Consider the following 141030-nt stretch of genomic DNA (forward strand, 5'->3'; position numbering starts at 1 on the left):
CTCCAAATCCCACAAAACTCCAGAAAATTCCAAAACATTCCATAAAATTTCACAACACTCCAGCAAAATCACAAAAATAGCAGTAAAATTAAAAAAATACCTAAATCTTCTGAAAACCCAACCAAATTCCAGAGATATCTCACAAAATCTCCACAAATTTCCACAAAATCTAAGAAAAATCCCTCAAAATTCAAGTCTCCTCCATATCCCACAAAATTCTGGAAAAGCCTCACAAAATTCCAGAAAAATCCCACAAAATTCCCTAAATAATTTCAAAACTCAACCAAATTCCAGCAACATCCCACAAAATATCCACAAATGTCCACAAAATTCAAGAAAAATCCCAGAAAATTCTTGAAAAGCCCCACAAAATTCAAGAAAAATCCCACAAAATTCTTCAAGTGTTTCCAAAATCACACAAAATTCAAGAGAAATTCCACAAAATTCCCTAAATCTTCTTAAAACCCAATCAAATTCCAGAAACCTCCGACAAAATCTCCAATTCCCACAAAATCTAAGAAAAAATCCTCAAAATTCTTCAAGTCTCCTCAAAATCCCACAAAAATCCCACAAAAATCCCACAAAATTCCAGAAACATTCCACAAAATTCCAGAGAAATTCCACAAAATTCCAGAGAATTCCCACAAATTTCCACAAAATCTCCTCAATATCCTACAAAATTCCAGCAACATCCCACAAAATGTCCACAAATGTCCACAGAATTCAAGAAAAATCCCACAAAATTCCCTGAATTTTCTCAAAATCCCACAAAATTTCAGAAACATCCTACATCTCCTCAATATCCCACAAAATTCTAGAGAAATCCCACAAAATTCTGGGAAAATCCCACAAAATTTCCTAAATATTCTCAAAACTTAAATTCTAGAAACAACCGACAAAATCTTCAACAATTCCCATGAAATCTAAGAAAAATTCCTCAAAATTCTTCAAGTCTCCTCAAAATCCCACAAAATTCCAGTAAAATTTGATGAAATTGTTAGTGTTCAGGAACACACATAATCATGGAATTATATGAAGGTGCTTTATATTTATTTTTATTTATATTTATTATATGAATTATATGGATTATATGAAGGTGCTTTATTGAAGAGCTCTGGGTGTCATGGATACAAAGACCCAAATCTGACCCATCTTGCTTTTGAGCTGAACATGTTCTATACTCTATCATTATACAACTTAGATATTAATTATTAAACTTACACTGTTCTATTGTTTGCATTGTTTTTACCCAAGCATGGATTTCTCGTGATCCCCCTCAACCCCCTAACATTGTTCCTTATGTTCTTTAAACAATAATTATATCTCATCACATCTAACAATTGTATCATTTATCATATATTGATTACACAGGTGCAGTTTCACAAGATCTTTAGCAAGCACAAGGCCTAACATTTCCCAGGGCCTACTTTTCCCAGAGCTTGCCAAACCCAACTTTCTTTCTAAGTCCCCAAATTTTCTAGGATTTTAATACCTTTTACTATCATTTCCCCCTTTGAAAGCATTTTCACTTCACTGTAAGTGCAAATGTTTTTACTTGATACAGTCCTTTGTTTCTGAGTTTACACTTGATGTTCTTCGAATCCTTGATTGATGTAAAAGTTGTCCTGGATGCTGTCAGGAACTGGAGAACCAGAAGATGGTGGGGCTGGATCTCGTCTCAGTGCCTTTATTATTTTCTGGTTCCAGGACATTTTCTTCTGTATTTCTCCTTTTAAGATGCTGTAAACTAACCAAATTGCTAAGAATACAATTAGTAAGATTATCACACTCTCAATGATAGATTTAATCCATGAATTCACATTCCACCCTAATCCTTTGAAGATTTTGCCTAACCAACTTGTAGTCAAATCCTTTTGCTCTTCCTGCGCTTTGTGCTCTATTTGTTGCAACTGATTGATGTCATATTCTACATCTGCAGTCACATTTGGGATGTGGACACAGCAATGATCAATCCATCCATTTAAAAACCCACACACTCCAAGCTATTTCAGGAGTAATAAATTGTAATTGTACATTTAGTTCTTTAAATCTTCCCCAGGTCACTCTTGCTAATTTATCTGCCTGACCTGTAAGTTTGTACAACATTTCTTTATTCTGATAGTTTGCTATAGGACTGAGCAAAGACTCTAGGGCCCCCCCAAATTTCACATCACCAGAGGGTTCTTACCAAGTGTCATCTTGATTTTGTTCCTATCCTAATCTTTCTTAGCTATGCCTGTGTCTTGCCACTGAGTTGTTTTTAAGCAGATTTCACATTTTGACATTACTGAGTTTGCCATTGTTAGCATCTGTACTGAGATTAATTTTTGTTTTAGCAATTTTACCAATGCCTCTGCACCCCAATGACATTTGTTATGTTTAATTTATAGAACTTCTCTCATTATCAAGGGGGTTAACACTATTTGTCTTTGTGCAGTTACGTACCACTCTTCTGAATTCTTTTGTGCATTTAGCAAATGTCCCAATTTCTCATCTTCTATGCAATACTTCAGTTTTGGAGGCAAATTAAATTGAGATACATTAACTTTTAAAGATATCAATGCCATTGTTCTTCCAACTTTTTGAGCAATCTGTTGAGCTGTCCAGTCTGCTTTTCGATTTTCTTCACAAATTTTGGAGTTTCTTGATTGGTGTCCTTTGCAGTGCATAATTGCTACTTGTTCAGGTTTTGTATTGCTTTTATCAATTGCAGGACTGCATCTTGATGTTTAATGTGTGTACCTTGAGAAGACAGTAGTCTTCTTTCTTTCCACAGCACTCTGTGGACATGCACCACTCCAAAGCATACTCTGAGCCAGTCCAGATGGCCTGTTGCTGGTGATGTCTTAAAGGTAAAGCTACCCCATGACATTACCCTTTTCCCTTTACTCAATTCTAGTGCTCTGCTTAAGGCAACCAGTTCTGCCCTCTGGGCAGATGGATTTGCTGATAATGCTTTTGCCTCCACTATTGTACTGACTGTTGTTACCACATATCCAGCGTATCTGGTCCCGTTCTCCACCAAGCTGCTTCCATCTGTGAATAGCTCCCACTCTGCTTGCTCCAGTGGGATGTCTTTCAGGTCTTCTCTTGCCAAATAGGTGTCCTCTATTACTTCTACACAGTCATGCTCTAATGGGCCTTCTTCAGTTGTGGTACCCAGGAACAGAGCTGGATTCAAGAGGTCAGTTGTCTTTAGTGTGACATCATCCTGCTCAGTCAGGATTACCTGGAATTTCATCATCCTGCTTGGAGATAGCCAGTGGCCCCTCTTTTGTTCTAAAACAGTGCTCACCATGTGTGGCACATAGACATCTATGTGTCTACCCATGGTGAGTTTCCTGGCTTCTTGTGTCAGCATCACGCTGGCTGCAACTGCCTGCAGGCATGAAGGCCATCCAGCACTAACCTTGTCAAGCTGTTTGGAAAAGCAGCCGACCAGCCTTTCCCAGCTTCCCAAACCTTGGCTCAGCACTCCCAGTGCTAGGTGTAGTCTTTCATGCACAAACAGCTGGAAATCTTTGGACAAATCTGGCAATCCTAACGCCGGAGCAGTTGGCAATGCCTCCTTCAGATTGAGGAAAGCCTCCTTCTGTGCTCTGCCCCAGGTAAACGGCTGCATCTTCTGGGCCTCATCCAGGGGTTTTGCAATTAGTCCATAGTCCATGATCCATAGGCAGCACCACCCTGTCATCACAAGGAAGACTCGCAGCTCATGCACGTTCTGGGGTTCTGGAATAGCACAAATAGCTTGAATACAATTAGTACCCACCTTACATTGCCCTGGTGAGATTTCACATCCCAGGGAAATCACAGTCTGCCAGGCAATTTGTGCCTTTTGTTTAGACTCCTTATATCCTCCCATTCCCAGCTGATTTAAAATTTCAATTGTTACCTTTATGCAGGTTGTTTTCTCTTCTGTAGCTATCAGTATATCATCAACATACTGTAACAGCAGGTATTGTTTTCTCAGTACTTGCCTGTTCTCGGTCCAAATCTCCAGCTCCTTCCCCAGCTGGCTTCCAAATAGGGTTGGACTGTTCTTGTAGCCTTTTGGGAGTCATGTTCAGGTGAGCTGAGTTTTCCTTCCTATTTCTGGATTTTCCCACTCAAAGACAAACAGTTTCCTACTTTTTTTTTTTGTCAAGGGGTATGCAGAAAAAGGCATCTTTTAAATCAAGTACAGTAAACCATTTCTATTTCATTTTTACAGATGCTAAAAATGTGCAAGGATTAGCTACCACTGGGTAAATATCTTTAGTTATTCCATTTATTGCTCTCAAATCCTGCACTAGTCTTTATTGGTCAACACAGAAATTTGGGCTCCAGTGTTAACTACAAAAGTAAAAAGTGGATGTATAGGACCCACTATTACTGAGAAACCGCTCAGACTATTCAGCCTAGTCTTCACAGAAGTATGGAGAACATCATTTATTTCTATCTTTAGCACACTTTTATAGGGTTTTAAAGGGTCCCCGGGCTAAGCAAGTTACTCTTGGTTAATCCACACAGGTTTACATTTTTTCTCTTATACACAAGGATATTGTTTTGCTTCATTCTCTCTGCTTCAGGAAAGTTTCAAGGACATGAGCCTTTAATATCACAACTTATACCAAAGGCTGGTTTGTGCAGACAGGCCTTTACTAAAATATCATGCCCACCTTGTGTTCAAATATTCTCTACACACTATTGCTGTAATCAGTATGTCTCCAGTTTTGTTATTTCTAGTGAGCACTTGAAATAAAAGCAACCTCTGCCTCTCTGCTCACCCATGAGAGGCACAGTTCCCAGTTTCCCTGATTCTGAGGCTCTTTGGGCTCCACTCCCAGAAGCTGAGAAGGAGACGGCTTTGGCTCACAGCCCAGAGCCTGTGGAGCTGTGCTGGGTTATCCAATGGGGCATTCCATACAATGAACTTGGGACAGTGCCAATTAGAAACAACTTCACTCAACTTTGAAGTGAGAAGCCATCTATTACCTTTCTGGGGACCCCCTTCTTTATCTCTAGTGACCACCAATACTGGCAGTGAGAGATTTGTGTTCTCTTGTCTGGGTTTTCCTTAAGAGAACCAATGCATCTAACACCTTTGCTTTCTCTGATTTTTCTTCTGCCATTTTTACAGGTCCATCATTTCTACTGGAATGAATTAGCTCTTTTGGAGGGCAAATTTGATTCAGGAGAGGGGTTTCCCCCTCTTCTGTTTCTTTTAGCGAGTCAGCATTTTTGAATTTTCATCCTGGAGAGCTGCTCGCAACAGATTGATCTTACTCTTTTCTGCATTGAATTGTTTTTGCAAAATTTCAACTAGGTTTTGGAGGGAGTCTATTCCAGTTCTATCCTCACTTCTTTGCTTAAAGCCAGTTTCTAGAGCTGCTGTAAAACAAGCTCCCAAAACTGAGCAGAGTATAGTTTGATTTTTGCCCAGTTTAAATTTTCTTTCATCTTGTAAAGAACATACTCTATCAATCACATTTTCCAAATTAAACCAGTAACTAAGGGCCCACTTTTCCCCTCTTGGAGAAGGTCGGGCATTGTGTTTTGCTAACAGAGCATAAAATGCAGCTTTAACTTCTGCACTGCCCTTTTCAGTCATTTTTACAAAGGGAAAACCTCTACAGGGAGGTATAAACTTCAATTACACACACACACACACACACACACACACACACACACTCTGCTTTTTGCTTCCCTGTGTGGGTAAAAAGACCAAATCTGCTTGGGAGGCACTCTTTCAGTTTAAAATTCTGATTGTCTCTTCGCTACACCAAGCACTCAAAATTCATACACACACCAACAACAAAAACATTCCCGCCCTTTTGCACTAAGAGATCTCTTGTGAAATTCTGCAGACAGAGCCCTCAAGTGAGTGTGGGGTGATCTTCACCTCGGTGTGTGCAGTTTGCGCGAAATTCGAGTCACCCCCTTGCATTCTAGACACTGCTCACTCTCTTGGGAGTGTCGGGCTGGGTGCGGCTGGAGCAAAATATCTTTCCCCTAAAACAGACTGCACAACAAACCTGCAGCCCCTTCTGTCTGTCAGAAATCCTGTCTGTGACTCCAGTTTAAATGTCACGATTCGCTAACGCCAGTGGGAGTCGCAAGAAATTTGTTTGATCTCAGAATGCAAAAAGGACACAAAGGGATTTCAGTTTAAATCACAACAGCAATAATATACATTTATTTTAGTGACAACAAGGGTTATGTGATAGAGGAGAGGGAGAGAGAGAGAGATAAAGAAAACAAAGTAAAGAAAGAGAGAAGAGGAGGTTATAGCTAACAACAGATGAGACGGGGTCTCTGGGGTCTTTTTCCATGGGGAGATCTCGCCAAAATTAATTTAGCCTTATGTAATTCTTCCCCAAAGTGACCTTGTTTCCAATGTGCTAATAAGCACCCCAAAGGAGAAGTACCTGCTATGAGAGCATTGCTGCCCAAAACCCCTTTAAGTTTCTCCATGTCACAACTACAATACACCACAAATGCCGAACCTGCAACGCTTTTGCAGTCGTCTGATGGACGGCACCTGGGCAATACCAACAGGAATTCCTTTAGCCCAACCAAGCGCAGCTTTTGCTGCGTCTTATTGGCAGGCACCCAAACCAAAGTGAAAGCACCTTACCTCTTCTCCTGGGGACGCTATGAGCAGCGCAGACGGTCGCAGCCGATGGGCTCCCCGAGAATCCCTCGGTGCCGGCTGGAGCAGGATCGGGTCGCGAGCTCGCTCAGCAGCACTCACAAGGTCCCATCTGTGTCACCAAAATGTTAGAGTTCAGGAACACACATCATCACAAGTGATTATATGCAGGTGCTTTATTGAAGAGCTCTGGGTGTCAGGGGTACACAGACCCAAATCTGACCCATCTCGGTTTTGAGCTGAACATGTTTTATACTCTATCATTATACAACTTAGATATTAATTATTAAACTTACATTGTTCTATTGTTTGCATTGTTTTTACCCAAGCACGGATTTCTCATGTTCCCCCCTCAACCCCCTAACATTGTTCCTCACGTTCTTTAAACAATAATTATATCTAATCACATCTAACAATTGTGTCATTTATCATATATTGATTACACAGGTGCAGTTTCACATGATCTTTAGCAAACACAAGGCCTAACATTTCCCAGGGCCTACTTTTCCTGGGCTTGCCAAGCCTAAATTCTTTCTGAGTTCCTGAATTTCCTAAGATTTAAGAATGTTTTACATTCACCTCCAGATAAAAGAGTCCTGCCTGAACAGTCACAGAGCTACATCTATTTTTAATTTTAACTTTTTTTAAATTTTTCCAGAGCCTGCTGGCTGTGTTCAAAGTTTTCTCCCTATTTTCTCCCTAATGCAAATTCTCCAGAAACTGTGCTTTTACATCCTTTTGCATTGATTAAATGCAAAAGTCAATCCAAACACTGGGAAAACTTGAACTTCAATCTCTACCCAGGCAAAATATCTACCTCCCACATGTGAAGCCATGAGCTGCCAAGTACTGTCCCCACTGTCATACCCTGTCCCCTGGAGGTCTGCTGATGCCATTTCAAAGGGGTTGCCAATGAAAACCAGTTTGAAGATTTTTGTAGTTTCCACATTGGCATTAAAATCCTTGACTAGAAAAAACACAAGTCAAAATTTCTAGGATTCTTCCATACTGTCATTCTCCCCCTGGATTTTAGAGTGTCTGAACAGTCAGACAAGGTTTTAGTTTAAGACACTACAGACAAAGTCCCTGCTGTTCGGTGATCCCATTCCATCAGCATATAGTCCTGATGTTTCCTTTAGGCAGGAGCAGCAAAGGCAAGAATGAGCCAAACAAGCTGTTCCTGTGTTCTCATGTCCTGCACAGCAGTAACTGGGAGTTCAAGAATGGATTCAGGAGACAATGGGTGCACAGGGAGCCACAAAGCCTTTGGGATGCTGAAATGGACCAGCCTGGTGCCTGTGCCCGGGCTGCACCGGGCTGAGCTCCAACTGGACAATCTAACAATGGTTGAATGGACACACCATGGGCCACTGGAGACTCCTACTCCTAGTTCTGTGAGCTACACAATTCACCTGTCATTCATCAGATGATTTTTTCATCTTTGCTTGAAATCCAGGAGAGGAAAAGGTCAACATGGAAAAGTGTTCTCCCAGTTCTAGTGACACCTGTGCCTGCACACTACCTGTGCCCATGGCAGGGTGGTTGGAGACTGGATGATGTTGATGATACTTTGCAACACCAAGTGCTCTGGGATTCTGGGATTGCCCAAGTGGAGAGCAAAACAGAGCCGTGTAAGTCTCTGCTTTTTTTCAGCGTATGCTGCTTCTTCCTTTGTTCCAAGGAAGTCCAGGATTTTGTTTCATGTGTCTTCAAGGTGCCTGGACAGAAGAGAGGGAGGGCAGCTGAAGCACAGGGCTCCTGCCCCATCAGACTCTCTCTCTCTCTCTCTCTTTCTCAGGATGGTGCCAATGCCGCTGCCTTGGGACACCTGAGTGTGGAAGGCGAGCTCGCCCTCAAGCACGGCCACCCAACTCAGTCACGGGCACAGGCTGCAGGTGAAGCTGGCAAGCGTTGCTGGGAAGCTGCAGGTGAAGAGAAAGCCATTGTGGCCAACTCTGCTGAAGCCTTCTGCCAAAGCAAAGGCAATTGTGCCCACAGCCTCCCCCTGTTTGGCACCCGGCTGCTGCGGACGCCTCAGTGTGCAGGTGCCAACGTTGGGGCTGCTGCTGTTCCTGGGCACACTCTGCTGCTATCTCTCTGGGCTCCAGAGCCGCTTGGGCAGCAGCCACTGGGCAGCCCTGCTGGAGGAGACATCGCCACCCTCCCCATGGTGGCAGCAGCTCTGTGGGCCCCGAGCTCTGTGTCAGGAGGGCCTCGGTCACAGCAGCGTGGCCTGGGCAGCCGCGAGGGCCCGGGCTGGCCGCCAGCCCTGCCTCTGCCCACTGCCCCTTCCTGGAGGCACCCAGTGGCCGTGGCCTGGCAGCACCCTCCTGCCCTCCATGTCCCCAGCCAGCCCAGCCTGGGCACCTCGGGCTGTCCCCACCCTCCCGCTGGGGTGGTGTCCCAGCCTCCAGGCCTTCTGCTGCAGGCCTGGGGGACATTTTGGGGAAGCACCGGAGCAGCCGGGTGTCAGGAAAAAGGCGGCTGCCCGGGGGCTGCTTATGGCCTCTGACACCCAATTCCTCAGGGCTTCCCACCACCCCGGCTCCTCCAGGGCCTTCTGTCCCCTTGGAACCTCCCGCCACCCACTCCCTCACACATCCCCCTCGTGCCTTCCCACTGCCTTGTCCCGTCTGGGCCTCCGCAGCCCCTCATCCCTTCACGGCCTCCCAGCACCCCGTGCCCTCAGGGGCTCCCCCAGCCTGGCCCAGCAGCAGCGCCGCAGCCCCACAGGAGCTCCAGCAGCTCCTCAGCCATCACGGCAGCAACACACGGGCAGCAGGCCACAGATGGCACTTCCTGCCTGCCACAGGGCTTGTGGCTTCAGCACAACCACCAAAGGCCAAGGGGCTTCTGGCCATTTCCCCTGCACCACTGCACGCCCTGGCAGGTTGCTGAACACAAGAACCCTTTTCCCTCTCTTCCCCTATGCCCCACACACCCTGGGCAGCAAAAGAAAGGTCTTGGGACTCTTGTGGTTTATAACATATCCTATATTATTTACATACTAAAAAGAAATAAATAGAACAAAACAATCCTTATCAGATAAAAAAATCCCAGATGTCCCCGGTGGCCTCAGCAGACAGAGCTTCTCAGATCATCTCTGAGCACAGGTCCAGTAGCGCAGCCAGCCCAGGCCCGACAGACGAGGCCGTGTCCTCCATGCCCTGAGGATTTGGTCTTGCATCCTCTGCAGGATGGAATATTGGCCACTCTGGATGGCCCGGAGGACATACAGCGTTTCAAGTGCCAGGTCTGACACGGCACAGCTTCTGTCCTCCGTCAGGCATTCGAGGGCTGCAAGAGAGACGAACAGAGCCACGGTCAGATCCCAGACATGCGGGGGCCCAGCGAGAGCCCCCTGCCAGGGCCATGCCAGCCGGCTCTTGCCTTGGCCAGGAGGGAGCAGGGACCAAGGGGGTCAGCCCGAAGCTGCTGGCCACAAATGCCCCACGTGGCCCTGAAATCTCACTGTGCTCTGCCCACGCCGCCCCTCATCGGCACAGGGAGCAGAGCCCTCCACAGCCAGGCCAGGGCTTGCAGCTGCCCCCGACAGCCACCGCTGTCAGCCCGCTGCCCTGGCTCACCTCTGCACAACACCTGGAGCTCTGCCTGCTGCCCCCTCAGCTGCTCCCCGGCCATCCCTGAGAACACAGAGCCTGTCAGGGTCCCAGCAGCACAGCTCCCTGCCAGCGGCGCTGCCAGCCCTGTGGCCACACGGCCTCCTGCCCCGGCATGCCTCAGCCCGGGCCCTTGCCGCATCCTGACTCAGCCCAAGGGCACGGCTGCCAGAGGCCGGCAGCAGCAGCCCCGAGGGCAGGCGGGGATCCAGGGCGCCGGGTCCGGGTGCCGCTGCCGGGGCAGCAGCCGGGGCTGGGGCCGAGCTGCGGCGGGGCGGGGAGGGAGCCCGGGCTCAGGACTCACCGATGACCCCGATGGCCGCCGCTCGCAGGGTCTCCTGTGGGTCCTGCAGGTACTGCAGGGCCCGGCGCAGGTGCTCGGCCAAGGGGATCCTGTTGTCTGCCAGCTGGAGAGAGCGGCAGGAGGGAAGGGTTGGCGCGGGCTCTGCCCCTCGGCCCGGCGCTGCTGCCTGCGGCCAGCCCCGGCCGCCCGTGCCCGGCCAGCCCTAAGGCCCGGCCAGCAGCCGCTGGCGCCGGGCTCCGGAGGGGGCAGAGGGCCGGCTGCTGCCCGGGGAGCCGCGGTGCCGGCGCCCGCAGCCCCGCTGGGCCGGGGCTCCATCGGCACCCGGCTCGGGGCCACAGGGGGCTGGAGAAGAAGCCGTGCGGCCCCCGGGTGCAGCAGTGGGCAGGGGCACAGCTGCCAGCCCCACACACTGAGCACCGGGGCCAGGGGGCTTCTCTAGCCTTTGGCTGACACTTCCAGGCCGTCCTTACCACGAGCTTGGCAAACTTCCACAGTTTCTCCTTCCTCACAGCTTTTTCCAGGTCTGGCCTCTTCAGGAAGTCAGCCGCGCGAAGGAGCGTTGTCCGAGAGGCCTGGGGAGCAGCAGAGAGCCGCAAATGGCCCCACAAGCCAGGGCACGGGAGTGTCCCAGTGCCAAGGCCTGGAGGAGGCTGCAGCCTGCAAGCCTGCATCAGGGCAGGAGGCAGCTGAGCCCCCTGCCAAGGCGCAGCAGCAGCCCAGGAGTCCTCACCTCTGCCACATGCCGATTCTCATCTTGGCAGTGGAAAAAGAGTGGGAGCAGGCTCTGGTACACTTTTTTCTTTAGGGGCTTTCTTCCTTCTTCTTCTGCCGAAGACATTATTCTTTGAAGGAGAGACATGGAGAGCAGCTGCACCTGGCTATCGGGCTGTATGAAAGGAAGGAAGGAAAAATGACCTCATCATTGGCTTCTTGTGGCCCACATTGGCGCAGGCCTGCAAATGCACAGGGCACAAAGTGTCCGGGCAGCAGCCAGTGGCCATGGCTGGGGCACAGAGCCTTACATTGTCCAGGAGTTTCAGGAGCGGCTCAGCCAGCTGCAGGGCCCTGCGCCAGGATATTGGGGTGTCTTTATCCATGAAAATATGGCTCAGGAGAGCAATGCTCATCCTGGCCACGTCACTATCAATGTCCCACAGGAGGTGCACTAGTCTTCCTGTCAGGCTCTGCATTCTTTCGGCCTGTGCAGAACACAAGTGTGTGAAAGCCCGGGCAGCTGCCGCAGGGCCCAGAGGCCAAAGGCCTGTCCCAAAGCACTCGGGCAGCTGAAGCAGGAGGCAGGAGAGCTGGGAGGAGCTGCCTTAGCGCCCAAGGCAAAGGCCAGCCCAGGCCAAGTGACAGCATTGCCCAGCCTCATGCTGCCCACACGGCTTCAGCTGCTGTCCCCTTCTAAACATGGGGGGGTGGTCCCTTAGCAGGAGGAGAGCCCTGAGAACCTGGTGATGCATCTCTCTGGAATTGTACCACAGGTACTTGTACAAGATATCCATTAGGCTGTCAGCACACTCAAGTCCAGGCAATCTAGGAGCTGAAAGGAACAGGGCAGTGAGCGGGGAGCTGGCCGGCAGGAGCCTGGAAGTGCGCAGGGCTGGGCCCAGGCAGCAGCACAGGGCGCGGGTGCTGTCCCAGGCAGCTGTGGCTATGCCAGGGGACAGGGCTGGCAGGGAGCTGAGCGAGGTAGTGCTGGCCATCAGGCTCACCTCCACAAGGAATGCCATGGCAGGGACATCCCAGTGTGGCATCGGTTTGCTGAGCAGCTCAAGCAGGTAGCTTAAGATGCCTTTACACAGGTGGACGGATGCACGGCACATTTCCCTGGTGTCGCTCCGATTGGGAACGGCTTTAAAGAACGACAATGGACTCTCAAGGGAGTCACAACACCAGAATTCCTAGTTTATTGCTTCAGCTCTGTCTTATAGACAGATACGTGGAAAAGTACAGAAAGGAAACTCTTATTGGTTAACAAAGTACTACACCACCATCATTGGTCAGGGGCACTTGCCCCCCCTGACTGTCTCCTGCAAGGAGAAACAACAGGCTGCAAAACAACACCTGCAAGGCTGTTTAGTATCTCTGAGAATTGTCTTAATTCCTTCTCATGAATTCCCCAGGCTAGCTTCAGTCAGGCCTGAGAGCTATGTGGCCTGTAATAACTACAGGCACTCTGGTTCAGATTTAGCATCCACAATTCACCTTTTTCGCTTAGGAAAAAAAAAATTAAAATGTACTGTGTTTGTAATTTCCTGTTGGGCCCTTCAGGAAAAGGAACAAACACAGCACAAGAGGTTTCTTTTACTAGAAATTGGAATGGATGCTGATTTAGAATTAATTTAGAATTTTGGTTTATGTTTTGGTATTTAGGATTTGTTCTCCTTGCAAGGATTTGATGGCTGAGTCTAATATTTCTAATTCAGTGAGTTAATACGCACACTATACAAAACTATATACAACATTGTTAGTCTGTTCGAATTGACAGTCTAACATGTCAATAGAGTAGTTTGAAAGAACACCAAAGTGATAAAAACAATGCACAATGCAATTTATATGCAATTTGATCCCCTCTTCTTATCCCGCTTTTTTTTTTTTTTTCAAATACAATTGAGGGATTTTTGAGGGATTTATAAAGTTTTTATGGTTGCTGTTGTTGTTCATCGGGTTTGAACAGTAGTTCATGAATTTCAGGAAGGTTTAGGGAATTTGAAGTTACTATCTCTTCGCGGCTGTTTGTCAGTTCTGTAAACACAAAATTTAAAAGATACAAAGTGAGTTAGTTTTGGGTCCCGCAGGGACTGCAGGACACTGGCACGGCTCAGGCCGCTGGAGTTGACAGACTTTGTCGAGGTATTTCTTTGGGCTGGTGCAGAAGGTCCCGGTGGAGAGGCCTGCCGCTGTCTTTCTCTCCCTCCGCCACCTTTATGGGTGCGGGGGGGCCGCTGCTAGAGTTCAGATCGGGAGCGCAGCACGGCAAGCGCTCTCTTTCCCTCCCGCGCCTCCCCGCTGGAGCGCGGGGGGACTGTGAGGGCGAGCCGTCCCGTGCACGCGCGGGGAGAGCGAGGTCGCCGGCCCCCCCCGCCTGCGGTTTCTCGCCGGTGTTTCAGACGCGCGGGGGGGGGGATGCTTGCCACGGGCCTGGCCCCGGCCCCAGATCTGGGCTTGAGTTCGGGTTTTTCGGGGTTTTCGCGGCCGGCGGCGGCGGGCAGGCGCAGGGGGAAGGCGAGGCTGCTGCTTTTCTTCTCCCCACCGCTCCTCCGCCCGCGGTCGGCCGGCGGCCGGCCGGACCCTGGCTGGTGGCGGCGGGCAGGTGCAGGGGGAACGCGGCCGCTGCCTCCCCTCCCCCCGCCTCGGCGGCGGCGGCCCGCCGTGTTCTGGATTTGCGCTCGGACTCCTCGGCGGCGGTGGCCCGCGCGCCGGGCGCGGGGGAGTTGAGCGCTGGCTCTCTCCCCCTCCCCCGCCGCGCTGACAGGCCGCAGCGGGGATGTCTGCGCTTTTGTTCGCGGCACAGAAGGAAGAAGCTCGGAGAGCGCGGAGGCGCTGGAGAAAGCAGGTTCTGCGGCGGCCGGCGGTGGCGCTTTTGGCGCCGGCGGAGGCTTTGCGGGTGGCACAGGCGGAGGCGGGAAGTCTCCCGTTGGCAAAGCCCGCGCGCCCAGCTACGCGGATGGCGGCCGCTCAAACCTCTCTGGAGAGGGAGATCTCTCGGCTGTGGGTTGCTCTTGCTCGCCGCCAAAGTCCTCCGAGGGTCTGGGCAGAGCTAAGAGAGCACTATGCAGCTCATCCACGGTTTCATCTCCCGGTCCCTTATCTTGTACAAAGGAGGCACTCCCGGCATCTAAGTTTTTCATCCCGGTTTCACTGTCCTCAGACTGGCTCTGTTTCAGCGCTTTAAAAAGCACTCCCCAGGTGGCTGCTAGGCTACACACGCTGATATCTCCGTTCATGAATTTTGACCGTAAATGGTTCTCTATTGACAGCCAAAGTTCGAGATCAAAGGCATTGTCCATAGTTATAACAAAACCTTGCTCTTTCACCCACTGAAATAAATCACGCATGGCATCTTCAGAAACACTGAGTCCCGTGCGGGGCAGGGCATCCTGCCATGCAAGGTAGGCCAGCTGTTCATCAGCTGAAGTACAGTCCTTCATTATGAGGACTTTATCTTGGCGGCTCCGCGAATGCAGTAATGCAGACGCTAACGGCTCGGACCCGGGGATTTTGAGCTCTGCTTCGCCAAGACGACCGTTCCAAACCCACTCACTGGCAGGCTCCACTATCCTGTTGGTTTCCAGAACCAGCTTCCTCTTGGAAAGCCCGGGAGAATTCCACTTACCCCTCTAGGGGGAAGGGCTGGCTTTTTCCCGCTCACTGCTTACCCTCAGGGGATTAGCAGATCACATCGGTTGCTTTCTGACCTCGGGGGTCGGCTGCAGTTCATGTCGGGTTACCGGACCTCAGGGGTCGGTGTAGCATCACGTCGGGCGGTCACCAGATGCCGTTCCGATTGGGAACGGCCATAAAGAACGACAATGGACTCTCAAGGGAGTCACAACACCAGAATTCCTAGTTTATTGCTTCAGCTCTGTCTTATAGACAGATACGTGGAAAAGTACAGAAAGGAAACTCTTATTGGTTAACAAAGTACTACACCACCATCATTGGTCAGGGGCACTTGCCCCCCCTGACTGTCTCCTGCAAGGAGAAACAACAGGTTGCAAAACAACACCTGCAAGGCTGTTTAGTATCTCTGAGAATTGTCTTAATTCCTTCTCATGAATTTCCCAGGCTAGCTTCAGTCAGGCCTGAGAGCTATGTGGCCTGTAATAACTACAGGCACTCTGGTTCAGATTTAGCATCCACACCCTGGAAGGCAGAAAACGGCACAAAGAGCCTCATCAAGGGGGAGAACAACCTCTCCCAGGACTGACTGACACAGTTGTCATATTGCCCCAGCACCCTGTGAGGAGATGTCGGCCCTTGAGATGAGGCTGCTCCGGCACACCCTCCTCTCACAGCCTTTTGCAGTCTCCTTGGCCATCCCTCGCTGACGAGGCCCTCGCTCACGAGGCCCTCAGGCCCATGGCCACGGGGACTGTGGGGGGCATCCCGGCCATGGGGCACAAATGTCAGAGGCAGTGGGGAGAAGGGGGGCTCACCTGGCCAGCAGACCCACGGCATAGTGGTGGGTGTCAGCACAGAGCAGCGTGTCCCAGCCACGCTTGCGTTCCATTGCCACCACCACATGCTCCAAGTGGAGACTGCAGGGCAGGGCCTTCAGGGTCTGCACTGCAAACCTGTGTGCACAGCAAAGCCCAGGTGACACTGGGAGCGCTGGCTCCAAGGCTGGGGAAGTGTCAGGGACAGGAGGACTGGCATGGAGCACCTGTTGGGGCTGGTGGAGAGGCCGTGTTGCTCCTGGCATTCCTTCCAGAGGGTACGGACGTCACAGGGGAAGCAGCGGGCCTGGTGGCCCTGAAGCTGCCCCTAGGCCAGGTTTGTGCCCAGTGCCTGAAGCAGGGAGATGCAGTGGGGGAAGGAGGCAACAGAGCTGCTGGAGAGGCGGCCGGCCTTGTGGTGAGCAAAGGCCAGCTCCAGAAACTTACAGTCAGGGAAAAGACAGCCGTCTTGTCCCCATCAGAGGTGCACAGGTTTTTCTGTGGCCAGCTCCCCACCACATTGATGAGGAGCGGTGTCACTTCCTCTGAAATCCAGGGTGAGAGCAAGATGTTCGTCCACATGGCCATAGCAGCTCTGCGGGGTCAGACACAGCACCATGGGCTGGGCAGCAGCGGCGAGCTGAGCTGGCCGCCAGCTCTGCCTGTGCCCCCTGCCCCTGAGTGGCGGCAGCAGCCAGGCAGCCCAGCCCTGTGGGGACAGGCCCCTGAGGGGCAGGCTGGCAGCACGGCAGCGGGCTCGGGGGCTGACTTTGTAGCAGGGCTGGCAAAGGGAGCAGCCAGAGGGCCCTGGAAGTCTGTGTTGCTCACAGCCCTGGGCCAGGCTGTACAGGGGGATGGGCTGGGGAGCCCTGAGCCCTCGGGGCAGCTGGGCCCCATACCTGTCACACGTTGGGGCCACCCACAGGAGAGTGATGGCCACATCATTGGGCTCTGCCTCGGCCACTTGCATCAGGGCCCAGTCCATCCTGTGCTCAGCAGCCTCATTGGCCATGAGCCACTGGTGGATGTATCTCACCATGCCAGGCACCTGGAGAAGGCACAGGGAGACTTGGAATGCTAGCAGAGGGAGTCAGCAATGTGCCCAGCTTCTTCCCCAGACAAGTGCTTCTCTTCCAGCACGCTGCCATGGCCTCAAAAGCTTCAAGTGGGCAGCAGGCGTGGCTTGGGAAAGCCAAGCAATTGCTGGAGGATCAAAGGCTGGCCACAGGCTGCTTACTTGCTCTGGACTGAAAAGAGCTGTCTCTACAAGCATATCCAGCTGGGCAGCGCTGCTCTGTTCTGCCAAGACCTCTGAGGATGCCTTGACCTCAGTGTCCATGGGTCTGGTGTCTTCCTTGCCAGTTCTCGTGATGAATTGGTAAAGAAACTGTAGGAGAAGGGCAGGAAGGCAGGGAAGTTGCATGGAGTGCTCCAAGTGCGGTGCTGGGCTGAGCAGTGCCAGCAGGCCCAGCCCAGGTGGGGATGGCTGCAGGTACCTGCGCTGCTCTGTGGAAGCGGCCACGGGCGGTGTCCTGCTCTTGTGTGCCGTCCATGGCTGCATCTGGCAAAGAGCAGCCAGAGCTGAGGGGCTCGGGGAGAGGCCGGAGAGCACAGCCCAGCCCTGCGTTCCCCAGGAGGGACAGTCCCGAGATGCCCCAGGGGATGCAGCACAGTCACTGCGGGGAGAGGCAGCCCAGGCCTCTCTTCCATCCTTTCTGTGGCCTTTTCCAGGGGACGGGACAGGACGGGACGGGATGGGATGGAGCCAAGCCGGCCACAGGCAGAACCCTGTTGGCCAGCTCTGCCACTCACCCTCCTGCAGTGGCTGGAACGGCTGCACCTCTTCAGTCTCCTGTGCTGGGGCCGTTTGAGGGCCTTCTTCCTCCTCCTCGTCCTCTTCAACTCAGGCCAACTTGGGCACTCTCGGGGGTCACCGCTCCATGGCAGTGCCTGGATTTCTGGCTACCTGCAGGAGAGATGCCTGGGAGAAGAACCGAGGCAGCAAGTCCTGCAGTCGTTCCTGGAAGGCACCTGCAAGACTCAAGTCCTGGCAAGACTACAGGACAGCAAGTCCTGCAGTCGGCTCTTGAGGGCTCCTTCCACAAGCACAGGAGTCTCCTGATTGTGGTGTGGCCTCAGGGGCAGTGACTGCAGGGATTGGAGATGCCTGGGACAAGCTCCAAGTCCCCAAGTCCTGTGGTGTGGTCCTGAGGTCAGCTGCAGGAATAAGGGCTCAGAAAAGCTCCAGGTCCAACACAAAGGAGTGCGCTGTGCGGGGGCTCCTCACAGCACCGCTCTGGCGCGTCCTGACCCGTTGCATGCACCGAGCACTGTGGCGTGGCCCTGTCACCGCCAGCTCCTATGTCAGCACGTGTCACAAAGGGCCCTTTGACATCTGCTCCCGTTGCCACCATCCCACGGTGACCGTGCTGCAGCATGTCACAAAGGGCTCTTGCACACCCTGCCCTCCGCCCTGGGGCCGCCCCCATCCCCCCCCAAGTGGCCCAGCTTGGAAGGAATCCCTTGCCCAAAGTGTCTAAGACAGCCTGACAGGATCTTTAGGAACAGCTTGTTAGAAATGAAATGGAGTCAAATTTATCAATAAGAATTTTATTGAAAACTTTGTAAAATTTACTCATGGAAATGTCTTGGTTTTGGGAGACAAGTGTCTGCTAGGGAGGGCAGGAGCCTCCCCTGGAATGAAAAATGTAGACCCCCTCCTTCTGAATCATTATAACTTTGAACTCAAGGGGCTCTCAGGCAGAGATCTGGGGATAGGAATAACATTTCTTTACTAATATTTATAACCAGGCAAACAAACAACAATAACTACAGCGTTAACAACAAAACAGAACCAGGGACCCTGTGACAGTTTTCTGGGCTGAGACGGGAAAGGATGGAGGAGAGGCTTTGCTTCACAAACTCCCTCGGGTTGGCAGTCAGTCCTGGTGCTCCTGCAGGGCTCTGAGGAACACTCAGCTGGAACAGCAGGGATGAGCTGAGATCCTGGGCCGGTGGCTGAGGTGGATCAGCAGCTCCACGGTGGTGGCTGGCACTGCCACACGTCCCGGCAGGACAGGGGGTGCGAGGCCACCTACAAAGAGGGAAGAAGGAGAAGAAGCAGCAGCTCCATCTGGGTGATGGTGAAATTCCCTTCTCCCCACCACAACAGGTCTGCACCCAAAGTGTTCTTCTCCGAAGCTGAAGAAGCCACCAAACTGTCCCCACCCTCCCCTTTTCCTGCCCCCTTCCCACCCTGGGCCCAGCCAAACTCTTTATCTTTCCTCAAGCACCCACCAAGTACCCGCAGTTAAGTTTTCCCTGCAAGTCATGAGTAAAAATTCCACAGGCAAGCCAGAACTAAATAGAAAATAAAGGACACCTAACCCCAAAACCTGTAAGCTGTATCTTGAGAGTCAGCCAGGATCTTTGTTTGCCAGAAACACCTCTGAAGTTTAATCAAGGCATTAGTCATCAAAATTATTTTGTAAATTTAAAGATCAAAGTAGCCAAAATACTCAATGTAACTAATTGCTGGGTATGTTCTCAGCTCAGGTTGGGAGAAATGGAGTTCCCTCGGAGGGCTCACCCTGTGGGGTGGCCAAAACTCTGTCAATGGGCTCTGACTCGTAACGGATCCAGTGCAGGGACACTGACAGAAAACTGTGCTGTGGAGCACAGGAGTGCAATTATCAGTTTTACAGGATTGACTGAGATTTCCCTTCAGGAGAATCCAAGCCCTGTTCTAGTTGGAGGCCACCATGTGAAAGGATTTCTGTGCTTTACCATCACAATGTAATAAATTAATCTATGAGTAAAAATTCGTAAAGGTATAATTAAAATATATATGTGATTGCGATGTCATAAAAAATATAACATATAATGGGAATAAGTCCTTCTCCGGATCTGGTCGGGATTCTCCCCCGAGAGGCAACAGATTGCAGCCAAGTACCCAGATAACAATCACAAGCAGGCACATCAGCCCCGAAAGAATGGGCAGGACACGGGCCATCGAACAAACAAAGGAACGGGCCCGGACGAGATATCGCCGAGCCTGAGCACCTCCGCCCTGCCCGCCTGTGTTGGAGAAATGGAAAAACTAGACAAAGGAAGAGGAGACAGCCGAGATAGCCATCGGCTCCAGGATGGGTTCCACCACTACACCCTAATGGCCCGGACCAAAATGATATCAAAAAAACATCCTGGACCTCTTTACATATGAGGAGCCTCTGCCCAACGTCTATGGACCTTATTCTCCAGTGCCAGGAAATCTATTCTTCAAACAATCAAGAACCTCTTAACAAAGGATGCCTGCTTGGAATTTGGCCTCAGGACACAAACTGTCTATAAAAACCCAGGCCAAAGGACTCTCAAGTGTGGATTTGGGAGCATCTATACCTTGCGTATAGACCCTGTCCACCCAGCGCTGCGCTGCTTATTTTATTGTGGTTTTTTCTCGTTGTTCGAATTTATTATTGTTTGATAATAAATTTTCTCTTTATATAACCTGAAATTGCCTTTGCATTTATAACAGATTGGTGCCGTGACTCGGATAGGAGAAATTGCAGGAGAATCTCGCTACCCAGGACGGGTACCCCCGCTGATTTTAGCGGCCTGGTGAGCCGAGAACCTCCGCAGCACATTCCTATATCCGAACCAAATTTAGGCTAAGGTAAAACCACAATAAATAGGGAGAAAGGATCCAGAGAGCTCGGGAAGGCGCGGAGCCTTCGAGAAAGCCGCGGCTTGGTAGCTCGTAAAAAGTCATCTGTGCACGAAGACACCCTCGCAGGAAAATAGCTGTAAGTATTGTGAGGTTGAGCTGGTGATTGGGCGATTGTGTGAGACGTGATCTGATCACGAAGCGAGTGCGGACTTCAAGGTCGCGGTTCCATCCTCCCGTGATGGAATTGGCCGGCCGAGAAGGAAGTGATTCGGTGTGAGAAAGGTCTCTCTTTACACGGTTGTAAAAACCTGGGACGAAGGAGGTCCTGAGGGACTGATCACAGGAGGCTGAAAGGGGAAGAGGACGTCCTGTTGAGCTCGGGAATAAGTAAACCCTTTCAGTCAACGGGCCTAGGTAGAGGTCCAGCAGGAAAATCGAGTGCGGAATACAAGAGTCCCCAGTACAGCTAACTGAGTGGTGAGCATTGGCAAGAAACTTTGATTTTTCTGGCAAAAGAAAAAAACACAACGCAGGAAAGGTAAGGAATTTTTTTATAATGGGACAAAGGAAAAGTAAAATACAGAGGAAAGAGAGTGAAAAGGGTCCTTCTGAACAAGTGAAAGGATCGTTGGACATCCCACCAGAAAGTCCCTTGGGGTGGATGTTAAAACACTGGGAAAATTGCCCTGAAAGGAAAAAGAGATCAAAAGCAAAAATGATCAAGTATTGTTCTGAGATCTGGGGAGGACAAGAACTAAGAAACCACCTCATTTGGCCCGTGTTGGGCACATTTGAAAGGTGGACCTGTAATGAGTTGCTTTCTCATATAGAGAGCAAAGTTCCCTCGGATCCCGAGGAGAAGGAATATGCCAGGCTCTGGTTAACCGCCAGAGTAGGGCTATTCCCGGTTAAACAAAAGCAGGGATCAAGGGCCGAAAACTGGGAACCCCTTGATCATTTGCCCCCTCCGTACCACGGACCGGCAGGGCCCCCTGCAGCGGACCAAGTGGTGCCATCGGCACCCGCAAGGCTCCGCAGAGCAACCAGCTGAGGTACTCACATCTCGAGCACGGGAGTCTGCACCGGCAGTGGTACTGGCAGCGCTCCCTTTGCCCCCGCCTGGGAAAAATCAAGCTGCTGCAACCTCCTCGGAGTCACTGCAGGCACAAGGTTGGGGGACACGCTACCCACAGTTACCAGACTGGCTGTCCCAGTTGGGGCACTCATCTCTAAATGAGAGAGTCCTTTCGGGTAATCACGTAGCAGCAGAATACCCGCAGACAAGAGACCGAGCCCACACAAACCACAGTTCCCCTCCTGCGAGTAGAACCAGGTTAAAAGTAAAAACGGGAGGTGAAGAGAGGGGAGAGATTGGGAATGGACACCATATGTTCCCTCTCAGAGAGGTACCAACAGCCCCAGGAGTTATCGGATTTGTAAATGTTCCCCTCAATTCAGGGGATGTGCGGGTGTTTAAAAAGGAAATGGGGCGATTGTTAGATGATCCGTTTGGGGTGGCTGAGAGGTTGGATGAGTTCTTGGGGAGTAGCATATATACTTACGAAGATCTCATGGCCATCCTGAGATCACTGTTTAGTCAAGAAGAAAGAGAAATGATTAAACAAGCAGGTATCAGAGACTGGGAACGGCGTAACCCACAGGGGACACCAGGTGACCAGAAGTGGCCCAGTGTGAGCCCGAGTTGGAATGCCCAGACGGAGGAAGGTAGGAGAAGCATGATTGATCTAAGAAATCTAATCGTGCAAGGAATAAGAGAGGCAGTCCCCCGCGGGCAGAATATTAGCAAGGTATTTAGGGAATGCCAGGGAAAGGAGGAGACACCTACCGAATGGTTAGAGAGATTGTGGTTAAATTTGCAGATCTACTCTGGAACTGACCCTAGCTCTCCGGTGGGGGAAGTCCTGCTTAAAACCCAATTTGTGGCAAAGTCATGGGAAGATATCAGGCGGAAATTGGAAAAGATAGATGGGTGGCAGGAGAAAAGTCTCCAAGAGCTTTTAAGAAAAGCTCAAAAGATTTACATGAGGAGAGAGGATGAAAAGCAGAAACACCAGGCTAAGATATTAGTGGCTGCGGTAAAGGAAGTGCAAAAGAAAGATCAGATAAGTGGTAAGTCTAAAATTGAACCGAAAAGGCAAAAGAGGTTTTATCAAGGCGGTCCCGCTCCCCGGAAGGATCTTCCGGAATGCTACTACTGCAAAAAGGTAGGGCATATCCAGAGGGTCTGCAGGCAAAAATTGAAAGATGAAAAGGTATTTCAAGAAGATTAGGGATGTCTTGGGCTTTTTCACATGGGGACAGAAACAGCAAAGGAGCCCTTGATAAAGTTGAAAGTGGGTCCCCACCGCCAGGAAATAAACTTCCTGGTTGATACGGGTGCTGAAAGAAGCACCTTGCAAAAGTTACCAAAGGGATGTGTAGCAAGCAAAGAAAAAGTTGTCGTAATTGGTGCTAAGGGAGATCCCTTCAAAGTCTCGGTAATAAAAGATGTAGAAATTGAATCACACAATAAGGTATGTTTGGGAAACTTGCTACTAGTAGAAGAATCTGATTATAATTTATTAGGGAGAGATATGATTATTGCACTAGGTATAAATATTGCTGTAAGAAATTCCGAATTGGTAATAAAGATATTCAAGTTAACCCCAAAAGATGAAAGGGAAATCGACCCCAAAGTGTGGCACTCTAAAGGGGAGGTGGGAAAGCTGAATATTACCCCCATTAAAATTGAAATAGAGAATCCCGAAGAACCAATAAGGGTCAAACAATACCCAATCCCGATAGAAGGGAGAAGGGGCCTGAAAGCAGTAATTGATGACCTTCTCAAAGGAGGTACTCTCGAACCCTGTATGTCCCAACATAACACCCCCATCCTGCCAGTAAAGAAAATGGATGGGAGCTTCCGATTGGTCCAGGATCTTAGAGCAGTAAATGCTAGGACCCGAACCAGATTCCCGGTAGTGGCAAATCCTTATACTTTGCTAAACAGACTCTCACCTGAGGATGTATGGTACAGTGTAATTGATTTAAAAGACGCCTTCTGGACTTGTCCTCTGGAGGAAAAGAGTAGAAATTTCTTCGCCTTTCAGTGGGAGGACCCGGACACAAACCGAAAGCAACAGCTGAGGTGGACGGTCCTCCCGCAGGGGTTTGTAGAATCCCCAAATCTGTTCGGACAGGCCCTGGAACAACTACTCACCCAATTCATTCCAGAGGAGGGGACAAAATTGTTACAATATGTAGATGACTTGTTAATTGCCGGAACGACAGAGGAAAAGGTAAAGAAAAGCACGATTTCTTTACTAAATTTCTTGGGACAGAAGGGGTTGAAAGTATCTAAATCCAAATCGCAATTCACAGAGCCCGAAGTAAAATACCTTGGTCATTGGATATCTCAAGGGAAAAAGAAATTAGACCCTGAGAGAGTAGCAGGGATTCTTGCACTCCCTGCCCCAAAAACAAAAAGACAGATAAGACAATTTTTGGGGCTCCTGGGATATTGCAGACAATGGATTGAAGGATTCAGTGAGAAGGTAAAATTTCTGTATGAAAGGTTAAACACTGATAGATTGAAATGGACGATGCAGGATGAAGTTAAATTTCAAGAATTAAAGAATGCTCTCATAACTACCCCAGTATTAACGTTGCCAGATACTAATAAAGAGTTCCAGTTGTTTGTGGACGTGAGTGGACAAACAGCACAAGGAGTTTTGACCCAGGAATGGGCAGAAAAGAAAAAGCCCATAGGATTTTTGTCAAAAATCCTAGATCCAGTTAGTCGGGGATGGCCTACTTGCCTTCAAGCAATTGTGGCAGTAGCTCTGTTGGTTGGGGAAGCTAAAAAGATAACTTTTGGAGCCCCCTTGGTAGTTTACACCCCACACGATGTAAGAAATATCTTACAACAGAAAGCAGAAAAATGGTTAACCGATTCAAGGCTTCTGAAATATGAAGCAATGTTAATCAGTTCACCGGGTCTGGAACTAAAAACAACTACTGCACAGAATCCTGCGCAGTTTTTATTTGGGGAACCAACAGGAAAGCTAATCCATAATTGTGTTGAGACAGTAGAACTGCAAACCAAGGTAAGACCGGACTTGCAGGATCAGGAACTGGAAGGAGGGGAGAAATGGTTCATTGACGGCTCCTCAAGGGTAGTTGAAGGAAAGCAAAAATCAGGATATGCCATCATAAACGGCACAACAGGGCAAACTATAGAATCAGGTCCCCTGCAAGCAAGCTGGTCTGCACAGGCTTGTGAGCCGTATGCTCTCCTAAGAGCTCTTCAGGGTCTAAAAGGAAAAAGGGGGACCATTTACACGGATTCAAGGTATGCATTTGGAGTGGTTCATACTTTTGGAAAAATATGGGAAGAAAGGGGTTTGATTAACACCAAAGGGAAGGGGTTAATACACGGAGAAATAATCAGGCAAATTTTGGAAGCAGTCAGAGAGCCACAAGAGATATCGGTTGTTCACGTGAAAGGACACCAAACGGGGTGGCAATTCCACACAAGGGGGAACAATTGGGCAGACAAAGAAGCAAAACGAGCGGCTTTGTTAACAGTAAGTATTCCTGAGATAGTTCCAAAGGAATCACCAGTGGTTTCCATGCTCCCCTCGGAAAAGGAGCTGGAAGAATTCAAAAGGGTAGGAGGCTACCTCGAGAAAGGTAAATGGTGGTTACCGGACAGGAGAGAATTAGTCCCAAAGGGAATAGCTAAGGGAATACTCAGAAGGTTACACGAACAAACACATTGGGGAACCAGGGCATTGGCAGAACAATTCTTAAAGTTTTTCGGATGCAAAGGAATCTTTGAACTTGCCAAACAAGAGGTACAGGGGTGTGTGATATGCCAGAAGGTGAATCGGGCAAATTTTAAACAATCAACTTGGGGAAGCAGGCCGCTCTCATACCGGCCGTTTGAAAGAATCCAAGTAGATTTCACGGAACTACCAAAAATTGGTAGGAATAAATATGTGCTGGTAATTGTAGATAAGTTAACACATTGGGTAGAGGCTTTTCCCAGAGCAAAGGCCACCGCCCAAACAGTGTCAAAAATTTTACTAGAAGAAATCATTCCCAGATATGGGATAGTGGACCATATTGATTCGGATCAAGGCACGCATTTTACTTCAAAAATCATTAAACAATTATCAGAAGCATTAGGAATAAGATGGCAATATCACACCCCCTGGCATCCTCAGAGTTCAGGGCAAGTGGAAAGAATGAATCAGACATTGAAATCACAGTTATCTAAACTGATGATTGAAACAAAGATGTCCTGGATCAAATGTCTTCCCCTGGCGTTGTTGAATATCAGAACCATGCCACATTCTGGAACAGGATTATCCCCCTTTGAGATGCTGTATGGAATGCCATATAAGCATGGAATGCCGGTAGCACATCCTCAAGTAGAGGATGTGCGAATCCAACCGTATCTTATTTCTATCAATAAAAACTTACAGGAGTTAAGAAGAAGAGGATTGATTCCCCAAAGCACAACATTGGGATTTCCAATCCATCAGATTCGACCGGGAGATAAAGTACTGATCAAGGTGTGGAAAGAGCTCCCCCTCAGTCCTCATTGGGAAGGTCCATTTCTCGTCCTTCTGACTACAGATAGCGCAATTCGAACTGCCGAGAAGGGGTGGACACACTCTTCTCGGGCAAAAAAGGTCACAGATTACAATTCTTCTGAGTGGAAGGTCACTACCCCTCCGGGAGAATTGAAAATCAAGTTTCAGCGTCACCACAAATGACAAGCGAAGGACAGATAAGTTGTATACATCCCGATTGTTACTGTTTTCCATTTGTACACTTTGAGTGTGCTTATTGTAAGTAAATTTGGGTGGCTCATTGCCTGGGAGGGAACCAACCTAGGGGTTTGTGTAACCAGTGCCTAGAAAAGGAATTAGACCAGACCAATCGTTTCCTGATACTTGCTACCCGGGCGGGCTTGTTGGAACTAGACTCTCCTGAGTGGTTTCAATTTTTCCAAAAAGGGCTGAGAGGGAAACTCGACTGCAAAGCAGAACCTCTAGTGATTGAGTGCCGCCGAACAGTAAAAGTACCGTGTAGGATTGACCCGATCAAAGCATCTCGGTGGGCTACCTTTAAGAGAAGGTACGCCATCAGGACTTCAAGGGCCCCTGAAGACAGTCCCTGCTGCCGAGAAGATGGTTATCCCCGCCGTATGTTCCTATACGGGCGAAGGGCATGGCAGAGGGATGCAATGGTGGGGAATCCTGATGATCCTGAACCTAGCCATGTGCTTGGCCGAGGGAACGAGTCCCGAGGCGCCTCCGGGGGAGAATCCCCCGGGGAAGTGTGAGCAGTGCCGGACTGCCACAGAAACCGAGCGATTGATCGACTGTCCTCCGGAACTGCACGCAGGGGTATGCTGGTCGAATGATTCCCAATTGAATCTGTGTAAATTAAAGGGGAAGGTTTGGTGCTCCAACCCAGGAGCAAGTATTATGGAAAAGAAATTTCGGATCCCAAAAGAACAAAAGATTCAGATGACCCACCTCCGAAACAAAAGAGAGATAGAGGGAGTCCCTCCAATTTCGGTCTGCGGACAGTGTAACAAAACTGTCTGGATTGGGGGGAAGAGGCAATCAACTTTTATAGCTTATTTCCAAGTCAACCCTCTTTGCTACAATAAAGCAAACTTAAAACCGTGTACTATTGGGGGAAAAATGTATTGGGAAGGGAAAAATTTAAAACACGAAATGAAAACTTCTTTTAATAACGAACCTATAATATTAGATTTGTTAAAAAGCAATGATGATCAAGTATGTTTACAGTTCGACCAGGTATTCTGTTTTTCTAAGGATGAGGAAGGGTTAGACCCTGAAAGTAAAATAAAACAGCTAACACTGGAGCTAAAAAGGCAAGAAATGGAAAATAAGAAAAAAAGATTAGAACAAGAGAGGCTAAGCTCTCTCAGTGAGCAGTATGAACAATTAGAAAAACAATATGATAATTGGGGTTTGCCCAGCCCCAACCAGAACCTATTTATAGATCTGATGCAAGAAATTGCCACCGAATTAGGTCTATCTAACTGTTGGATATGTGGTGGTTTAAAATCGGCCGAAAGATGGCCATGGAAGGGAGAGGAAATAACCCCAGAACAATTGCTAAAATGGACGGGACTAAAATTATCCAGAACTACTCGGAGACCCAAGGGATGGGTAATTGATAAAAGAATAATTGGAACTTTCTGCATTAGTCGGGAAGGGAGAGAATTTACCGATTTGGTAGGGTACACCCCGTGTGTGAATACTCTCACGGTAAATTCAGATAGCAAAACAAAGGTCTGGCAACCAGAACCGCCCGAGGGTTATTGGAGCCACTCTCGGGAGAATAACTGCGAATGGGTAGACATAATTGGACTCTGTTGGAATAAAAATCCTGGGGCCAATCCCTTCCATGCATTCAAAAGTCTGAGGGAATATTGGGAGGATTCGGCGAAAACAAACCAAGGTTGGGAGGCACCGGACGGAATTTACTGGATATGTGGGAAAAAGGCATACAGTGAGTTACCAAGAAAATGGAAAGGATCCTGCACACTTGGGATAATTTGGCCCTTTTTCTTCATGTTACCTAAAGACGAAAGTAAGTCTTTAGGTGCTCCCCTCTTTGAAACGTTAGCACGACAAAAGAGGGAATTAAAGCAAGAACTACCGATAGCCGGAGGCAATCATAAGTGGAAAGGGGAGGAATGGCCTGCCGAGAGGATCATTCAATATTATGGGCCCGCCACATGGGCAAATGACGGCAGTTGGGGTTACCGAACTCCCATTTATCTCCTCAATCGGCTTATTAGGTTGCAGGCTGTAGTAGAAGTAGTCTCAAACCACACTTCAGAAGCCCTAGGACTCCTAGCAAAACAACATTCGCAGATGAGAGCCTTTGTATATCAAAATAGATTGGCTCTCGACTATTTGCTAGCAGAGGAGGGAGGAGTGTGTGGAAGATACAATGAATCCGAGTGTTGCATGGAGATAGATGATTACGGAGAAACTATAAAGGGACTAGCAGCTGAAATAAAAAAGGTGGCACATGTGCCGGTCCAAAAATGGAATTCCATTTTACAAGCCTCCTGGTGGGAGCAAATCTTTGGACAGGGGGCTTGGTGGAAGAAACTAGTGTTCTTTATAGGGTGTTCGGTTGCCGGAATTGTTTTTCTACCTTGTTTAATTCCTTGTCTGATCAGATTGATACATTCGGTAGTACAAGGAATGCAAATTGCCACCCTCCCAATAGACCCGGAAAAAGCACAAGGGAAAACAGCCCCTCTTTCTAAACTAATGAAGTTAGAAGAGGAGAGGGAAAATAAAAATGCAGTTAAGGCCTTGGAAAAGTTTGAAAATGAACATATGTTGTCTCAAGAAAGTAATAGGGATTCGCCAACAGATTGGGAAGAAAACGAAATAGATTAGGGGAAATGTAAAATATTCCTCCTACAGTAACAGTTTAATAAAATACGAATTTTTAATGTGATAAATTATTAGGCGGGGGACTGTAATAAATTAATCTATGAGTAAAAATTCGTAAAGGTATAATTAAAATATATATGTGATTGCGATGTCATAAAAAATATAACATATAATGGGAATAAGTCCTTCTCCGGATCTGGTCGGGATTCTCCCCCGAGAGGCAACAGATTGCAGCCAAGTACCCAGATAACAATCACAAGCAGGCACATCAGCCCCGAAAGAATGGGCAGGACACGGGCCATCGAACAAACAAAGGAACGGGCCCGGACGAGATATCGCCGAGCCTGAGCACCTCCGCCCTGCCCGCCTGTGTTGGAGAAATGGAAAAACTAGACAAAGGAAGAGGAGACAGCCGAGATAGCCATCGGCTCCAGGATGGGTCCCACTACTCCACCCTAATGGCCCGGACCAAAATGATATCAAAAAGACATCCTGGACCTCTTTACATATGAGGAGCCTCTGCCCAACGTCTATGGACCTTATTCTCCAGTGCCAGGAAATCTATTCTTCAAACAATCAAGAACCTCTTAACAAAGGATGCCTGCTTGGAATTTGGCCTCAGGACACAAACTGTCTATAAAAACCCAGGCCAAAGGACTCTCAAGTGTGGATTTGGGAGCATCTATACCTTGCGTATAGACCCTGTCCACCCAGCGCTGCGCTGCTTATTTTATTGTGGTTTTTTTTTTCGTTGTTCGAATTTATTATTGTTTGATAATAAATTTTCTCTTTATATAACCCGAAATTGCCTTTGCATTTATAACAACAAGCTTACTCATTCTTTTTCCTCACTCTCATTCACGTTAGAACAATAATTCTGTTGTCCATGGAGCTGGCACCTTTTGAATTCCAGAATAATGTCCCCAAGGTCCTTTGCTGTTCAGCTTTACCGCGCTGTCTGTGGCTAACAAGGCTTGCTGGGGTCCTTTCCCCTTCGGCTGGAGAGGTGCCAGGTCCCAGTCCCTGAGGGACAGCCAGGCTCCTGGCTGGAATTGGTGTGGAAGTCCCTCAGGGTCACATCAGCCTTCACATGGAGCCCCGTGGATCTGAGCATTTTCCAAAGGGGCCGTTGGGGCAAACACGGAGATTTGGTCTGGCAGCATCTGTAAAACAATATCCCATCCCATTGACTTGTTCTGGCAGAGAACACTTGGCTGCAGGGACATATTCCCATTGTTCCTGCCCAGGTGTCAGGATTCCAACAGTGTTGTCTTTGCCCAGAGCTGCTCCTTCAGCTGGCTCGGGTGGGCCATTTGGCCTCTGGACCCACACTCTGGCTCCTTTATTAGGACTGCTGGATCCAAACCTTTTATCTCCACGAATGGAGGTGATTTGAGGTGGATATCCTTTTTTCACAATTTTTTTAAAAGTGCAATATTGATAACTGTATTACCCTGCATTGTGGTGGAAAATCAAATCTTGTTCACTATTGTTTAACAGACTTACTTCAATTTCTCCTTGATAATCTGCATCAATTCCTCCTCCCATGACATGAACAACTTTGCAAGGCCAAGCTCCAGTGAGCAGTTACCAAACCAAAGTGTCCTGGAGGAATCTGGATTCTTATTCCTGTATTGTAAACTCTCATTTGCTTCTGATTTCTCCTAATGAATTCCAGAGCATGAAGGTCCAGCCATGCAGCCTCTGGGGTGGCCCTGTCAGGGGCCATCACACCCAGAACAATTTCCCAGGCAGTCCAAGTCTCACTGTCTATGGCTGTGTTTGCAAATTGGGTGCAGCCGTGCACACCCAGGGGTTTCCATTTCCCAGTGGGCCCATTGTTAAGGGCATGGAGCCCATCTGGGAGATGGGTTCTCCACCGGGACAGGTTCCCATCTCCTCATTTTATCAACTGCTCTTTTAACAATTGTTCAACCAATCCTGCAGCATGTAGATAGTGTGGTACATGAAAAACCCAGCAGTCTTAATCACTGTGTTTTTCCCAGGAACAGACAAAGCATTCCACATCACAGCATCGCCAAACCCTATAAAAATAGCCAGTTTTATCCCTTCCTCCTTTATTCCTTGTATACAATTCACAAAGTTTACCATTGACATTTGGGTCTTTGCTAGTCCTTTTTTGTAGGGTATTTAGTGTTACAGTGAGCAACCAAAGCTCACAAATTAGTATTGTCAACATTATTTCACATTATCAATTTTTAATTTTGGATATAAATATATATTATTGATTATTATTATTACTATTATTACTATTATCATCATCATAATTATTGTTATTATCATTATTATTATTATCACTATTATTATCATTATCATCATCATCATCATCATCATCGTCATTGTTGTTGTTTCACTTGCACAAACAAACCTGAGCTCAAGACTAAAACCTTCTGTCACTCCACATGGGAGTGTTCCAAAAACAATTGTTCCTTCTCTTGGTGCTGTTTCCAATGCGCTGTTAACAAAATCCATCCTCGTCTTCCCAAACCCACAAGTTATTTTCCTTTTTCCATATGCAATTTTTGGATGCATTGTAAGACTGATTTACTAAAATATGGATATGATCTACTATCACTATCCAATTGAGACAGACAAAGACTCTTGAAATGGTTTAGGGTTAAAAAGTGTATGATTATTAGCAGCGCTGGGCCGATGTGTCAGATCACCCCTTAATACACACGGCCCCAAATACAGGTGAATACAGGCTTTTTATTTCCAGAAATATGGAACACAAATGCATATTCATAACCCCATTGCCACCCACACTCTGCTTCCTATGCTAATTAGGAAAAAAGGAATTAAGCATGCGTAGTTTGTTCCTTGAAATGGGTTGGTGGTCCTTTTATGAGGAGGGGTGAGAGAAGGGAGGGAAGGGATATGGCTCTTCCTCCTTCTGACCTTTCTACCTTTTCAATGCAAAGTGACAAATGGACCCTTGGCTGGGCTCCTAGTTTCATGTCTTCCAGGAGTTTCTGATTTGCAATTCTCTTCTGTTCTTGAAGTTCCTTACCAGATTCATTGCTTCTCATTATAAGCCCAGCTGAACAAGCATAGAGTTGACAGACAATTAGTTATTAGGCAATGATTAACCTCTAATTTTAGCAAAGCTTCTCTAGCTCCCTTTAATTTTAGCAAGGCCCATCTATTTATTTTATTTAGATTTAGCCAGGCTTCTTTCCAATTAAGGCCTCAGCTTCTCTAAAATCTTGAATTCTTCAAAGTTTATGTCTCAGAGTTATGACTGCTTTAAAGATCCAATGGAACTTCCATAGCCCCTGGCACCCCCAGAGTTCTGGCTGAGATGAAAAGATGAATGGGGAAATAAAGAAACACCTTCTGAAGTTGGTGATAGAAACTAAGATGCCGGCTCTTGCCCCTGGCTTGGGCAAGAAGAAGGGCCAGACCCAGTGGGGATATTCAATTATCTCCCTTTGAACTGATGTTTAGAATTCCTTATCCTGGTAATCCTCAGCCTTGAGAATTACCTGGGGGTAGGGATAAAGGATATCTATTGGAAACAATATGTAGCCTGGATAGTGTCTCTTGTAAAAGCTCTTTGACAAGAAGCTCAGCTAGCACAGACCCTGCCTTTGGACTTTGCTGTTCACAACATCCAGCCAGGAGATTGAGTCCTAGTGAAGGAGTAGAGAGAAGCAGCAGCAGCAGCAGCAAAGTAGTGTAGACCTGTGCAAGTGTTGCTGAGCACAGAAACAGCCATCAGGAGAGCTGAACATGGGTAGAGCCATCCCTCTTGAGTCAAGGTCTCTAAGGCCCCAGAAATTCAGACATCTCAGCTAGAGGAGAAGCTCTGCAGGCTGCCACTGATGCTCTACAAGAGGAGACTGGAGCAGTAGACAGGACATCAACATTAGGGGAAGCCCCGTGTGCCTCCCACAGACTGGCTGCTGAAATAGTTTGTGTGGGCATCCCTTCTCTCAAATCTCCAGTCATTAGAGGCCAATCCTCACTGTCATTGTTTTCGTTATGTTAAAGCTCTTTCTGTGCCTTCACTCGCCTTTACAGGTCGTGTAAAGACAACATGAAAGTAAAAGTTAAGTTAGGAAATTAAATTACACCATTAAAATGTTTGCCTTAATAATCTTACCTTGATATTGTCAGCCAGTTGAAGTTGAAGCCAAAAGTAGAAAAGTAATTTTTAACCATAGGAGAAGAAGTAGCAAATCCTTTCACCTGAAAAATTGTGAAGTCTGTGGAAGGCTAGGAAGATCTGAAGACTGGCCGTGGGTGGCCAGCCCAATTAAACCTAAACAACGAGGTAAGTCAATAATAAACAAGAGTTTGGGATGAAGAAGGAAGTCCATGGTGGCTTCATTCTTCTGAAAAAAAGCATTTATTGTCTACATAGAACAAGAAGTACATACATGGGAAAAAGTATTTCTGACTAGACTTTAGGTGTAGATTGTTAGATCCCCAACTTCCCTCCTTATAATTGTTTCAGATATCAAGGCAAATAGAATCAAATGTTTGTTAAGGTCACTACCTGCAGCTAAGCAAGGTGTTCCTTCCATAATTACCAAAAAGATTTTGAAGGCTATAAAGCAGAGGGGAAAGAGAAGGTTTTTTGGAGCCCTTATTTTTAAGCTGCCCCCAAAACAATTGCACAAGCAGGACACGTGTTGTCCGTGATGATCAGTAGAAGTAGCAACACTGAAACAAAACTTAAATCCTTTGTAATAGGTTCTGGTCCAGATCCAACAAAACAGATTTAAATGTAGCTGCAGGTAGAAGCCTCGTGCGAGAGCTTAGAAATGCAAACACTGTCAGCAGAAGAAGGGAGAGTGGGGAAAATTAAATGATAGCTAAAAGGTGGTGAAACAAATTACAAAAGCAATGGGAAAGTTAACTCATGTATCAGTCCAAACATAGAAAGAATGAGAATAAGAGGTGTTTTCGTGGTTATCTAGTAAACTGTGGGTTTAACAAATGCCTTTCTTGTGCTGTAGGAACTCTAATCTTTTTAGTATGCATGATCCCTTGCTTAATAGAATTTCTTAAATGTGTGCTAAAGAGGATGCAGGTAGTAGCCATAGCTACTAATCCAGGAATAGCTACAAAAGGACAGAAATTGATGTCACTGCAAATAATTGCAAAACAACAAAAAAAAAAATCCAGGAATAGGAAATTAAGTCAATGATAAGTAAAGTTTGTAAAGACAATTAGTAAGAAATATTTTAAAAAAGAGAGGTTGAGAGCAATGAGAGATTTGTCTTTAGAAACAAGCTGTGGGTCTGCTGGTAAATCAAACTAGCACTGAGAGATAAAAGAAACAATGGGAAGGATTCCTCTGATTGATGAATGGAAAAAAGATATTTGCCTTTACAAACAAACTGTAAGTTCGCTGGTAAATGAAATTTGATATTGAAAGATGAAAGAAACAATGGGGAAAAACCATAAATTCAATAAGAATTAAAAATGAAGAAGGAGGGTTATACATTAGTGGGGAATCTTAGGTATCAGGCAGTCCAGGGAGTCTGGACCTCTCAAGTACCTCAGCCAATGGGGAAAGAGACAGGGACATGGCTGGGAAATTCAGATAAAAAGGAGGCTGTGTCCTCCAAAAATTTGAGAGACCCCAGGAGAATGGCCCATGGCCTCTCCCTTTATTCAAATCAAGTAAAAGGACTCCTCTGTCTCCTTTTTAGACATAAACCTCTGGTGTTTGTAGATGAATTTTCCTGACAAGGCCAACAACAGACTGGAATGGAAAAATCAGCATCAGAAACGTGTGAGATGGAAAACTTTTGGCTGTTTGAGATAAAAAATGTCGACTAAAAATCTCTATGGCAAAAAACAACCTTTCTCACAAGAATTACTGTAGAAAAAGTGATGCAGGTGTTGGAATAACAGCCAGTGCCCTCAGCAAAGACAATTCCCTGTCCTGTGGGCTCCATAAACCACACGTGAACGTGGCACTCATCCTGATTAATCCCAAAGCACTTCTCTGCAAGAAGCACTAGAGAAGTGCATGGGGCAAGAGTTCTGCAAGTGCCAGGTTCTCGTGCAGCAGAAAAGTTGTAAAATCTGAAAGATTCTAGCAACCACAATAAATCCATCATTTATGGCTTGTAAATATTCCAGTGAATCTCAGTTACTTCTGGGTAAAATCAAACACAAAGTACAGTTTCATAACAAAATTCCAGTTTGTCTGTTCCTGTTTGTGGCAGAGGATGAGGTTACGAGCTGGCCAGCTGAAAAAGCCAAGGAGGATCTCCACTTCCCTGTCATATTTTCCTACTGACACAGGAATGAAGACCAAGAATTTGGCTCAATGGAGGGGTAAAATCAGAGGATGGATGAGGGTTTACATCCTAAGACTTCCTTTGCTAGAGTACAAAGAGTTTAGCTGTGTGTGGATCTCCTTGCTAAACCTCTTTGTTTTCAAACTCCATTCCTCCATGGCAGAACTGAACAAGCTCCTTATGTCAGAGCTTCAAGTTCCAAGCTGTGTGCTGAGTTAATTGTAATGGATCCATTAGCAGTGCGTGGGGTTGCTGCCATGAGGAGCTCAGGTGGCTTCTTGAGATGAAAATCAATGTGCCCTTTGTCCCAGCTCCATGTGTCCTGGGACAGCCCTGGATCCACGGGAGCACACGGAGTGTTCTCATGCCATTTCTAAATGAAAATTGAACCTCCTCAAGAAGCCAGGCCAAAGTCACCAGACAGCAGTCACAAAAAGGAATTTAGGCAGTTTGCTGGGTGTTGATCTAACAGCTATCACCTTCCCAAAGTCCAGGCTCCACTAAACAAGGCTCTTTCCTCTGTCAGCAGCCTTGCACTTGGTTGTGTTTGATACACGTACAGAAGAAGAAAAAGCCACTTGCACTGTGGAAACATGAGCTGCAGCTGTGCAGTAAGTTGTGCTCAGTAGCTGACCTGCTGATTTAATTCTGAATGGGTATTAGACAGAAGATACTACAATAAAATTTCACAGGACAGCTATCAAGTATCTAAAAGATGCAGTATTCTGTTATTTTCTACCTCCAATATTGCCAGCACACAGCTTAAGGAAGAAAGGTATTTACCAACCAGCACAAAAGAAAAAAATAAAAATGAAAAAAGGATTTTTAAGGATATCACAGCAATGGCCACCAGGCATTTTCCAGCTTTGCAGGATTTCAGTTCAAAGTCAATCTAAACAAGCCAGCATAGTCTAGCAAGAAAGAAATTGCAGTTCATGTGTGTTCTTAAACCCAAGCTTTGCTATATCAAACATGGATGGTATCATTTTCCAGCTCTCAATAGAAGTGTCATAATTAATAAATAAACAAAACCTCATGCATAGAAATAGATTAGTAAGGTAGGTAGGTAGATAGGTAGGTAGATAGGTAGGTAGATAGATGGATAGATAGATAGATAGATGGATAGATAGATAGATAGATAGATAGATAGATAGATAGATAGATAGATAGAAAGAAAAATAGGTTGACAAGGTAGATAGAGATATTTGAATGCACTTGCCTGTATAACTTTGTATAGTTATAAAGGATGGGGAAGTGAGAGGTTATTCTTTTCCACACATGGAAAACCCTCTTTTTTCCAGTAGAATCAGCTTCCTCCCTCAATGACCACCAGGCTACCTGAAGACCCCACCAAGAAGGCCCTGTGATCCCCATGGCCTGTCTTAGCAGCACTTCAAGAAAGTAATGCCTGCCTCTCAATACTACAGGGATAAATCAAGAGATTTATTCCCAACCTTTGGTGACAAGATGAACGAACTGAAGCCAGTTACTGTAGAAGGCCTGAACCAGCAGCACCACAAATCACAGCCAAAAGCAGCAGGTCCCACACAGTGTCCCAGAATCATGGCCCAAGCGGCCGCAGATCCTCCTTCAACCCCAGCTGCATTGCAGTCCCACTGAGCACCAAGAAGAAAAGGGCTTTTGTGAGAGCAAGCAAACTTAACCCTCTGCCAGGACACAAATTCAGAGGGCAAAAAATTGAAAAACCCCACAGCATCAGCCACACTTCCCAATGAGAAGGGTTGCAACTCTCTGCCCCTCCACACTTCCCCAGCAGGTTTACAAAGGGAACTGGGATCTAAGCTGTGCCCTCCAAACCAACAGAGCCAGCCTCCCTTCAGGGTGAGAAGCCATGGCCTCAGTTCTATCCCCGGGTGCCTCCTGTGCCCCCGAGAATGGCTGTGGCTGTAAATGTGTGTTTGGCTGCAGCACAGGACAGGGTGAATCTCGGCAGCCTCATCAGAGCCCACGGCCACGGCCCTTCCCTGCCGGGGCCCTCACCCGGCCCGGCCCGGCCCAGCCCGAGCAGCCCGGACTGGCCTCAAGGGATGGGCTCTGCCTGCCCGCTGTGCCCACAGGCCAGGCCCAAGGGCTCGCCAAGAGGCTTCCTTCCAGCTCTACAAAACCTCAGCCAAGAGTGTCCCCTTTGCTGTGCTCAGAAGAGGAAAAAACCCTCTCAGTTTAACCCCGCTGCACACCTCATGGGGAATCCCTGCACACCTTAGGAGAGAGCCCAAATTAGCCCTGGGTGCCTCATGAGGTGCAGGCCCAGGTGATGCCACTGAAGGAAATGTGCCCTCACAGCCCAGGGACGCTCGGCATGGGCTTCCCCAGCCCCTTGTGGCCCCACCACTGGTCATGGCAGCCCCTGCCTGGCTCCTGCCTGCCCACACCGTGGGCACACCCGGCTGCTCCTGGACATGGAGCTCAGCCAGGGCTGGTGCCATGAGGGCTTTGCTGGTGGTACCAGCCAGACACTGAGGTGAAATCTCCATCTCTTTATTTGAACAGAAACCATGGGCCAAGCCCTGCTCTGGTGGACAGGGGCTGCCCAATTTCAGTCCTGGCCAGGGACCAGGGCCAGGGGGCTCAGGGGCAGACACTCTCACTTTGCAGGTGTGGGTCTTGGGATGCCCTCAAGACAGGGATGCAGCTGCAGCAGAGCAGAGGGAGACAGAGGTGAAGAGTGGGGATGAGAGGTCAACTTCTCGGTGATTAAAGTCTTTGGCTGCTCTTGTGAAGGTGCAGAGGTGCTCCTGTGGAGAGAGGAGGTGGCTGAGGCCCCCAGCTGCCGCTGGCACGCAGGGACCCTCCTGCACAGCAGGGCCCAGAGCGGCCAAGGCTCCCCAGCATGGCTGGAGCTGCTGGCACAACTTGGCCCAGCTGGACAGCTGCCCCTCAAGGCCCCGGCGAGCAGGGGATGGCTCTGGGCAGGGTCCCTGGCCAGGAGCGGGCCCCAGAGCGCCTCTGCCTTTCAAAGGCAATCTCGTCCCCGCTCTTTCTCCTGCCCACCTTGCTTTGCCTCTGCCCTCTGCTCCTGGGGCTGCTCTTGGCCAGGCAGCCTCTGTGGGAGCCAGCACTGGCTGCAGCCCCAGCGGGCTCCCCAGGACAAGGCCCAGCAATTAAGAGACCAATTAAAGGCCTGGGCAGCAGCAGAACTCTCAGCACAGTTATTTGGGCAACTAAGGACTAGCCACAAGTGCAGAGCAGCCTCACTGGGAATGTTTCCCAACTATGAGCAGCCTTTCAAGAAGCTGTTTGAGGCCGAGATCAGCAAAACACTCACCGTTTTTTCTTCCAGCAATACCAGATTCCAGCATAGCACATCATCAGGAAAAGTGCTCCACCAGCCACAATGGCCATTAACTTCATCAAAACATGTGTTCCCTGGTAGAAAACTCTTCTCATACTCTCCCAGATATTCTGAGCATGTCTTGTGGTGCCAGCTGCATCTGTGGGAGCAATGGGCAGCGTGAGCCTGTGCTGTGCTCCACTGCTGAGCTGGCAGCACGCTGGATACGGCCAGGATGTTCTCTGTTTCCCCCAGAGCTGGGGCCTGCTGGCACCTTGCCAGCCCTTGGCACAGGCTGTGCCACCCAACAAAGCCCAGAAGGCCAGGAGCAGAGCCCGGGGGCAGCACAGCTGATTTGGGCAGTGGCTCCTTCCAGCAGGGACACGGGCCAAACCCATCCCTGAGCAGCCACTGCCACTCCTGACCCTCCCTTCCCTGTGACAGCTCCCCCAGCCCAAGGAGAAAAAAAAACTGTCCAAAAGTTCCTTTGTTTATTCCCATTACCTGGAGGGTCCTGTATATAGTAATGGTCTTGAGGATCTGATTCTTTTCAATATTTTTTTTTTTTTTTTGAAATTGAGATAGATGAGTCAGCCTTACTGATTTTAGATTTGGTAGGGTTTTATTCTTTTCTTAGTATGATTGTTTTCTTATAAATCCACATGTTAATTTATTTTTATTTCGATATTTTTGTTTCCTAAGCTATTATTTTGACAATCTCTTGTTCACTTCTTACTTAATGTTCTATCTCTAAACAATTTTGACCCTGTTTTCATAGGAATAAAAAAGATCTCAGAAAGCTGTATTTTTAATTTTGTTGACATTCTCTCTCTCCGCTCCCAACATTTACTATGATACTTTTGGAAACATCCCTGAGGATAGCTAGAGTTATTTGGGAAATGCTTGGCTTAACCTGGGAAATGGATTATTATTTTTGCCGCTCTAAACCTACATTGCTCCAAGCTTCACAGCCACTGTCCTGATGGATGCCTGTGTGAATTAAAACAATGTTTGTGAGGCAGCTGAAGAGCTCAGACTTCAGGGATTAAAATACCTTGGAGAAGGAGGAGGAGGAAAGGATAAAACAGCCTGTTTCCATGGCTGTTTTTTCATTTCTAGTATGCCAGAAGTATGGTAGGCTACACCTGTCTTCAAATGTCATTGAATTAGAAAAAAACTCTCTCCAAGGCAAATGATGGAACACTTTGCCTCACAATCCATCAGCCTTAATTACAATTAATTATATGGTCTTAATTATACTCTGATAAATTACGGCCTTAATTATAATCTGATTCGAGCAGATCAACATTGTGTGAATGGCAAGAAGAATTTGCTTGTCAACAGATGAATATGTCCTACTGAAGAATGAACAAAATCTGCCTTTACTTGGAAGAAAGGAGACATGGAGCAATGCAGTATTTGGGTTTTATCCAGTGATAAATGGGGCAAGAAGCTGTAACAACTCACCTGTTTTACAGAACACAAGCACTGATACAGCCAATAGTGCACCCACATTGAAGGGATCTTCAGGACGTTCCTTTATTTCTTAACAAGGAATGGGCAGCAAAATGCTGGCGTTTATCTGAACTGGAAGCCGTGTTCCTCTCCTGTTTCTCCTTGAGCACACTGTTCTTTGCAGACTTCACTTTGCAGCCCATCAATCCTCTCTTGGCCAACAGCTAAATGGCACAACTACCAAAACACAGGTGCCAGCATCATCACCCCAGCATTATTCCAGCACTGCTCTGCTGGTGCACAGCAGCACAGAATGGCCTGGCTTGGGAGGGACATTTAAAGGCCATCTAGTCCAGTGCCCTGCAGAGAGCAGGGACACCTTTGGATCAGGTTGCTCAGAGCATGAGCTTGAATGTCAGCAGGGATGGATGCCCACCCCTCTGGGCAACCTGTGCCAGGGTTTCAAAACACACAGCGTAAAAAACATCTTCATTAGGTCTAGTCTGAATCTACCGTCTTTTAGATTGAAAAAATTACCCCTCAGTCTTGTCACAACAGGCCCTACTAAAAATTCTGTCCTGTCTTTTTTACAAGCCCCCTCAAAGTACTGAAAGGTAGCAATCAGGTCTGCGTGGAGCCTTCCCTCATCCAGGCTGAACACCCCCAGCTATCCCAGCCTGTCTCCAAACCAGAGGGGCTCCAGCCCTCAGAGCATTTTGTCCCTCCTCTGGACTAGCTCCAACAGGACCATGTCCTTTCTGTGCTGGGCACCCAGAGGTGGATGCAGTACTCCAGGTGGGCTCACACCAGAGCAGAGGGGTGGTAGAATCACCTCCTTCAAGCTGCTGGGCAGCCTCCTTTGGAGGCACATGGCTGGCTCATGTCCAGCCTCTCACCTTGCAGCAGCCACAAGTCCTTCTCAGCAGGGCTGCTCTCCATCCCTTCATCCCCCAGCCTGTGAGATCAGCTGGGCTGGGACCCTGTCATAGCCCTTGGACTGAGCTCCAAGCCCTTGGACAGGGCAGGATGAGCTCCCTAGTGAAGAAGGCAGATCCCACTGCCCACACAATTCCACCCTGGCCATGAGGTCACAGCAGCCTGTGGGGTGACAGCAGGCTGAGGTGACAGCAGGCTCTGAGGTCACAGAGGTCCCAGAGCCCCATGGTTGCACAGCACCACGAGGACCGAGCAGTCAGTCCTTGACCACGACTGTTGTGGCAGCAGCGGTGCTGACATTGGGACAGCGGTGTCAGGACAGCGGTGGCAGCAAGAGCTGCAGGACTGGCAGAGGGCAAGGCACCATGGCCTTTGCTCTGCGCCTCCTCCTCCTGCTCCTCCTGGCAGTGGCCCTGCCTGACAGGGCTGCCCAGGCTGCTCCACAGCGAGCACAGGGAGCAGGTGAGCCCGCGGCCTGGCTTCCCTTTCCTGGGACAGCACTTCCTTCTCCTGGGAAGAGTTGGGGATGGTTTTCCCCAGGGCTTCAGGGAGGGTTTCTTCTGTGCGAGGGAGAGAGTCCCCAGGGGCCATGGGCTGGTCCTGCTGCCTCTCCAGGGATGTTGCACAGGGCCTGCAAAGACGGTGGAAAGTGACCAGAGCCAGCCCAGAGCTCCCCAGGCCCCTCTGCAGCTTTGGCCATGCCCACTGACATCTGGCTCCCACAGCCTTACCCAAACCCCTTGCAGTGCCCAGTTCCCTAAGGCAGAAGGGGATCCCAGCGCACCATGGCCATGGTTCTGATCTCTGCTTCCTTCTAGATTGGGATCATGACTTGCATTATTTGGGATCGCTGGTGAATGAGACTTTGAAAATGTTGGAGAATGCTGGAGGTAAGTTCTGAATTGCCACTTGTACTGACAGAATAATCTGTCAAGGTGGGAAGTGCTCACTTATGTGCCGTTTGTGTTAAGGTCGCGTGAGGGTTGAAGGATTCTGGAAATTTTTCCCTGCTCCCTTCTGGAGCCCTAAATGATCCCAAGGATTTGCTGTCAGTGAGAGGAAGGAGCATTTAGCTGTCAATCTTCTACCTGTGTGCAATGCCAGTGTCTCCTTCCATGTGCTCTGTGCAGCCATGGAGAGGAGCAGAGAGGGAAAGGGCTGGACCCAGGCCTTGCAGGGCTCCTTTGCTAGCCCCAGGGAGCCTGAGGATCTCCTACAGAGCCTCGGGAGCTCTTCTGTCCTGCCTTTCCTTGCAGCCAAGCCTCTTGCTGAAGGTGATCTGGCTTCCCAACCCACATCCAGGACTGAGGCTCTGGGAGATGGCGAGGGTAGGTGAAGGCCTTTCCCCCTGGGAGAGCTGCCAGCTCAGAGCCCAAAGCTTGGCCAGGGCAGCATCGCTGCAGGTGTCAGGATAGAGCCGTGCACGTGTGTGCCCCCATCCTGTGCGATCCCCTCACCACTCCCGCGGCTCAGTGCTGCCTGTGCAGATGAGCAGAGATGACAGAAGCTCCTGTGGCTGTTGAGTTACAGGTGTGTCTGCAGGCAGGACTTTCCCAGCTCCTGGGTTGGTAACTGTACGCAAGCCCGGCTCCCATCGCAGGGGTGAGTGGTGTGTCCCTCCTGACCCCACAGGCTGAGCACTGGTTTTCTGGGATCCATTCCTGCAAAGGGGAACTATTTTCTCTTAAGGTCCTCCAAGTGGAAAGAACAAAGCTGCAGGACACCAGAAACCCCATGTGCCATCGAAACCCATGAAGCAAATGCTGAAGAAAATGCTGCAGGGAGGACAAGGTGGGTTCATATCCCTCAGCCTTCTCCTGAGACTCAGCAGCCAGGGGCTTTCTTTGCACAGCAGAAAGCAGATCCATGGCAGCCTTGCTGCCCCACTGTTGCTTTCACGGCCTGCAGGGCTGTTTCCCAGCCTGGCCTGGCTGCAGCTTCTCCCCAGCCTCTGCAGGAAGGCATTTGGCATCAGCAGGCAGGGAGCCCAAAGTGCAGCAAGGGTCATGCTCACACTGAGATCCCCTGCAATTTCTCGGTCCCCAGGTAGATCAGAAAGGGCAGCTGTTTTGATGAGGTTAGGCCCTGGCCAATGCCAAAAAATTTTATATGATTTCCTGATCCTTAACCATGCCTTTGACAAGCATTGCCTCCTGAAGTTTCCCCAGTGGGGAATGGTTCCATCTGATCCAGCTGCCCCTTTCTGCAGAAGTGAACAGAGCGGCTGTGCTGAAGGCGGCGTTTCCCGGAGGAAGCAGTGGCCCATGGGCAGCCTCTGCTGCAGGAAGGGAGGCCATGCCAGGCACAGTCACAGGAGGTAATTGCTGTGCCTCTGGGCCTGAGCCCTGCTGAGGCTTGAGCTGCCATCTCTGCTGCTTGGCAGTGCAGGCACAGCCCGGACAAGACCGGCACAGCCCAGAGGAATTATCCCCAGCAGGCTCAGGGCACTCGGCTACTGAGCAGTCCTGCTGGGGTCCGTCCATGGGAGACACATCCCAAAACCTGGCAGCAACTGCAAAGGTGTGCCCATGGTGGGGGAATGGGCAGAGGGGGAGGCCAAGGCTCCAGTGTGTCCTGAGAGGGCCTGGCTCTGCCCCCTTGGGCTGGGGGAGCTGTCCCAGGGAAAAGAGGGATGGAGACAGAGAGGAAGGTAGTAGGGGAGGGAGAGAGGGCAGGAGTGAGGGAGGGATAGTTGTGCAACTGCCTGCTGCAGTTTTTCCCCATTGCTTTAGCAAGGCTTTCAGCTGTAGCAGTGAGAGAGCCCCAATGGGCCTTGGGCTGCTCCAGCCACCTCTTCCAGGGATGTTGCACAGGGACTGCAAAGAGCTTGGAGAGTGACAAGACACCAACCCAGAGGTCCTCTGGCCCCTGTGCAGCTTTGGCCATTGTCCTTTGACATTTGGCACCCATGGTCTTACCCAACACCCTTGCAGTGCCCAGTTGTCAAAAGTAGAAGGGGATCTCAGCACACCATGGCAGGGTTCTGATCTGGGCTCCCTTCTAGATTGGAATCACAACTTGCATTATCCAGTGGCCCTGCTGGATGACGGCTTGAAACACTTGAGAAATGCTGGAGGTAAGTTCTCAATGGTCCTTTCCTAGCAGAATAAGCAGTGTCAATGTCCTGGCACCACTGCAGGTGTCAGAACAGAGACATACACGTGTGTGCCCTTGCCCTTCGCTATCCCCTCACCACTCCCGTGGCTCAGTGCTGCCTGTGCAGATGAGCAGAGGTGACAGAAGCTTCTGTGGCTGTTGAGTTACAGGTGTGTCTGCAGGCAGGACTTTCCCAGCTCCTGGGTTGGTAACTGTACGCAAGCCCGGCTCCCATCGCAGGGGTGAGTGGTGTGTCCCTCCTGACCCCACAGGCTAAGCACTGGTTTTCTGGGATCCATTCCTGCAAACGGGAACTATTTTCTCTTAAGGTCCTCCAAGTGGAAAGAAAAAAGCTACAGGACACCAGAAACCCCATGTGCCATCAAAACCCATGAAGCAAATGCTGAAGAAAATGCTGCAGGGAGGACAAGGTGGGTCCATGTCCCTCAGCCTTCTCCTTTGACCCAGCAGCCAGGACCCCTGCTCTGGCCCTGTCACCCCCCACCGGGGATGTTGCACAGGGACTGCAAAGAGGGTGGAGAGTGACCAGGATCCAGCCCAGAGCTCCCCAGGCCTCTCTGCAGCTTTGGCCATGTCCATCGACATCTGGTACTCACGATCTAACCCAAACCCCTTGCAGTGCCCAGTTCCCTAAAGCAGAAGTGGATCCCAGCTCACCATGGACGTGGTTCTGATCTGTACTGGCTTCTAGACTGGGATCAGGACATGGATTATCTGGAGGCCCTGCTAGATGACAGCTGGCAAGACTTGGAGAATGCTGGAGGCAAGTTCTCAATGTGCTTTTCCTGATGGAATAATGTCAAGGTGGCAAGAGCTCACTCATGTGCCATATCCCTTAACATAATCTCAGGGCTGAAGGATTCTGGAAGCCTTGCCCTGCTCCCTTCTGCAGCCCTGAGTGATCCCACAGCATCGCTGTCAGTGGGAGGAAGGAGCATTTAGCTGTCAATTTTCTTCCCATGTCCAATTCCAGTGTCTCCTTCCATGTGCTCTGTGCAACCACGGAGAGGAGCAGAGAGGGAAGGGGCTGTGCCCAGGGCTGAGCCTTGCGCAGCTCCTTTGCCAGCCCCAGGGAGCCTGAGGATCTCCTACAGATCCACGGGAGCTCTTCTGTCCTGCCTTTCCTTGCAGCCAAGCCTCTTGCTGAAGGTGATCTGGCTTCCCAACCCACATCCAGGACTGAGGCTCTGGGAGATGGCGAGGGTAGGTGAAGGCCTTACCCCCTGGGAGAGCTGCCAGCTCAGAGCCCAAAGCTTGGCCAGGGCAGCATCGCTGCAGGTGTCAGGACAGAGCCGTGCTCGTGTGTGCCCTCACCCTGCGCTATCTCCTCACTACTGCTCAGTATTGGCAGCTTTTTGGAGGAGGGAGGGCCCTGGCCCTGGCCCAAAAGCCAAGGCATTTTTTTAACCTTATCCCCATATTTGACAAGCATGAGGTGCTGAAAATGCCAGCATCCAAATCAAGAACTTTTCCATCTGATTCAGCTGTGCCTCTTCCTTTCTCAAGGGATGGACCAAAAGACCATGCAGGTGGAGACGTTTCCCAGAGGAAGCAGTGGCTCATTGGCAGGAAAGAAGGCAATGCCAGGCACAGGCCCAGACACAGGAGGTAATTGCTGTGCTGGGCTCAGCCCTTGGCGGGGCTGTGTGCCAGCAGCTCTTCCCCTAGGGCTGGCCCTTGCATGACCCAGCAGCAGCCAAAGCTGGAGGCACCTCGGCTTCCAGGCCTCTGGAGCTCGTTTCCAGCTCCTGGGAAACGGGACTCATGCACCAACATGCATCCCACTGCAGCTGCTCCCAGAGGTAGCCGTGAGCGCCCAGAGGCCCAAGGCACAGGAGCAGCCCCGAGCGGGAGCCCTGCCACGAGCCCAGGGCCACAGCCAGCCCTGGCTCCCAACTGGGCAGGGGCTGCACTGGCCCCTGACAGGGCCTAGCTCTGTCCCCTTGGGCTGGGGGAGCTGTCATGGAGAAGGGAGGGTCAGGGGTGGCAGTGGCTGCTCAGGGATGGGTTTGGCCCGTGTCCCTGGAAGGAGCCACTGTCCAAGCAGCTGTGCTGTCCCCCGGGCTCTGCTCCCGGCTTTCTGGGCTTTGTTGGGTGTCACAGCCTGTGCCAAGGGCCAACAAGTTGCCTGCAGGCCCCAGCTCTGGGGGAAACAGAGAACATCCTGGACATACCCACCATGCTGCCAGCTCAGCAGCGCAGCACAGCACAAGCTCTCACTGCCCATTGCTCCCACAGATGCAGCCGGCACCACAACACGTGTTCCCAATTCCCAGAAGGACGTTGGAAGAGGTTTCTGTCAGGGAACACGCTGTTGGCCAGAATTAATGGCAGGCCTACTTTGTTTGGTGCATTTATTGGTTTTATGTGGTGTTGGAATCTGGTATTGCTGGAAGACAAAACAGTGAGTGTTTTGTTCATCTTTCCCTCAAACAGCTTCTTTTGAAAGTCTATTGTAGAATAGAAACATTCCCAGTGAGTCTGCTGTGGACCTGTAGATAGTCAGTGGTTGTCCAAATAACTGTGCTGAGAGTTCTGCTGCTGCCCAGGCCTTTCATTGGCCTCTTAATTGCTGTGCCTTGTCCTGGAGAGCCCGCTGGGGCTGCAGCCAGTGCTGGCTCCCACGGAGGCTGCCTGGCCAAGAGCAGCCCCAGGAGCAGCGGGCAGAGGCAAAGCAAGGTGGGCAGGAGAAAGAGCGGGGATGAGATTGCCTTTGAAAGGCAGAGGCGCTCTGGGGCCCGCTCCTGGCCAGGGACCCTGCCCAGAGCCATCCCCTGCTCGCCGGAGCCTTGAGGGGCAGCTGTCCAGCTGGGCCAAGCTGTGCCAGCAGCTCCAGCCGTGCTGGGGAGCCTTGGCCGCTCTGGGCCCTGCTGTGCAGGAGGGTCCCTGCGTGCCAGCGGCAGCTGGGGGCCTCAGCCACCTCCTCTCTCCACAGGAGCACCTCTGCACCTCCAGATGTCCTGCCAAACACGTTAGTCTGGGAGACCTGCACCTGTCATCCTCCATCTCCAAGCCAGTGTCCATTGTCCCTGCCACAGCTCCATTTTCAGCTTATTGCTGTGCCGCCACCACCCAGAACAGGACCCTCTGTCCCTGTAGGTGCTGGCCCTGGTGCCTGGCCAGGCCTGAATGTGGGCCCCTCCTGCCAGGGAAGGGCTTGAGCAACACCTTTGGGCTTCTGCTCTGGGCTCTGGCTGGTACCACCAGCACTGGCACAGCTGCTTGGCTGGCCACAGCCTTGGCTGGGCAGGCAGCAGCCAGGCATGGGGCACCATATCGTCTTTGTTTTACATTTTTAGAAATTAGAAATTTTTAGAACTCTTTAGAATTATTATTGGTAGAAAGTAAACCCCAAATATTTCTTCCCTATTTCCATAGTTCTTTAGGACTTTTCAAAGGAGTTTTAGAATTCTGAAAAGGTGACCCCGTTTTGTCTTTGCTTTTCATTTTTAGAAATTTGAAATTTTTAGAAATATTTAGAAATATTTTTTGTAGAAAGAAATCTACAAACATTTCTTCCTTATTTCCATAATAGTTCAGGATTTTTCAAGGTAGTTTTAGAATTCAGATAATCTTGGAACATTTTTACACATCTAGAATAAAAACTGAAATTGCATTCAATTGGTAATCTTTACTCTAAGAAGAACTAAGACACCCCAAAACACCCAGCCTACTGGAGAGGCTCTTTTCCCACTGGAGATTTGTACCTAGTCTAAACAACTAACCTAAGACCTTTTCCCAGATATTTTTTGGGACTTCTGACAAGCTCCCCTCTTAGTGTTCAGAGGGAATCTTTGAGCACAGTGAGAATCTCCCGCTGTGCAGGAGGGTCCCTGTGTGCCAGCTGCAGCTGGGACCTCAGCCATCTCCTCTCTCAATAGGTGCCCCTCTGCAGCTTCACAAGAAAGGCCAAACACCTCCCTCAGGGACACCTGCACCACACATTTCACATCTCCATGCCCACTGTCCCTGTCACAGCTGCATTACCAGCTTGCTGCTGTGCAGATGCTGCCACCACCCACAGCAAGGCCCTGTGTCCCTGAAGGGACCCGCCCTGCTCTGTGGCCTGGACTCAAGGTGGGTCCCTCCTGCCAGGGCAGGGCCCAGCACAGCTCTTCTGTTCAAATAAAGAGATGGAGCTCTCACCCCAGTGTCCAGCTGGCACAACCAGCAAAGCCCACACAGCACCAGCCCTGGCTGAGCCCCATGTCCAGAAGCAGGCAGGGCTGACCAGAGTGTGGGTGGCAGGAGCCAGGCAGGGGCTGCTGTGACCAGCAGCGGGGCACTGAGGGGCTGGGGGAGTCCGTGTTGAGCGTCCCTGGGATGAGGGCACATTTCCTTCAGTGACATCACCTGGGTCTGGACCTTCTCCAGTGCCATGCCCTGGAAAAGAGGAAACCATCAAGAGCATCTCCTGGGACACCGCCTGACCAGCAATGTCAGCAGGCAAAACCAAGGTTTTGTTTAGCAATGACCCTTTGAAGAAGTCAAAGACTGACAGTCAGGGCAGTCCAGTAGTACAGATGGGAGTACTTCCCTCTGGGAAGGGGCTCCTGTCACTTCACAGTCTCCATCCCCCGCCGGGAACCGCAGAACTCTGGCCAGCCCTGCTCCCCCCATGCCCTTGTCAGACCTGGGTGGGAGGAGGCTGAACCGGAGCCCTGTGACCTCTTCAGAAGCCAGAAATCAAAGAGAAAGAGAAATTCCTGGGATTAAGTTTTAAAGGGTGGTGTTCACAGGTTGATGTCACTTTTCAGTGGGCAAAACTACTGTCAGAATTTTGAAGTCTTAAAAAGCAGATGAACTGAAGAACCTGCCCTAGCCCTTCCAAACAGGGAAAAAGAATTTGAATTTTATGTGGGTGTTGAACAGAAGCAGGCCAAAGGAGTTCTAGTGCAGGAACACTACAGGGCACTTCTTGAAGACCAATCGCCCCTTTTTCTAAAATGCTAGACCACTTGGCGAGAGGTGGCCCCATTGTTTGTAAACTTGTGCAGCCACGGCTTTAATGGTAAGTGAGGTGAGTAGGAGGCTCTCTAATCCTTAAAGCCTCACAGCAAGTTAAGGCTGTGGCAACCAAGAAAGTCCCTCACAGAACAGGATGATCCAGATTTAACAAGTGGGAAAGAGTTTAACCCCACTATCTTTTAACTGGTCCCGAGGGTGGAGACCTGAAGGAAACTCATGACTGGATTCAGGTAATAGATCTCCAGATGCCAAGGAGATATTAAATTATCCTCCCTGGAATTAAAGTTGGGAATTTTTTCTTTCTCTAGAGCAGTAAATTAGGATGTTGGTGGAGGTTTCTGGTTCTGTTCCCAACAGGGCAGCCATTTGGCACAGCCCATGAACACGGCATTGCAGTCCATGTGACTGTAGGACAGATCCTTGTGTTCCGCTTCTTTCCTCTCCCACTCCCCACTGCCACCAGCTCCCCCCGGGCAATGAGGGGGTTCCCGGCTGAGCGAGGGCAGTGCAAACGTGCAGCAGCTCAAGGATCCGCTCCCTGCCCACTTGCCAGGACAGGGCTGCCCTGGGCCTTGCCATGGACAGAGGCTCCTCCTTCTCTGCTCGCTCTGACCCTCCTGCCCCAGCCTCGCTCACTTCCATTCACGTTCCTGCTGTCAGGGACACTCTCCACACGGATCATGGCCCTGATTCCTTGGACCCTCAGCACTGTTTATCCTGGATTTTAGCCAGGGCTTCCCCTGGGTTTGGGGCTGGGCTATACAGGCTGCAGTGTGTGGAGCTTTCCCCAGCCACCGTTCGGGGTGTGTGTGTGTCTCCCTTTTCCCCAGCAATTTCCTTCTGTCTTCTCCTTCCCGACGTTTCCCCTCAGCAGGGCTGAGCCTTTTGCCGCCCTTTTTCCCCTCAGCGCTGGCCCCGCCCCCCCGCTCAGGCCTCGCCCCCTCGGCTCGGAGCGGCTCCCCGCCCTCCGCTCCCTAATGAACGCCGTTCCTTCCTCCCTCATTAAAACCTCGCTAATTAATGCCCTGGCGGGCAGGAGCAGGGCTTTGCAGGAGCTCTGTGGGACAGCCTGGCTGTGTGGGGCAGGGCAGAGATGCCCGCTCTAGGCCCTCTCCTTTCAGGGCAGGGATCCAGGGCACCGTGAGCTCCCCCAGAAAAATGCTCCGTCCCGGCCCACAGCTACACGAAAGGGAGAGGAGGTAAGCAGGGTGCCAGAGACACAGCAGCCCTCAAGAGTTCCCCAGCTGTGTGTTCTGCCCCCTCCCCACCTCTTCCAGCTCCATGCCATGTTGAGAAGAGCTCAGAAAGAGCAGGAAAACAGAAACAAGCTCCACAGCGAATTCCTGGAAGAAAAATCCATGGATGGCCAGGAGGCTGCTGTGGCTCCTTCCTGAAAATCGGGGCTGTTGGGAACATGGCACAGGGTGTCCCAGGACTTAGAGCTGGACCCTGAACCCTCCTGGATCTCCGTGACACCCATCCCAGGCAAGGACTGTCCTGGATATCCTCCTGCATCTGCCCCAGGAAGGTCGCCGCTCCCTGGGGCAGGACGGGACGGGTAGAGGACAAGGAATGAAGGTGTCAGGAAAATTAATCCACGAACACCAGAGGTTTATGTCCAAAAAGGAGACAGAGGAGTCCTTTTACTTTATTCGAATAAAGTGAGAGGCCATGGGGCATTCCCCTGGGGTCTCTCAAATTTTTGGAGGGTGCAGCTTCCTTTTTATCCTAATTCCCGGCCGCTTGTCCCTTCTCTCTTTCCCCATAGGCTGAGGTACTTGAGAGGTACAGGCTTCCCGGAACGCCTGATACCTGGGGTACCTTCCCCCCCCCACCCCCAATGCATAATCCCTTCTTAACTTTTATGGAATTCATAGTGTTCTTTCAGTGCCTGTTTGATCTTCTACCGGAATCCATCCCATTGTTTCTGTCGTCTCTCACTGATAGCTACATCTTATCAACTGACCCACAGCTTGTTTGTAAAGACAAGTTCATCATTCCTCTCAATCCCTCCTTTTTTAATTTTTGTTAATAATTGTCTTTACAAACTTTAGTTATCATTGACCTAATTTCTTGTTCTTGGGTCCTTTTTGGCTTTGCAATTATTTGCAGTGGCATTACTTTCTGCCCTTTTGTAGCTATCTCTGGATCAGTAGGCTACTACCTGCATTCTTTTGATCACATGTTGAATGAGTCGTATTAAGCAAGGGATCATACATGGTAGAAAGATTAGAGTTGCTACAACACATGAGAGGAAAAAAAAGCATTTGTTTGACCCATAGGCCACCAGGTAACCATGAAAACATGTCCCATTCCCATCCTTTCCATGTTTGGACCGGTACATGGGCTAACTTTCTTATTTCTTTTGTTATTTGTTTTACCACTTTTCCATTGTCATCTATTTGCAAACAGCAGTTTGAGTCATTCAATTTTCCACACACCCCCCCTTCTTCTGCTAATAAATAGTCTAATACCATCCGATGTTGAAATATTGCATTTCTCATCTGAGTAGACTGGTCAGCAAGAAGGTCAAGAGCTGTAGCTGTCTGGTTGATTATTATTTCAAAGACAGCTTGCAACCTAATTATCTGATTTAGATTATAAATGGGTTCTCTGGCACCTGATATTAATTCATTTGGGTTCCATGTAGCTGGTCCATAGTGTTCTATGATTCGTTCAGGTGGCCATTCATCTTTTTCTCACTTTTGGGTGCTCCTTCCAACCAGGGATGTATCAATGGACTGCTTCTCTCTAATTAGATCATCGTATACTTTGATTCCTAACTGATTTCCTTGAACTTGTGGTAGCAGAAAAAACAATGGTCTAATATACCCCACATAATATATCCCTGACCAGTTTGAGGTAGCCTGCGGTAAGCATTTTGGCCACAAATCCAGTAGTGCCCCTTTAGAGCCCAGGTCCCATTAGTGAAGGGACCTTTCCAATTTTTATCATCAACTGGTGGGTCAAAATACAGCTTGCTTCCAGGGCCTAGGGGTCCACCCACAATATTTGCCTCGCCATAAGAATCACAATATTTACATTTCCAAGCTCCTACATGAGGTTTCCACTTGCAATCACATCCCAGATCTGTTTTATTAGATCTGGACCAGAACCTGTTAAAAAGGGTTCTAGTTCCATTCCGGTGTTGCCATTTCCACTGATAGTCTCGGACAACATGTGTCTGACTTGTGGAATTATCCCAGGGGCAGCTTAAAAATAAAGGGTCAGAAAACTTATCCTTCCCCACTGCTTTACAGCTTTCAAAATCTTTTTGGTAATTATGGAAGGAACACTGACGCTGCCCCTGCCGCAGCTCTCCTCGCCCTGGCTAGCTCCTGCTCCCTAGCCGCTGGCAGCGCCGGGAGTGGGGCGTTAACGGTCTGGGAGCTCGTTGTCCCAGACCGAACCTTCAGAGCCTGTAAGCTACCAAGCTCTGCGGTCTCAGGTGCGTCGTGGGTGCCCGATGAAGGCAAGGAGGAGGCTCAGAGTCCCAGGTTCTCTCCAGAAACCAGGTTTTATTCCAGGGTCGGGAGCAGTGGATGGGGGAAGGACTGGAAAGGTCAAGGGTAGGACGGTCTGAGCAAGGAGCACCTCTGTGCGCTCTAATTTAAGGTGGGGAGGGTACAAACACAGGAACCAATCAGGGCATCTCAGGGGAGGAGTTGGGGGGAGGGTTTACAATGTTGGGGACCAATAGGAATAACACGTGGGAGGGGCAGCAGTCACAATGCCAATGGGGCTTCGAGTGAGGGATAAATGACAGGGAAGGAGCTAGAACAAGAGGTGGGGTTTACATAAATTGATGGGGTTCAGGGGCAGGAACAGGGTGATGGACAAGGAAGGTTCAGGAAAAAGGGGAGGGGTTTACAAAACTGACAAGCGGGTAAAACCATTACAATTCATGGGGGGAACAACATCAGGAACAAACTATTTAAATTAACAACCTGAACAAAATAAACGAACGGCAATATCTCCCCCTTTCTTTTTTAGAAAGAAGAGGTTGCATCAGCAGGAGGCGCAGAGGGCTCGGGGAACCAGTCTTTAAGGGAGGGAGAGGGTGAAGGCGAGGAGAAAGGAGAAGGAGCACCAACAAAATTAACTTGGGGAGGAGGAGATACAAGGTGGAGAACGGATTGAATTAAACATCTTCTCAAAATGGCGAACGCAACTAAAACTATAAAAATGATGAAAACAATCCATAAAACCGTTTTCAGGACGGATGAGAGCCATCCGGACAGTCCCCAGTTAGAAAAGATGTTGGTGGCCCAGTCTTCGTGTTCTTGTTTTATCTGGTGGACCATGTCTCTCATTTGCTCGATGGTCTGGCGAATGGAGGGACTCTTTGATGTTAAGTTCATACAGCAAAGCCCCTCAAATTCCCTGCAGTCGTGGTTGTGCAGGAGCAGCAGGTAGTCTATGGCCTCCCGATTTTGGAGGGTGGCTTGCCTGGTGATTTCCTCGTCTTCGAGGAGGTCGCTTAGCGCAGCTGACGTTGAATTTGCTTGTTTTACTACCCAACACTCGAATTGGCCTAATTCTCCAAGGGCTTGAGCAGCGGCTAACCAGGGCAGAAAAACAGACACTGCTACCCGTTTTAGTTTACTCCAATGGAAAATTTCTGAGTCGCAGTCTGGGTCCAAGTCGTCCAGGCTGCGCTTCTTGATAGCCGAATTATTCTTTTGGCTCCAATTTTCGATTTGGGTCGTGTTGGGTGAAAACAAGGACAGCCGGCCCAATGTGCACGGCCCTCCGAGAAGGCGAGAGGGGATGCCTGCCCATGCCCGATCTCCACAGATGAGAAATAAACCTTTGGGCAACTGAAGAGGGGTAGGGTTAAGGGTTGAGGGCATCTTCACGTGGGCAATGTTTTGGCACCATTTGGCTGCCTGGAACTGCTTGTTTACCTGCACCACTTTGGGATAGGAGGCAGGGTTAGAAGGGTAGTAACGAAAGTGAACACAAAATGACGCTGGGGAGGAATCCAGAAGGTCAAACTCTTGGGGCTCAATGGTCGCCTTCTCTAGTGTGGCTTGCCAGTCCCTCCAGAGGAGGAGGGGGTTCTTTGCTGGCCTTCTGATCTTATACGTTGGTGCAGAGCGGACGACACGTTGAGCTGGCTTTCCCCGGTTGGTGTCATGGAGCAGGGTAGTAAGGGAGTCGGGAAATTCTTCCGGTTTTAGAGGGATCCCCACCAGGCATGTTGTTATCGGGTTTCCTGCTGCTCTGGTGGAAAGGCACAGTTCTTCTCTCTGCAGGGACTTCGCCAGCATCAACCAAACGTTTTGTTTGGGTTGAGGCACAATCCACCCCTTCGTCTGGGCCACGGCTAACATAACACTGAAGATGGTGAGCATGGTCTTTGGGGCTGTCATCTTCTGGATGGCTCCTCCTACAACGAAGGGAACAAACACCAAACATAACTCAACTGAAAAGAGGAATCTCCAAAATAAAAGACTTGGGGTTTTTCTCCTCCTCCTCCTTGGGGGGCCCAGAGATGACCTATTCGGACGGGACAGCACCCTCATATTGATCTGGCGGCCTGCTTGGATGTTTTGGGACGTACGGTTTCACCCACTTTTGTGGGATCCACCGCAGTCCTTGGGGCGAGGAAACACAAGCGTATCCCCGTCCCCAGGTCACCAGATCGAAGGGACCCATAATTCGTTGGGTCTCGGGGTCCTGGACCAGCACCGGAGGGCGCTGCTGCAACTTGTAGCTGTTGGCGGATGGAAAATGCCGGGCCACTGGAGGGTTAGGATCACTGCCCGAGCAGTTTAGGAAGTTTAGCGTGTAAAGGGCCTTGCACAACCGTTCTTGTGGGGTGCAGCCCTTTACTGTCTCCTTCTGATGGACAAGGACATGCTTGAGCGATTGATGGGCTCGCTCAACAATCGCTTGGCCTGTGGGGGAGTGTGGGATGCCTCTCTTGTGTGTCACTCCCCACTCTTGCAGGAAATCCTCCAGTTTCCTGGAGGTATAAGCTGGGCCATTGTCCGTTTTGATCTCTTTGGGGACCCCCAGCACAGAGAAAGCCTGCATGAGGTGTTTACATACATGCTCGGCTTTCTCCCCTGTGTGGGCAGAGGCATAGATAGCACCTGAGAAGGTATCAATGGAAAGGTGCACATAGCGGAACCTGCCGAATTCCGGGACGTGTGTGACATCCATTTGCCACACCTCACAGCTCCCCAGGCCTCTGGGGTTGACTCCAGCTCCCAGAGAGGGCATTGCAGTGGACTGACAGTGTGGGCATGTGGCCACGATGGCTCTGGCTTGATCTCGCCTCAGGTGGAATTGGCGGACCAGCCCAGGCACGTTCTGGTGGAACATCTGATGACTCAGCTTGGCTTGCTGGAATACATCAGGGAGCTGAGCCATAGTGACAGGAGTAGCGAGGTAATCAGCTCTTTCATTTCCCTCGGCTACTGAGCCAGGGAGTTCAGTGTGCGACCTCACGTGCATCACGAAAAATGGCTGCTTTCGGTGGGAAATGGTAAAGATTAACTTGGAAAGCAGCTCAAACAGCTGCGGATTGGAGACCTCCTTTAGGGCGGCATTCTCTGCCCTAGCTACCACTCCAGCAACATATGCCGAATCTGTAACCAAATTAAATGGTTCGGGAAATCTCTCAAAAGCTCTGACGACAGCATCTAACTCAGCGACCTGTGGAGATCCCTCCACATACTTAACATCCGCTTCCCACTGCTGAGTTTGAGGATCTACCCAAGTCACAACTGACTTGTGGGATGCTCCAGATGCGTCAGTGAAAACTGTCAGGGCTTTGAGGGGTTTTCGACTTCGAATTGGACTTGGAATGATGTTAAATTTAGCATTGAAGAATTTGTGTGCTGGGGCGTGGACGGAAACTTGTCCACTGTAGCTATCAAATGCGATTTGGAGAGCCTCGTTCTCCTGCAGCAGTTGTTCAAACATCTCCTTTGTCAGCTTATCCGGGGACGCCCTGTCCCGAGACAAGCTGACAGGCACCCGCACACACGCAAAGTCGCACCCTGCCATCTCCCTGAGCCTGGCTCGAGCCTTCCTGACAAGCTGAGCCACCAGCTCTTGTGGCCGGGTGATACTCTTGGATCGTTGATGGCTCAGGAATACCCACTCTATGATCAAGAGTGGGTCCCTTGAGCCTTGATCCCACTGAAAGATAAGTCCACACAGGTGCGGCAACCTTCCCAGAATGATGTACTCAAACGGCAGGGTCGGCTCATATCGATGTGCCTGCCTTTCCATTAAAGCAATTTGTGCCTTCCTCAGTGCTTCCCTCGCCTCTGGAGTCAGGGTCCTAGGAGAACTAAGCTCCTTCTCCCCCTTCAAACGCATGAAGAGGGGGGCTAGGTCTTCGGTGGTGAGGCCCAGCCAAGGCCTGACCCAGTTCAAGGTCCCGCACAGGGAGTGAAGGTCTGCTAGAGTCTTTGGATTACTGTTGATAGCCAATTGTTGAGGAACAATGGTCCTCTCAGTAATCCTCAGTCCCAGATACTTCCAGGGTGGCATCCTTTGAACCTTGTCTTCCTGGAGCTGGAAACCTGCAGATGTTAGAACTCTAACTACTAGGTCAAGTGATTGAGTAAGCATATCGTCATGGGGGGCGCACACTAGGACATCGTCGATATAGTGATAGATGATGACCTCCCCCATTTTGGCGCGAACGGGAGACAGCAACGAAGAGACATACCACTGGCAGATGGTCGGCGAATTTTTCATCCCTTGGGGTAGTACTCGCCAGTGGTATCTCTTCATTGGGGCTTCTCGGTTAAGAGTGGGCACCGAGAAGGCAAACCGTGGGGCATCGTCAGGGTGTAGGGGAATTTGGAAAAAGCAATCTTTGATATCAATCACTGCCAATTTCCAATTTCGGGGGAGCATGGTAGGGGTAGGCATCCCTGGTTGAAGGGGTCCCATGTCTACAATGACTTTATTGATTTCACGAAGATCGTGAAGGAGCCGCCACTTATCCTTCCCCGGCTTACAGATAACAAAGACCGGGGAATTCCAAGGGCTTGTGGTTTCTACTATATTTCCTTTATTAAGTTGCTCCTCCACGAGTTCGTTGAGCGCCTTTAATTTATCTTTTCTTAGCGGCCACTGGTCAATCCAGACCGCTGTATCAGTTGTCCAATCTAATTTCTGGAAAGGGCGCTCTACAGTGGCCGCTTCTAAAAATCCCGAGGGGTTTTCGGGATCTCGATTTTAACCCCCCACTGGGACATGAGATCTCTTCCCCACAGGGGAACCTGATAGTCAGCAACAAATGGGCGTAAATTTGCCAATTGCCCATCTGGCCCCGCAATTTGCACCACGCTCTTTGAAATTCTTGCCAATTGGGTACCCCCTATGCCTTGTATCTTGCCTGCCACGGGTTGCAACTCCCAATGTGACGGCCATCTCCTTTCAGGGATGATCGTCACATCCGCTCCCATGTCAAGCAGTCCTTTCATCTGAAAGGATTCTGCACCCTGCTTGACGCTGCAGTCCAGAATGGGCTTTTCTTCACCCACCACTTCTGCCCAGTAGACGCCTGGTGCGTGGTCGTCTACTGGGACCTGCTCAGGTATTGGTATAAATTGGGCAATGATTTGCCCCTTGGGCAAAAAGAAGGGTGGATGAGTGCAGCGCGCCAGGAGAATGAGATTCTCCGGACCACCCAAAAAGGTGATCGGCGAAATCTCAATCTCCGGGGGTGTGTGCTTGGTGTCCTCGATGGCGATGCACTTACTGTCGCGTCTGGTGTCCATTGTCTTACCCTCCAGTGGGTCCACAGCTACTACCATCCAGTGCTGGGACCGGAAGAGGATGTCCTGTGTTGTTACTAAGTGTCTCGTCCTGTGAATAGGCCATGTCCGGTTTTCGTTCCCCCCCCCCCCGCGATACCTGCCCCATTTGTTGCTTCGCGCGGGGCAGGTTCGCGCCGCGCTCCTAGTTTTTTTTATTAAAAACTCCCTCTCCCCCCTTTTCCCCCATGTTGCCCCTCTCAGGTCCAGGGCAGGGAAGTACAGCAGGGCAATCCCGGGCCATGTGCCCCAGCTGCCCACAGCGATAACACTGCAGAGGCTTTCTAGTTGGTGGTGGTAGTTGGCCTGGTGAGTGCTGGGTCACTGCAGCTGTTGGTGGTCTCCTGGCCGCTTGTGGTGGTGGTGGCACCCTGGACGCCCCCATTAACGGGACCTTCTTTTTGCAGGCGTCAATGAGGTCATCCAAGGTTGGCGGCGGATACAGAGGCAGGCTAAAAATGACTTGCTTGCAAAAATCATTACAATTAGCTTTGGCCATTTCTAGAATCAGCTGCGCTTGCAGCTCCGGTCTGTCAACCTGCCTCTCTATTTGCTCCTGCAGGCGGTTGATAAAGATGTTAAAGGGTTCATTGGGGGATTGCTTAATGTTGGAAAAATTCGTGAGGGGTTCCCCCCCCGGCAAGATGTTAAACGCCTTCTCAGCGGCCTCTGTTATTTTAATTAGGACAGACCGGGGTAAGACCCTGGCCTGTTCTTCTGGCTTTCCCCAATTCCCTTCACCGCACAGGTGGTCTATTGAGAGGGGGTTTTCGTCCGCGTCAACCGCGGTCTCCTCGCTGCGCAGCAGCTCAGGAAGGATGGCCTCCAACGATTTCTTCCACCTCTGTTTCCACAACCTATAGTCAGCTGGGGAAAGGAGGCAGGCAAACAACTCTTTTAAATTGTGGGGGACCATCTCGTTCGCGGAGAAGGTGGCCTTTAACAAGCCTTTAAAATATTCACTTCTCTTGCTGAACTCCTTCTGAGCCTTGCACAGCTCCCTCTTTGTTTGGAAGGAGAAGGGCTCCCATTCTCGGTACCTCCCCCCCCTTCCTCTAAAACTAACCGGTGCGGCAAAGGGAATTATAACCTGTTCCGGGTTCTGGTCCTCAGGCCTGTCACTTCCGGTTCCCGAAGCGTGGGAACTGGTAGGAGGGGCGTGGGAACCAGAAGCCGGAAGAGGCGGGGCTGGAGGACCGACTGAGGGGGAGGGTTGGAGGGAGGAGCGGCGGCCGGAAGGGGTGGAGTTTTGGGTGGTAACACCTTGGGGACATGCCCCCGAGGAGGAGGAACCATCTGCGGACAAGTGGGAGGGGTCAGGGTAGGAAGAGAGGGAGGAGCTAGGGAGGAAGGGGTTGGATTTTGAGGGGAGGAAGGGATTGTGGGAAGAAGGAGCACAAGGGAGGGGTCCGACCATGTGGTCTCTGCCATCTTGTGTCCCTCGGGGGCCATTTTGGGAATCAGGTAGGGTATGGGGAGACTTAGGGGAAGATTTAGGGGAACACCGGGAATGAGGGAGTGTAAGGGAACCAGGGTGCTGGGAGAGAAATTGGGGATCAATAACTTTATCAAACTGGGGATTTGGAACTTGGAAAGGGGAAAACTTGGAGTTATTAACTGGGGAAGTAGGGGAATGGGTAAGGGCTCCGGCAGCTTGGCCAGGGCTACCGGGGCAAGGGTTCTGAGGGAGGCTTGGGGAGCCAGGGAGACTACTGCCGACTTCGGAGCCCTGCGTTTTACGGGTTGCTCCGCAGGTCTCCCCCAACTTAGGAACAAGGGCCGAGGAGCAGGGGTTTGGGGAAACTGGGGAAACAGTAGAAACTGGGGAAGGCTGCGTTGGCTGCTTCTGCATTTCCCTCTTTTCAACTAAGGCGGTCCGAATTAGAACGAAAAGCGGGATTAATTTGGCGGCTGTTTTGTCCCCCTGAACTACCAAAGCTGTTAATTTGGACCCGACCGAATTCCAAAATGACACTGAAAGAACATCTTCGGAGGACACATGGGGAAAATGCAGAAGAAGCCAACGTACAAGCCTCTTAACCAACCCACGCGAATACTTATGCTTCCCACCCTCAAGGAGACCCACAACTTGGAAATAAATCCCCCTCTGCGGAGCCGACAAACGTGCGCCCATCTTCTATCCCCCGGCTCCGCAGTTCCACCGCCTCCCAACAGCAAACGGGAACTTAACAAACAAAAGAATAAGGGTCAAGACCCAGCTCACACACAACACTCACAGGGGCCACACACACACCCCCTTTTCCCGCACCGGGGAATACTCACCGGGTCCTGACTTGGGCTGTGGGAGACGTCCGAGCACCCCAGAAGCGGTCTCCTGCGCACAGGGAGATTGTCGCTTCTTCCCCTGGGAGCGCTGCCGGACAGAAACCGGCCTGCTGCAACCAGGGTAGCCGCCGCCCAAAGAGTCTTTATAACTCCACACAGACTCCTCCGGGGGTCTCCACGGGCTGTAGAGGCCCCACGTTGGGCGCCAGCTGACGCTGCCCCTGCCGCGGCTCTCCTCGCCCTGGCTAGCTCCTGCTCCCTAGCCGCTGGCAGCGCCGGGAGTGGGGCGTTAACGGTCTGGGAGCTCGTTGTCCCAGACCGAACCTTCAGAGCCTGTAAGCCACCAAGCTCTGCGGTCTCAGGTGCGTCGTGGGTGCCCGATGAAGGCAAGGAGGAGGCTCAGAGTCCCAGGTTCTCTCCAGAAACCAGGTTTTATTCCAGGGTCGGGAGCAGTGGATGGGGGAAGGACTGGAAGGGTCAAGGGTAGGACGGTCTGAGCAAGGAGCACCTCTGTGCGCTCTAATTTAAGGTGGGGAGGGTACAAACACAGGAACCAATCAGGGCATCTCAGGGGAGGAGTTGGGGGGAGGGTTTACAATGTTGGGGACCAATAGGAATAACACGTGGGAGGGGCGGCAGTCACAATGCCAATGGGGCTTCGAGTGAGGGATAAATGACAGGGAAGGAGCTAGAACAAGAGGTGGGGTTTACATAAATTGATGGGGTTCAGGGGCAGGAACAGGGTGATGGACAAGGAAGGTTCAGGAAAAAGGGGAGGGGTTTACAAAACTGACAAGCGGGTAAAACCATTACAACTCATGGGGGGAACAACATCAGGAACAAACTATTTAAATTAACAACCTGAACAAAATAAACGGACGGCAACATCACACCTTACCCAGCTACCATTAGTGAGCTTAACATACGTTTGATTCCATCTGCCTTGATATCTGGAACAGTCATAAGGAGGGCAGTTGGGGGCCCAACAATCTAAACTTAAAGTCCAGTCACAAACGCTCTTTCCCACATATGTGCTTCCTGTTCTGTTTAAGCAATAAATGCCTCTTTCAGAAGAATGAAGCTGCCATGGACTTCTTTCTTTGTCCCAAAATCCAGTTCCATTATGGACTTCACTCAGGGTGCTAACCCACCATTTAGGCTCAACTGGGCTGGCCACCCATGGCCAGCTTTCAGATCCCCCTGGCCTTCCGCAGACCCAACAGTTTTTAAGGTTAAAGATTGAGAGGAATGATGAGCTTGTCTTTACAAGCAAGCTGTGGGTCAGTTGATAAGATGTAGCTATCAGTGAGAGACAACAGAAACAATGGGATGGATTCCGGTAGAAGATCAAACAGGCACTGAAAGAACACTATGAATTCCATAAAAGTTAAGAAGGGATTATGCATTGGGGGTGGGGGGGGGAAGGTACCCCAGGTGTCAGGCATTCCGGGAAGCCTGTACCTCTCAAGTACCTCAGCCTATGGGGAAAGAGAGAAGGGACAAGCGGCCAGGAATTAGGATAAAAAGGAAGCTGCGCCCTCCAAAAATTTGAGAGACCCCAGGGGAATGCCCCATGGCCTCTCCCTTTATTCGAATAAAGTAAAAGGACTCCTCTGTCTCCTTTTTGGACATAAACCTCTGGTGTTCGTGGATTAATTTTCCTGACATATTTTTGGGGGCTCGGTCCGGGATATTTCCACCGTTCGGGGTGGCGGGCAGCGAGCGGAGATGAAGGCACGCCTCACTCAGTTTCGGTGATCAGCTCCCCTTGGTGGCAGCCGGCACCGGGCGATCGAATGGGTTCCCGAGACTGTCCAGGAGACAGACGAGTGGCGGACCAGGGGTGTCCGTGAAGAGTCCACAGGGAAGGACCACTGAAAACCTCACCGGTGAGTAAGATGGGATCTTCGGGAAGCAAGCCTGGGAGGGCACCCAGGGAGGGTAGCACAGGCACGCCTGGGAGGGCACCCAGGGAGGGTAGCACAGGTCAAACAGGGCACCCGTGGAGGGTTGCAAGGGTACAGCCGGGAAGGGGTCCTGGCAAAAGGGATGACAATCCCACAATACCCCCAGAGAGTCCCTTGGGGAGAATGCTGAGATCTTGGGACAGATTATGCATTCACCCAGAAGTCACTATGGAGATGATGGTAAAATATTGTTATTATGTATGGCCAGAGTATAAGTTGCCGAATGGACTTATATGGCCATCTTATGGAACAGATAGAATTCATTTGTGCCGAATTCTGTGGAGGTATCTAGAGGAGAATTGGAAAGGATGGATTGAAAGGGAATGTGGATTGATATGGTTTAAACAAGCAACAGGAGAAATCTATGTGTTAAGAAAAAAAGGAGAAGAGGAAAAAGGGGGGGAAGAGGAAAACGGTGAAGACTGGGATGTTTTTCAGCACCTTCCCCCGTCTTGTCCTCCGGTGTTACCAGCTTACCCAGGGCCAGCTGCAGATGCCCTGTATCCTCACCTTCCAGGACAAAAGGATCAGGGAAATGCTGTTCCTACAGCTCCACCTGAAAATAACAAGGGCCGGGGGGGGGGGGGGGGGGGGAGGGAGCAGCATATCATATCACCCCCTAGGACTAGAAGAGGAACTCAATTTAGAGCATCAGAAGCACCCCGGACCCAAGGGACAGGGGTCCATCAAATGCCACTCCGCCAAGTCCCTTTGGGAGGTCAAGGGGGAGGATTTGGGTTTGTAGTTATACCACTTACTACCCAGGATATAAGAGGATTGAAAAAAGAATTACCACCATACTTGGATGATCCCATAGGGGTGAAGAATATTTGGGAAATGTAGATTATACCTGGAAAGATTGGGATTTTCTTTTGGGGATTTTGTTTGGGCCATCAGAGAAACGAATGATTTTGCAAAAAGCTCGGCAGCTGTGGGAGGATGAACATCCACAGGCAGTGGGGGGGGCTGGACCTAATGTACCTACAGTGGATGATGTCATCCCACAGGTGGACCCTCAGTGGGATCCAAATAACCAGGCCAGCCTGGCTCGCCTCCGTGATTACCGTGCTTATTTGATTAGGGCAATCAAATCAGCAGCTCCTAGAACTAACAACATAGCTAAGGCTATGTCGTTAGAACAGGAGAAACATAAAAGCCCCTCTCATTGGTTAGAGAGGATTAGGGATGCCTTGCAGAAGCATGGGGGGATGGACCCTGAAGGACCAGCCTTTGACACATTGTTGAAAGTGCAATTTGTTACTAAGGCTTGGCCTGACATAAGGAAAGGAGTACAAAAAGATCAAGAGTGGCAGAATAAGCCTCTAGAAGAATTGGTGAGAAAAACACAGCAAATATATGTAAGAAGGGATGAAGAAAAAGTAAGAGCTAAGGCAAAGATGATGGCAGAGTTTTTGCAGCCCCAAAAGAATAAACCACAAGGTCCAAGGGGTCCCCCGGGGCAGAGGGGACGGGGTCGGCCACAAGGAGGTGTCCAGGGCATTCCCCCCTCGACAGGGGAGAACCGACCCAAACAGCGGCTGGGGAGGAACCAATGTGCCATCTGCAGGAAAGAAGGGCATTGGAAAAGGGAATGCCCACAGAAAGAGCTGGACCCACAAGAGGAAGAAGTCCAGAGGATAATGGAAATGGATTGTTAGGGATGTCAGGGGCTTCCATTATACCAGGGACCCACCACTCAGGAGCCCTTGATAACTTTTAAGGTGGGTCCAGATCGAGGGGAGGTGTGTTTTCTAGTAGACACAGGTGCCTCTCGATCCACCTTAAATTTTATACCTAAAGGAGGGAAACTATCAAAAAGGTCATTGGTTATTCAAGGAGTAAGCGGAAAAGATGAGCGAGTGCATTTTATTCAACCGCTGTTAATAGATATGGGGGACAAGTTTGAAATGCATGAGTTCTTGTTTGTTCCTAATTGTAATTTACTGGGGAGAGATTTGATGGCAAAAATGGGAATGCAAATCAGTATTATAAAAAATGACACTGAGTCCAGCACTGTAATATCTTTGTGTAAAATGTCTGAGAGAGCTTATGCTGAAATAGATCCGGAAGTGTGGGCAGCCCCGGGGAAATATGGAAAATTAGACATAGAGCCTCTCCAAATTACTTTGAAGCAACCAGGACAAGTTGTGTCAAAAAAACAATACCCTCTTTCAAGGGAGGGAAGGAAGGGGTTACAGCCTATCATGAGTCCCTGCTAAAGGCAGGTCTGTTGGAACCGTGCATGTCTCCTTATAACACCCCTATCCTGCCAGTTAAGAAACCAGATGGAACCTACAGAATGGTGCAAGATTTAAGAATAATAAATAAAATTGTCAAATCAAGGCATCCCACAGTTCCGGATCCCTGTACAATCCTGAACCAGGTCCCCTCCTCACATCAGTACTATTCAATACTGGATTTAAAGGATGCTTTCTGGGGGTGTCCGATTACAGAAGAGAGTAAACAGTATTTTGCCTTTGAGTGGGAACAAGAGGAAGGAGGTAAAATGGTAAAACAGCAATTGACCTGGACAGTCCTCCCACAGGGTTATACAGAGTCACCTGTTTTGTTTGGACAAGCTTTGCAAAAAATACTAAGAGAATTTACTCCACCCTCTGGGGTTAAGTTGTTGCAGTATATGGATGATTATCAGGGGAACAGGGGGAGATGGTTGAAAGAGCTACTGTGAAACTGCTTAATTTTCTTGCTAAAAAAGGACTTAGAGTGTCTGAAAAGAAAGCACAGTTGGTAGATGTTGTGAATTCATGTTGTAAATATTGGCTTTTCACAATTATTCTGATAAATATATTATATGCTTTCACTATATTCTTTTCTCTTAGCAAGTTATAGGCTTAGATAGGAATTCTGAATGGTAAGGATTTGTCTCATCCAGAGAATTGGACAAAGCGAAAGAAAAAGGAGTGAGAGAATCCCCCCGGGGTTACTGAGACTGGGGTCTCAGGGAGGGGTTGGACCTCTGGAAAGGAAGGAGTCGGGAGTTCTCCTAAGTCCAGTGTACTAGGAGACGGGACAAAAAGGGGATAAAAAAATAATAAATCCCCAGGAATATTGCCAGGTTGAGGGTGCAAACCACGGGAAGTGTGGGATACAGTACCCAAGAAAATCTGGGGGGGTTGGCCAACAACATTGAAGGTACCTTATTATTGTATTGTCTTGGTATGAGTGAAAAATGAGTGAGAAAAACCTATTAAAGAAATGAGAATGCATGTGTGAATGAGAGATCGTGTATAACTGTATCTTGAAGGAGGGGGAAGGTGGACTGTAACAAGAGCATTGAAAGAAAGATTTGGGGTTTGTTGATTTTTGTTGGTGCTGTGAAGGGTAATTAGTGTTTTAAAGAAGTGAACTTGTGGTTTGTTTTTTTTAAGGGAGTTAAAATAGGTATTTTAAAGAAGTGAACTGGTGTTTTAAAGGAGTGGAATTGGTATTCTAAAATAGTACAATTGGTGTTCTAAATAGTGATGCTTAAAGGAGTGGGTTGAAACAGAGAACACTTGGAAAAATGGGACAGAGAACCAGTAAGCTGGCCTTAAGAGAAAAAAGAATTAATAAAATACCAGAGGATATACCTCAAGATAGTCCCCTCGGGATCAAGCTAGCAAATTGGGATTCAGATCCTGATACAAAGGGGAAAGACAAAGTAAAAATGATCCAATTTTGCATGAAGGAGTGGGTAAAAAAGGAAATTAGACCTGATCATGTTTACTGGCCAAAATACGGGTCCTCTGAGGCTTGGATCTGCCAGGCTCTAAATATATTTGTGAATTCAAAAGAGCCATTTAATCCAGAAGAAAGAGAATATGCCTCTTGCTGGCTAGGAAACACAGAACCTCTGGGAGCCAGAGTTTTTAAAGTATCTAAAACTCCAGAGGTTGAGCAAAGAGAAAATAAAAAAAAATGGGACCCCCTGGATGCTTTACCTCCACCGCTGGCACAGGGAGCCCCCCCGCTGCAGCCAGCCGCAGGGGTTCCCCAGCCTCCGGGAATTCCTCCGCCTCCAATGGCGCTGGGAATCCTCCCACCCCCGCTGATGCTGGGAATTCCACCTGTCCCGGGAACTCCTGCTCCCCCCTTCGAACCGGGGAGAGCGCTGGGTGTCCCGACTCTGGCTTCTGCTCCACCCGCCCTGGCGGCCCCGGCTTCATTGCCGGGCTTCAGCATCCCTGCCCTGGCAGCCCCGGCTTCATTGCCAGGCTCCAGCATCCCTGTCCTGGCAGCCCCGGCTTCACTGCCAGACACCAGCACTCCGGCTGCAGCAGCCCCGGCTTCACTGTCGGACCCCAGCAGCTCGGCACAGGCGGCCCTGGCTTCACTGCCAGGCCCCGCCCTCACTCCTTCTGCACTAGGGATCCCAGCTTCCCTGCCGGGCTCTGTTTCTGCCTCTTTTCCTTTGGAGGGTTCAGCGCCTGCCGCCCAGATAACATCTCTTCTTAACGAAGGGGCACCATATCAGAACACAAGGGGAGCAATTAAAGCTCAAAAGCAGCCTGATAATCTCTATGTCACCAACACTAATACAAAACAAGGGAAGGGGGGTGTAAAAACAGATAGACAGGGAGAGTGGAACCAAGAAATCAATTTATTCCCATTACGAGAAGTACCTATGGGGGGAGTCCAGGGGGGAACAGGATTTGTGAATGCTCCTTTGACTTCTACAGAAGTTAGGAATTTCAAAAAGGAGATTAAAGGGCTATTAGAAGACCCTATAGGTACGGCTGAACAATTAGATCAATTCCTAGGGCCCAATATTTTCACTTGGGAAGAAATGCAATCAATAATGAAAATAATATTTTCCCAAGAGGAAAGAGATATGATTAGATCTGCTGGGATAAAAATATGGGAAAGAGAAAACCAACAAGGCCCACCAGGAGAACAGAAATTGCCAACTGCACCTCCTGATTGGAACCAGAATGATGAAGTTGGGAGGGGAAGTATGAATGATTATTGTAATTTGATAACCAAAGGGATAAAGGAGGGAGCGCCCCGAGGGCAAAATGTTAGAAAAGCCTTTGAGAGACAACAGGGGAAAGAGGAAACCCCAACTGAATGGCTGGAAAGGCTCCGAAAAAATATGAAACAATACTCTGGAAAAGACCCTGAGTCCCTAGCAGGACAAGCCCTGCTAAGGGTTAATTTTGTCACCCGGGCATGGCCAGATATTAGGAAAAAACTAGAAAAATTGGAGGACTGGCATGACAAACCCTTAAATGATTTATTAAGAGAAGCTCAAAGGGTTTATGTACAGAGAGATGAAGAAAAAGCTAAAGTGGAAGCAAAAATCATGATAGCCACTATGAGGGAAAACACCTTCCAGAAAAATCTGAATCAAAAACCCTCAGGAATTCCTCCTAAACACTCAGGGGCTAGAAGTGGGGAAAAGGGAAGAAATAAAAATCCAGCACAATCAAAATTCCTGGGACAACCCAGGAATACCTGTTTTTATTGCAAAAAGGAAGGGCATTTTAAACGAGAGTGCCCTCACTTAAGGAGGGATCTAAAGATATTTCAAGAGACACCTCCAGAGGAAGAATAGGGACGTCAGGGGCTCTATTATTTTTGGGGGGACAAATACCATCTGGAGCCTTTGATAACTTTAAAAGTGGGTCCCCAAGAGGAGAAATTAGAATTTATAGTTGATACTGGGGCAGAAAGGACTTGTGTTGTTAATATTCCAAAGGGATGTAATATAAGTAATGATACTGTAAAAGTAACAGGAGCAAAAGGGGAAGGGTTTAAAGTTCCTGTCATTAAAAATGTGGTCATAGAAGGAGAAACAAAAATAGGAATAGGAGATGTTTTACTAGTTCCTGGGGCTGGCAGCAACTTATTGGGAAGGGATTTACAGATACAATTAGGAATTGGGGTTATCCCAGAAGAAGGGAAAATGACAGCCAAAGTGTTAAAACTTGGCCAGGAAGATGAAGAACAAATTAACAAAGAGGTTTGGGCTGGAAAAGGAAATAGGGGTGGATTGAATATTGACCCCATAAGGGTCACTATTGAAAGGGAAGAATGTCCCATATGTGTACGTCAGTATCCTATTTCTTTGGAGGGGAGAGAAGGCTTAAAGCCAGTCATAGAAGAATTGATAAAGGATGGGACATTGGAACCTTGCAAATCTCCTCATAACACCCCTATACTCCCAGTAAAGAAATCTGATGGAAATTACAGATTAGTGCAGGATTTAAGGAAGGTCAATAAAAGAACACGAGCCCGTTACCCTGTGGTTCCTAATCCTTATATTCTTTTAAGTAAAGTCCCACCTCAACATCAGTGGTTCAGTGTGGTGGATCTTAAAGATGCTTTCTAGGCCTGCCCACTGGCAGAAGAAAGCCGAGATATTTTTGCCTTTGAATGGGAAGATCCAAATACTGGGAGAAAGCAACAATTAAGATGGACAAAATTACCACAAGGATTCACAGAGTCCCCAAATCTATTCGGGCAAGCCGTAGAAGAGATACTACAAACTTTCCCCACTCCTGTAGGAATACAAATCATCCAATATGTGGATGATCTCCTAATATCAGGAGAAATAGAAGCTGAAGTTAGAGAAGCTACTATAAAACTTCTGAATTTTCTTGGGGAAAAGGGACTCAGAGTATCAAAAGGAAAGTTACAGTTTGTGGAATCAGAGGTAAAATATCTTGGTCACCTGATAAGCGAAGGTAGCAGGAAATTAAATCCTGAAAGAATTGGAGGGATCCTATCCCTTCCTCCTCCCTCTTCAAAGAAAGAGGTTAGGAAACTGCTAGGACTGCTGGGATATTGTAGATTGTGGATTGAAGGATACACACAAGCAGTAAAATTTTTGTATGAGAAATTGACAGGAGGGGACAATATAATATGGACTAAAGATGATGATGATAAATTAGAACAATTGAAATTGAAACTAGCCTCAGTACCAGCCCTAAGCCTACCCTCCTTAGAAAAACCCTTTCAGTTATATGTTAATGTGGAAAACGGAGTAGCTCACGGGGTTTTAGTTCAAGAATGGGGGGGGGTGAAGAAACCAATAGCCTTTCTATCCAAATTATTGGATCCAGTGAGCCATGGCTGGCCAGTATTTATTCAGGCAATAGCAGCTACTGCTATTTTGGTGGAAGAAAGCCGTAAGCTCACCTGTGGAAGTAAATTAATTGTATGCACTCCTCATGCTGTTCGAAATGTGCTAAATCAAAAAGCTGAGAAATGGTTAACAGACTCCAGGATGTTAAAATATGAAGCAATCTTAATTGACAATAATGATTTGACAATAGAAACAAGCAGGAGTCTCAATCCGGCCCAATTCCTGTATGGGGCACCAAAAGATGATTTGGTACATAATTGTCTGGAAATTATACTATGCCAAACTAAAGTTCGGGAAGATTTAGCAGAACAAGCCCTTTTGGAGGGGAAAAAAAATGTATGTTGATGGTTCATCCAGATGCTTGCAAGGAAAAAGAATGTCGGGATATGCTATAGTTGATGGGGAAAATATGCAGACCATCAAAAAAGGAAGTCTCCCTTCAAACTGGTCTGCTCAATCTTGTGAATTATATGCTTTAAAAAGAGCACTGGAGCATTTAGCACATAAAAAGGGGACAATCTATACTGATTCAAAGTATGCCTTTGGAGTAATTCATACCTTTGGGAAAATTTGGGAAGAAAGGGGGTTACTAAACTCAAAAGGGAAAGGACTAGTACATGAGGGACTTATTTTAGAAGTTTTAGAAGCGTTAAAACTGCCTGAGGAGATAGCTGTAGTACATATCAAAGGACACCAAAAGGGAATGACACCTGAAACAAGAGGGAATAACTTGGCGGATCAGGAGGCTAAAGAGGCGGCAGAAAATGGGGACAAACGAGTAATGTTAATTGTAACCCCAGACAGGGAAGAATTGGAAATCCCTAAATTTAATGAGAAAGAAGAAAAAGAATTACTCAAGATAGGGGGAGAACGGGATCAGTCTGGAAAGTGGAAACTCCCTGATGGGAGACAGTTACTTAATAAACCACTCACCAGGAAAATATTAGAAGATATGCATCAGAAAACTCATTGGGGTACTCAGGCTTTGTCTGATCACTTTCTAAGGGATTTTGGATGTATTGGAATTTTTGGGGTAGCAAAACAAATAACTGAAAACTGCATAACTTGCCAAAAGGTAAATAGAAAAATAATGAGAAAAACACCATTGGGTGGCCGTGAATTAGCCTTACGGCCATTCTAAAGTATTCAAGTGGATTTTACTGAACTTCCCCAAGTCCAAAAATGGAAGTTCCTATTGGTAATAGTAGACCACTTAACTCACTGGGTGGAAGCTATTCCCGCTGCCAGGGCCACAGCTAATGTGGTGTGTAAAACTCTGTTGGAACAGATTATTCCCAGGTATGGAATGATTAATAAAATAGACTCAGATAGAGGAACACATTTTACATCTAAAGTCTTAGAGCAAATAACCCAAACCTTTGGAATAAAATGGGAATTGCATACCCCCTGGCACCCACAAAGTTCAGGCCGGGTGGAAAGAATGAATCAAACTTTAAAGAAGACCTTAACAAAATTAATGATTGAAACCCAGATGTCCTGGGTAAAATGTTTACCCCTGGCTCTATTAAGGGTTCGAACACAACCCAGGTCAGACCTGGGAGTGTCACCCTATGAAATGATGTTTGGACTACCCTTCCTTACCACCCGACATGAAACTGCCACTTATGAAGTAGGAGAAGTAAGTGTCAGAAAATATGTCACCACAATTGCTAAAACACTTGAAAACTTAAGGCTAAAAGGAATGATCCCTCAAACCACCCCTTTGGAGTTCAAAATTCATAATATTCATCCAGGAGAATGGGTACTGGTAAAGACATGGAAGGAACAATCTTTAACTCCTCAATGGGAAGGTCCTTTTCAGGTACTGCTGACAACGGAGGCTGCAATCCGGACCAGGGAACGAGGGTGGATCCATGCCAGTAGAATCAAGGGACCTGTGAAGAAACCTGAGGAGTGGACTATAACTTCTGAACCGGGTGATACCAAACTGACTCTAAAGCGGGGGCTGGGCGGTAATGAACTGGGACAATCCACAGGATCTAAGGGATGAGCAAAGAATCACGCCTAATTGGGAAGTGAGATCAAGCCTGTATCAGTGGTTTCAAGTCCTGCCTGGACAAGTTCTGAGACACCTTCGATATCCACCTTGGGGAGGAATACTCCCAATCCAAACAGGAGGATCGGGGCTGTTTCAGTCGGGAAATCCTCATATTTTTGCTTTGGCCTGTGATCTGTATAAAGAAGGGGGAGAATCACAACTTCCATCAGTGCCACACTATATACCTTGTCTAAATCATCCCAATACGGGACATGCTAGCTGGGTTAAATATAAGTGTTTAATTTGTGGGAAAAATTGGTATTGCAGCTCACACAATCGGCGTTCTTGTTGTAGGGAGTGTCGAGCACAAAATCGATCCTCTGTCCAAACGGAATTGCAGGCAACTGAAATAATAACTCTGCTCTGTGGATGGGAATTACTGGTGCCTGTTGAGTGGGAAATACCTGAGGAACAGTGGAATACTACTGTTAAAAGGTGTCAAAAGAGATTTGCTTGGAAATTACAAAAGAGGAAGTGACAAGGAAATAGGGGGCAAGACCAGATTGGCCTCTATAACTCGCCACCAAGAAGAATATAAAACACCTGCTGTGAGCTGCAACCTCATAGGCAGGATGGGTGGGGGTGTAAGCCATACTGGACCCCTATTATTCCTTCTTCTGTCACTTATCCTTCTCCTTTTTGGGACACCAGCAAAGCCATGTTACAAATGCTATCGAAAACTGTACATGGAAAGACGCTGGGGTTTCTTTCTTATTACCCACACCAATATCAATAGTCACTGCTATAACCCATCCAAGTTAAGTACCTGTATACATAAAGAAGAAAAATATTGGATCACAGAAAACTTAGGAGTCAGTGGTACTAGATTGGGAAGCACTTGCCCAAAAGGGGAAAAATGGATTTGTTTCACAGGGGCAGTCAAGGGAAAGACCCAAGATTTGATAAAAGAACAAGTGATAAGAAAAAACATAAAGCCAGCACAGCAACCTAAACCTAACTTAACCTCACGTCAGGACTTGTATGCAAGGCTCAAACAGCAATTAAAAGGAGAAATAGATATCTCAAGACTAGGAAAAAACCTGTTTGTGGATTTAGGGGAAAGGATAAGTAAAGAACTTAACATAACGAACTGTTGGGTCTGTGGAGGAGCTTTAATGACGGAGGAATGGCCATGGAAAGGTAGTAGCATAGGCCCGGTGGAACTCCTTAAGTGGAACCGGACCAATATAAGAGGGGGGACTCGACCAGAAGGATGGATTCTAAGTTCAACAGTGATAGGGGAGGAATGTTTGTGGCGAACTGGTAAGGAATTTATTAAAGAAATAGGGAAAACTCCCTGTAAAAGGTATAAGGTTAGCAATGGAACTTCTACATGGTGGATCCCAGAGGAACCAACTCTGTATTGGACTCAAGGAAAAGTAAAAGAAAAGAATTGTGTGTATGATAATCGAACCACACTCTTCAGATGTAATGGTAAAGGGAAAAATCCTTACTCTGGAATCCCAGAAATATCTAAATTTTGGGAAAATATAAATCAACAGAAAAATGACTATTGGAAGGCACCAGATGGCTTATTTTGGATATGTGGGAAAAGGGCATACCCAAAGCTCCCTTCACAATGGAAAGGGAGTTGTACTCTGGGAATCATTCAACCAGGATTCTTCCTTTTGCCAGGACCAGATGGAGATCAATTGGGAGTGCTGGTTTATGAGGACCTAAAAAGAAATAAAAGGGAATTGTTTGGAGGACCTCAAAAATGGGGAGATGAGGAATGGCCCCCTGAACGCATACTAGAAACATATGGACCAGCTACTTGGGCACAAGATGGAAGCTGGGGATATCGAACCCCAATTTACATGCTAAATCGCATTATAAGACTCCAAGCTGTGGTAGAAATCATAACCAATGAAACAGCTGGGGCTATGGAATTAATAGTCAGTCAGCAACGCCAAGCCAGAGCTGCAATATATCAGAATAGACTGGCTTTGGACTATCTATTGGCTGAAGAAGGGGGTGTTTGCGGGAAATTTAATACATCAGATTGTTGTTTGCAAATTGATGACAATGGAAATGCCGTTCTAGATATCGCCAAGAACATCAGAAAAATAGCCCATGTGCCAGTCCAAAAATGGGAGTCAATGATGACCACTAATTGGTGGGATAACCTGTTGGGGACAGAATGGTGGAAGAAGCTAGGTTTCTTCCTCCTATGCGCTACAGCTGGTTTAATATTCCTTCCTTGTCTAATCCCCTGTTTCATCCAACTAATCACCAAAGTGGTGCAGGGCATGCAAATAGCAGAAATGCCTACAGAACCAAAATTGGCCACATCTGGAACGGCACAAAAAATCATGGTATTAAGAAAACAAAATAATGTGAAAGATCCATTGGAAGAAGCTAAACTGATTTGTGAGAAAAATGAACGAGTGCTAGAAGCTAGAAAACAAGAATTATTGCTCAAGCCAAATGATTTATAAAAAAAATAAAAGGAGAGCTTGTTGTGAATTCATGTTGTAAATATTGGCTTTTCACAATTATTCTGATAAATATATTATATGCTTTCACTATATTCTTTTCTCTTAGCAAGTTATAGGCTTAGATAGGAATTCTGAATGGTAAGGATTTGTCTCATCCGGAGAAGGCAAGATAACTCAAACAGGCAAGACAATGGGAGGATCAAGCTGTGGAAAACAGGCTATTATCAGCAGCAGGAAATGGAGAGCAAACTGTTACCAAAAAGCCGGTACCAGGACGTTGGCAAGGGGGAAAGATATGAAGCCCATCTGCTCTCTGAGGAAGTATAAGGGGCCTGGACCCTTATCAACTATGGATGCTAAATCTGAACCAGAGTGCCTGTAGTTATTACAGGCCACATAGCTCTCAGGCCTGACTTAGAGCTAGCCTGAGAAATTCATGAGAAGGAATTAAAACAATTCTCAGGAACACTAAACAACCTTGCAGGTGTTGTTTTGCAGTCTTGTTTTCTCTTGCAGGAGAAGGCCAGGGGGGGTGATGGGCCCCCCTGACCAATGATGGTGATGTAGCACTTTGTTAACCAATAGGAGTTTCTTTTCTGTACTTTCCACATATCTGTCTATAAGACAGAGCTGAAGCAATAAACTAAGGAATTCTCCTGTTGTGACTCCCTTGAGAGTCCATTGTCGTTCTTTATCGCCGTTCCCAATCGGGGCGACAATCAACAAGTGACCATCTGCAGCAGAAAGGAAACCAAAAACTCCAAAATAATGCTGACCAGCTAGATCAGCAAAAATTATGCTGACCAACAGAAAATAAAATTGAAAAAAAATATGATCCAAGAAGGTGGAACCAGAGAGGGGATATGCTTGAATATGCATTAACCTCTCGCAGCAAGGATGGGATAAAAAGGACACTCCTGAAATACCAGGTGTGCTCTTGGCAGCGCGCCAAGGCACCCGGCCGTATCTCTTTGCTTTACTTTATGTCTCTTATTGTCTTTATTAAACATTTTTTAAATTTTACAGGAGTGAACTTCGTTTTTCACAGTAGAGAAACAGGTCAAATATTTGGGGCATATTTTAACTGGAGGGTTACGCTGTATTGATCCAGAAAGAATACAAGGAATTCTACAAGTACCATTACCCCAAACAAAAAGGGAATTACAACAGTTTTTAGGGTTAGTGGGATACTGCTGAGTGTGGATAGAAGACTTTTCTGTTGTGGCCAAACCTTTATATAACTTTTTAACACAAGACAGTCCTAATGTTGTGGTATGGACACCAGAAGGAGAACAAAGTTTTAAAAAATTAAAAGACAAATTGGTTAAGGCCCCAGTCCTAGCTCTTCCAGATATAGAAAGGAATTTGAATTATATGTAGATGTTACACAGGGTCATGCAAAAAGAATTTTGGTTCAGGAGCATGGGAGAACACAAAGACCGGTTGCCTATTTTTCGAAACTGTTAGACCCAGTAGCCAGAGGCTGGCCCTATTGTCTGCAGAACTGCGCAGCCACAGCTCTGATGGTGGCTGAGGCCCGAAAGCTGACAAGGGGGGGTTATCTGATTGTTAAAGTTTCACACCAGATTAAAGCGTTGTTAACTGAGAGAGCCTCTAAGTGGATGACCAGCTCTCGGTTGCTACAGTATGAATCCTGTCTATTAGAACAGGAGGATTTAGAATTTAAAAGCAAGGAAAGTTTTAACCCAGCCTCCTGTTTGAATGGCCTTGAGGAAGGGAGCCAAGGAAAATTCCATGATTGTATTCAAGTAATAGATCTACAAACTAGGGCAAGGAATGATCTGAGAGACATCTCGTGGCCTGAGGGGGAAAACGTGTTTATTGATGGGTCTTCAAAGGTGATAGAAGGAAGACGATTTACAGGATACTCTGTCGTAAGTGGAAAGCAATTAAAGGAAGGGGGGAGGTTACCAGCCACCTGGTACCACCTCAGATGGCCGAGCTGTATACCCTCGTGAGAGCTTGTGAGTTATACCGAGACAAGACAGTAAATATTTTTACTGATTCGAAATATGCATATGGTGTGATACACGCATTTGGGAAACTGTGGGAAAAGAGAGGTTTATTAACCTGCAGAGGAAAAACGTTGGCTCATGAGAACTTAATCTCCCGCCTATTGGAGGTGGTGAATTTACCAAAAAAGGTAGCAATAATACACATCAAGGGACACCAGGCAGGGTGCTCGGAAAAGGCAGTAGGAAATAGACTGGCTGATGAAGAAGCTTGGAAAGCTGCATTGTTGCCAGAAATCTCTAAGTTACTTCCCTTGCTCCCAGTAACTGCCCCCTTGCCAGAGAAGCTGTCTTTTCCAGCAGAAGAACTTGACATAGTTAAAAAGAGTGGGGCAGAGGAAAGAGGGGGTAATTGGTTTACAAGAGATGGTAAGCAGTGGATACCAAAAGCTTTAGCCTCGCAACTGCTAAAACAGCTCCACGAAGGGAGTCATTGGAGCTCCCGAGGGATAGCAGAAGCCTTCCTCAAAATGTATGCTGCTGTGGGTCTTTTTGTTCTGGCAAAACGAGCTGTTGATGGTTGTTTGATTTGTGCTAAGACAAATAACAAAGTTACAAAGAAACTGGCCAGGGGCGGGAGGCCTTGGGCTGTACGTCCCTTCCAGAGGTGCCAAGTGGATTTTACTGAGATGCCCCGGGTGGGGAGATTTAAATACCTTTTGGTAATAGTATGTCAATTAACAGGGTGGACAGAAGCCTTCCCAGCTGTTTCAGCAACTACAGGGTCAGTTATTAAAGTATTTTTAGAACAAATAATCCCAAGATATGGGATGGTGGAAGCGATAGACTCAGATAGAGGAACTCATTTTACTGGAAAAGTTCTTAAAGGAGTAATGACTGCTTTAGGGATACAATGGAACCTCCACACTCCCTGGCATCCCCAAAGCTCAGGCCGGGTTGAACGGATGAATGGAGAAATAAAAAAACATCTTCTGAAGCTAGTGATAGAAACGAAAATGCCATAGCAGCCGCTCTTACCACTGGCTTTAGCAAGAATAAGGGCCAGACCCAGAGAAGATATTCAACTGTCTCCTTTTGAATTGATGTTTGGAATTCCTTATCCTTGTAATTCTCAGCCTGGGGCGGGGGTAGAGATAAGTGATGTATATCTAAAACAGTATGTGGCTCGGATACTGTCTCTTGTGAAATCTCTTCGACAGGAAGCTCAGCTGACACAGACCCTGCCTTTGGACTTTGCTGTGCATAATATCCAACCAGGAGACTGGATCCTAGTTAAGGAGTGGAAAGAAGCACCCCTGGTGGCTAAGTGACGTGGACCTTTCCAGGTGTTGCTGACCACAGAAACAGCCGTCAAGACAGCTGAACACGAGTGGACACATCACACTCGAGTCAAGGTCTCTAAAGCTCCAGAGGTTTGGACATCTCAGCTGGAGGAGAAGGATGGGAAGCCGCGACTGACACTCCGCAGGAGTGGACTGGAGCAGTAGCTGGTGCGTCAACATCGGGGGGAAGCCCTGAGTGCCTCCCCACAGACTGCCTGCTGAAATAGCCTGTATGGGAATCCCTACTCTTAGATCTCCAGCCACTGGGGGCCAATCCATGCCAAACCGTATTTCTCTTCGGTCTGGCCCTTACTCTTGCTAAAGCCAGTGTCAAGAGCTGCACCCATGGCATATCAGTTTCTATCACCAGCTTTAGAAGATGCTTCTTTATTTTTCCATTCATCTTTTCAACTCGACCTGATCTTGTTTTTTTAAAAAAATACTTTAATAATTGACCCTGTAGTTGCAGAAACACCTGGGAACACTTCTGGCTACTCATAACAGACATACTATTACCAAAAAAATCTCTTCACCCGGGGCATCTCAGTAAAATCTACTTGGTATCTCTGGAAGGGACTTACAGCCCAAGGCCTCCCCCTCCCTTTGTCAGCTTTTGGGCCTCAGCCACCATCAGAGCTGTGGCTGCACAGTTCTGCAGACAATGGGGCCAGATTCTGGCCACTGGGTCTAACATTTTAGAAAAATAGGCAACAGGTCTCTGTGTTCTCCCATGCTCCTGAACCAAAATTTCTTTTGCGTGACTTTGTATAAACATGATTTAGTTCAGCAGCAAGTAATGCCACTGCTTCAAGCCAATTACATTACATTTCTTTATTTATTTTTTTTTTTTTAGTAACTAACCACTCTTTATCTCAATTTTTTGCATTAAGTCCATCTTAGGCATAGGGAGATGACTAACAAATTAACTTCTATTAAGGAACTCTAATATTTATAACATTTTATAACTTTTAACATTTAAAACTTTTATTAAGGAAAGAAACAAAATACTTTCCTTTAAAGTTTTCTCATAACTTCCACAGAGGAAGTGCATGACAAATACCCAGGCCTTCCATAGGACACTATTTTTACAAGGTTGCAGTTACAGAATTTGCTTTAAGGCTCCAACAAACCACAGACTGGTGGGGATGTTCCCCACAAGGTATGACTTGCAGCATTGGCTTCATAACTGAAACTTGCCAATTCTGGCTTTTTACAACAAAACATACAAAAAGCAGAGGGGTGTGGACCCCTCCAAACTGGAGCCACTCTGCACAAAACTTCATGTAGACAAATTAATTAAATCTCCTAATTAATTTACTACAATTTTTACAATTCTTTCAGAGAAAGATGTGTTCAAACTTCTGAGCTCACATAAGAAACTACAATTCTCACAACTCCTTTGAACGATTAAAAAAATTCTTTAGACAATTTTCCCCCTTGGGGATAAAAATTAAGGTGAATCGAGAGGTCTTTTGTTTTTACTAAGACACACACTTCTCCTCGATCCAGATCCACTTCAAAAGTTGACAACGGCTCTAGGTTGGTGGATATAATGAGAGCTTTTGACACTCTTAACAATCCATTTCTCTTATCTCTTGGACTTTCTGGACAATCCAGCTGTTTTTGGCTTTTTTTTTTTTTTTGCAGACATTGCCGTTTTCAGTGTCCTATGCCCTGAAGACAGCACACTGATCTTTTCTCAATCGCTGTTTGGCTTGGGTCTCCCCTGCTGGGGAGAGAACGCCTCTGCCACTTCCCTGTGGCCGATCCTGTCCCCTCTGTCCCAGGGGACCCCTTGGACCTTGCGGTTTTTCCCTCTTTGGCCTGAAAAAGGCCATCACCTTCACCTTTCCTCCTTGTGCTCACTCTATTTAGCACACACCGAATACCAGAGCCAGTCCCTGTCCTGCCACATTGTCCAAACAGCTTCTCTCTACTCCAGTGCTCCCGGCGGGCACGGCCGGCAGCACCACAGGTGGCCAGGGCGTCCCGCAGCCTCAAAGGGCCGGCAGCTGCTGCTGCCCCTGCCCGGGGCCGGTGGGGTCAGGCACTGCCCAGTGTGGCTTTTCCAGAATTTTGTGGGATTTTGAGGAGATTTAGGGAAATTTGGGGGATTTTTCTTGAATTTTGTGGACATTTGTGGACATTTGGTGGGATGTTGCAGGAATTTGGTTGGGTTTTGAGATTCTGTATGGAATGTTGTGGTATTTTTCTGGAATTTTGTGGAATTTCCCTTGAATTTTGTGTGATATTGAGGAGATTTAGTGGGATTTTTGTGGGATTTTGAGAAGACTTGAAGAATTTTGAGGGAGTTTTCTTGAATTTTGTGGACATTTGTTGAAATTTTGTGGGTTGTTGATGGAATTTGGTTGGGTTTTCAAAAGGTTTAAAAAATTTTGTGGGGCTTTTCCAGAATTTTGTGGGATTTTGAGGAGACTTGAATAATTTTGAGGAATTTTTCTTAGATTTTGTGAGATGTTGCAGGAATTTGGTTGGGTTTTGAGATGGTTATGGGAATGTCGTGGGGGTTTTTTTGTAACTTTGTGGAATTTCCCTTGAATTTTGTGGGATATTGAGGAGATTTTTGTGGAATTTTTGTGGTATTTTGTGGGATATTTGTGGGACTGTGGGATTTTGAGGAGACTTGAATAATTTTGAGGGAATTTTCTTGAATTCTGTGGACATTTGTGGACATTTTGGGGGATGTTGCTGGAATTTGTTTGGGTTTTGAGAAGGTTTAAAGAATTTTGTGGGATTTTGAGGAGATTTGGGGGTTTTTTTTTGTATTTTGTGGGATATTGTGGGATTTGGAGGAGACTTGAAGAATTTTAAGGGAGTTTTCTTGAATTTTGTGGATATTTGTAGACATTTTCTGGGATGTTTCTAGAATTTGGTAGAGTTTTGAGAAAATTTAGGGAATTTTGTGGGATTTTTTTCTGGAATTTTGTGGGGCTTTTCAAGAATTTTGTGGGATTTTGAGGAGATTTTGGTGGTTTTTTTGGTATTTTGAGGGATATTTGTGGGATTTTCTGGAATGTTGAGGGGACTTGAAGAATTTTGAGGGATTTTTCTTGAATTTTGTGGACATTTTTGGATATTTTGTGGGATGTTGCTGGAATTTGGTTGGGTTTTGAGAAGGTTTAGGGAATTTTGTGGGATTTTATCTGGAATTTTGTGGGGCTTTTCCAGGATTTTGTGGGATTTGGAGGAGAGTTGAAGAATTTTGAGGAATTTTTCTTAGATTTTGTGAGATGTTGCAGGAATTTGGTTGGGTTTTGAGATGGTTATGGGAACGTCGTGGGATTTTTCTGTAACTTGTAGAATGTTCCTTGAAATTTGTGGGATATTGAGGAGATTTTTGTGGGATTTTTGTGGTATTTTGTGGGGCTTTTCCAGAATTTTGTGGGATTTGGAGGAGACTTGATGAATTTTGAGGGATTTTCTGGAATTTTGTTTTAATTTGTAGAGATTTTGTGGGATGTTTCTGTAATTTGGTAGGGTTCTCAGAAGTTGTAGGGATTTTTCTGGGACTTTTTGTGGAATTCGTGTTTTTTTCTGGCATTTGTGGGATATTGAGGAGATTTTGTGGGATGTTTCTGAATTTTTCTGGCTTTTTTGTGGAATTTTGAAGGATATTGAGAGATTTTTAGGTATCTTGAATTTTGAGGGATTTTTCCTATATTTTTTTGGAAATTTGCGGAGATTTTGTGGGATGTTTTTGGGATTTTAGTAGGGTTTTGAGAAATTTCAGGTAATTTTGTGGGATTTTTCAGCAATTTCCTGTGATTTTTCGTGAATTTTGTCGATGTTGAGAAAATGTGAAGAATTTTGTGGTGATTTTCTGGATTTTTTTTCTGTAATTTTTCCTGATTTTTTTGGGAACTAGAGGAGATTTGGTGGATTGTTTTCGGAATTTTGTGGGATTTTTGTGTAATTTCATCAGATTTTTCTGGAGTTTTGTGGGGTTTTTGTGGAATTTTGTGGATTTTTTTAAAGAATTTTGTGGGATATTTAAAAGTTTTAGGGAATTTTGTAGGATATTTCTTTAATTTTGTGAGATGTTTCAGGAATTTTCAGGATTTTGAGGCGGTTGGAGAATTTTGTGAGATTTTTCTGGAATTTTGTGGGAATTTGAGGAGGTTTTGTAGGATTTTTGTGGAATTTTGTGGAGTTTTTCTGGAATTTTGTAGGATTTTGAGAACAATTGGGGAGATTTTTATGAAGATTTTGATGAAAATAACAAGGGAAAAAAGGGGGAAACTGCGGGAATTTCAGTAAACAAAGGTGAAAAGCAAAACCATCCAAAGGGACCTGAACTCCACGCTAAATCCGTGTGGTTTGGCCTAACATCAGCCAAATGGGGTTAAAATCATCCCAAGGGGTCCAAAGTGCAACCACAAGGGCATAAAAATGCCCAAAGTGGTGTCAAACCCACTCCAAATGGCCTAAAATCACCCTGGGATCTCCCAAATGGGTGCAAGATCCACCCTGAAAGTCGCTGGTTTTGCCTCGAATCACCCAAAGGGCCCCAACATCAGCCAAAGTGGCCTGAAACGCCCAAAAGGGACCTGAAATCACCCGAAAAGGGCTCGGTTCGAGAGGCACCAGGACAGGGAGCGAGACCCAGATGGAGACTGAGACCTAGAGCGGGTCTGAGACTGGGACTGAATCCGGCACCAGCACTGAGACCGGCACCGCTCCGGCACCGGGTCTGAGACCGGGACCGGCACTGCTGCTCCATTGAGATCGACACCGTGACCGGAATCGGCTCCGGGAGTGCCCCGGGACTGCTCCGAGACTGAGAGCGAGGCCAGCACAGGGGCTGGGATCAACACCAGGAGCGCTCCCAGAGCAGAACAGGGATCTCCGAGTGTTCTCAGTGTGGGAAGAGGTTTCCCAACAGATCCATTCTCTTCCGGCGCTATCGGATTCACAGGGATGAGAGGCCTTTCCGCTGCCCCGACTGCGGGAAGGGCTTCAAGCAAAACAGCAACCTGGTCAAGCAGCGGCGCATCCACAGCGGGGAGAGGCCCCACGAGTGTTCCCAGTGTGGGAAGAGCTTCTCATAGAGCTCTCACTTGACCCGACACCAACGGAGGCACCGGCAAGGGAAGCCCTGTGAGTGCCCCGAGTGCGGGAAGAGCTTCGTGCGCTGCTGCAGCTCCATCCCCCACTGGAGGAGCCACCTTGGGCACATTCCCTGGGATCCACCTTGGCAGTACACCTGGCTGCTTATCCTTCTCCTTTGGTCACAGTTTACTTCTCATCTCCAACTCTTTGCACTCCAAAAGCCAGGAGGGATCGATCTGTCACCTCAAAACAACTCAATCCCACGGAAAACAGCTCCATTTTTCCCCCAAAGGGCTCAATCCCAACTCAAAAGGGCTTGTTCCACCTCAGAAAATCTCAATCCCGTGCTAAAGTAATGGATCAGAAGCAATGCAGAATGTCATTTATAATCGACACAATAGTAAGTGAGTAGAAATTTGCCCCTTGGAAGAAGTGCTCCAGAGTATATAAAAATACAATATTTGGTTTCAATTACTTATGCTGAACAGCACTGGAAGAAATCCCAGTTGGAATTCTAATACCATTTCAGAGTGTCTTCATTCCTGCTCCTCTAAGAACATAAAAGCAATGATGTATTGACAGTCAAGGCAATGCAAGATAAATGCAGTCTTAGGAAAAACCTTGATATAATCTAAGTAAATTTGGAGAGCACACATTTCTCTATATGTTGTACAGTTCCAGACATATTGTTGTAATAAATATCTTTCCCATGGCATCAGGAATTACAGGAGCATGCAAGTAAAATGATCATTGCCCTCTCCCCCCCAGTTTTGATCTTTAAATAGATCTTTTAGAGATCAATGTACTTATCAAAAAGAGGACTGAGGGGTTATTTGATCATAGTTTCTAACTGCCTTCTCAGGGTAAAAGTACAGGATATGAAATAAGTGTTTCATCTAGCAGCAAACAATACTATGGGTACAAAAGATGCAAACATTCAGGACAAAATACTTAACAAACTTTTTTATTATTTTTTTTTTTTTTAATGTGGAGTGAATGGCCAGTAAATGAAAACATGAAGAAAAGAGTAGATGCCTCATGACTCAATGTCATCAAAGCCAGACTGAATGCTTCTGTGGAAAATGCCAAGCACTAGGTCTAAGTTGTGGCCTTGAAATCAAAATTAACCAATGTGACTGGCCCTAATCACTTGCGTCTTTAAAACCAACTTCTCCCTCTAATTTGCATTTCTGCCTTGCTTTGTATAATGCTGGTAGTTTTCATTCACCTATTGAAATACTTCTTCAATTCAAAGCAATGTATGTACTGGACCGTGATAAATGCACAAACAAGGCTGGGAAATATTTTCATATGTATCCTCTAATTTGGACAAGTAGATACACGGATAAAAGCTGAGATAGGCCAAATAAATTTAGCAGAAGCATGTGAGGACATAATCCACAGAGTCTGCTGGTGATGCAGAATTGTAGAGGTCAACACTAAGAAAAAAAGTCAAGCTGGACACAGATACAGGTTTGGACAGAAGTGGGGGGAGAGCAGCCCTACAGAAAAGGATCTGGGGGTGTTGGCTAAAGAGGAGTCAGCAGTGTGCCCCCAGGGAACGTCATGCTGGGGCAAATGAAACACAGCATCATTAATTGGTCAAAAGGGGGAATTACCCAGCAGTGCTGGCAATGGGGGGAAATGAGGCTGAGCAGCAAACTCTTTGCTCTCTTCAGACACCTGAGGAAGGCAAGGTGCTGATCTCTTCTCCCTGGTATCCAGTGATAAGACATATGGGAATGGTTCCAAACTGAGCGAGATGAGGTTTAGGAAGCATTTTTATCAATAGAGATGGGTCAAACACTTCCTAACAGGCTTTCTAAAGAGATGGTTGATGGTTCCAAGCCTGTCTGTTTGAGAAGTACTTGGACAATGAGCTGAATAACATTCTTAACATTTTGCTCAGCCCTGAATTGATTCAAGCAGTTGAAGGAGGACATGGGACTGCTGGAGACCATGGATATGATCAGAGGGCTGGAACACCTCTCCTACGATGACAAGCTGAGAGAGTTTGGTTTGTTCAGCCTGGAGAACAGAAGGCTCTGGGGCAACCTTAAAGCACCTTAAAGGGGGGCTCCAAGAAAGATGGAGAGACTTTTAAAGGACATGTAGTGATAGGATAAGGGGAAATGGCTTGAAACCAAAAGAAAGTACATTTAGATGAAATGTTAGAAATTCTTTAGGGTGAGGCTGGTGAGGCACTGGAACAGGTTGCCCAGAGAAGCTGTGGATGCTCCATGCCTGAAAATGTTCAAGAGCAGGCTGGACAAGGCTTGGAGTAACCTGCTCTAGAGGAAGGTGTCCCTGCCCGTGGCAGCGTGATTGGAACTAGATGATCTTCAAAGTCCCTTCCAACACAAGCCATTCTATGATTCTGTCATTCTATGACTGGTGTAGTACTCTTCCAACTGAAATAGTTTTTTCCACTTTTTTTTGGTTGTGTGACCTTCATGACTCAATGCTCAGCTCACTGAGGCAATCTGCCTTCCCAACAGGAACAGAAATGGAAGGCCCCATGAAACACTTAGATGATTTCACACAGTCTCCTGGGAAAATACGGGTAAGCAGCTATTCCAGTCCGTGCACAGTTCTTCGTTGACATAATGCATGAATTTGAAGCAGGGCCATCACCTCAGGGTCACTGTAAACTTCCAGACATAGGTGTCACAAGAAACATCGGACTCATATTTGTATTCCAAGTCCATCAGTCTAAGAAAACAGATCTCCTTGCAGAACCACTCTATATCTCAAATATTGAGCTGTCTGCCTTTGCAGGAATAGCTCAAATTTTTCCTGTATGAAAAAATGCCCTCATACAGGCTTAAATATATACTTCTACAGGAACTTGATCTCAAAGTATGGCTGAGTGGAGCACTTGGTGCTTAAAATGGCAGCAAACTTGTGTTAGTGCTATTCACAGACAGATCCATCCCGAACAATTCCTTTGATCTTTAACTCTTTCACACTCCCATCCTTGTCATCTCTCTACCTAGCTGCCTACAGATACTCCATCTTAAAATTCAAATAGTTCTGTTTTTGGAGACACCTTTAATTTTCTGACACCTCTACTTCTCTGACACCTCTAAATAGTTTTCTTTACTGTTTGCCACACACCCTGGAGCAGTGTCCCATTCCTGCCCCTCCCTCCTCTCCTCTCCCCAATCCCAGATGTTATCTATTTTTTCTTATCTTCTAGCCTCTTGTCTTTTTCCATCTCCATACATGCATCTAGAGACATACACACTATTTTTGTTTGGCTGTGGAAAGTTTGTCTTTTCAGTTCCTTACAAAGTATTTGAAAAGATAGCATTTTTTGGCATTTAATTAAAGGCCATAAAATATCCCAAATGATGCCTTAGAGAAAAAGGCAGCAAACACTTTTGAAAGTACTGGCTTGTGGTCACTGATGGAAATCCAGCCCCTTAGCCCAAGTGAAAGGGGCATAGCCCATGTATTTGGAATGACAGTTGTGTGTTCTCTTGGTTAGATTGTGCTCCTGTTATTAAATAAACTGATAAAGTCCTCCAAGAAAGATGAAGCTGTGGTTGGTTGCTTGGGCTTTTAAAAATTATGATTTTTAAATGACACATTGTGGCATCTCCCTATGGCCACAGACTTGTGGCCAGAAGTTACACAGAAAAAAAGGACAATATTCTGTCTGCTTTCAAATGTCACACCTGCACTGTGTGAAGAACTCCTGGTGACATTGAGGCCATTTAATTTTGGACCATCTATTCCTATTATATGGCAGAGACTAATAACTTTGAACAGTAGCACAGGTGCTGGCAGGTGCCTTGTTTTCCTTGGGCAGCCTTGGCGAGGGGCAGGAGCTTGTGGGCACAGGTGGCTGGTGGTGCCTTGTGTGCCTGGCGTGGTGTGGGTTTTGTGCTTTGTGTGGCCTGTGTGTTGCTGGCTGTGGCTCCGAGTCCGCTGTGGCCACAGGCAGCCCTGGTGGCCGGGCTGTGTGCTCTGCGTGTCTGGGCTGTGTTGGTGAGGCTGCGGGGCACGGCAGGAAGGTGGGCGCTCCTGAGAGAGGAAACAGTGCCTACAGCCAGACCGCCCTGAGAGCGCCCGATCCCGACTGATCTCGGAAACTAAGCGGGGTCGGGCCCGGTCAGTACTTGGATGGGAGAACGCCGGCGAACACCGGGTGCTGTAGACTTCTTTTGCCGCGCACCAGCCACTGGACGGGAGTCTGCACAAGTGCAGAAGACTCGGCACCTAAATCGTCTAGGGCTTTTCTCCTAACATGAGTATCCTGGGGATTTCTCAGAGCTGTTTTAAAAGGAAATACAGGACAATGTCCTGGATTCCTTCTTTATGTTCCTAGAAAACCTTCTGCTAAGCTGCTTGCCTGTGTCTTCACTCTCTAGCCTGAGACATGGGTGACTAATCCTATTAATTAAGGCAGCATGATGATTAATAGCTCCTTGCATCAGTCAAAGGTAGATAACACAGCTGAACAGCTCCAGATGTCCAGCAAGTCTCCACGCTAGCCTGGCGAGCACACCTAACTCTTGATTTTCCTCACATGTTCCTAATGTTCCTTTGCAAGTCTCACCTAATCATCTCATCTCTCAGACACAAGTGCTTTTGGTGTGCTTCTTGTAACTTTTCTCTAAAAAAATCCTTTTTCTGTTTCTCTGATTCTGCTGCATCTCTTCTGTGTTTTTCTTTTTATTCTTGGATTTCTCAGCCTCCTTTGGACTGAATTCTTTTGGGATCCTCCCTCGTGGGGAGCTCTGTTTATCGCAGTTCTTCTGATTTGAAGAAAACTCCCGAGCTCGTTCGAATCTTGTTTCTCGTCTTTATTAACAGGTCAACACAAAACTTAACAGGTCTCTCCAGGCTGGCTACACAAGGTGAATCTTTGCAATCTGGTACATTTCATTCTTCTGACGGTACAAACAAGGCTTTGTGGCACACTTTGTGTCTGATGCACAAAACGGCTCCGAAATACACAGTTCTTTTATCTTTATACCTATTTTTACCCAATTAACACTAGATACGTATATTATTTTTCTTAATGACCCAATGACTCATCACCTCTGTGCTGCACTACGGCATTTTCTGTCCAATCACTTACTATTACCCAAAAACCTCTAGGAGAAGAACATGAAGAAGAAAGAAGAAGGACAAGAGACAACACCCTAAATCCTCCGTCTTTTCTTCTGCTCTCCAAACTACTTTTTCACCCAGTGACTTAAGAAAACTTTCTAATCTACATGCTCACACTTTTAGCTTTTTCTATCTGACTTTAACAGTTGTTCTCATGTATCACCACGAAAACATGCTCATGAATTTCATATTATATGAAATTCAGTGTTTTTCTGGATCTTAGAACTAAGTATCAGAAACAAGGGCAGACACACATCTGCATCTCAGACTCCAACAAGTGTGAAGAGGGAGATGCTCTTGGCAGTTATTCTGTCATCAAAATCACTGTCTTGGATGTACCGTACTTCTGCTCCAGTCAGAAGATTTATGTCCTAGTTTCTTTAAGAGGAGATGATGCCAAAAATAAGTTCAAAATTTTGTTTTAAAGAAAAACAATAACATAGTAGGCAACTGTATAAAAAAAACCAACATAGGCATAATTAATCCCACTTTTTTTGAGATGTCTTATTCTACATTGGATATCTTATTCACATTCTCTTTATTCTACAAGCTTAGCAGCCTAAACGAGATAATCAGTTCTGTCCTTGGCAGAGATGAGTGTTTCTGACCTAAGAAACAGGAATAATTACTGTTAGAAAAAGAATGAGAGCAGTGTTTTTCATCACTTTCTTTTAAAAAAGGTATTTTTAAGGCATTTCCACTGCTGTTGTTTCATATCACAAATGCCAGGAGATGACCAGTATCCATAAAAGCATAGGTTTAAAAATCTTGTATCAGACTAGATTGCACCTTCAACTGTGATACTGATTGTCTTAGATTTGGCTTTGTAATAACCAACAATAAATACCAGTCAAAAACTGTCACTGAGAGAAGTGCTTCAGATTCAACACCCAAGTAGTGGTTAAGCCAGAAACAGCAAAAGACACAGTTTTGATCATAAACCACAAGGACTGTATACCTGAGTCTGACACTAGTCTAAAAAGAAGCTTTCCACAGAGAACAAGAGACTTTCTCCACAGATTCCACAGCAGAATGAGCCTACTGACAAAGAGCCTCATAGTATTCTGCAGTGCCTCTGTAGAACTACTATATGTCCATATGCCACCTCATGATGGGACATGCTTGAAGCTTTAGAAGAAAAGGACCAAAATTTTGAAAGATTATACATCTCTCTATTTTCCCATTAGAATAACCATGTTGTCACTATTCTCAACTGTACCAGATTTTATAGAACAATAAACAGGAGTATAGCCCTGCTATATAGAAACCAACCTTTTAACTGGCTGCCTTGAAAAAGACTTTCTAAATGATTATGCCATGTTATCATGACATATCTGACATACACGGATGCAAAAGTTATCTTGACTGGAAACCTAGACTCCTTTATTGGTTTCCACCACAAATTCAGTAATTATCAACTTTTTGCCAAGCTGTCTTTGGAGTGTTTCTACATAAATATTACTTTCCTAGAGGTTGTCATCAGTTACCTGACTGTTACCTAAAAACTTCGATAGATATAGAAAAACCATGAATCCATCTATTTCCATGAAATAGAAGTCTGTGCCAAACTGTTACGAGATGCAATATACAATCAGACCCTTATATGAAAACATTTTTTTCTAAGTGGAACATGTGACATGCTTTCTCAGTCATCTACAATGAATTTTTAATCAATAGAACCTCTCCTGTGGAAAAATGCCACACAAACCTAGTATTAGGAAGTAAATAATTTGTTGTCACTATCTGTCTATCCAATTTTTAGAACATCATTACACATTTATGTAACTTTTCTCCAGTCTCTCTCTCAGCTTCCTTTGGGCTGAATTCTTTTGGGATCTTTCCTCATGGGGAGTCCCACTTATCTGAGTCCTTATTATTTGAAGAAAACTCCCAGGCTCATTAGATTCTGGTTTCTCGTGTTTATTGAAGGATCCTTACAAACACTTGGCAGGTCTATCCAGACTAGCTGCACAAGCCTAAATCACCACAGCCTGGCTCATTTCGTTCTGATGATACAAAATGGCCCCAAACCACGCGGTCTTTTCACCTTTATACCAATTTTTACCCTATTAACTACAGACAAGTGTATTGTTATAATATCTTAACAAATAAGTTTTCTACATCTAATCACGTAATTAAAAGTGCGACTAACTCTAAACCAATCATTCTTTGTGCTTCTAAAAACTGCAGAAGCATGGAGAAGAAGGAAGAAGGATTAAAAACTACACCCTTTTTCCTCCGTCTTTACTCCACGTGTGCAACCCTTTTAAAATCTATACTTTCACCTCTGTGTTAAAAGAAACATTTTTCTACTTTCTATCTAATCTCTTACAAATTCTGGCTTGCTCAGGGATATTTGGAAGCCTTTTTATCAATATTATATATGATTGATGTATTTTTTAAAAAATTATATAGACAGAGAAATGTCCCTGTATTTCTAGACTCCAACACTACACCCCATGGAAAGAACTTTTCTGGATTTGCCACCTCTTCAAACAGCCAGAGGATTTATTCTTTAATATTATTCATCTTGCTCATGCTTGTAGATGCTTTGATTATTAAATAAACTGTGTTTCTCCATTTTTCTCCAAGAAAATATTTTTCCTAAAATATTCAGGGAAGGGGCAACTTTAATTTGCTTTTTAGAGGGACCCCATTCAGTGGTTTTCTTCCAAATTTGCCCTAAACCAGAACACCTTCCAACTCCATCTCACTTGGCAGCGGTGGAGCTGAGTAATTTTGGTGTGGGATTGAGATTTTCTGAGGAGGAACAAGCCCTTTTGAGTTGGGATTGAGCCCTTTTGTTGTACATTGGAGCTGTTTCCAGTGGGATTGAGTTGTTTTGAGGTGAGAGATTGATCCCTCCTGGCTTTTGGAGTGCAAAGAGATGGAGATGAGAAGCTGTTGTGGGTTAGGTGTCCTTCTTTTAGTTCTGGCTCAACTGTGGAATTTTACCCATTAGTTGTGGGGAAAACCTGACTGCGGGTGGTACTTGAGAAACACAAAGAGTTCAGCTGGGCCCAGGAGGGAAGGGGGCAGGAAAAGGGGAAGGTGGGCACAGTTTGGCGGCTTCTTCAGCTTCAGAGAAGGACACTTTGCTGGGAGCTGTTGCTGCAGAGAGAAGGGAATTTCACCATCACCCAGACGAAGCTGCTGCTTCTCCTTCTTCCCTCTTTGTTGGTGGCCTCACACCCCCTGTCCTGCCGGGACGTGTGGCAGTGCCAGGCACCGCCGCAGAGCTGCTGATCCATCTCAGCCACTGGCCCAGGATCTCAGCTCATCCCTGCTGTTCCAGCTGAGTGTTCCTCAGAGCCCTGCAGGAGCACCAGGACTGACTGCCAACCCGAGGGGGTTTGTGAAGCAAAGCCTCTCCTCCATCCTTTCCCATCCCGGCCAAGAAGGCTGTCCTGGGGTCCCTGGTTCTGTTTTGTTGTCAAAACTGTAGTTATTGTTGTTTGTTTGCCTCGTTATACACACTAGTAAAGAACTGTTATTCCTATCCCCAGATCTCTGTCTGAGAGCCCCTTGAGTTCAAAGTTATAATGATTCAATGGGAGGGGGTCTACATTTTCATTCCAGGGGAGGCCCCTGCCCTCCCTAGCAGACACCTGTCTTCCAAAACAAAGACAGATGGGGAGTTTCTCCATCCTCCTTACCTTTGTGGGGCCGGCAGTGCTCTTGGTTGCCCACACTCTTTTTGTGGGGCCTTTTGTGTCTGTCCCCCTCCGCTATGGGGGAGGGTGGGTGGGCATTGTGTCTGTGCCCCTTTGACTTAGGAGGACAGGGGATATTTGCTGCCCTCTTTCTCCTCCTGGGAAGCCTGCACGGGATCTTTGTCCCACTCTGATTTGGGGGGTGCCAGTCACCATCCTGGCAGCCCCCGGCCGCTCTTTGCCCTTTGCCAGGCCAGGGCTGTTCTCTGTCCCCTTGCAATTTGCGGGGCTGGCACAGGCAAAATTCCCTGCCTCTTTAGGGGGGCTGGCAGTCTCCCCTTCCCACTCGCACTCGGGGGCCGCTGTGGGCTCCATCCATCTCTTATTTTGCGGGGGCCGGGTATTTATCTCCCTTTAGTGCTATGGGCCCAGGGATCATCTCCATCCTCCTCCAGTTCTGAGGGGGCTGGGAGTAGTCTCTGCCTCCCACTGATTTGGGGGGACTGGTGCAGGCTCCACCCCCCTCTGATTATGAGGGACAACCTGGAGGAAAGGCATCAAAAGCTTGACAAAGGCTGAAGGGAACGCTCTGATTACCCCTTTTGCCAAGAGGTTCCCTTAGCTGAAGTTGCTAACAAGGACCAGACTTGCCAGCCTGCACTGGGTTTCGGGTTGTTTTATTTCCTGGGCCCTCAGTCCTGCGTGGGACACGGGAACTGGGTCCTGCAGAGGCTGCGGCAAGGCATCAGAAATGGCTGCCCAACACCCAAGGGTGGTAGAAGATCTGCTCCAGCACTGGCCGATCCATGGGGTGCTTGGACAAACAGCAGCGGATCAGATGTTGGCACTCTGGGGAGAGAAGGCAGAAAGCGGCGCTCACTTGCAGAAGGCTCCTGCCCAGCTGCTCCCGACACCTGCAGAAGCCGGGCCACGCTGCATGTGCTCGGAGCTGCCCTTGGCGGGAGAGCGGCACGGCAGGACAAGCGTCCCCTCCTTCAGCCAAGTGTGCCACACCCAGCCTGCCACGGGCCACCTGCTGCAGCCGGCCCTTGAGGGCACATGGACATCCCGCGCAGCTGCGGGAGGGCCGGGCTGGGCTGCGCGGTGCCACCTGCCAAAGCCTGCCTGCTTCAGGCTGCGTACCAACCTGGAGAGACCTCCTGCGGGAAGAAGAGCTGCCCCAACACGATGTCACGCTCGTTCTTGAAGGGCAAGCAACCGCACACCATCTCAAACAGCAGCACGCCCAGGGACCAGATGGTCGCCCCATCACCGTGGTAGCAGTGAAGGCCGATCCACTGGGGCGGGCAGTACGTGCGTGTTCCTAGGGGAGACGGGCGGCATTGCTCAGGCGCAGGCTGCTGCCTTCCAGAGCCTGGCACCAGTCTCCTGCCAGAGTCAGGGGCTGCAGCCATGGCCACAACTTCCCCCCAAGGCCTGCCTGCCTCCCCCTGACAATGGGCCAAAGCCAAGAAACCATTCTGCAAGGCTGACAAGGCCAGCAGAGCAGCCCAAGGCCTTGCGGGCTTGCCAAGCTGAGGAGCCGGGGCCTGGCTTTTGCAGCCCCTTGCTGTTGGCAGGGCCGGTAGCCAGCTCCTGAGGCACAGTACCTGCCCCATGCCACAGGGCAGCCGGCTGAATGCCGCACCCCGCGGCCCAGGAGGGAATGGGGCTGTGCAGTGCCTAGCACTGGGAGCAGGGCCCGCACTCTGGACTCACTGGCAAACTCTGTGTAGGCCCGCTCCTGGAGGAAGGTGCCACAACCGAAGTCGATGAGCTTCAGGTCGCCAGTCTCCGGGTTCACAAGGAGGTTCTCTGGCTTGATGTCCCAGTGCAGGATGCCGCAGGCGGTGCAGTGCCATACGGCCTCCAGCACCTGCCAGAAAAGCCAGCGCGCCGCCTCCTCGCTCAGGAACTCTTGCTCCAGCAGGACGTGCAAGAGATCCCGAGATTGCTCCGGACGCTCCAGAACCAGCATGAAGCTGTCAGGCAGCTCGAACCAGTCGAGGAGCTGGATGATTCTGTGGCAGCCAGAGCCCACCTTCTCCATCAGCACGATCTCCAGAGGAACACAGGTGCCGTTGGGCTGTGAGGATGAGACTATGCCTCCATCACAGGGCCTGATGCTGCCCTGTGGCTGCAATGCCCCTGCCCGGGATGCCCCAGTTCTGCTTTGGGCAGCCTCCCTGCTGCTTGGCATTCCTCCCGCCCGGGGGCTGATTGGGAGGTGGCCCCTGCCTGGACCCACCACTGCTGTTTGGCATCCCCGGGCCCGCCGTGCTGGGCCTCGCACGCTGAGCCCACACCCGCTGCCTGCGGCCATGTCCCACCCTTGGCCCCGGCCTTATCCCTGCTTGCCACAGCCCGTTCTGTCCTGCTGGCCCCACTCACTCACCAGCTCGTCCCACTGCAGGACCATGTCCTGGGCCACGCACTTGATGGCCACCTGCAAGCTGTGGAGAGAGGGGGGCTGAGCTCAAGCCTTGCCCCGCGCTGCCCCCGGCCCTCCTGCCATGCCCGGCCATCCTGGCCACTTACCGGGCTCCTGTCCGAGAGGCGGGTCCCTGAGAAAACAGCCTAAGCCACTGCTCCCCAGCTGTGGGCCCAGCTGGTACAGCTCCCACAGCTCCTTCTCATGCCCTGTGCCCAAGACCGAGCCATCAGCCTTGTGCCCAGGAACCCCCCGAGTGCCCGACAGTGCAGCGGCCCCAGCCAGCGCTGGACCCCTTGCTCTCACCTGCTTCCTGCTGTGTGCCGGGCAGTGGCCACCGCCTTGCAGCCGTCGGGCTGGCGAGCGGCAGAGCTGGGCCAGGGCAGGTGCAGAGGCAGCTGCAGGAGCCCGAGTGGAGGGGGGCAGGGCGGCACCGTCGCTGTCCCCAGCGTCCTGGGCTGGACTCTGCTCCTGTGGACGGCCGGGGCTACAGCCCGAGGCTTCGCACAGGGGGGTCCCAGGAGCAGCTGCAAAGCAGAGAGGGGTTGTTTGAGGCCCTGGCATCAGTGCCTTCTGCAAACAGCCAGCGACCAGGCTGCCCTCAGAAGCCGTGGCCTGGCCTGGGAATGCCCCTCAAGAGCCCCATGGGAGCGTCAAACAACTCCTCAGGTCTCACCTGCTGGTATGGAAGCCTTGCTGGTAGTCGGTGGCTGTATGGGAGCAGCTTCCTGGAGATGGAGGAAACTCTCTGGTCCCTCAGGAATTGTCTCCTCCACCAGGCACAGGCTGTTACCAGCTGTGACGTCCAGTACCGTGTCCTGGGAGCTATGGTCCAGCAAATGCTAGCTCCAGGACACTTGCTGCTCCTCCACCTGCTCCTGAGATGCCTCCCCTGGATCAGGCTGGGCTCTCACTTGGACCTGTGGGCTTTCCCTGGCCATGTCAGTGGTCTGGGTAGCGCCCGTGCTGCTGAGGTCCAAGGGTCCAAGGGTGCTGGGAAATCTGTCCCTGGGCTCTGCACCTTCTGCAGGCTGACAGGTCTGGCTGAGCCTCTCTGAGGGATGGAGGCTGTCAGAGATAGCGGAGGCTCCTGGCACCATGGACATTCTCTGACAGCCTGAGCTTCTTGTATGGGTGGTGGGTCTTCTCTGCTGTGTCATCCTTGTAAGGGCTGAGGCTCTCCCAGGGATGGTGAATCTTGCTGGGAGCAGCCTCCTGAAGGGATGGCAGCTTCTGGAGAAGCTGGGCAAGCCACAGCAGGGCAGGTGGCCTTGCTTCATCAGCTTCTCCAGTGCTTTCCACAACACCTGCCACATCCCAAAGTAGAGCAGCACAGATGTCTCATTGTGTGCCCAGTGCCAGATCATCACTTCCTGCAGCTCTTGGGCCACTGCCATGCAGGGACCGCAGCTGCAGGAGCTCTCCAGAGGGCTTGCGGAAGCACCTGGCCACTGGCAAGAGGTTGTCCGAGGCCTGGAGAACCTGGGAGCTGCAGGGGCTGCTCGGTTCCTCCATGGGCCTCTGGGCCTAACCCTGGGGTGCTTCCTCATCTGCCACCTCCATGGTTGCCAGTAGCCACTGGCCCACCAGACAGCCACAGTGGCCAGCAGCAGGACAAGTGCAGGCATCAGGACGCCACCGTCACACATGGCTACGGCACGTCCCATGGTGACTGCACTGGCAGCTGCGGGGGCTGGCCCGGTTTATATAGGGCTGGCGCAGTGATGTCACAGTGCTGTGGCCAGCACAGCTGTGTGACATCATGGCCCTGCATCACCCCAGCGCTCAGCCCCTTTGTGACATCACGGCCCCACCCAATTCAGGGATCACACAAACCAGCTCATCCCTGAAGATGAACATGGCTGCAAAAAGCCTGGAAATAAGAACCGGAGCTCAGTCCCTTGCAATGAATCCTTCCCTGGAGCAAGTGGCAGCACATCAGGAAGAGTGCTGCTGCCACCTGTGTCAAGCCCCAGCTCCCAGGACACTGCAGTGGCACCAACTTCAAACAACCACTACTCTGTGCTGGAGAAGATCCCCCAGAGACAAAGGGAGGTGAAGTTCTTCTGTCTCTGGGGAGCTCTCCTGAAATGGCTGGCGAGGACTGCAAGACTTCTTTCTTAGTAGCTCACCAACTTCTGCAGAGCCTCTGTTCTAAATCAATCAGGATATTCCAAAGAGTGCTCATTCTTGTCCCACTGCTCTGGTTTTGACTGCCATAGGGTTCCTCTCTTCCCAATAGCTGGCACATGCTGCGTTTGGATTCAAGATGGGGATGCTGTGGTTCAGTCAGGGGTGGTTTGGTTTCTGCTGAGCAGGGTTTGCCATTTCAAGGACTTTGCAGTGTCCCTTGGTATAATGCATGGTTTCTACTGGGAAAGGATGGATGAGATGCAAAGAGAGATGCAAAGAATGCATTAGAAAACCTGTACGGTGTCTGTGTCCCTGTTTGTCAAGTGACCATCCACATCCTGGAAGGGGATGATGTAATTTCTACAATTGTTTTTTATTAATGTATTTAACAAGTCAATTTTTATTCTGCCTCACATTTTTGGCCACCTTCATCTCCAGCTGAGCTTTCACTGAACCAAATTTCTTGCTACAGTGACAAGAAGAAGCATCTCTGTATTCTTCTCCTGACCTTCATTCCTTGTCCTCTACCCGTCCTGTCCTGCCCCAGGGAGCGGGGACCTTCCTGGGGCAGATCCAGGAGGATATCCAGGACAGTCTTTGCCTGGGACGGGTGCCAAGGAGATCCAGGAGGGTTCAGGGTCCAGCTCTAAGTCCTGGGACACCCTGTGCCATGTTCCCAACAGCCCCGATTTTCAGGAAGGAGCCACAGCAGCCTCCTGGCCATCGATGGATTTTTTCTTCCAGGAATTCACTGTGGACCTGGTTTCTGTTTTCCTGCTCTTTCCAAGCTCCTGTCAACACGGCATGGAGCTGGAAGAGATGGGGCGGGGGCAGAACACACAGCTGGGGAACTCTTGAGGGCTGCTGTGTCTCTGGCACCCTGCTTTCCTCCTCTCCCTTTCGTGTAGCTGTGGGCCGGGACGGAGCATTTTTCCGGGGGAGCTCACGGTGCCCTGGATCCCTACCCTGAAAGGGGAGGGCCTAGAGCGGGCATCTCTGCCCTGCTCCACGCAGCCAGGCTGTCCCACAGAGCTCCTGCAAAGCCCTGCTCCTGCCCGCCAGGGCATTAATTAGCGAGGTTTTAATGAGGGAGGAAGGAACGGCGTTCATTAGGGAGCGGAGGGCGGGGAGCCGCTCCGAGCCGAGGGGGCGAGGCCTGAGCGGGGGGGCGGGGCCAGCGCTGAGGGGAAAAAGGGCGGCAAAAGGCTCAGCCCTGCTGAGGGGAAACGTCGGGAAGGAGAAGACGGAAGGAAATTGCTGGGGAAAAGGGAGACACACACCCCGAACGGTGGCTGGGGAAAGCTCCACACACTGCAGCCTGCATAGCCCAGCCCCAAACCCTCCAGCTCCCAAGTGTGTCCAGAGAAACTGCAAGGAGAGGGTGAGCTCTGTCAGTGGGACCCCCTGTGCACAGGGAGCCCACTCCTGGGCTGGCTGTGCCAGCTCCCTCCGGGACATCCAGCCCTGGGAACCTGGAGCGAGTGGAAAGCACAACTTTGCAAATGTGCCCAAAGCAAATGCAAAGAGAACTGGGGTGTGAAAAACAAAGAATGTTTATTTGTAGAAGAAAAGGAACAAGAATGAACTACACAACATATTTACATTGTCAGAATATTTGTAACAACAACAACAACAAAGTATAGAATCTATTTACCTAAGAACACATCTAACAAAACAATATGAAACGTATTTACAGAAAACTTAAGCAAACTCTAAAACCTCTCTTGTGAAGACAACAACTGTAAAACGTATATACAGATGGGTGCATCTCTATCCAGGATGTGCCTCAGTCCTGGAAGAAAAACAAGTAGCACGGTCAGTGCAGTCAGGCATGGAGGGGTGTTCCATGTGCTGCCAGGCTGGGACACTGGCACAGTGGGACTCTGCTGCCAGAAGTGAGCCTGGCTGGGGCTGGGGGCTGTGGCTCAGGCACGGGAACAGGGCTTGTGTGGCCCAAAGCAAGCCCAGGCCAGGCCAGGGATGGCCAGCAGAATCCAGTGCATGGGCTAGCGTGTCCCTGAGCAGGGAGTGCCCAGCCCAGCCCCAGGCTGGCAGCAGGGGACCCACTCTGCTCGTGGGGAGCACCTGCCTTTTCTGCTGCTGGCATCGGTCTTCATCCCAAGACCATGTCGTCCTCCTCATCTTTTACATCCACATCCATCTCCTCAACATGTTCTTCCATTTCCACCTCCATTTCTTCCTCTCCGGTCTCCTCTCTCTCCACTTCCATGTCTTCTTCTCTATCAATCTCTGTATCCACCTCCATCTCTTCCTCAATCTCTTTCACATCTACCTCCATCTCTTCCTCTCGAGTCTCCTCTCTGTCCACTTCCATTTTCTCTTCTGTATTGATCAGTGCATCCAGCTCCATCTCCTCCTCTCTGTCTGTGCCAGCCTGCAGAGGTAGCAAAATCTCAGAGTGGGGTCCCTTTCCCACACTATCCCACACAGCTCCAGCCCACCCAGGCAGTTGTGGGGTGTCCTAATCCATGGAATAGTACCATACCTTCTTTGGAACAAATGCAGACATCGTGCAGGGATGGAGAGCAAAATCCAGGCACTGGGGAGCTTTGGGGACTGCTGGGGTATCTGGGAGCAGGTGACAAGCAAGGTGACAGGGGTAGCCTTGGAACAGGGAGAAGAGCGTGCTGACACAAGGAGCCAAGGGTTGTGTTGTGGCCATTGTTGGATGCTGGAAGTTCTAGCTGGAGCGTGCACTGTGACATCACTGCCAGGAGCCCAGGCCCAGGCTGAAGTGGACAAGGGGGATGCTAGAATGATGGAATCCCTGGGTGGCTGGGCTTGGAAGGGACTCTTGTTCCAAGCGGAGCAATCTTCCCCCAGAATCTGTTGCTCAGAGCCCTGCTCCCAGCTGGCCTTGGATGTTGCCAAGGATGAAGCATCCCCAGCCTCTGTGCACAGCCTGGGCCAGTGCCCCAGCAGCCTGAGTGGAAAAGAGCAGCTTCATTAGATCCGACTTCAATCTCACTCCTGCAGTTGAAAGCCTTCTCCTCTCTGTGCCCATCTTTCCTAGAGCTGCAGGGAGGCCTCCCCAGCCCCTTCTCTTTCCAGGCTGAGCATCCCCAGCCCCACATGGACAGCAGTCCGATGCGTGGGGGTCAAGGCTAAAGGGTAGCAAACGGCATCAGGAAGTGAGAGATGGAAGCTTTTGGAGATGGAAGGTTTGCCTCTAAATGTAGAAAATATAGAAAAGTGGAAGGGAAAATGGTGGGACTCTGGCTCTGTTCTAACTGGGGAATATTTTCTTTTCTTCTTTTCTGTTGTGCTGCCCCAAGTTTTGTTGTTTGAAAGGAGGATTGTCAAAATATCCATTGTCTTCTCCATTGGTGAAACACTGAAAAACATCTGGGCAAGCTGATGATGCAGAGCAAAACCTGCAAATATCTACTGCTGATCCTGATGCTGGAGAATGCAGCTAAAGCCAGCCAAAAGCAATTTCTGGAAAGTCAAGCCTGGTTTACAACTTCTGGAGTTTGGCTGTGCCAACTTCACCAGTCATTTATAAAAAAGCAAAAAACCTCAAACCAAAAGAGACAGAAACACAAACAAACAAACCCAAAGAAACCAACCAAGCAAATCAATAAAAACCCAAAAAAAACCAAAGGCTATGAGAAGTTAGGATTAGTTGTGAGGATATCACAGCAGGCGAATGGCTGCTTCCTACAGGATCACCATCCAAAGCCACCTGGAACAACTTCTCCAAAATATATGCAACAGGAGAAATAGAAAAAGTGATCCATGGCAGCTTTGGGGGCAGCTCTGCATTGTGGTGAAGGATGAACATGCAGTGGTACAGATCCAGCACTGCCCACCCTCCAGGCTGCTGTTTGCTCTGCTGAAAGACTCTTGCAGGACTGTGGCCCCTCTCCATGCAATGGAAATCATTGCCACAGCTCTCAGTTGAGGCACTGGCATTTCCAGAGCCAGATTCAGGCACAATCCTACTGCCTGTTGAGCATCTGGGAAAGATCCTGAGCATCTTCAGGCCTAGAAGCACAAAACAGCTCAGGCACTTCCTGAACTGGGTTTTCAGGGCAGCTTTCCATATCTCTGCAAGATTTCTTCATCCCTCAACACGTCTGACTTTATGTCCAATGATGCATTTGGGTTTCTTCCTTCCTCCTGTGTGCCCGTGAGTAACCTTCCACGTGGATGGAGGAGATTGTGTACAGGACAGTTGATTGCGGCATTGCCATTTGGCTTCACTGCCACTCAGTTGAACATGGTCCTAATCTAAGAAGGACTTCCAAGAAATGGGTAGGAGTTTTGGCTGTGAGAGGAGTAGAAAGCACATTTTCTACAGCAAATTGCCAGCTGATGCAGTTTCCCTGCCAAAATAGTGATTGCCATTCATCTTCCTGGGAAGAATGTGAAGACCCATTCAGAGATGCCAGGTTCAGCTGGCCTTTGGCTTTGTGTACCTCATTTCACATGTCCAATTTCAAGGGCCACTAAAAGCGGCTCATGTTTGCCTTGCTACCCAGAAGTGCTGTAGGTATTTCCAGGAGAAAAGGAAAAACATCGCTGTCCTGTGGTGTGGTAGAAATGCCACCACAACTGTGATTCTGTGAGCAAAGACAGCCAGTGCTTTTTGGCACTGCAAGAGCTGAGAGTGTGGCAGAGCGGTTTTGATATTCTTTTTAGAGTCCTGAAAACATTGTTCCCAAAACAATCTTTCTCTCCTGTCTTCTGTCCTAAACTGTGGAACAGAGAAAATGAAAAGGAGCAGAGGTTTGTTTCAATTGGCTTTTTTATTTTGAAGTCTTCAAATTGTGTCAGCTTGATGCACGATACTTCAGAAATTGGATGAGTAGCACCTATTTCATCCCAGCAGAGAGGTGGGATTGAAGACTTCCAACAACAGAAGTACTGGATGTGTAAGAGCTCAGGTTTCCACCCCTCACACCCTGGTATCTCGCTGGACTATTTGAAGCAGCCTCAGCCAGATACATTAAAATACTGCTCCAAACAACAACAGAATGCAAATGTTCCACCAAATGGGCAAAAATAAGAAAAGTGGTTGGGCGGCAGCCCTTTCTGAAGAGCTCGTGTTGATTTTGCAAAGTCAGATGCAAACAAGTTTTGCCATATTTCTTTCCTAGAAAAATGTAGCTATTTGATAGAAATCGATCTCTGAGGCTGCTAAGTTTGGTATGATTTTAGATGTGGGAGGAATAGACCAGGTTGCAGAGAAGCTGTGATTGTCTGACCCATGGAAGGGTTCAAGGCCAGGTTGGATGGGGCTTGGAGCAAGCTGGTCTAGGGGAAGGTGTCCTGAGTGTGCTGAGAGTTGGAACAAGAGGAGCTTTAAGGTCCCTTCCAAGCCAACACATCCTGGGAGTCCATGAAGAGAAACTTGGGCTTTTCCTGAGATGCTGCCTTTGCAAGGGCAAGTCCCAAACACCCCAGGTAGTTTGAAATGGCCTGAGCAGAACCCAACTGTGCTTTCTCATAGGTTGTCGCGGCGGTGGAGGTGGCAGGGGTGCCGCAACTCCCGGAAAAGAGCTCCGTGGTTGGACTGCCCGGGGCACAGACACGTCCTCTGCCCGGCGAGTGATTTCAGCTCAGCTCAGCTCAGCGGCAGCGTGCAGGCGACACGGAGGGAGAGAGCAGAGCGCTGTGTGGCGTTCCGCAGAGAACTGGCCTTTATTACAGCCGGGCCCTCGGCGAAGGGAGCCAGTGACAGCAGCTCTCTGGAACAGGGGAAAAACTGGGGTATTTATAGGGGAGGAGAGGGACTGGGAGAAAACTGGGATACAGGTATCGGGGTGGGATGGCAGGGGAGAACACCAATGGAGTGTAACAGTTTAACATAACTAACTGAAAGATTGCTGGACTGATACTTTGCTCTCTCTTAGTGAAAGTGCCTTGCCTCCAAGGGAGGGCCAGGATCTCTGAATCCGGGGGTTCCACGGCCCCCACAAAATCTCCTCAAAATCCCACAAAATCCCACAAAAAATCCACAAAATTATTTAAATCTCCTCAAAATCCCACAAAATTCCAGAAAAATTCCACAAAATTTTTCAAAATTCCCAAAATGTCTTCAAAATCCCACAAAAATCCCACAAAATTTCACAAAAATCTCACTAAATTATTTAAATCTCTTCAAATTCCCACAAAATTATTTAAAGTTTCTGAAATTCCTATAAAATTCTAGATGAATCCCACAAAATTCCAAAAAATTTTCCACAAAATTCCATAAATCTCCACAAAATCCCACAAAATAATCTCAAAAAATACCCCTAATCTTTTAAAAATCAAAAAAAATCCCACAAAATCCCCCAAAATCTCCACAAAATTCCCAAAAAATTCCACAAAATTCCATTAAAACCTTCAAAATTATTTAAATTTTTTCACAATCTTATGAAATTCCAGAAACATCTCACAAAATTCCTTAAAAATCCCTCAAGATTCCCCAATCGTTCTCAAAATCCCACAAAATTCCTCAAAAATCTGACAATATTATTTAAATTTTCTCAAATTTCTACAAAATTCCAGATGAATCCCACAAAATTCCAAAAATTTTCCACAAAATTCACCAAAATTTCCACAAATTTCCAGAAAGCTCTGCAAGATCCTACAAAAATTCCACAAAAAAATGGTGGTGATGCTTTCCATGGAAAGAGACGGTAGCTTTACGGGTTGTGATGTTTGCCATGGAAACAGACCATAGCAATGGAAGAGTAGTGATGGTTGCCATGGCAACAGACCATAGCATCAGGGGTCTGTGATGGTTACCATGGAAACAGGCCATGGCAAAAGAAGGGTGGTGATTGTGGCCATGGAAACAGATCATGACAACGGGAATGTGATGGTTGCCATGGAAACAGACAATAGCAGAACGGGGGTCTGTGGTGATTGCCATGGGAAAAAACCATAGCATCAGGGGGCTGTGGTGGTTGCCATGGAAACAGACCATAGCAACAGAACGGTAGGTGATGGTTGCCATGGAAACAGGACATAGCAACAGTGGGCTGTGATGGTTGCCATGGAAATAGACCATAGCAACAGGGGATTCTGTGCTGGTTTCCATGGCAACACACCATAACAACAGAGGCTGTGCTGGCTGCCATGGCAACAGACCATAGCAACATAAGGGTGTTGATGGCTTCCATGGAAACAGACTATGACAACAGGGTGGTGTGATGGTTTCCATGAAAACTGACCATAGCAACTGAACGGTGGTGATGGTTGCTATGGAAACATACCCTAGTATTAAGAGACTGCCAGCTATTCACCAGTCTTTACAGAAGTAATCGTGAACGCCGTTTATTTCTATCTTTAGCACACCCTTTATAGGGTTCTACAGGGTCTGCGGGCAGAGCAAGCTACTATTGGCTAACACACACAGTTGACATTTTTTCTCCTACACACAAGGATATTGTTTTGCTTTACTCTCTCTTCTGCATTAAGGTTCCAAGGACTTTAGCCTTTAATATTATGACTTATTTCAAAGGCTGGTTTGTGCATACAGGCCTTTACTAATATATAAAATATAGCAACAATTCCCCCTTTCTCTTTTTGCACAAGCCAGGCTTTGGATAAGATAACATCCCGATTAACATTATAAGTAAAGTCTGTCCCCCTTCTAGCACAAGAGACCTCAACCATCCAGTGATGCCCCAGCTGGCTAACTAACTTCTAATGGGGTCACTATCTTCTTTCAGGGCATGTAACCCATCCTGTAGCTGTTGTAGTTGCTTATGGATGGAAGCTGAATGATCAGTAAGATCCAGACAGCACAGGCCTTCAAATTCATCACAACCATGTCCTTGTTCTAAGAGCAAAAGGTCAATTGCAGCTCGATTTTATAATACTGCATGATGTACACTATTCACATTGGCTGAAATCTCACTTAACATTGTGGATGTTAAGTTCAATTCTTCCTTAGTCTAGCAAGCAAGCCTTTTTAGAGTTGCTAGGCCTTAATTCATTCAGGCTTCACTTTGACTGTTTGATGTTTTTCATTTTGCTAGCTACATTCAGCAATTGGTGTAGGCTTGGATGGAACAAAGTTAAGTTTCCCAAGATAATAGGGTCTTCTATGTGGACTAGCAGGAATCTAATTTCATGCTCTATCTCCACAGATTAGGAATATGGAACTAGGTAATTGCTTTGGTAATTGTCCTGTGAGATTGCACCGCAAAGAAAAGGCTTTACTTTCAGTGTGAGTAACAAGATCAGCTATAGGGTTGACTGCAGCTCAGTGCCGCATTACTTTGTTAGAATGACTTTTTGTCGGGAGTTCAAACATTATCCATCCACCCGAGGTATTGGTGGAACTTAACAAATCTAATTCTTCTGAGGGTTGTAACATTGAGAACTTTGGTAATTTTTGCTTGCCAACAGGCTTCAAGTTGTCTTGATGTGAAGCCAACAGTGCGACTGCACTCTTGCAACATTGCCAATCGATTCAGTCGAGTCTCATTACTAATTAAACCTTTAAATGCTGGAGGATCCCGTTCAGGGACTCCTTTGAGACAGGTGCGAAAAGGATCCCCAGGCGTGGCCAGGCCCAGACACATCGACCCCTGGCCAGCCCAGTGTGCCAGAGTGACCCATATGTTCTGTCGCTTTTGGATGTTAGCAGACAGTTGGTCAGGACTATACACAGCACAATTACCATAAGCAGTTTGTTCCATGTAAATGACACCATACTTGCAAACTCACAGCTAAAACTTTAACGTTAAATGAACTTGCAAAGATGCTTACACTACCTCTTGAAGCAGGGGGGAATGCTTATACTTTAGACTAACATAACAACTACTACACAGACTAGTCTTTATCTTAAACTATTATTTAACTACTTTTAACACACATGCTCTGGTTTATATGTAGTCTAAGCGTGAAAGCAATTTGTTGAAAGGACAAACACACAACTACAATTTGCTTTATATAGAGTTAGATGGAGTTTCTACACTTTTCTTAGATCTTCTACAGAATTTCTCTCAGAAACACTATGATTTAACACGATTCAGTCTTGAAACGTTCACTGCTCCCATGATGTCAGCTGGCAGCTGAGCCGTGACTGAGGGCTTTGATGTTCAAGTTGTTCTTCACATCCTTCTAAATCTTAAAACAGAAGATAACTGAAAAAATTGGTAGAGACACAACATCATAATAACAACATAAAATTTCTGTTGGCAGCTGTCTGTGTAGTGTTCAGTCACAACTGTGTCCTGACAGCTCCACTTCTGATCCATATCTGGAGTACCAAGGCTGTGTGGTGACTTCTCTGTTCACTGGATCTCATGTTCAGAGGCACACAGTCTGGTCAGATGAACAGGTGACCTTTTTGAACCTGCCAACAAACACAGACACTTCTCCCCTTGAAGTTAATGAATTACGTTCATACAAATGCTTCAAAGGTATCAATTTCCCCCGTTTTTTTTTTTTAAAAAAAAAGAGATGTACTTCTGTTATACACATCAACATTAACACAAAACCATATACACAATGAATAAGAACTTATAGCAGTTAAAAATCCATTAAATTAAATTATTAATAACATATGTAATATAAAACTATTAACTACTAAAACACTGCACCAGCATCTTATAGTCTGCAAACAAACAGAAACAACAAAAAAATCAGTGAAGGATTGGATAATCACCTCCGGAAATGATTCTCCAAGACCACTTCAAAATTGATCCAGCTGTCATATTAATAGGGTCAAATTGCTGAGTCAAAAAGTGACTCAAATACTGACTTGGTACAGAAAACATCTGGATCTGTTGGCAAACATTCTCTCCAGGTAAAGTCAAGGCTTGGCCAGGGCCTGGCTTTAAACTGGAAAGATGCCTCTTAACTCATTTCTAGAACAAGGTTCTCAGTAGTAGCAGCTATGAGATGCTTACAGCACAGCAAACTGTTAAAATGCATTTGTACAAAGCAAATGATCAGAAGCCTTAGGTACCAGACCAATTAAACCATGCAGCAGTTGGTTTAATCTGAAGCCTTTCCCATGGCAGCTGATCCTCAGCAATGGTACATCTTCTTAAAATTCTGGAAACACTGAAAAATAAGAGAGCTATAACAAACCAAAACTGCAGAGATTGCAACAACCAATAGAACTCCCAATGAAGTCAAGGGTGTCACAGAGCGCATTCACTTCTATCCACAAGCAGGTGTTCATCAGTGTTCTGTCACAGCTGTTTCAGTTGTAGCTATCTTCATTTCTCTAGGAAAATATCTATACTTTGCAGTTTAAACAAGTGTCTCCAATAAAACATAAACCAATTTAAATTAAACAATATTTAAACCTAATAAAATTAATTATATGTAATAAATTAATCTATGAGTAAAAATTTGTAAAGGGTATAATAAAATATATATGTGATTGTGATGTCATAAAAAATACAACATGTAATGGGAATAAATCCTTCTCTGGATCTGGTCGTGATTCTCCTCCGAGAGGCAACAGATTGCAGCCAAGTACCCAGATAACAATCACAAGCAGGCACATCAGCCCAGAAAGAATGGGCAGGACACGGGCCATCGAACAAACAAAGGAACGGGCCCGGACGAGATATCGCCGAGCCTAAGCACCTCCGCCCTGCCCACCTGTGTTGGAGAAATGGAAAAACTAGACAAAGGAAGAGGAGACAGCCGAGATAGCCATCAGCTCCAGGATGGGTCCCACCACTCCACCCTAATGGCCCGGACCAAAATGATATCAAAAAGACATCCTGGACCTCTTTACATATGAGGAGCCTCTGCCCAACGTCTATTGACCCTATTCTCCGGTGCCAGGAAATCTATTCTTCAAACAATCAAGAACCTCTTAGCAAAGGGTGCCTGCTTGGAATTTGGCCTCGGGACACAAACTTCCTATAAAAACCCAGGCCAAGGGACTCTCAGGTGTGGATTTGGGAGCATCTATACCTTGCGTATAGACCCTGTCCACCCAGCGCTGCGCTGCTTATTTTATTGTGGTTTTTTCTCTTTGTTCGAATTTATTATTGTTTGATAATAAATTTTCTCTTTTATATAACCCGAAATTGCCTTTGCATTTATAACATTATAACAAACAGAAATGAAAAAACTTGACCTTAAAGGAATATCTAAGTTATAAAACTTAAAAACATTCAAGCCTAAACATAATAAAACGTGACTTCTTAATTCTATTAACACTTAATCGATATTAAATAAAAACATAACTTAATCTTATTCTGTTACTACAAAAGGCAGCTAAAAGTTTGATATATACTGTTATAAATGCAAAGGCAATTTCGGGTTATATAAAAGAGAAAATTTATTATCAAACAATAATAAATTCGAACAAAGAGAAAAAACCACAATAAAATAAGCAGCGCAGCGCTGGGTGGACAGGGTCTATACGCAAGGTATAGATGCTCCCAAATCCACGCCTGAGAGTCCTTTGGCCTGGGTTTTTATAGGAAGTTTGTGTCCCGAGGCCAAATTCCAAGCAGGCACCCTTTGCTAAGAGGTTCTTAATTGTTCGAAGAATAGATTTCCTGGCACCGGAGAATAGGGTCAATAGACGTTGGGCAGAGGCTCCTCATATGTAAAGAGGTCCAGGATGTCTTTTTGATATCATTTTGGTCCGGGCCATTAGGGTGGAGTGGTGGCACCCATCCTGGAGCCGATGGCTATCTCGGCTGGCTCCTCTTCCTTTGTCTAGTTTCTCCATTTCTCCAGCACAGGTGGTCAGGGCGGAGATGCTTGGGCTCAGCGATATCTCGTCCGGGCCTGTTCCTTTGTTTGTTCGATGGCCCGTGTCCTGTCTATTCTTTCGGGGCTGATGTTCCTGCTTGCGATTGTTATCTGGGTGCTTGGCTGCAATCTGTTGCTTTGGAAGAGAAATCCTGCCTCGACCTGGAGGAGGATTTCTCATTCCATATTTTCATAATTTACAATTACATATACTTTATTTAAACCTTTTCTTTCGAATTTTTATTCATCCAATTCTTTATTACATATACCTTTTAAACACCATATAACAATAACGTGGATTCACTATAAAGATCATAAAAATGTAACAAATACATCACAATTCTATGTCATCTAGCTTTGAGAATAACTCACAATAACTGCAAATGTTACTAAAAATACTTATTCATAATAGGAATTTTCCTAGTATATGCTTAAATTGGTTAGGATTTTAAAGTGCAATTTTTCTAGAGAAAAAACCACAACAACATAGGATTTAGCAAGTTGCCATTCAGCTTTTGTAGCATTTTTCAGAAGCATCAAGTTCAATTCTTAAACTAAAATCCAAAATCCAAATTGGTATATATGCAGTTATATGTGTTTTATATACCAAAAGAACTCACATTGAAATTACCTTATTAAAATTGTGGAACAAACAAGCAGATAGATAATATATACTCTAACTTAACTTTGTCTTGTACAGTAAAGTTCTCTTAACTAACTATTTTTTAAACCACAAATCTCTTCTGTAGATAACATTAATTGGAAGGTTTTCTTAGAAGCTGTAAATCACACCATATTTTAACCTTAGGTTCTAAAACCAATTATTGCAAGGCAACTTCTGTTAATATTCACGTTAAACACCCTTTTCTTTTTTTTTTTTAACCTTCAAAGAATCACAATAATTTCTCTGGTAAAACTCTAAAAACTGCAACTGCATCAACTCATAATTACTTGAAACACAAAATTAACTCTAAAAGGGTATATAAAAACATTTGGAAAACCCAATAAATCATGACTTTGTAACAAACTGGGTATTATCCTGGTGCTTTTTCTTAGAGAGGGAGCTGGGGGTGGACTGCCCGCCCTGCTGCTGCTGCTGCAGCTCTGCTCTTATCTTCCTTCACATCCTCCACATACTCTCACAGAGAGGAAAAATGGAGAGAAAGAAAAAAAAAACCTCACAAAGTTAACTTTAACAAATGCAGTTTTTTCTCTCAATTTCTCTCTCGCTGTTCGCAGATAGAGGAAAAAAGGGCAGGATTTTTACAAAAGCAGGCGATGTTACACAAAAAGTCTCTCACGGCCAGGTGCTGAGAACAGCGATCATTGCAGCTCATCAGCGTGGCCTTGGAACTTTTCTTGCGCTGCTTCTGCCCCCAGGGTGCCTTTGTTCTCTGCTCACACCTCAGTGCTTCCCCATGCCCCCCTGGTTCGGGTGGAAACCAGTCTAAATTTGGCTTCTTTTCTTCCAGGGTAGCAAAGTTGGAACTTAAATAAGATGGTAGTGTTAAAAGCGACTCCAAAAGTAAAGCAAATAGTTCCGGATGTATCACATCCTGCCGTAACTGAACAGATTCTGTTCATTGTTTCAGCGTTCGCTGTGGAATTTCTTTCTCAGTATTTTCTTCTCCCTAACTCTTCCTCCCTCTTTCCACGGACAGCATAGATAGGAGTGCTTGCCCAGCAGTGGGAGGTAAAGGGATCTGCCGCTGTGACGCAGGTAGAATTACGGGGCTCACAGCCTCAGCATATCTCGCTTTTCTGTTTTTTAAGGTATTAATTACAATCTGCCAAGTTCGACCGAGAGACAGAGTGCCCTTGCTCTTTTCCGTGATTGCCGTTTCCCAGATCAGAACCGATATATCAGTCGGTTCATTCACTGCAAAGAGCAGTGGGGGCACTGCCAAATGCCCATGACAATTAGCCCATATAATGAGCATATCCAGGTCTTTTTCCCGGGCTGCTCCGCCTCGTTTAACGAGAAAGCTAATGAGCAGTTTTTTCGCCGCTGCAAATTCCACATCCATGCTAGCGGCAAACGATGGAGGGGAAGGTCGCGACCCCTCTACTATGCCCTGGACCTTGTTCTCCCCCAGCAACCTGAATTTCCACGTCCAACCGCACCGCGTCTCACCGTGCTCAGGTTGCCTATCCGGTACCGATCCGCCTGCGGCTTCCCGAGCCCAGATCTGCTCCACCAGCTTCAAAGCCCCCCTGCCTGCAGGAGGTCCATGTTTGAAGCGCCAAATATTGAAAGACCGCCAGTTTATTCACCAACCTTCACAGAAATAAATGTGAACGCCGTTTATTTCTATCTTTAGCACACCTTTTATAGGGTTCTACAGGGTCCGCTGGCTAAGCAAATTACCATTGGCTAATACACACAGGTTTACATTTTTTCTCCTGTACACAAGGATATTGTTTTGCTTTACTCTCTCATCTGCAGGAACGTTTCAAGGACTTTAGCCTTTAATATCACAACTTATTTCAAAGACTGGTTTGTGCAGACAGGCCTTTAATATGTATAAATTGTATCAACACAAAAGTATGAAATAATCCCACAAAATTCCCGAAATCTTCTCAAAACCCCACCAAATTCCAGAAACATTCCACAAAATCTCCACAAATTTCCACTCAATCTAAGAAAAATTCTTTCAAAATTACTCAAGTCTACGCAAAAAATCCTACAAAATCCCAGAAAATTCCACATTCCAAAATAATCCTACAAAATTCCAGAAAAATCCCACAAAATTATTTAAATTTACTCAAAATGGCACAAAATTCTTGAAATGCCCAAGTAATTTACTCAAAATTCCACAAAATTTCACAAAACATCCCACAAAATCGTAATGAATTTCCACACAATCTAAGAAAAATACCTCAAAATTCTTCAAGTCTTCACAAAAAATCCTAAAAATCACACAAAATTCCACAATATTCCAAAAAAATCCCACAAAATTCCAGAAGCATCCCACAAAATTCTTTAAATTTTCTCAAAATGACACAAAATTCAATAAAAATTCCTCAAAATTCAAGATAATCTCACAAAATTCAAGAAAAATCCCTTAAAATAATTTAAATTTTCTCAAAACCCCATTAAATTCCAGCAAAATCCCATGAAATTGCTGAAAAATTAAAAAAAAACCCTAAATCTTCTCAAAACCCTACCAAATTCCAGAAACATCCCACAAAATGTCCCAAATATCCCGCAAAATTCCACAAAAATTCCACAAAATCCCACAAATATCTCACAAAATTCCAGTAAAATTTGATGAAATGTTTAGCGTTCAGGAACACATAATCACAAATGATTATATGCAGGTGCTTTATTGAAGAACTCTGGGTTTATTGACGAGCTCAGGGGTACACATACCCAAATCTGACCCATCTTGGTTTTGAGCTGAACATGTTTTATACTCTATCGTTATACAACTTACATATTAATTATTAAACTGACATTGTTCTATTGTATGCATTGGTTTTACCCAAGCATGGATTTCTCTGTGATCCCCCTCAGCCCCCTAACATTGTTCCTAATGTTCTTTAAACAATAATTATATCAAATCATATCTAACAATTGTATCATGATCATCTTCTGATTACACAGGTGCAGGTTCACATGATCTTTAGCAAGCACAAGGCCTAACATTTCCCAGGGCCTACTTTTACAAGACCTTTCCAAACCTAACTGCCTTTCTAAGTCCCTGAATTTTCTAAGATTTTGAGACCTTTTACTATCACTTACAGGACTTGTGCTCCAGACCCCTCACCAGCCTTGTTGCCCTTCTCTGGACATGCTCCAGCCCATCCATGGCCTTCCTAAACTGGGGGCCCAGAACTGGACACAGCACTTGAGGTGCTGCCCAACCAGTGCAGAGTAGAGGGGAGGAATCCCTGCCCTGCTCCTGCTGGCCAAACCGTTCCTGATCCAGGCCAGGAACCATTGGCCTTCTTGGCCACCTGGGCACACTGCTGGCTCATGCCCAGCCTGCTGTCCATCAGTGCCTGTCCTGGGTTGATTATGACGTTAAATTGTATCCCCATTCGTCCACCTAGCCCAGACACCGGTTTTGTATTCTTAAAATTCCATCTAAGAGTAAAAGTGAGTGGAAAAGAAGCACCAAGTCTGTTATCAGACTGTATTTGCTCCCCCCGCATCGGGAGTTTTGACTACAGCACAGACAGACAACAAGACACAAATCGCCTTGGCTTTCCAACTAGCCAAAGCAGAGAGGTCTTCCTGGACTGTTTTCTTTTCCTTTTTCTGAAACGAATCGAACCTGCTCTGGACTGGGGACTCAGGGGAGCACTGGGAGCTTGCACCTGTGCACTACCGGGAGCCCAGCCTGGGCAGCGGCATTTTCCAGCGCCAGAGGGACTGATAACAGAGCCAACACCCCCAGGAAAGAGACCCTCTGAAGTTTGTCATCTCTTCCGAACGGCGAGAGGTTTTGTACTTTGATATCATTCATTTTTGTGCTGGGTAGTGCTGTGCCTGTGAAATAAACAGGTTTTTTCCACTTCTCTCAGAGAAATCTCTTCCCGAACTGGTTGGAGGGTGGGAGAAAAGGGCCACGTGGGTTTGCTTCCTGGGGGGGGGGGGGGGGCATTGGAGGTTTTCTCCCAAATTTGCCCTAAACCAGGACAGTGCCCCAGGTCCCTTTCTGCCTGGCAACTCTCCAGCCACTCTGTCCCCAGACTGTAGCACTGCAGGGCTCACTGGGGCCAAAGTGCAGGACCTGGAACTTGGACTTGTTAAACCTCACCTTGTTGGGTTTGGGCCCTGGATTCAGCCTGCCCAGCTCCCTGTGCAGAGCCCTCCTACCCTGCAGCACATCAACACTCCCAGCCAACTTGGTGTCACCATGGTTCCAGGGGGCCCTAGAGTGTCACAATGGTCTCCAGGATTCCATGAAGCCTCCCAGCAATCCAATTTTGAATCATACTGGGAGTGACTGGACCCATACTGGGAGTATCTGAGAGTGACTGGGAACATACCATGCACATCATCCCCCATACTGGGGGTGACTGGGTTGATCTAGTCAGAGGCAACTGGGACCATCCTGGGAGTGCTGCCATGTGACAAGGATCATACTGGAGCTTACTGGGCTCATATTGGGGTTGAAAGGGAACAACTGGGATCTCTGAACACCAAAGGGTCCTTTCCTGCTCTCTGAAGAAGGAGCTTCCCAGTGTCCATGTGTGAGGTGACCTTCACCTGAACCAGATGCTGTTAGAAGAAAAAGCTGCCTCTGCTGGAAAATCCCACACAAGTCGTCAATGCCAAGAGAGAGCATTTTCCTTTCACAACTTCCCTCCTGGAGTCACAGTCCTTTTGGATCAAAGCAAGCAAAAGAACAGCACAAAATACAAGGCTGTGTCCAGTTTTTGGCTGGACCAGCAAATGGAGGGAGTGCCAGGGTCCACTGCCACAGACTCTCCTCTTGGGGAACAGAACCCCCCCAGGCTACATTCCAAATGCTGTGCACACCCTGCTGGCTACAAACAACCCCCTTTTTAAGAAGTTGTTAGCAGGAGCTTTCCCAAATAAATGGCATCTTAATAGCAATTTTCTTTCAAAATCACCTCTGTTCCAAAGGAAGAACAGAAAGCCCACAGCAATCCCAAAGGTGCACCTGGGGAAATCCTCGACTTAGGGGCCCAGTGGGTTAAAAAATACCCATAAGAAGCCCCAGAGTCCAGAGTGCAAACTGCAGCAACCACTTGCTGGATCATTTTGGCTGTGCTGTGTTGAAAGACCCCCGAGCTGTTCACCAGTCTTCACAGAAGTAATTGTGAATGCCGTTTATTTCTATTATTAACACACCTTTTATAGGGTCTACAGGGTTTGCGGGCAGAGCAAGTTACTATTGGCTAACGCACACAGGTTTACATTCTTATCCTTGTACACAAGGATATTGTTTTGCTTTACTCTCTCTTCTGCAGGCAAGTTTCAAGGATTTTAGCCCTTAATATCACGACTTATTTCAAAGGCTGGTTTGTGCATACAGGCCTTTACTAATATATAAAATATAGCAACAATTCCCCCTTTCTCTTTTTGCACAAACCAGGCTTTGGATAAGATAACACACAACTTAGGCTGTCATCCCAATTAACACTATAAGTAAAGTCCGTCCCCCTTCTAGCACAAGAGACCTCAACCATTCGGTGATGCCCCAGCTGGCGAACCAGCTTCCAGTGGGGTCACTATCTTCCTCCAGGGCATGTAACTCATCCTGTAGCTGTTGCAGTTGCTTATGGATGGAAGCTGAATGATCAGTAAGATCCAAGCAGCACATGCCTTCAAACTCCCCACAACCACGTCCCTGTGCCAAGAGCAGAAGGTCCATTGCAGCTCGATTTCATAATACTGCATGACATACACTACTCACATCGGCTGAAAGCTCACTTAACATTGTGGATGTTAAGTTCAATCCTTCCTTAGTCCAACAAGCGAGCCTTTTTAGGGTGGCTAAACTTTAATTCATTCAGGCTTTGCTTTGACTGTTTGATGTTCTTCATTTTGCTAGCTATATTCAACAACTGATGTAAGCTTGGGTGGAACAAAGTTAAGTTTCCCAAGATAACAGGGTCTTCTATGTGGACTAGCAGGAATCCTATTCCATGCCCTATCCCCACAGATTAGGAAGATGGAACTAGGTAATCGCTTTGGTAATTGTCCTGTGAGATTGCACCACAAACAAAGGCTTTACTTTCAGTGGTAGTAACGAGATCAGCTATAGGGTTGACCGCAGCTCAGGGCTACATTACTTTGTTAGAATGACTTTTTGTCAGGGGTTCAAACATTATCCATCCACCTGAGGTATTGGTGGAACTTAACAAATCTAATTCTTCTGAGGGTTGTAACATTGAGAACTTTGGTAATTTTTTGCTTGCCAACAGGCTTCAGGTTGTCTCAATGTGAAGCCAACAGTGCAATTGCACTCTTGCAACATTGCCAATCAATTCAGTCGAGTCTCATTACTAATTAAATCTTTAAATGCTGGAGGATCCCATTCAGGGACTCCTATGAGACAGGTGCGAAAGGATCTCCAGGTGTGGCTAGGCTCAGACACATTGACCTTTGGCCAGTTCAATGTGCCAGAGTGACCCACATGTTCTGCCTCTTTTGGATGTTAGTTAGCAGACAGTTGGTCAGGACTATACACAACACAATTACCATAAGCAGTTTGTTCCATGCAAATGACACCATATTTGCAAACTTACAGCTAAAACTCCAATCGTTAAATGAACTTTCAAAGATGCTTACACTAGCTCTTGAAGGGGGAATACTTATACTTTATCCTAACAACAATTACTACACAGGATAAACTCTTTATCTTAACCTATTATAGAACTACTTTTAACACACATGCTTTGGTATATATGTAGTCTAAGCGTGAAAGCAATTTGCTGAAAGGGTAAACACACAACTACAATTTGCTTTATATACAGTTAAATGGAGTCTCTACACTTCTTGGATCTTCTACAGAATTTCTCTAACACGATTCAGTCCTGGAACGTTCACTGCTCCCGTGATGTCAGCTGGCGGCTGATGGGTGACTGAGGGTTTTGATGTTCAAGTTGTTCTTCAGATCCTTCTAAATCTTAAAACAAAGGATACCTGAAAAATTGGTAGAGACATAACATCATAGTAACGACATAAAAGTTCTGTTGGCAACTGTCTGTGTAGTGTTCAGACACAACTGTGTCCTGACAGGTCCACTTCTGATCCATGTCTGGAGTACCAAGGCCGTGTGATGACTTCTCTCTTCACTGGATCTCATGTGTTCAGAGACAGACAGTCTGGTCAGATGGACAGGTGACCTTTTTGAACCTGCCAACAAAACATAGGCACTTCTCTTCTTGAAGTTAATGAATTACACTAATCAAATGTTTTTAGGGCATCCATTTCCCCCGTTTTCTTAAAAAAAAATAAAATGAGATGTACTTCTGTTATAAACATCAACAGCAACACAAAACCATATACACAATTAATAAGAACTTATACCGGTTAAAAATCAATTAAATCATAAACATTATTAATAACATATGTAATATAAAACTACTATTAATTACTAAAACACTGCACCAGCATCCCATAGTTAGCAAACAAACAGAAACAAAACAATCAGTGAAGGATTGGGTAATCACCTCCGGAAATGATTCTCCAAGCCCACTTCAAAACTGATCCAGCTGTCATATCAACAGGGTCAAATTGCTGAGTCAAAAAGTGACTCAAATACTGATTTGGGACAGAAAACATCTGGATCTGATGGCAAACGTTCCCTCCAGGTAAAGTCAAGGCTTGGCCAGGGCCTTAGGCTTTAAACTGGAAAGATGCCTCTTAACATATTTCTAGAACAAGGTTCTCAATAGTAGCAGCTATGAGATGCTTACAGCACAGCAAACTGTTAAAATACATTTGTACAAATCAAATGATCAGAAGCCTCAGGTACCAGACCAATTAAACCATGCAGCAGTTGGTTTAATCTGAAGCCTCTCCTATGGCAGCTGATCCTCAGCAATGAGACATCTTCTTAAAATTCTGGAAACACTGAAAAATAAGAAAGCTATAACAAACAAAACCGCAGAGATTGCAACAACCAATAGAACTCCCGATGAAGTCAAGGGTGTCACAGACTGCATTCCCTTCTATCCACAAGCAGGTGTTCACCAGTGTTCCATCACTGCTGTTTCAGTTGTCACTGTCTTCATATCTCTAGGAAAATAACTATACTTTTCAGTTTAAACAAGTGTCTCCAATAAAACACAAAACAATTTAAATTAAACAATATTTAAACCTAACAATAATTATATATGATAAAAGGAAATAACAAACTTAACCTTAAAAGAATATCTAAGTTAGAAAACTTAACTTAAAAACATTCAAGCCTAAACATTATAAAACTTAACTATCCTTAATTCTATTAACACTTAATCTATATTAAATAAAACCATAACTTAATATTATTCTGTTAGTACAAAAAAGCAACTAAAAGTTTGATATATACTTTTAAAACACAATATAACAGTAACATGAATTCACTATAAAGATTATAAGAATGTAACAAATACATCACAATTCTATGTCATCTAGCTTTGAGAATAACTCACAATAACTGCAAATGTTACTAAAAATACTTATTCATAACAGGAATTTGCCTAGTATATGCTTAAATTGGTTAGGATTTGAAAGTGCAGTTTTTCTAGAGAAAAACCACAACAACACAGGATTTGGTGAGTTGCCATCCAGCTTTGTAGCACTTTTCAAAAGTACTACATTTATATTTTTTCAGAAACATCAAGTCCAATTCTTAAACTAAAACCCAAAATCCAAATTGGTGTATATGCAGTTATATGTGCTTTATATAACAAAAGGACTCACATTAAAATTACCTTATTAAAATTGTGGAAAAAACAAGCAAATAGATAATATATACTTTAACTTAACTTTGTCTTGTACAGTAAAGTTCTCTTAACTAATTATTTTCTAAACCACAAATCTCTTCTGTAGATATCATTAATTGGAAGGTTTTCCTAGAAGCTGTAAATCATACCATGTTTAAACCTTGGGTTCTAAAACCAATTATTGCAAGGCAACTTCTGTTAAACACTTTTTCTCTCTCTTTTTTTTTTTTTTTTTTTTTTTTTTTTTTTTTTTTTTAACGTTCAAAGAATCACGATAACTTCTCTAGTGAAATCCTAAAATCTGCAATTGCATGAACTCATAATTACTTAAAACACAAAACAATGGCATATAAAAACATTTTGAAAACCCAATAAATTATAACTTTTTAACAAACTGGGTATTATCTGGGTGCTTCTTCTTAGAGAGGGAGCAGGGGGGTGAGATGCCCACCCTGCTGCTGCTGCAGCTCTGCTCTTATCTTCCTTCACATTCTCTACATACTCTTGCAGCGAGGAAAACGGAGAGAAAGGAAAAGAAAAACCTCACAAAGTTAACTTTAACAAATGCAGTTTTTTCTCTCAATCTCTCGTGTTGTTTGCCGATAGAGGAAAAAAGGGCACGATTTTACAAAAGCAGGCGATGTTACACGAAAAGTCTCTCAGGCCAGGTGCTAACAACGGCGATCATTGCAGCTTATCAGCATGGCCTTGGAACTTTTCTTGCGCTGCTTCTACCCCCAGTGTGCCTTTGTTCTCTGCACACCTCTGTGCTCCCCCATGTCCCCCTGGTTCGGGTGGAAACCAGACTAAATTTGGCTTCTTTTCTTCCAGGGTGGTAAAGATGGAACATTAATAAGATTGTAATGCTAAAAGTGACTCCAAAAGTGAAGCAAATATTTCTGGATGTATCACATCCTGCCATAACTGAACAGATTCTGTTCATTGTTTCAGCGTTCGCTGTGGAACTTTTTTTTTTTTTATTATTATTATTATTTTTTTCCTTTTTTTTTTTTTTTTTTTCTTTATTTTCTTCTCTCTGACTCTCCCTCCCTCTCTCCATGGGCAGCATAGATAGGAGTGCTAGTCCAGCAGTGGGAGGTAGAGGCATCTGCCGCTGTGACGCAGGTAGAATTACGGGGCTCACAGCCTCAGCATATCTCACTTTTCTGTCTTTTAAGGTATTAATTGCAATCTGCCAAGTTCGACCGAGAGACACAGTGTCCTTGCTCTTTTCCGTGATTGCCGTTTCCCATATCAGAGCCGACATATCAGTCCGTTCTTGCACCGCAAAAAGCAGTGTGAGCACTGCAAATGCCCATGACAATTAGCCCATATAATGAGCATATCCAGGTCCTTTTCCTGGGCTGCTTCGCCTCGTTTAACGAGGATACCAAGAAGCAGTTTTTTAACCGCCGCAAACTCTGCCTCCATGCTGACGGCCACCCGCAAGGGGGAAGGTTGCGACCCTTCTACCACGCCCTTGCCTTCCTGGGCCCCCCCCAGCAGCCTGACTTTCCACGTCCTACCGCTCAGCGTTTCACCGCGCTCAGGCTGCCTATCCGGTGCCGATCCAAGCCCGCGACGTCTAGTGCCCAGATCCACTCCGCTGACTCCAAAGCCCCTCTGCCCGCAGGGGTGTCCTTGGTCGGAGCGCCAGATGTTGAAAGACCCCCGAGCTGTTCACCAGTCTTCACAGAAGTAATTGTGAATGCCGTTTATTTCTATTATTAACACACCTTTTATAGGGTCTACAGGGTTTGCGGGCAGAGCAAGTTACTATTGGCTAACGCACACAGGTTTACATTCTTATCCTTGTACACAAGGATATTGTTTTGCTTTACTCTCTCTTCTGCAGGCAAGTTTCAAGGATTTTAGCCCTTAATATCACGACTTATTTCAAAGGCTGGTTTGTGCATACAGGCCTTTACTAATATATAAAATATAGCAACAGTGCTGCACACGTCTGCAGACTGTCTGTCCCCCTGCCAGGACAGAAGGACACCCGTCAGGGGCTGGGCTGGCTGCTGAGAATGCCTCAGGCAGGAGGATTCTCAGGCAATGAGCAGGCGCCCAGAGCCGCTCTGACACTGAGGCCTCTGTGCCCCACAGCAATGGGAACACCACAAGGACATGGCAACATTCCTGTGACATCACAACAGCAGCTCACCCAAAAACCACCTGGAAGGTTCTCCTGGGTCACCAAGGAGCACAAAGGATCCTCAGAGGGCACAACTTACTGCTCAAAGGATCCAAGAGGAGCTCAGAAAATGCAGCAAATGAGGACACCCCACAGCCCAGCCTGAACACTGAGAAGGAACAAAGATGTGACCGAGCCGAAGAAGGTACAACTTTTGGTCACTGCTGCTTCTGACTAAAACCAGCAAGGCTTGTTCCCTCTGGGATCTCTGTTCTAGTTCTAGAAACAAGCAAGGTTCTCTACTGTAAATGCACATAAAGCTGGAACTTGGGGGAAAGAAGGCTGAGAGTGCCAAAGCCTTGTGTGACTTCTTGGACATCTTGTGGCTGAGGGTGTCCAAGGCAATGGACTCACAAGCGGGGTCCCTGCCCTCCCCACTGACAGCTGCCATCTCTCCTTCAGCTCCACGCGTGTCTCCAACAACCTCCTGTCAAGGGCCTCCATCCACACATTCCATCACCAGCCAGAGATCCTCATCAAAGAGGTCACCCAGCGTTCCTGAGGCCACAGCAGGGAGTGCTCCTGGCATCTGGTAGAGCACTGTGGCTTTCCTGGGATCCTTCTGGTGCCTGTGGCTGAGAGGAGTGGGGTGGATGGAACCAGGACAGGTCACAGATCAGCAGCCCCACTGCAAGCAGTGCTTTCTCCTGCTGTGTGGGGACCGTGGGGTGACTGATATTGGGACTCCTCTGGCTTTGGCTCCTGCAGAGCACACAGTGGGTCAGACACTGGGCTGAGGGAAGGGGTGCCATGGAAACCCAGCACAGGCATTTCTCTTTGGAGAGGGGGTTCTGCAGGGAGAAAGGAGAAGAAGAGACTTTCCTGTCTGCTGAGATTCCCCCTCCTCCTTCAGCAGCCATTCCACAGTCCATCAATACCAGAGTTGATAGGATCACTTCCTTGCCAGGGAGCACAAGGCACTCAAAACTGAGCCCTGCCAGAGCCCAGGCCTGCCTGCCCATTTGGAGGGTGTGGGGGAATGGAATTTCAGCAGGAGCTGACCCACAATGATACTTTGCCACTTGTGGGTTTCTCACAGCCTTAGAAGGAGTTTGAGATCTCTGTCCCCAACACCCGCTCACCCTTCCAGTGCACACATGTGCCTGGGGGCAATTCAGGGTCCCTGGAGTGGTGGCTGCTTCCCTCGGAAACAGGAGCTGTTGTCTTTTCCAGTGTGCTTAACTCCCTTCTACTTATTAGAAAGTGGGTGAGGAGAGGAAATGACCCTGGAGGAAGGGGACCAGAAACTGGGAAAAGATGAAACATATCTAATTACAAATGACATCTCTTTCATTTATTTCTTTAGGACTGATCTATTACTACAAACAAAAACATGTTTCTGAGATGATTGTTGAGATGTGGGGCTTTATTTCTTGTTCTTGTTGTTATTATTATTTATTTGTATTACTTTTCATTGGTAAGACTTTTAAATCTTAAACATGAATAAAAATGGCTGGATGTCACACACTGGGAAAATTCCCTTGCTTTTCCCACTAGGATTAAACTGTACAGTCAACTCCAAGTTGCCAGTGGATTCTAAAGAAGGAAAATCCTGTTAATGGTGGATTGGTGTGGTTTGGAGCTGGGGAAGGGTCTCATCCCCTCCCAGAGCTGCCCCAAGCCCGCTCTGCCGCCACGTCTGCACTCGCGGCCCCTCACGGCTGCCCTGCGGACATGGTGGGACCTCCTCCTCCAGGGCTGAGGCTCCTCATGGCCCTTCACAGCCCCTCACGGCCTTATGGAACCTCTCATGTCCCCATAGAACCTCTCATGGCTCCTCATGGCCTCTCACAGCCCTTCATGGCTCTTCATTTCCCCTCACATCCCTTCACAGCCCCTCACAGCCCCAGGGGCTCCTCCCAAAGGAGAAGGGGTCGGGCCCTGCTCGTTCCCCTTTTATTTCAGTCCCTTCACAGCGCTGAGTAAAGAAAGGCTGAATGGAGCCTTTCCCCAGCGTTTCCCTCGGGGTTCATTGCGGGCTGAAGCTCTGTGCTGGCGCTGGCCCCAGTGCCAACATCCCTGCAGCCCCCAAGGCCTTTGCTGTCCCCCCGTGTCCATTCCCTGTCCCCGAGTCCCGCCCGGCTCTGGCAGCAGCAGCAGCCGCAGCGCAGCGGGCGCCGGCCTGGCCCGGCCGGGGCTCCTGGCCACGAGCAGCAGCAGCACCGGCCCTTCCCACCTGCTCCTGCCTCGGCTTCCCAGGGCTTTTGCCAGGGCAATTCTGGACTACAGCAACAATCCCCCACAAACAGCCTTGATTCCTCAGGGCCCGGCTCTGCTACCCTGAGCCAGCCCTCAGAGGAAGAAAGGATCGGGTTCCAGCACTGTTTTCAGCTCTGTTTTACTCACCCTGAGGTGACAGCAGGAGGCTGTTGGTGCCTTTGCCTTGGCAATTGCAGATCCCCGCTGCTCTTGTCCCCCTTCTGCTTACCACCTGAATTTTACCAGTACAGCTGCAATTGCCTCTTTCAATCAGTGCTACCCACAGTGCTTTTGTGACAGGGAACTCAGGATTTTTGTTTCGGGCATCATGATCAGTAGAGACCAAAATACTCCCAACTCCCTGAGCACAAAATCAAGGAGAATTAAAGCCACACAGGCCACATTTGCAGTGCCCAAACACAGCCCTGTTGCTGCTGCTGCTGCTGAAATAGAATCAACTGACAGAGGCCATCACAGAATTTGCCTCTGCAGTGGCAAATAAAATGAAAAAATCCACCAGGAGAAAGAAAAAACAGAACTTGTCGCTTCATTGCTTCTTCCAAGCAGCAGCAGAAAGTGGAGATGCCCAGAGGTATTTTCAGCTGCTGATCCCAGCTGGAGCCCAGCCTGCTGCCCAGTCCCAGTGGGAACCTGAGCCCAGCCCGGGCAGCTCCCGCAGTGTCGGGAGCTCAGCGCACGTGGGGCAGGCCCAGAGCCCCGGGCACAGCCGCCCATTGCGGGGCAGCAGCACAGACGGAATGTCCTGAGGCCCAAACCTCCTGCTCCTCACACACAGCTCCCATCATCCTCCCCCTCCTCGTCTCCTGGCACAGCACAAATTCCAGCTCAGAGGAGGCTTCCCAAGAGTAGGCTCAGGCTCCTGTTTCAGCCTGAATGTACCTGCAGAGGAACAGGGCAGCTTTCAGGCACTTTCACAAGCTCCAGGTTCTCATTTCATGGGGAAACTGTGATGCAAATAGCCTAGCTAAAAAGGACAAAAGCAAAGGGAATGAATTGGGAATTATTAGGAAAAAAATGACCCTTCTTACACACAAAGTTCACCAAGTCATTCCCTGCATTTCTCCTTTTCACAGTCTTTCTGCCATCTACTGTGAGGTCCAGCTTATCATGATTTGGTGCTTATCAACTGATTGTGCTCTTGATTTCTCCCAGCGCAAGAGATGTAGAATCATCTAAACTGGACACAGAAACAAACTCCCTCTGTCAGCCCATCTTCATGTTCCAGATCACTTTCAAGATGTCCGTGGGGCTGTTGGAATGATGAGCTCTCCACTGCTGGCTGCAGGCTCTGGAGATTCTTTCTCTCCACATTCAGCCAGGCTTGTATTCCCTAACAATTCCTGATACCTCATTATGTTTTCTTTGGGTAGAAGAGTAACAATGAAAACCTTACCAATGGCACAACTCCCCAGTGCACAAGGAAAAGAAAGAACAAGTTGTCAAGTTCTTCAACCATTTGTCCTGCTTTGCTGCAAGAGTTGTGCTGCACTCATAGTGTGGGAAGCCAAGAGAAGCTGCAGCTGGGGGCACATCTTGTGACAGGAGCTGCGCCTCGTTCTCCAGGACAGGTTTTTGGAAATAACAGACAGGATTGTGGAGAAGATTCTGGGAAAACTGAAACAGCTTTTTTAAGAAATGAAAATAAAATCAAAAGAAACAACCAATATGTTTTTCTCTATTTCTCTCTATTAATTTTTATGTTCCCCTTTTCCATCTTGCACTGTTTCTCCATCCCATTCATTCCAAATGGATCTCACCTCTAAGATTTGAGACTTGGCAAGTTTTAGACACTGTAAAATACCATGAGCTATACCCAGTTTGCCTTCCCGTTTTACTTGGAAAGCAATGCTGGAGACACAAGTGCAGTGCTTGGCTCAGCTACAAATTCTGCATTCAGGGAATGTGCTCAGACAGTGTCTGACCCTCAGCAGGGACAAGGCACAGCAGCAGCCAAGGGCATTGCTGTGTCCCTGTGCAGGAGTCCAGACTCTGGCTCTTGGCTCACCAGGGCAAAGTTCCCGTGTTTGGCCAGGCTCAGGGGCTGCCCGGGGAGCGCGGGGCTCGGCGCGGGGCCGAGCGGGCAACGGACAAACGGACACGGGGACAAACGGTGCAGCGGCGGCAGCGGCGGCAAACGGTGCAGCGGCGGCAGCGGCGGCAGCGGCGGCAGCGGCGGCAGCGGCGGCAGCGGCGGCAGCGGCGGCAGCGGCGGCAGCGGCGGCAGCGGCGGCAGCGGCGGCAGCGGCGGCAGCGGCGGCAGCGGCGGCATTTTTATCTATTTTCTGTCTCTCCTCTCCCTCTCCCACTGTCCCACATTCTCTCCGGGTCTCCCTTTTCCTGTGCCCCCTCCTCTTCCAGGTTCCCTCTCCCCGTGCCTGCCCGGGCCATGCTCTCGGCCCACCCCCGGCCCCAGGCGGGGCTGCACCGGCCCCGGCCCCGGCCCCGGCCCCGGCCCCGGCCCCGGCCCCGGCCCCGGCCCCGGCCCCGGCCCCGGCCCCGGCCCCGGCCCCGGCCCCGGCCGTCCCGCCGTGGTCTCACCTTCGCCCGGCTCTGGCTGTGCTGGCGCTGGCGCTGGCGCTGGCGCTGCCGGGCCGGCATCATTGCCTGGGGCTGGGGTGGTATCGCTGCCCTTTGGTTCTGCCTTGCCCGATCCCGGCCCCGGCCCCGACGCAGGCTCCGGTTCAGACCCCGGCCCTGGCCCCGATCCCGGCCCTGCCCCCGGCCCCAGCTCCTCCCGGGGCCCGCGGAGGACACAGGCGGCGCGGCCGCTGCCGCCGCCTCCGCTGCGGCTTCCCCGGCCCGAGCTCCACTGCTCAGCAGCGTGGCCGCCGGCCCCGAGCCGCTGCAGTCCCGTTCCAAGGAGCGGACGTCTGCAGATGCCTGGCCCGGGGAGGTCGGGGAGCGCTCGGGGGCCGTTCCTGTCCCCGGGCCGAGCGCTGATGGCCGCGACTCGCCCCCAGGGAAGGCGCAGGAGGCCCTGCAGCAGCGCTACAAGCTGGGTCCGCTGCTGGGGCGCGGCGGCTTCGGCAGCGTCTTCGCGGCCACGCGACTCTCGGACGGCGCCCCGGTGAGTGATGGGCAGAGGAGGAGGAGGAGGAGGGCATGGAGAAGATAGCGGGGGTGCGGTAGGGTGGGCAGCGAGCTCAACCCTCTGCTGCTCCTTGCTCACAGGTGGCCATCAAATGCGTGCCGCGGGATCGTGTCAGGCTCTGGGGCGAGCTGGTGAGTGTGCGGGGCCAGCGGCAGAAGCCGGGGCGTGCCGGGCAGGGATGAGCCGGGGCCCGGCAGGGTGGCAGCCACCGAGAGCCCTGCGGGGAGAGCGGCCGTGGGGTGAGCGAGGTGTGCAGAGCATCCCGGGCTGGCTGAGGGGTCCCAGAGCCCTGGCACGGCCTCAGCCCCACTGACAGCACCGTGCTCCTCCCGCAGCCCGACGGCACCCGTGCTCCCCTGGAGATTGTGCTGCTGGACAAGGTGTCCTCTGGCTGTACTGCTATCATTCAGCTGCTGGAGTGGCTTGAGCTCCCCGACAGCTTCTCGTTAGTGTTGGAGTGTCCACAGCAGTGCCAGGACCTCTCGCATTTGCTGGCGGAGCAGGGGTTCCTGCCGGAGGAGGAGGCGCGGAGGCTCTTTCGCCAGGTGCTGGAGGCCGTGCAGCACTGCAGCAGCTGCAGGGTCCTGCACAGGGACATCAAGCCAGAGAACATCCTGCTCGACCTGGCCATGGGGCAGCTGAAACTGATTGACTTTGGCTGTGGCACCTTCCTCCAAGACACAGCCGACACCCAGTTTGCAGGTGAGCCCTCGCAGGGGATGCTCCTGGACATCTCATAGCCCAGCCTGGGTGTGGCACCGGGGATTCCCCGTGTTGCTGCCGGGATGGGATTAATGCTTGAGCCAAGTTGATTTGGGTAGGGGTGTGAGGGGGCCCAGGTTGAGCCCTGCCGACAGCCTTCAGCACCCACTGTGCCCTGGGCTGGGGCTGGGACAGCCAGCCTGACAAAAACCCCCATGGGGGTAGCAGAGGGCGGGGGTCTGACCCCATGCCCCAGAGAGTTTAGTGAGTCAGCGAGGAAGGGCTTGAACTCCTCTGCTCCCCACGTTTGCCTTGGCTTACTAACAATTTTTTGGAGGCCATGCAGGCAGGGAGGAGAGTGTGCTTTCTCTACCACAGGGTGGGTTTTTATTTGCTTGTCAGGGTTGGGCCTCCCCAGTGCTTGTGCTGCCCTCTTCCAGCAGCAGTGGCTTCTTTTCCAACCCTGGGTTTGTACCCAAGTCCCAGGTGCTGGCGAGAGGGCAGTGGGTCACCCTGTGTGCCGCTGGGGCAGCCCCCACATGCCCAGAGATGCTGGGGTCAGGCTCTGGGAGCAGCAGCATCCCCCTGATGAACTCCATCTGTGTTCCACAGGAACCCTATCCTACAGCCCACCAGAGTGGATCCACCAGCAACGCTACCATGGCCAGGCAGCAACAATCTGGTCCCTGGGCCTCCTGCTGTACCAGCTGGTCATAGGGAAGCACCCATTCATGAGGGGCCAGCAGATCATCTGGGGGCAGATCTTGTTCCCACGACAGCTCTCCCAAGGTGAATCCTCATCTTTGGGCACGGGGGGAACACTGGGGTTGGGAGACAGCAGCGGGCTCATGAGCATCCTACTCTGGCAGCTGCTGAGGAGGTGGCACATGTCCTGCTCTCCTGCAAACAGGGAATCCATGGGGAAGTTGAGGCCCAGCTCTGAGCACACCCAGCATGGCCTGGGCACAGGAAGGGGGCAGCAACTTCTCCAACTGGCTGGTGATTCCTGGTTTCTCTCTTCAGAATGCCAAGATATTATTAAGAGATGTTTGTCCATGCAACCCTTGGACAGGCCATCCTTAGAAGACCTTTTCCAAGATCCTTGGATGCAGGGTGTTCATCTGCCCTAGGAGATGGGAAATCCACATGCACAGTTGGATCCAAGGGCCTGGCAGGTAACAGCTCCACACATTTCTTGGCAATCAGTGGCAAAGCAAACCAGGCTGTTTTTGTTGTGCCTGTAGCTCTGAGCAGGGGTCATCAGAAGGGAACACACAGCTCTTGGGCTGGAGCTGAGCTGGACACCTGGTGTGGCAAGCACTGGTGGCCACCATTCCCCCTGCTTTTGCTTGTCTGCTTCACTGATGGCTGGGACCCTGGGCAGAGCACTGACAGCCTGGTCTGGTCCCTAGGGAAGGAGAAGGAGCCCCTGGAGAAGCTGTTACCAGGTGATGCTGCTGCTGGAGACACCAAGGGCAACCTCAAGGATGGCAATCTCTTCCTCCACCTGGCCAGCTGAAGATGATCAATTTCAATTCTGGCATGTCTTCTTCAAAGACTCGCTCCACGCCCAATTTGCAGGTGAGTCCACAGCCAGGGGATGCTCCCAGATCTGGGCATGGCACAGCCTGGCCGGCACCAAAGGTTCCCCCCTTGGCTGGGGTGGATGCAACCAATTCTTCAGTTGGCTGCCAGGCTGCTTTTTGTCTCTGGGCAGCTGCTGAGGGGCTGGATCTGCCGTGGCTGGCTGCAGGCTGGGCACATGTCCTGCCCTCCTGCTCTGCTCCCAAAGGCAGCAGTGATGGGCAGCTTTGGGCTCAGCGCTGAGCACGGCCAGCATGGCCTGGGCACCGCGGCTGGCTGGGACAAGGGGACAGGAGCCTTCAGCTGACGGGCGGTTTCTGGTTTCTCTCCTTGCAGCCGGGCTCTGCGGATGCTGAGGCTGCTCTGGGCTCTGCCAGGGCTCTGCTGGGCTCAGCCCCAGGCACAGCTGGGCTCACCCTGCCCTCCCATTGCTCTGACAGCTTTGCATCGCATGAGCCCGTTCCCAGCACACCACCTGAGCTTTCTGCTTTTGCAGGTGAGTAAGACTTTACTGCAGGCCAAGAGATTGCAGTTAGGGACACACATCCAATTGGCAAGAACCCAAACTCTCCACAGTCCCAGCTGAATGCCTGCATCTGCACAGGATGTTTTCTATGTCCCACTCGTCCTTTCTTTTTGGCTGGAATTGTGCAATTGCACTTTCTTCCTCCTCTAGAAGTGCCACTGCTGTGTTCCTGAGGCAGTGCAGTCTGGAGCTGATGGATGAAGAATTGCCCTTCTGCACTTCCAAACCAGAGCAAAAAGCTGTAAGTGGGACTTTGCATATTTAAGAAACCCCTGAATGTTTGAAAGGGAATGTGCAGCTCATTCACAGGGTGAGAAGGAAGGACATCTTCTAAAGGATTTGGATTTTGATAGAGTTTAGATTTCCAGTGCTGCTTGGAGCTGGCAAGGCGCAAAGCACTTTCTTCTCGCTTCACACCAATTTCACCACAATTTAAAATAACAATATTGGAATCAAACCCCAAAAACTTTTTCAAAAAGGTTACTGAGGCCAGTAAGATGCATCATGCCATCAGCACATTTACAAAGGAAATAACTGAGTTTTATGTTTCCAAAGACCAATTACGCCTTAATTCAAAGTTATAGAAGATTTTTCACTGCACACTTGGGTTCTGTTTTTATCTTTCACATTTTATACAAGTTTTTTTCTTTTATTTTTCCTCATTTTTCCCCTTAAAACAGGAATCATGCTGTGAAAAAGAAGTGTTCTTTGCTCCTGGTTCCCGTGTGGAGCAGCTCCCTTCCCGCTGGCTGAGCTGCTCAGGCAGAGCCTGGCAGCTCCTGGCCCTGCAGGGCTGAGGCTTTTCCCCATTGCTGGGCACAGACTGATGGAGCAGCACTGCTGAACCATTGCTGGGCACAGACTGATGGAGCAGCAGTGCTGAACACGGGCACACGCAGAGGGAGCAGAGCAGCTGCCTTTGCCCACCTGAAGCTCCAAGGCCAAACTCTGAGCAGGCACGGCTGGAAGAGACTTGCAGGCTCCCTGTTGGCTCTGCTGCCCCACTTGTGCCCAGCCCAGCTCTGCGTGAGGCAGAGGGAGAACAAGGGGCAGCTCCATCCCAGCCCCAGCCCAGGGACCCCTCGAGGCAGCCCTGGGCCTTGGGCCACTGTCAGCACCCGCTGCTCCAGCCACCGCTTCTGCTGGCACTGACAGCAACAACTAAACTGGGGCTGGTCCCGAGGGAGCAGCAGCAGTGCCTGGATCTGATCCCTCAGTCTGGGGCAGTGGTGGAAAAATAATCGCAGCAGTGCCAGCAGCAGCACCAGCAGCAGCACCACCACCAGCACCAGCAGCACCAGCAGAACCAGCAGCAGCACCAGCAGCAGCACCACCACCAGCACCAGCAGCACCAGCAGAACCAGCAGCAGCACCACCACCAGCAGCACCACCACCAGCAGCACCACCACAAGCAGCACCAGCACCAGCAGCACCAGCACCAGCAGCACCACCACAAGCAGCACCAGCACCAGCAGCACCAGCAGCAGTACCAGCATCACCAGCAGCACCAGCAGCAGCACCAGCAGCAGCACCAGGAGCAGCAGCAGCAGCACCAGCAGCAGCAGCACCACCAGCATCACCAGCAACAGCACCAGCACCAGCAGCACCAGCACCAGCAGTACCAGCAGCAGTACCAGCATCACCAGCAGCAGCAGCACCAGGAGCAGCACCAGCAGCAGTAGCACCAGCACCAGCACCACCAGCAGCACCACCAGTGGCAGCACCAGCAGTACCAGCAGCAATACCACCAGCAGCACATTTCAGTGCAGCCTCTGCCATGCTTCCCTCCCTGTGCAGTGGTGTCACAGCAGCCTGAGGCACCTGGGAGCCTTCAGTGCCAGCAGGGACTTGAGATGACAGCCCTGGGCTCCTGCACGTTGTGCCAGGAACAGAGCTGGGGACTCCCTCTCCGTGTGGAGCTTCCAGATGAAAAAGGCTGCTGTGAACAGGCAGCTCCAGGGACACAGAAAGGAGGAGCTCGACCCCTTGATCTGTGCCAGTCCCACAGTCCTGGGCAGCAGCCACCGAGCCCTGGGGGAACAGAGGGCACAGCAAGAGGGACAAAACCAGTCAAGGTCAGAGACTGGGAAGAGCCAGATGTGGGAGCAGGAACAGCTGCTTCACTGAATCCTGTTGTAGTTGATAGCCTGAAATGTATCTTTTCCCATCTTTTAGTTGTGATTCTCCCCCCACCCCCAGCTTCTCTTTCTCCTAACTGTTTACCTGGCGTCAAGTTCCCATGGTTACTGAAGTTTCTCTCCTCAGCCCCACGTTGAGAGGCCGGATAAAGAGAGGACCCCGCTGGCATTTCCAGCTGCTTGAAGTTTCTTTAGCCCAGGAAAGCACGGGGTTGGGAGAAGAGAACCCTTCTTTCCAACACGGAAGTTTGTAACTCTGTTTTTCCTGTCCCAGAATGCCTCTAAACTATGGAAGCTGGGAGGGCATGCTTACCTTCCCTTCCCTTTCTTTCCCCCCTGGGTTTCCTGGCAACCAAGCCCCCCTCTCTCCTCCGCTGCCCCTCTGTGGAGAATACTCCTACACCTTTGTGGGCATTTGAAGAAGTTGGTGTCTGTTATTTCTTATCTTGGTGTGTGTAACCTTGATTTGTAGAAAGTTTGTAAGATGTACTAACTGAGAAAAATAATTGGTTCTTTCTCTGATGTTCCCTCCCTCCGAGAAACCCTGTTAAAAGAGACCCCCCCAGACCCCAAATCCTTTGTCTCTCGTCCTTTGGATTCCCCTTCACAGAAATAAACTGTGGAATGCAAACCAGAGAGAGAGTCCCCCCCTGATTTCTTTACTCGCTCTATAGACTTGAATTCTTGAAGAAAATCAGTGAATCTCACAAACATATGCTGGCTCAAAACTCGAGTGAAGAGAAACCTCATCACTGAGCTAGCCGGGTCACACTCGAGAAGATCGAGTCAAATCCTGGAGAAAGCTCTTGGCTGGTTCAAAGCACTGAAGGTGTGAAGGGCAGAGAGGAGGCCGCACCAAACAATGCTCCTGTTTTCACACCCTCCCCTCTCCGTGTCCCAGAAGGAATTGGATGAACTTATTCTTCTTTCCGAGTTGTCTCCTTCAGCTTGAGCAGCTCAGCACCAGGAACTGAAGGAGCTGAAGCCTCAGGCCACAAGAGCTGAGCAAGAGGGGGCTTTTGGACTAAAGTAATGCTGCTAAGTAATGGAACTAGCTGAATGCAGCAGATAGAATCCTGGTATTATAGTACCATTCTGCTGGAAAAGACCTCTGAGCTCATCCAGTCCAGCCAGTCACCCAGCAGTGTCAAGCCGCCCACTAAACCTCGTTTCTGAAGTGCTAAGGTCTGAACAACAGGCCCTGAGTGAGGCCTGAACAACAGGCCCTGAGCCAAAGGTGACCTCTGAATGAACCTTAAAGCTAAAGGTTATCTGTCCCTCTGCTAATTACTGAAATATGCATGGTCATGAACACTGTGATAGATGTATCCACTCATCAATGAAACATGGATTGACCTTTCTGTGTTTAGAAGCCAGACAAGGCCATTAAATCCGACATCTGGCCTTGTTTGGGGTGTATGATCAGGGTCGACCCCCTTGGTTCCTCCTTGAGGCCTGGCCAGGCTTTGGCAGGGACCCAAGAGGAGGATGAAACCAGATGTTCCCACACCAGAAGTGCTGTCAGTTTGTTTATTCAGCACTATCAAAGCTGGGCCCTCTCTCACAGCAAGGTTGGAGCCTCACCTGTGGCTGGAGGCACCTGCAGGAATTCCCAGTGTCTGGAGTGGCTCTCCAGCCCTTGGCTGTGACAGCTTCCCCAGCTGATGGGTGGATCTGGGGATGGCAAAGTCTGAGGGGAACTGGTGCTGGATCTGTGTTAATCCCTGCAGGCAATCTTTGGCAGTGATGATTGGATTCATTGCTGAGCTGCTCCTTTTGTGTTCCTTTGCTGCTTGGAGCTGCAGTAAATGACACTGATTCCTTCAGGTGGTGTTTGTGCCTTTGGTGCCGACTCTGCCCGCTGGTGAAACAAAGCAAAGTCTAGCCAGATCACAACAAAATGTCACTTTTAAAATGTAAATGTAAGGAATCAGTCCCATCTGTAATTCCCAGAGGGAAGCTCTCCCCAGAGTTTGCTGGCTCTGGAGTGGGGCTGAGGTCGGAGCACCGTGCGAGCAGTGGGGCAGTTGGTTAAAAGAGGCTGAATCGCTGGAAGTCTTAAAATGCATCCAAACATTGCATATGGAAAAAGGAAAAGAACTTATGGGTTTGGGAAGACGAGGATGGATTTTGTTAACAGCACCAACAGAAGGAACAATTCTTTTAGGAATGCTCCCTACATGGAGTGACAGAAGCAGGTTTTAGTCTTTAGCTCAGGTTTGTTTGTCAAAATAAAATAAAATAAAATAAAATAAAATAAAATAAAATAAAATAAAATAAAATAACAATAACAATAACAATAACAATAACAATAACAATAACAATAACAATAACAATAACATATATTTATATATATAACTAAAAATCAATAATGTGAAATAATGCTGACAATTCCAATTTGTTAGCTTTGCTGCTCACTGTAACACTAAAATACCCTACAAAAAAGGACTAGCAAAGACCCAAATGTCAATGGTAAACTTTGTGAATCGTATACAAGGAATAAAGGAGGAAGGGATAAAACTGGCTATTTTTATAGGGTTTGGTGATGTTGTGATGTGGAATGCTTTGTCTGTTCCTGTGAAAAACACAGTGATTAAGACTGCTGGGTTTTCCATGTACCAGACTATCTACAAGCTGCAGGATTGGAACCTTTTATCTCCACAAACAGTGCTGATTGGAGGTGGATGTCCTTTTTTCACAATCGTTTTTAAACTACAATATCAATATTTGTGCTAACCTGTCATGGGGTTGAATCATCCAATCTTGTTCATTATTGTTTAACAGAATTACTTTAATTTCTCCTTGATAATCTGCATCAAGTCCTCCTCCCATGACATGAACACTTTGCAAGGCCAAGCTCCAGTGAGCAGTTACCAAACCAAAGTGTCCTGGAGGAATCTGAATTCCTCTTTCAGAATTGATAACTCATTTGCTTCTGCTCTGTCCTAATTAATTCCAGTGAATGAAGGTCCAGCCCTGCAGCCTCTGGGGAGGCCCTGGCAGGGGCCATCACACCCAGAACAATTTCCCAGGCAGTCCAAGTCTCACTGTCCATGGTTGTGTTTGCAAATTGGGTGCAGCCGTGCACACCCAGGGGTTTCCATTTCCCAGTGGGCCCATTGTTAAGGGCATGGAGCCCATCTGGGAGATGGGTTCTCCACCGGGACAGGTTCCCATCTCCTCATTTTATCAACTGCTCTTTTAACAATTGTTCAACCAATCCTGCAGCATGTAGATAGTGTGGTACATGAAAAACCCAGCAGTCTTAATCACTGTGTTTTTCCCAGGAACAGACAAAGCATTCCACATCACAGCATCGCCAAACCCTATAAAAATAACCAGTTTTATCCCTTCCTCCTTTATTCCTTGTATACAATTCACAAAGTCTACCATTGGCATTTGGGTCTTTGCCAGTCCTTTTTTGTAGGGTATTTAGTGTTACAGTGAGCAGCCAAAGCTCACAGATTAGTATTGTCAACATTATTTCATATTATCAATTTTTAATTTTGGATATAAATATATTATTATTATTATTATCATCATCATCATCATCATCGTTGTTGTTGTTTCACTTGCACAAACAAATCTGAGCTCAAGTGTAAAACCTGCTTCTGTCACTCCACATGGGAGTGTTCCAAAAACAATTGTTCCTTCTGTTGGTGCTGTTTCCAATGTGCTGTTAACAAAATCCATCCTCGTCTTCCCAAACCCACAAGTTATTTTTCTTTTTCCACATGCATTTTTTGGATGCATTTTAAGACTGATATACTAAAATATGGATATGATCTAGTATCAGCATCCAACTGAGACAGACAAGGACTCTTTAACTGGTTTAGGGTTAAAAAGTGTATGATTATTAGCAGCGCTGGGCTGATGTGTCAGGTCACCCCTTAATACACACGGCCCCGAATACAGGTGAATACAGGCTTTTTATTTACAGAAGTATTGAATACAAATACATATTCATAGCCCAGTTACCACCCACTTTTTGCTTCCTATGCTACTGTCCTGGAGTGAGTCTACCTTTAAGATAGCTTTGGGAGCTAGGGAAGTTGAAGCTGCTGGAGGCTGATGAGAGTTTTGTCTTGTGACCAATTATTGGCCATTTCTGAGAATTGGTGGCGGTTTTAACCATTGAGAAGTGAGATCAACTTGTGAACACCACCTTCAGATGTAAAGCCAGGGCTCTCTTGTTCTCTTTGGTTTCTGGCTTCTGACGAGGTAACAGGCTCTGTCTCAGCCTCCTCCCCCCCTCCAGGCCGGACAAGGTCGAAGAGGGCGGGAGGGGAGAAACGGAGCCGGCCGGCCTGGCTTGGTTTGCAGTTTCTGCTGCTGGACTGAAACCTGACACCATGAACATCTGCAGCTTTCCAAGACTTTAACTCTTTTACTACCTGGATGAGACTTACAGATTACTCCTTTTTCCCAGAGAGTAAGAAAGAAGAGAGAGAGAGAGAAATAATCAACATGAAAAGATACCATAAACTCATCAAAGACCGTGAAGAAAAGAATTAAGTTTTAAATGGGGAAGAGAGAATAAGGAGATGCTTTAATAGCTGAAATATTTTTCTGTTAAAGCTATAGATATGGACAATAGTGTTCTAAAAAAAACCCACCTCTTTTAATTCATGACAGAGTATATTGAGAGGAATAGAATGTTCAAAGTGTGGATTTTGAGCAAATAGTAAAGTAGTTGTGATGCTGTGAGATACTGAAACAGAGAGAGAGAAGTAATAGCTGAAGATTTGTGGCCTTTTGAGAGGCAAAGAGAAAAATTCTGTTTCCAGGGAGGCTCACAAAAACAGATGAAGAGAACTTTTGCCGTTGAATAACTCATCCTTAAAAATGACATCCCTAGACAAATTTGACCCATAACACACTTCAGAGTGATGTGAAATGGGAGGAGACAACTGATAGCAGATTTCCAGACAGCTGGCATCAGAGAAATAGAAAGCAATAACAGAAATAGTTTTCTTGTGAAAAACTCCATAGATTAGCAGAAGAAGGCTTCTGTTTCTTTACAAAGACTGATAAAAAGATTCTAGCAGGAACTGAGACTGTTTTAAACACCAAAGTTCCAAAGTTTTTTGTCCCTATGTTGTCATGTGAACTAGAGAATGGTTGAGTAGTGGGGGAAAAAGGGGTTTTCTGTTTTATAAAAGTTTTATTTTGTTTTTCTTATTCTTGAATGTTTGTTAATAAACTTTCTTTATTCTTTTTAAGCTTTAAGCCTGTTCTGCTCTTGTTCTAATCCACATCTCACAGCAAGAAATAAGTAAGTTTTCTAGTGATTTTTTAGTTATTGCTTTAAAACCACAACAACAATTCAGAGTCCAGGCCAAATTGTATGGGCAGCAAGCGATGGCACCTGGACAACACATTTACCTGTAAGTGGAAAAGTAAAGGAGATTACTTTAGGCCTCCCCACCTTATGCCCAATTTGGAAAAGATCCCTATTTAAAGAAGAACATGAACTTCTGCAAATAAGGACAAGATGAGAAGTTCAAGAAAACAAAATTGAAGATGAAGAAAGATGGCAAGAACCCTCCAGTAGTGTAAAATTTGAGTGAGCTCTGGAATCCTTGTTTGGTCCAATAGCAAATTACAATAATAGAAAGATGTTATACAAACTTACAGGTCAGGTAGAAAGATTGGCAGGAGTTACCAGAGGGATTTAGAGAGGTAAATGTACAATTACAAGCCACGACTAAAATGACCCTGCAAAACAGATTGGCTTTAAATATGTTATTGCTGAAAGAACACGGAGTATGCGAGTACCTAAAAGGACAAATTGATCACTGCTGCATCCACATCCCAAATGGAACTGCAGATGTAGAACACAACATTAATCCATTAAAACAAATAGAACATGAAGCACAGAAAGAGAGGGAAGATCTGACCACAAGTTGGGTAGATAAAATTTTTGAAGGGTTGGGATGGAATGTGAGCTCATGGATCAAATCTATTCTTGAGAGTCTGATAATCCTACTAATTGTGTTCTTTGCAATCTGGTTAATCTCTGCAGTTCTGAAAGGAGAGATAAAGAAAAGAGTATCCTGGAACCAGAAGATAATAAAGGCACTGACACGGGACAGAGATCCACATCCGCATTTGTCATCTCCAAGTCCTCCAGAGTGTAACAACGCTTACGAAAACTGTAGATTCGAAAATGAACATCAAGTATAAACTCAGAGGGAAAAGACTCTATATAGTGAAAGAATTACATTAATTATAGTAAAGTGAACTACTTTCAAAGGGGGGAAATATGTTACTATGGGGTTAAATGTTTCTGAAAATTTTTCTTAAAATCATGAAGAAGTAGGCCGCAAGAATGTCTGGGAATGTTAGGGATGGTCTAGCAAGCTGAAATGTTTACAGTAACGGGAACTGGTACTTGGGGATTCCAAGATACCCACCCAGAGATAAGATTCGTACATGTTTGTATAAGGATGAGCTAACTCTCATGAAGCAATATTGATAAAGTTAATGAAGCAATATTAATGAAGCAATATTGATAAGGTTTTTACAGTGATTACTGCTACAGCTGAAATTGTCTAAATATGTGCACTTTGGACAAAGACAATGGAGCTAGATTTGCGTTGCTGATACCTCGAGTTCCTGCACGCTTCAATCAAGCACCTGCATACAATCAATCTGTGATTATGTGTGTTCCTGAACGCTGACATCAGCGTCTCCCTGCACCCAGGGCAGCTCCCACCAGAGATCCTCCCCTGATTTAATTCCCAATCCAGGAGCTACAACAAGCATGGGTGAAGTTCTGGGGGCTGGCAGGGAAATGTTACTGTAAGATCTTGCTGCACTTGGCTCTCGGCCCCTTCTCAAGAGCTCTGCCTTCAAGGGCAGGAACATCTTTTCCTTGCTGGCAACTGCAATTCCAGACTCTTGGAGTGTGTGCCATGCAGGACCAAACAGACTGGAATTGCACAGACTGGCATTGCACAGACTGGCATTGCACAGACTGGGATCCATGGGCTGGGATTGCACAGACTGGGATTGCACAGACTGGCATTGCACAGACTGGCATTGCACAGACTGGGATCCATGGGCTGGGATTGCACAGACTGGGATTGCACAGACTGGCATTGCACAGACTGGCATTGCACAGACTGGGACTGTCTGGATGAGTGATCACCAGTCTGGATGAGGTCCATGATCACATGGACCGGGACCACATGGCCCGGGATGGCTGCACCAGAACAATGTGCACCGCGGTGGTCCCGCCCTACCCAGGGCTCCCTCCCAGTTCCCTCCCAGTTCTCTCCCAATCCCTCCCAGCCTTTCCCAGTCTCGAGAAAAAAAAACTCCAGAAACATCCCACAAAATTGCCAAAAAATCCCACAAAATTCCAGAAAAATCCCACAATATTCCCTCAATCTTCTCAGAACCCCACGAACTTCCAGAAACATCCCAAAAAGTCTCCTCAAATTTCCACAAAATTCCACAAAAATCCCACAAAATTCTTCACATCTCCTCAAAATCCCTCCAAATTTGTCAAAAATCCACAAAATTCTAGAAAAACTCACAAAATTACCTGAATATTCTCAAAACCCCAAAAAATTATAGAAACATCCCACAAAATCTACAAAAATTTTTGCAAAATATAAGAAAAATAAAAAAAAATTCCAGAAAAATCTCACAAAATGCCTTAAAACTTCTCAAAACCTTACCAAATTCCAGAAACATCCAACAACATCCCCACAAATTTCCACAAAATCTTAGAAAAATCCCTCAAAATTCTTCATGTCTCCTCAAAAGCACTCAAAATCACTCAAAATTGCACAAAAACACCACCAAATTCCAGAAACATCCCACAAAATCTCCTCCAATTTTCACAACATTCCAAAAGAATCCGACATAATTCTCAAAAAATCCCACAAAAGTATTTAAATTTTTTCAAAACCCACAAAATTCCAGAAGCATCCCACAAAATTCAAGAAATACCCTACAAAATTCCTTAAATCTTCTCAAAACTCTACAAAATTCCAGAAACATCCCACAAAATCTCCTCCAATTTCCACAAAATTCCAGAAAAATTCCACAAAATTTCTCTAAATCTTCTCAAAACCCCACCAAATTCCAGAAACATCCCACGAAATCCCCAGAATTTTCCACAAAATCTAAGAAAAATCTTTCAAAAATACTCAAGTCTCCACAACATCCCACAAAATTTCAGATAATTCCACAACACTCCCAAAAAATCCTACAAAATTCCAGAAAAATCCCACAAAAGTATTTAAATTTTCTCAAAACCCCACAAAATTCTAGAAACATCCCACAAAATTCAAGAAAAATCCCACAAAATCTCCTCCAATTTCTACAAAATTCAGAAAAAATCCAGAAAATTCCCTAAACCTTCTCAAAACCCTACCAAATTACAGAAACATCCCACAAAATCTCAACAAATTTGCATAAAATCTAAGAAAAATCCCTCAAAATTCCTCAAGTCTCCTCAAAATCCCAGAAAATTTTAGAGAATTCCACAACATTCCAGAAACATCCCAATAATTTCTTTACATTTTCTCAAAATCCCACCAAATTCCAGAGAAATCGCACAAAATTCAAGAAAAATACTACAAAATTATTTAAATTTTTGCAGAATCACACAAAATTCCAGCAAAATACCACGAATTTGCAGAAAAATAAAAAAAAAAAATCACTAAATCTTCTCAAAACCCTACCAAATTCCAGAAACTTCCCACAAAATCGCCACAAATTTCCAAAAAATATCAGAAAAATCCCTCACAATTATTCAAGTCTCCTCAAAATCCTTCAAAATCCCTCAAAATTCTACTAAAACCCTACCTAATTTCAGAAACATCCCACAAAATCTTAGAAATTTCCACAAAATCTAAGAAAAATCCCTCAAAATTCTTCAAGCCTCCTCAAATCCCACAAAATTTTAGAGAATTACGCAACATTCAAAAAAAATCCCACAAAATACCAAAAACATCTTACAAAATGTTTTACATTTTCTCAAAATAAAAAAAAATTCCACATACATCCCACAAAATATTTAAATTTTCTCAAAATCACAGAAAATTCCAGGAAAATCCCACGAAATTACAGAAAAATCCCCCAAAAATCTCAAAATATTCTTAAAACGCTACCAAATTCCAGAAACATCCAACAAAATCTCCACAAATTTTCACAAAATTCCATAAAAATCCAACAAAATCCTTCAATTCTTTTCAAAATGTCACAAAATTCCAGAAAATTCCACAACATTAAAAAAAAATCCCACTAAATTCCAGAAAAATCCCACAAAATTCTTTAAATTTTCTCAAAATCTCACAAAATTCCAGAAAAATCTCAAAAAATTCCAGAAAAATCCAACAAAATTCCAAAAACATCCCACAAAATTCCTTTAATCTTCTCAAAACCCCACCAAATTTTAAAAACATCCCACAAAATCTCCACTAATTTCCATAAAATCCAGGAAGAATCCCTAAAAAATCTTCAAGTCTCCTCAAAACCCACAAAATGCCAGAAAATTCTAAAACATTCCCAAAAAATCCTACTAAGTTCCAGAAAAATCCAACTAAGTCCAAAAAATTCCACCAAATTCCAGAAAATCCTACAAAATTCCCTGAATTCTTCTCAAAACCCTACCAAATTCCAGAAACATCCCACAAAATCTCTACAAATTTCCACAAAATCTAAGAAGAATTCCTCAAAATTCTTCATGTCTGTAAGAGACAGTCTGAAGCTTCTCTCATCTGTCTCACAACTGTCTCAAGGACAGAGACTGAGACTCAGAATATCACAAGGGACTTGGTTTGGGGGTTTTGGCCTAGGTGAGGTGGATGTTTGCTAAGTGATTGTTTGCAGGTTGTTGCACGGTACACTGCTCTCGTTCCTGCTGGTGAACAAAGACTTGCAAGACGTGGTTTGCTCTGTACTCTACACCTGCCCCCTGCGCAATGGAATTCATCACAATGATCATCCGTCTCCTCTGATGAGTTTTTGGCCCTGTGCCACTCACTTTGTAAAAGACTATAAAATCACACCCCAAACTTACCTTCTTTTGAGATCTCCCCAACGGACAGAAGACTCTGCGTTGTTGGACAGCTGAGTGGACTTCGACATTGGTAGCTATAATCCCCTTACTCTCTTTTCCTTATGCTTTGCTTTCTCCTCTTTTCCCTCTATCGCATATGATAGTGCTGATGAGCACTCAATAAAGTGTGTTTTGCTGTTTAAGTCTCTGGTTTGCTGATAATCTTTTGTATTCTAAGACCGACTAAAAGAACCACATCATGAACTCCACCTTGCGGATTGTGACACCCTCTCTGTGAGATCACAACAGTGACAGCCCCAGTGTTTGCCTCTCTGCGACACCACAGCAGTGACAGCACCAGTGCTCCCCTCTCTGTGACACCACAGCAGTGACAGCCCCAATTTCCTCCTCTCTGTGACACCTGTCATGCTTTTAAACCATTAGTTAAAAAACCACAGTAAAACTTACTCATTTCTTGCTGGGAGATGGGGATTATGAGAAGAGCAAAAGAAGCTTAAAACTTACAAGGAATAGACTAAGTTTTATTAAGCAAACTACAAGGAGAAGAAACCAGAAGAAAACTTCCAGAAACCCTTTTTCCCCATCACCAAACCATTCCCATGTTTAATTGATAACATAGTGAAAAAAAATACCTGGTGGTTAAAACAGTCCTAACTTTGCTATAGTCTTTTCACCAGCCTTTATAGAGAAACAGTAGTTCTCTTTTGTCAGTCTATGGAGTTTTTCACAAGAAATCCATTTTCGCATGCCTTCCTATTGCTCTGATGCCAGTCGCCCAGAAAACTCTGCCATCAGTCCTTTCCTCCCATTTCACACCACTCTGAGGTGTGTTACTGGGCCATGATTCAAGGGGTGACATTTGAAGGATGAGTTCTTCAAAAGCAAAAGTTCTCTTCATTTGTCTCTGTGATCATCTCTGGAAACAGAAATATTTTCTTTGTCTCTTAAGAGCCACAGATCTTCAACAACTCTCTCTTCTCCTTTTCTCTTCCATCATCTCACAGGATTACAACTATGCAAAGTGTTGCATAATTTGCCCTGGAGAGAGTTTTTCTCTAATTCAATGACATTTGAAGACAGGTGTAGTCTACCATACTTCTGGCATTAGTCTCCTACTCTGTCCTTTTCTCTCACCCAAGGGGAGGATCGAGGTCTGCAGGTCTCATCTGTGCACAGAAAGAGTTAATATCTCACCCAGACCTGCAGATGGTCATGATGGTTTCTGCTGGGCAGTTGCTGAAGCAGTCACAGTGATGGATTTCAGGCTGCCCTGGGGCTGTGCCAAGATCTCAGGGGGCCTAGCCAGAACAGTCATGGCCGTTCTGGCCTCATGGCTGGTCCCAGGCCCTGCTTCCTTCAATTTCAGCTGCGGGCTGATGGCTTCCCCTCCCTGTGCCCGGCAGCCGCTGGGGCCACGCGGGCCGTGATGAAGGGGCCTGGCCCAGCCCAGAGTCACTCCCAGGGCCTGGCGGAGCCCGGCTCGGTGCAGGCCAGGGGGGAGCAGGGCTGGCCTGACCAGCACCCAGTTAACTCTTCACAGCTGGAAACAACAGAGAGCTTTCCTGGGCTTGCCTGCCTTTAAAATGTGGATTTCACAGAGGAGGATACAGCTTCTAAATTATTTAATAGCTTGACAATTCTCAGAGCCAGCCAGCTATTGGTTTTGCTAAGCACAGAGGAAGATCTTAGCAGCTCCCTCCTAGAAAAATCATTTCTGTGGGTGACTTCTTCCCTCTTCAACAAATATCAACTAATACAAAACCAGCACAGACAATCAGGCTGAAACAGGAAGGAATTTTGAAGCAATTGTTTTAAAGCAAAATCAATTATTAAACAGAGACTGATGTCACTCCCCCACACCACTGGAGAGGGACAGTGACTCTGCCACCTTCCTGTGGATGCGGAGGAGCCTGCTGAGCCCGGGATCCTGGCTCCCTCCTGGAAGCAAGACACCTTGTACTCAGAGAGACACAATGCGTCACTCCCAGAGGCCTTTGAGTTAGATATGTTAAACTGTTGTGTCCCATTGGTGTTCCCCCCTGCTGTCCCACCCTGATACATGTATCTCGGGCTCCCCCCGCCCCTCTCCTTCCCCATAAATACCCCGGGTTCTTCCCTGTTCGGTAGATTTGCTGTTACTGGCACCCTTCGCCAAAGCTCTGCCTGAATAAA

General features: G+C 47.6%; 4 protein-coding genes, 3 long non-coding RNA genes and 1 pseudogene across 33 annotated transcripts; 5 read left to right on the forward strand and 3 right to left on the reverse strand.

Annotated features, from left to right (window-relative positions):
- Positions 1–1534: 1534 nt before the first annotated feature.
- On the reverse strand, positions 1535–111804 carry LOC147645189 (uncharacterized). Of its 25 annotated transcripts, none has more exons than XM_086874951.1 (16): positions 17536–18062; positions 17220–17284; positions 16961–17110; positions 16623–16771; positions 16171–16318; positions 15951–16075; positions 15724–15861; positions 12277–12416; positions 11972–12104; positions 11581–11757; positions 11289–11444; positions 6620–6746; positions 6411–6523; positions 3981–4130; positions 2871–3732; positions 1535–2829 (listed from the first exon to the last, which is right to left on the reverse strand). In XM_086874951.1, the coding sequence occupies exons 2-6, from the start codon at positions 17274–17276 to the stop codon at positions 16052–16054; spliced, it is 528 nt and encodes a 175-aa protein (XP_086731077.1). In that variant the 5' UTR covers positions 17277–17284; positions 17536–18062; the 3' UTR covers positions 1535–2829; positions 2871–3732; positions 3981–4130; positions 6411–6523; positions 6620–6746; positions 11289–11444; positions 11581–11757; positions 11972–12104; positions 12277–12416; positions 15724–15861; positions 15951–16051. The 25 variants fall into 25 exon arrangements, with proteins under 25 accessions (XP_086731077.1, XP_086731078.1, XP_086731066.1 ...); XM_086874952.1 differs by having other exon boundaries at positions 3981–4108; positions 17536–18060; XM_086874940.1 differs by having other exon boundaries at positions 2871–3171; positions 3410–3732; positions 3981–4108; positions 15951–16318; positions 17536–18060.
- Positions 41084–42147, forward strand: LOC147645190 (uncharacterized). Its single transcript, XR_015282447.1, has 3 exons — positions 41084–41280; positions 41637–41708; positions 42075–42147. It is a non-coding gene; the product is annotated as an uncharacterized LOC147645190 (long non-coding RNA).
- Positions 45071–47432, forward strand: LOC111943680 (uncharacterized). Its single transcript, XR_002870997.2, has 4 exons — positions 45071–45138; positions 45442–45543; positions 46174–46339; positions 46871–47432. It is a non-coding gene; the product is annotated as an uncharacterized LOC111943680 (long non-coding RNA).
- On the forward strand, positions 85962–86080 carry LOC111942762 (5S ribosomal RNA; annotated as a pseudogene).
- On the reverse strand, positions 91351–96310 carry LOC147645191 (serine/threonine-protein kinase pim-1-like). Of its 3 annotated transcripts, none has more exons than XM_086874959.1 (7): positions 93797–96310; positions 93427–93647; positions 93228–93329; positions 93085–93135; positions 92409–92775; positions 91837–92013; positions 91351–91538 (listed from the first exon to the last, which is right to left on the reverse strand). In XM_086874959.1, exons 4-7 carry the CDS (start codon positions 93106–93108, stop codon positions 91435–91437), a joined length of 672 nt encoding a protein of 223 aa, XP_086731085.1. In that variant the 5' UTR covers positions 93109–93135; positions 93228–93329; positions 93427–93647; positions 93797–96310; the 3' UTR covers positions 91351–91434. The 3 variants fall into 3 exon arrangements, with proteins under 3 accessions (XP_086731085.1, XP_086731086.1, XP_086731084.1); XM_086874960.1 differs by having other exon boundaries at positions 93085–93142; XM_086874958.1 differs by lacking the exon at positions 93228–93329 and having other exon boundaries at positions 93085–93142.
- Positions 97177–98062, reverse strand: LOC147645192 (uncharacterized). Its single transcript, XM_086874912.1, has 2 exons — positions 97760–98062; positions 97177–97648 (listed from the first exon to the last, which is right to left on the reverse strand). Exons 1-2 carry the CDS (start codon positions 97934–97936, stop codon positions 97367–97369), a joined length of 459 nt encoding a protein of 152 aa, XP_086731038.1. The 5' UTR covers positions 97937–98062; the 3' UTR covers positions 97177–97366.
- A 6760-nt stretch (positions 111805–118564) lies between the features above and the next one.
- Positions 118565–121290, forward strand: LOC147645193 (uncharacterized). The gene is made up of 2 exons (XR_015282438.1): positions 118565–118703; positions 118961–121290. It is a non-coding gene; the product is annotated as an uncharacterized LOC147645193 (long non-coding RNA).
- Positions 121291–123164: 1874 nt separating this feature from the next.
- LOC111927643 (serine/threonine-protein kinase pim-1-like) lies at positions 123165–129455 on the forward strand. The gene is made up of 9 exons (XM_086874915.1): positions 123165–123845; positions 123950–124000; positions 124205–124571; positions 125184–125360; positions 125595–125746; positions 125984–126152; positions 126492–126651; positions 126832–126922; positions 127362–129455. The coding sequence occupies exons 1-5, from the start codon at positions 123165–123167 to the stop codon at positions 125699–125701; spliced, it is 1383 nt and encodes a 460-aa protein (XP_086731041.1). The 3' UTR covers positions 125702–125746; positions 125984–126152; positions 126492–126651; positions 126832–126922; positions 127362–129455.
- Positions 129456–141030: the final 11575 nt, after the last annotated feature.

The sequence above is a fragment of the Cyanistes caeruleus genome, unplaced genomic scaffold, assembly GCF_971803275.1.
Source record: "Cyanistes caeruleus unplaced genomic scaffold, bCyaCae1.hap1.1 HAP1_SUPER_29, whole genome shotgun sequence".
Classification (NCBI taxonomy): domain Eukaryota; kingdom Metazoa; phylum Chordata; class Aves; order Passeriformes; family Paridae; genus Cyanistes; species Cyanistes caeruleus.

Coding starts and splice junctions, on each gene's coding strand:
- LOC147645189 (XM_086874949.1), bottom strand. CDS start 17,276: ATGGACGGCACACAAGAGCAGGACACCGCCCGTGGCCGCTTCCACAGA. Junction 16,772..16,960: donor CTCTTTTCAGTCCAGAGCAA/GTAAGCAGCCTG, acceptor TGCCTTCTCCAG/GTGCCTGGCATGGTGAGATA. Junction 16,319..16,622: donor GTGGCCCCAACGTGTGACAG/GTATGGGGCCCA, acceptor CTGACCCCGCAG/AGCTGCTATGGCCATGTGGA.
- LOC147645191 (XM_086874958.1), bottom strand. CDS start 93,108: ATGGTCCTGCAGTGGGACGAGCTG. Junction 92,014..92,408: donor GGCCTACACAGAGTTTGCCA/GTGAGTCCAGAG, acceptor CGTCTCCCCTAG/GAACACGCACGTACTGCCCG. Junction 91,539..91,836: donor CCCGCAGGAGGTCTCTCCAG/GTTGGTACGCAG, acceptor TTCTCTCCCCAG/AGTGCCAACATCTGATCCGC.
- LOC147645192 (XM_086874912.1), bottom strand. CDS start 97,936: ATGGCCACAACACAACCCTTGGCTCCTTGTGTCAGCACGCTCTTCTCC. Junction 97,649..97,759: donor CTGCATTTGTTCCAAAGAAG/GTATGGTACTAT, acceptor CTACCTCTGCAG/GCTGGCACAGACAGAGAGGA.
- LOC111927643 (XM_086874915.1), top strand. CDS start 123,165: ATGCTCTCGGCCCACCCCCGGCCCCAGGCGGGGCTGCACCGGCCCCGG. Junction 123,846..123,949: donor GACTCTCGGACGGCGCCCCG/GTGAGTGATGGG, acceptor CCTTGCTCACAG/GTGGCCATCAAATGCGTGCC. Junction 125,361..125,594: donor CCCACGACAGCTCTCCCAAG/GTGAATCCTCAT, acceptor TTCTCTCTTCAG/AATGCCAAGATATTATTAAG.